Genomic DNA, 123,907 nt, shown 5'->3' on the forward strand with positions numbered 1-123,907 from the left:
CTGGGATGACAAGTGCTTTCAATTTGTTAGGAATTTATTTTCTCAAACAATCTAGATGCAAGAACTAAAGCCCAAGAGGCCCCTTGCCCTCTATAAAATGTGAAAAAGTTGTGTGAAGACAATTTTAGTGTGTGTTGTTGCTAGAAGAAGCCACAGTAGACAATTCCTTATTTCCTACTGAAGAATATGGGAGTGAAGGGTAATTAGCACAGATGAGTTAGGAAGAGGAAGGTGGTTCTTGGAAGTTCCTTTTTTTTTTTTTTTTTGCCTGATATTCCTATTCACACATAGCCGACACTGCCTGCCCTTATGCTCCATTGGAACAGAGGAACAGGAAAAATAAACACAGAAAAAAAAAAAAGAACATGTGCAGTGAAAGACAGGGAATGCTGGAAACATGGAAAAAACAAAAATAGAAAAGGAAAGCTGGGAATTAGTAGAATTTGGCTTCCACTATGAATGAACAAAAGCCCCCTCAAAAAAAAATTCTAACCAAAACAAAAAGTTTCATTTTGAAAAGGCAACACTTACTGTGCCAGAGACACATCTGTGCAGGCAGCTCCACCAGAATGTTTTCCTTGTTTTCCTCTACTTTTCACAGCACTCACTACTGCTCCTAAATTGGTTTGATTCATGCCAACCATGACATGCAGCACCTACTGCATGGAAACCACTGTTTTACTGATCTTCAGAGGATAAATCAGAATTAAAGCCAAGAATGGCTGCAGCAGCTTTAAGCCACTTGCAGCTCAAACAAGATACAAACTCCTTAGATGGAGTCTCCTGATCTAGAGTTATTAAAACTACAGGTCTGGGTTTACCTGCCCTTAATTCTTCTCCAGTGTCCCAGTAAATTAGTTTGGTGTCTTCTCTCCAACCCCAGGATACTGGCAAACCAGTGCATCTCCACTGTCAGGACTGCACTTCTGGTATCTCCCAACCACTTCTACCCTTGGGTAACAAGCAATAAAAATTTCAAATAATATCAGAGTACCTTTGCAGAGAGGAGCTGATGTGCAGCCAGCTCCCAGCCTGGCTCTGCTGCCCTTGGGAGCCCTGCTTCCAGATAAATGGATCTATTGGCTCCTTTCCCTTCCCCCTGTGCTAAATAACATCACTGCAGAGCCCTGGCTGATGGCAGGATGCAGCCACTGAGAAGTGCCCCTGGGTCCATTGCACCATGGAAAACCCCAGCGCTGAGCTCAGCTGAAGAGCTGCAGCTGCTGGTCACAACATTCAAATGCAAATGGAATTTAAAAAAAACTTTCACAAAGTAAACAGCACCACACTGAAGCATGCAAAAATGCATTACAGCAGCTTTACTTCCTATTTCCTTTTCCTTACAGCTCTGAAAATAATAGCTGCAGAAGTCAGTGGGGCTTTTGTGGACAGCTGCTCGTGGTCAGGCTCTGTGGGACTGGCTGAGTATTCAGGAGCCGTGTACCACAGAGCCACCACTTCCACAGGATCATCATTTAGGGTGGAGAAGCCCTTCAAGAACTGCTGTCAGAGCCCTGCAGATAGCATGGTGTAAATGTCTTACTGTAGCTTGTATTGCTTGTAGTGAAAAAGGAAGGAAAAATTATGTAGAAAGGATAATAAATGCCCTTTTGAAGACAAAATGCAATAGGAACCTCAAAGATTCATTTAAATAGCTCAAGTATCTCTTTGTCCAAGGCTCAGGAATCCTTGACAACCAGCTGGAGAGAGGGCTTGGAGACGGTGAAAGAGGCAGTACTGGGAAACGGGAACTGAAGCAACATCTGATGGGAAAAGAGAAGTGACTGGAATATTTCTCAGCTGGTTTCACATCCAGGCATCTCCTTTCACGCACAATCACTCCTGCTTTATAAAGGGTGGGAAAGTGAGAGGTTGGAGCCAGACCCCAGATTGCCCAGGATACGGGGCTGATGGAAACTTCATCACGTGAGGACTGATTTATCAGGCACTTCTTATTTAAGAGAGAATTTTCCCTCTCATGCAGAAACAGCAGGCTGCCAGCAGGGATACTCATGCTTGATATGGTTATAGCATCTGCCTTATCTCCCCCAAAATATGTGGTTGTGTGGGTTTCTTTTAGAATAGCCAAATACACAGGAGAGTTTAATTTTCTGCTTTCTTATATTTACATATAAATAAACCACATAAATATACCCCAGCACCACTACAGCCAGCAAATGCAGCTACACCCATGGGGACTGGGCTTGGTTTAATTTCTAACTACTCTGCCAAGCAGGGACACCCCACTGCTTCCTACAGTAACTTGTGGTGATGTACTTTGTCTAAAGCCATGTTTGGAGAGGCTGTTTAATTGCAAGTGTTCCCTCAGTACCAATTTTTGACTCACATTTTCACCTATCAGCTGCTTCATAGGACCACTGAATGGTTTGGGCTGGAAGAGACATTTAAGGCCATCTCATTCCAAGCTCCACCATGGGCAGGGACACCTTGCACTAAACCAGGCTGGTTCAGAGCCCCATCCAGCCAGGCCTAGAACACTCCAAAGTCTCCCATCAAAGCCTCACACCACTGGAACACTGGGAGCTGCTGTGAGTCCTTGGTCAGTAGCTGGGGGCTTCCACACAGAGCAGCTTTTTACCTTCCATGGAAGAGAAATCTGGTGTGTCCATAACCATGGGCTGATGGAAGGTTTCTAGTGCAAAGGAGGAAAGAATCACAGCTGGAATTTAGGGACATTTGGGTAAATCCCAGCAGAACACACCGGATTGCACCCACTGTGGGGGCAGCTGAGCGTGACCTGAGCACATGGGTTTGTGTTGTGTCCCCATGTGAAAACACATAACAAGGATGATGCAATTTACCACAGGTTCATTTTTCACAATCTTTTATCAGAGTAATTTAGAAACACCAGCAGACTCTGGCGAGCGGCAGTGTGATGACTGAACTCACCCTCACCTTGAAGCAGCATGGGAAATACTAACCACAAACATGAAATAAACATACCACAGCCACAGAGGGTTTTTGTTGGATTTTTTTCCTTGTTTGTTTGGTTTTTTGTTTGTTTGGAGGGTTTTCAGGTTTTGTTTGTTTGTTTGGGGGTTTTGTTTGTTTTCTGGGTTTTTTCTTTTCTTTGGGGTTTTTCTTAGCTCATTAGCCATGATACCTTTTATAAAGCCATTTGTAACACTGCAGAAAAGAAGAACTGAAAATTCCAGAGGTGCATTTTATGCACTACAAAAGAGAGCTTCTTCCAGTTCACTACCTTAATTTTGACTTTTGCTGTATCCCAGTATAACACTCAGCTTGAAAAGAGTGTATGTGAACCATATGCTTGAAAGGAGTATATGTTATAATGGCATATGTGAAACAATGTTACATGTACAAAGGAGAAATTACTCCTGCCAACATCTTTGAGGACACTTACATACTAAAATAGGTATTCTCTTTTTCCAAAATACGTTTTATTTAAATTCCCATTAAACATCCTTAATTTAATTTGCAGTGCAGCAGCCAAATAATCTTTAGATAATATCTGACTAGAGTATAGTACTTTATTTTTAGTATAATAAATCTATATGGAGTCCCACAGATACTTAAGTGAAGACCCAAAACCTGCTGTGAGAACTGATCCCTGGTTCAAACCCCCTTAAAAAAGTCTAACAGCCCCAGAAGACCAGATAATTAAGATACAATGTATACACTCATGCACTTGTACCTACGGAAATGTGAGATTTATTTTCCTAATTCATAAAAAATCCAATTTCTAATGCATCAGGTGGTTCCAAGAAAGCAGAGACCTTCTCAACACAGAGATTAAACTGGGATGAATTAATTCAGCAGAGGTTGGGCTTCATTTCAGGTTAGGTAGAGGGAATCCCTTGCTGCAGGCTCCTGCCTTCAAGCATTTGCCCAATCCAGTCCAGGTCTGATAATGGTGTTGGTAGGGTCAGAATCTGCACATCAGTGAGGAGTAATCAAGTGGTAACAATGTACAATGTTGTTGCACTGGTGTCAGTTTTCTCAGTGTATCAGTGGTATTTCTATCTGTAAGTATGCTGCCCAGAGTCTTTCTCACATTTTCTGTTTCCTTTACTGTCATTTTAATACCCTCCCTTGGGTTAAAGGATGATACCACCTCTATATTTTGAAAATCTCTGTTAGGAAACACTATCCCTGAGTCATCACTCCCCTTTTCTTCTGCCAAGTTTGTAATTTTCATAGACTCATTGCAAATTTCTGCTGATGTCAATAAGAATACTGACATTTCTTACACCACTTAACAGGGTTGATGCTCTTAGGTTGATGGTTTCCTCTTTCATACTGCTTACAACTGACCTAATGGCCTCTTCTTGTGATCTGCATTTTCCTGTGATTTGGTAAAAAGTGACATACACTGCCAGCTCACAGCTCCTGTGTTGGGATTTAAAGGGCTTTGATGGGTTCCTTTTTGAGACCTCCATGCACTGAACTTCCACATTCACAGTGACTTTGTCTTCCATAGGTCACTTGGGTATTTAATGCTCTTTCTTGGAATGTAGACAAAATACCAGAAAGTACCAAATTCCATGCAAGCCCCATCTTCCCAAAGGACCATTTAAAAAGATTTCTTTTCTCTCTGACTAATCTGCCAGTATTTGGATGGAGCATTTGGTACCTTAATTGAACCTCTTAGAAAGGATCTCATTACAGGCCATATCTCAGGCTTTCCTGAAATGCTTGCTCTTATGGATCTTAATTCTATTTTGAGGACATTTAGGATGTTTTTCACTGAATCAATGCCTCTTTTCTTATAAAATGAGACTGAAATGTGTGTCACAAGGATGGAACCCCACTAAAGGTTATACCATAACTGTAATAATGGTGGCTCCCTCCTGAAGTTACCTTTGTAAATTAGTTGATTTTCCAGGCCTTTGAACAGAAAAGGACATCTCTGTCTTTTGCAAGGATTACTGCTAGGAGGATTTGTGTTGATTTTGATTTCTAAAGTGTTTGCACTGTTGCTGGTTTCACTGCTGCTTAAGAATTGAAAAAAGCAGATACACTCTTCTTATGTACTCTCTTCTTGTGCTCTCGTTCCCCCTCAGCTTTGCATGCCCCAGTTAATCTGCTGGTGTGACTCATTTGGTATCACCTAATAGTGCAAATTCGGCAGAGTTTCACACACTTACAAGTGCCAGTTGCCAAGGAGCGTAGCCACTCCAAAGAGAATATCAGGGCAAAGAATATCAGGGCTGTGCAACTGGAGGTGCTGACACTGAAAGTGGCTGAGGTCCTGCCATGTGAAAGTGGGACAGCAAATCAGTTGATATAGGACGTTCAGCTGGGCACCTCTGAGAATTGCAGCTTGTCAGCAATGACACAGATCTTTCTAACTGTAGTACAAGAAGAGGAAAGGGACACCTTCAATGGTTAAGGTGTTTGGCAAGGAATGTACCACAAATACTTGGGCCAGATGATTTGCACTTTTCTAGTGATGATTTTGCAGTTGTTCTTTCTTGTCTGTGCCTTTACTTTTCACAGGAGACAGTGGGGGTTTTAATGATTATTTTTCTTTTTTTGTTTTATCTGCCTCCCTCTTTCCATCTGCATTGAGAAATTTTGCCTCTCTTTTCTGGACTCTCCTTCTTTATTTTTTGAAAATTGTATGAGGCCATTCAATCTTCTCATAAACATTCTCATACTGTGGGGATAAGTATAAGATACATCCAAAGTTATAGAACAAATCCACAAAAACAGAAGTTTGTACAGTCTGCTGTGAGAACTTTAGGGCACAAGTCATCTTTGACCTATGTTATGCTGTATTGATTTAACCTTTAGTTCACTAATTGCTATTATAACTGTTTGGCCTCTAGTACATAGTCTTTCAAATCAAGTCCAATGTTTCAGCTATCTTTTATTTATTTCTAGTGAAGGCTCCATTTCTCCAGGAGTATTGCAGACCAAGAGCACAGTAGAGTTCTGCTGTTATAATCAAAAGTGTCATTAATTCTGGTACAGTTTGTGCTGGTAATACATCTAGAAATAAAAAGGTTTTAGATATTTTTCTTACTTTTAAACGTAACCATTGTTTTAAATATTTAAGAGTTGGGGTTTTTTTTTGCCCCCACCTCTCTCTGAAACATTATTCAGGGTTCAAATGTAAAAGCCCACCCTGTACAACATGTTGCAGACTGTTTGTAGTAACTGCAGCTTGGCATCCAGTGATAATACTGTGGTTAAATGATATTCCTTCCGCAGTGACGGAAACTCTGAGACTCTCTAAGCAGACATACTCAGCAAAGGTTAGGATGGCTTAGCTCAAGTCCTAAAGATAGTGTGTATTTCAAAAGCTCCCAAGAAGATGAAGTCAACCTCCTTGATTGCTGTACACTGGAGTCCAAAGAGAATTTCGATGTACTTTTTGTCATTTTGTCATTTACAGCTGATGTGGCTTAGCTCCTGAATGTGGGAGCCCAAACTGATGAAAGTTGTCTGGTTAGGAGTGGGTCAAAGACATGGTCCTGCCCTGGAAGGAGAGTGACTTCACTGAGAAGGTTTTTGCAGTCTTAGTCATCTCTACTGCTTGTGATTTCTATATGGAAGCAGAAGTTTTCTGAAGGTAGTCAAGAAGTTGGCAATATGGACAGCTTAGAACTGAACACTTGCTGCAGTGCTTCTTGCTACCATGGTGATAATAAAGGACATAAAAAATTAGAAAGAGCAAACAAAGCAGTTGAAATGAAAAGAAAATTAACCATTATTCCATTCTTCAAATATATCATTCTGTAAACCATCATTTTTATGCAGTCTCACAGCCTGAGGTGGTATCACTGAAAGGATAAGACAGAGTAAGCTTTTAAATGGAGTAGATGTGATAAACACAGGCAAAGCTGCGTCTTTTACATAAAATATAAGTAATGCCTGAGCTCCTCTTTTCTGAAGGTACTTAGCTCATGCTTGCTCAGAATTTTACTGTAATGATTGTCATTTAAATTTTTCAAGGACAGCTCTGAATAGCAATGTTTATTTAAAAATAGTAATTTATCTCCCTTATTTGTGTGAAGCAGGTTAAGTCTTTTGCCATCAACAATGTTGCTTCACCTTTTATGTTGTATCCCTCTTCTATGTTGTGCTTAAGGGTTATAAATCTACTTGGGAATTGGCATGTAGAATAGAATGCTTTTTCTTTTTGAAAGCTCATGTAATTTAGCCTACTTACAACAAAGTAAGTTAATTAAAATTTATTAATTTTAAGTCTCCAGCTAGCATATTTTACACATATTCTAACCTTATAAACTAGTAACAAAATCAATGTAAAATATTTTACTTTTTTAAGCACATAAAATGCTTGCCTCCTTTGCTGTTGGCAACTATATAATGAAAGGTATGTCTGCAGTATTTTAATGTACACCATATTTAGCCAAGTAATTCAAAACAAATAAAAAGTAATCCCTTCAGTTTGGAAATGGTTTTTAGGTGTTTTTTGAATATGCAAAATACACACATACCTTATGCATTGCATTCAGATTTAATCGTCATGAAAGCAAACCCAATTATTATGTTTGAATAGCACAGATTTCCACAGTCCCCATAATTATTCTTGGCATAGTTTTCTACCTACATGACTTTTAAGACACTCTAAGGTACTTATAAGATACTGTAGTAAGCAGAAAAGGACAAGGGGTTGTGCTTTATTTTTGACTTCCTTTGGTTTCTTTTTTTGTTATTTCCTCTTGTTCTTTCTCATGTCACATTTCAAGATACAGTGTGATTTAGAGTTATGTTTGCAGTTTACTAAACTATGGGTTTTGTCTGTAATTCTTGTAATATTTTTTAAAACCTTGTAAATATGCATCTTTCTACAATTTGACAGCAAGGGGCCTTGAACCCTGAGAGTACCATGGACACAGAGAGCCACGGTGGAGCTCTTTGACCAGCAGTGGACACTGAGGTGTGATGGATTACTCCCAGAGTTTCTGTGGCAGAAAGCTTTTCTGCTCCTGTGAAGAACAAGAATTCCATTTTCCTGTGCAGAGCCATTCTGTATGTTACAATGGTACCTGGAATTAATCAAGTGTTATTTGTACAATGGTGAGTGAGCTTGGATTATTAAGCTTCTAATGTTTGATCTGTTTCCTGTTTCAGTAAATGGCAAAATTTCCAATGACTCCAATGAAATAAGATTAAGCTGCTACTGTATTTCACATTTGTATAATAAAATGGTGATTCTTGCAAATATTTGCCATGGTAATTTCAGGTACTGAAACACCAGCTCTGCTCAGGGCAATTCTAAAACTGACTTCAGTTGTTTTCCATGTTTCTTAGCGGGTGAACCAAGGTACTTCTAGTTCTCAAGGCAAGGCATTTCACAGTATCCTCAAAAAGGCTGCTCAGTGAAAAGGTGGAAAAACTGGGGTGAAGGGGGCAAAATCCCAGTCCTGGTTTATGCCATAGATGCAGCCAGATGGTCAACAATCATTAGTTTAATTAGGCATCACGGTAATCTTTCACTCTCACAGATCCCAAAAAGCTTAAATCATCCAGCAGCTGCCTCCTTGCACAGGTCCCACAGCCAAAAGCCAGGCCTGGCCCTCGCCTTCCCCTCAAGGCCTCCAAACTCTGCCTTGTGTACAGATGATTCCCACTTTCCTTCTCAGCTATACGGGAAAGCACATCCTCTCAGTGTCCTTAGCAAAAGCAAACAGCAGGTTCCACTGCAAACAGCTCGGTGTGCCAGGACAGAAAGCTTTCCCTGAGCCTTGCCTTTTCCTGCGGCCTCTCCTCAGCAGAGCGGGCGCTGAGGCGATGCGCTTTGCTCCTCGGCTGATGGAGTGTCACACTGCCAGAGCCCCACACGTCCATCTCCTCCTCGCACAGACAAAGTGTTTCTGTCAAAACACACCAATGCTACGTGCTTTCCTGCTCAGCTGTTTGCACCATCCTCACATTCTCTGTCCCGCTGGCAGTCTGACTCTAAACCGAGGAGTTTTTGGCGACATCTCACACACACAGATGTGCCAGGAGGAAAAGGCTGCTCGGACCTTGCTGCTTATGTTCAAAAATGTCTGTTCACCCTGCAAATGACAGCTCTCTTCCTTTACACCCTTCAAACTTCACACACACCCCACACACACTGGGGCTGTGCACTTTCTTTCTTTCTCAGCTGCACTCACCCATCCCCCACCTTGACTTCTGTACCGCTTTCCTCTTGGCCTTGCCGTGCAGATTTTTCCTCTAAGACACCCACCCATTGTGTTGTCTACGCCCCCATCTGGCCTTGTCTTTCCTACCCAACCTTGCACTTTCTTTACTTTCCTGACCCGTCCATGTCTTTCCTTTGCCCGTCCTTCCAATCCAGTTCCTTGCACTGATTTGCTCACCCCTTCCCCACCTGGAATTCAAGACCCCTCTTTCTGTGGGATTTTTTCAAATTGCTTTGCCCTGCCTGCTCCTCCTAGGAGTCTCAAGGCCTTCACATACCTCCAAAGTTTCAGGAGCCTTTGAGAGAAAGCCCAGAGATTACATGCAAGCACACTCATCTGTACTGGCAACTTTGTTCTGGCACCTATCCTTGCATGTCTTGAATTTTGGACACGAAATTCACATTTCCCCCTTGGGCTCCAGGACCAGAATGACAGTTCTTTTGTATACATAGGAAAGCAGGTAGCCCAAGAGTTTTAGGTGCAGATTAGAGACAGCCCATGTGGGATCAAGGCCAGACAGAGCATTCTGTCCTGGCTGGTTTTGTATACCAGCAATTCTTGAAGGCACATCTCATTTGCCTTGCCTTGGCAATCCCAACAGTTTGTTTGCCTTGCCCTGCTAACCCTCCCTACCCCTGCATTTCTTTGCATGTCCATGCCCCACCCTTGACCTGCCTACTGCTTTTCTGCAGGGCCCTGCACTGCCCAAGTCTTCCTGTTTCTGCCTGGCTTACCCATCACTGGGCTCATCTTCCTATGCCCAGCCTTGCCTAGAGTTCCTGGGCCTGCTCTTGCCTACCACTCCATTTACTTTCCCCTCACTGCTCTGACGTTGTCTACCTGTCCCTTGACTTGTCTGCAATTGCCTACCCTTGGTTTGCATTGCCTTGCCTCTGTGGAAGACAGGGTAAAGAGTGGTGGGCAAGGCAAAACCAAACAAGGAAGCAGTAGGTAGGGCAAGGCAAGGCAGATGTAGGCAAGGCACTCAAAGCAAGAGTAGGTTAGGGAAAACTAGGCAAGATACTGCAGGCAAGGCATGGCCAGGAGACCTGGAGTGCCTTTCCTTGCCAGTGCTGGTAGGGCAGATGTTAAGGTACCATGGGAAGGTATAGCCCAGCAAGACATTTCTGTCTGGGCCCCTTCTGCGTAGGAGCAATTGTTGGACTGTTTCAATACTGGACATGGTATGCAACTTCTGTTTGCTAGGTTCCCGAATAAGAACGGCAATGCTTTTTCATGGGAAGGAAAGCATGTAACCCCAGCGTTGGAGCAGCAGATAATGGAGGAGATGCATTGTGCAGGTCAATGCAGCTGCAGCTCTCTATCCTGGTGTATTTGGTGTGAAAGCACTGCCTTAATGGGTACAATCATGGAGTAGGTACCCATCTTTAGAAGGTGGCAGCTAATGCCCAGTAACAGTATTGTGGCACCTTTGTATGGGATCAGTCCCTGGAAGTTTTGTATTTGGGAGGAGAGGATGCCATTTCTTTTGAGAAGTTCTTCTCTTTGGCAAAGAAAGCAAGTCTGGATGCACATTTTGGATGGTCTCAGTGAATTTAAATGCTTTTCCCAATAGGCAGTTCTCCAGGTTAGAGCAGCTGAACAACCAGTGGGAATGCAAACGCCAGGCTCCTGGGCTTTTTGTCCTGTTAATGTGTGAGCAGCCCCTGGTCCTGTTGCTCTTGGATCCTGACTCTGTGAGACTGAAGGCTTGGGATGGTACCTAGAGTTGAGAAGGAAAGTACTGATAGCAGAATGTGTGCTACTAGTTTGATGGGTGCAGCTGAAATTGTAGGCAGCAAGAGCCTTCTCAGCTGGCACCTTCGTGAGCTCTGGTTTTGCCAGTTGTTTACAAGTTTGTTAGCAGACTGTGAGAGTGTGAAAAGCTTCGTTAGGGTAAAGGAGTTCGTGTTGCCCTTTGAACGTGGTGCAAAAAAGAGTTCGTACTTGGAAGGGGAAGATCAGTGAAACCTTTTTGTGCTGGCACAGTCGATGTGAGAGCAGGCACTTTTCCAGCCCGGCTCTGCGCTCGGGGTGGTTTCGAGCTGGGCTCGGTGCGTTTCGCTTTTTGCGGGTGGGCAGCGGCATCGTGTGGCTGTGGTGAGCTCTGACAGTGCCCAGGAGAAAAGCAAGAGCTTTTCTGGCCAGGTCTCCTCCGTGTGGGAGCAGTTCGTGCAAGAGCCGCGCTGTGGATCCTGGCTCTTGGACAGAATGGGATCCCGCATGTAGAGGGGAAGAAAGAGGAATCGTTTCATTGCTGGCTGTGCAGTTTATCGGCTGCTAAAGAAAAGGCAAATTGGCTTTTTCACAAGAGCAGAGCAGAGGGGTGGAATCTTGTCTCTTGACCTGCTGGTTATCCTAAAAGGGCTTGTTTCGTTTTGCTCAGATGCCAGGCAGCACATCTGGGCTGCACAAGTGCTGCTGCCACCTCTTGCTGGGCTCTGGGCTGGGCTGATGGGCGCCTGGACACTGCAGGACTGTTGCTATTTGGATGTGCACAGAGACCTCTGACACAAGGAGCCAGGGTACAGACAGTCCCAGAGATCTCAGACTGGCTGTTAAACAATGAAACTTCATACCAACAGCCTTTCAATAGATACTAGGATATATTTCTAAACATGAAGATTAAAAAAAAAGAATATAATTTTAAAGATAATTCCAGACGTTTTATTCTTAATTTTACAAATACCAAGCATTTTTCTATAAACAACTAAGGTAAGAATCAATGTAGGTACAGCTAGGAATATTTACATTCTTAGAATAAATTTATATACCTTTTTATATACAAGGCTGTGGCCATTACTGGTTTAAGGTACTCCCAAAAGCATTTCTAAGTAAGGCCTTGTGGTCCTAAGCCAATTGTATGTTTTAAGAAAATAATTTATAACTGCCATGACTAAGGCTCTATTCTACAAATACTGAAATAGGTATTGCAGTCCAGCACCTCGGGCAATGCACCCCCTCCCTGTGTACCCACCCACCACACACAAACGCTTGGAAAGGGGGAAGGAGTTCACACTTCTTCACAAAACGGTGTCACAAGTCAGCCAAAGTTGCCCCATTGTGGAAGATGAAGTACTAAACGATGCTTATGGGAGCATTACATTCACTGTCAGGAGAGTCAGAGATTCCAGCAATTATTGACTGTGGAGCACCAACATCACAAGTAGTTGTGGTACCTTTTGAGTTAATGGTATTTCCACTTGCAAGCAAAGAAATCGAAATCATGGGATTATCTGACATACCTGAGATGATGACAGGAGTCAGCCTGAGAGCTGGGAAGGAAGGGATCCTTGTCCCTAAGGCCATATGCTATTTCCCTTGGTGAAGATATGGCAGTGTGATTGATCTCTGGCAATAGGGAACTCTCCCTAACCAAACTGTAACATGTATTGCTGCTGTGGTACAGGTTATAGGCACCCCAACCACGCAGGATTTCCCAGGTTAAGGTCAGTCTGAATGGCAAAATCTGTTTGATGTTCCTCCTCTGCAGCACAAGCTCACAGGTCTATCACAATTCCTTCTCCAAAGGTCAATACTGTCCTTTCTCCCTGTTCTGCAGGTAGATCTGTAGTCACACTGTATGCTGCAAATCTTATCTGCTGCCAGCATGGATGCACTCTAAGATTTGCCCATGACTGTATCAGGTCCTTTTATCTACATCTTGTTTATTAAAATATTCCCTCCATTTCTTTGGGAGATGCCTGTTAGCTGGATTCTGCCTAGAATTCTGCCCACTAGAACAAGATCCTTGGCTTAGAGCTGAACTTGAAAAGAGTAGGATAAAACAGTAAGTACAAAATAACCCAGTCTGCTATATCAGTTATGTTCCACATTTCTGACTCAGACTTTATGTTTTTAAAAACATAAGCAAGGGAAAAAACCCTTTTTTGACACAACGTGATTGTCATTGAGTTTTGTACCATTAGTCACAACCGGGAAATTCCCCAATTTGGATTTTAAAAAAGTCCCAAACCAACAATAACAGAAAACCTCACAAAGAACTTTAGTAAACATCAAAATATTTAAATATTCAATAACAAAAATCTCTATTTCAAGGCACATACTTTGATAAAACTGTGGGTAAGAAACTACAGCTAAATCACATGTTAAATGGACACTACACTTTAAGACTGGAATTTCCAGATTAAATCATGAATCAGGCAAGCACATTTCTTACATTTCAGGGTATTTTCTGAAGCTATTTACAGGAAGAGCCTTATGGGACAGGGTTGTTTACATTGGCAAATTCATTACAAGGAAGTTGCAGCTAAAAGTGTTTTGCCTCACATTCCTGCGGTTATCAGATCATCATTCTACAACACACACAAAAAAAAGCTGCTCCTCAATGTTCCAGTTCCTAAAGGTTTGCAAAGAAAAGTATCTGTACTACGTTTTACAACATACTCTTATGTTTGCAATGAATATTTCAGAAAGGCTGTAAGCCTAGCAAATCAGGTCATGTTTTTGGGCAAGGGGGACTGGCTGCTACATGCACTCCCCTGACACCTATTTGCTCATGTCAAGGCTGTTCTGTGATGTGCAGTGAGGCTTGTAAAATCCAGATTCTCAGTTCTGGCAGTAGCCCCACATCACACACTGCATTTTAAACCTTCCTGCCTTGTCAACCTACCAAATAGGAGTGACACTGAACGTGCCCCAAGCTTTGGATTTCCTTCCTTGGGAAAGCTGACACTGTTTGTCATTCTCTGACCCGGTGACATTGGTCAGCTCCCTGCTGCATTCGTAAACTAAAATCCTAAATAAAGAGGAGAGAAAATGCAGGAAAAGTGAAGCAAACTCTAGAGCTCAAGACACTCTTAGGAAGAATTGAACAAAACAAAACCACTATAGCCTATGCAGCATTTTCTGCTTTCTTCCTGTGACAAGCAGCCCAAGGTACACGTCAGTCCCATCACTGGAGTCTGTTACCAAGGTCAGAATTTGGGATATGGATTAATGAAAGACTGGAATCAGCCAACACTACCTGTATATTTAAACACCAGAGGAAAATGCAAGACTTCCCCAACCAACTGCTGCAGTAGAGTAAGGACCCTGAGAGTTTAGGCTACAAAGGTTTAGGCTGTTTATTATTATTGCCTTAATTTAACAAGATAGAACAAAATACAAGTGCCATGAGACAGAAATCTTTCCCCACTTACATTTGTCACACTGTAACCAGCATAGCACAAATGAGACTCTGTGTACAAATATATTGTATATTTAAAGAAACACAGGTAATGCCAAACTTCATAGCACAATGAACAACTTCTTGGCAGACTGTCAACAAGATTTGTGGGTTTGTTGTTTGTTTTTTTTAAACAGTTTAGAAGCAATTCACTGATTACATAAGTTAAGTGACATTCAGAATGAACAGACCTCACAGCAAACATACAGTTGACACTTGAAGATTGAGAATCAGTGGTCAGTGATATATTCTGAGTTTTGTTCTCAGTACATTCCACCATGAGGTCAATGCAGTGGCATGATTAACATAAAAAATCACAACTAAATATATTAATTGTGTGCATGTGTGTATGAACGGGAAAAACACAGAACAAAGACAGGAGAATTGTTTCCATCATCCAAATTGCACAGAAAACAATTTACACATAAAACTCTCACCACACATTGAAAAAGGAGAATCTCAAACTTCCACCACTCCCTCTACACACAGGTGAAACCATTTGCATTATTTAGAATAAATCCAGCGTAAAAAAAAAGGCCACATCCAAGGTCAGATGTAAACAACTTCACCAAGAAGGTACAGTTGAAATCCTGCATTGGAATCAAGTGAATTTTATGAACAAAATTTCAGTGCTAAATACTTTGTGCAAGACAATCCTTTCAGTCTATGCTGAATTAAAAACATCTTAGAATTCTCAAAACCTTTCTTTGCATCTTTCTCAATTTGGTACCAAATTCAGCACATGCAAAGTCATTTGAGTAAGATCACAGAGAGGTACGTTCTCATAAACCTTCACTATAATAAATAAGTTTTCTGTCCAAAAACAGAAGTCAAGGAACCAAAAGCAATGAGCAACTTTTTCCGGCAATTTTTACCTCTTGATGTAAGCATTAGCTCTGGAGGATGTTCACTGAAGAATCCAGGCACCCTGCCAGACCTTGAACTCATTTTCAAGTATCTTTCAGCTGAACTAGAGGTGTAAAGTTACAAAATTGATCAGATTCTGCTCCATGGTACTGCTGCAGGAACACAGCCGTGGCTGAAAAAAATCTCCTTGAAGGCTACAAAGTATTTATGTTCATATAAAAAGAGAATGTAGGGAACACGGTGTTTAAATTAATAAATAAGGTTAAAATTACAGAAAACAAAGTGTTGCCACTAGCCCTTTCTAGAATAGATTTTAGAAGAAAAGTCCATTTAGCTTTCAGTCCACCAGGAAATACATAGGAGTTCCATCAAAAAGCTGTGCTTTTCAAAATCTCTGGATTTTCTTCCTCCTCCTTGGAATCTCTTGTGCTACTAGATGGAGGTCTGTATTCTAATCTGGAGGTTGAAGAAAGAAAAAATAAAATAACTTTAAAAAGTTATGAGGGATGAGAGAACTTAGAAAAAAAAATCTGAGTCCTGTTTGACATTAGCCTCCTAATTTTAATATCCTGTTGACTTCAGTTGAAAAGGTCCCTTTCTTACCCCACATCTGTGCTCAGGTGTCATCTTCAATCAGAGCTGTGACAAAATGCTCTCAGTGCCTTTGAGATCAGCTGGACTAAACTGGAAGAATTCAGCTCTTCCCCAGCACTTAGGAGACTTTCAGGACCTACAACATGTCCCTATCCCTTGATAAAGCAACACACTGCTAAAATGTATTCCTCAGATGTACTTTTATTAAGTCAGAGTCAAACGATAAATTTGGAGCTGAGAGAGGTACACATGATCATTTACACTTGGGAAGAGGGACTAAGACTTCAGCTAAGCTTTTGTATTTTCAACAGAGTATTATCTTTGCTGCCAAAAGCAGCCTCTCCCTCTGACCATAGCTAGGCAAGTGCATTCCTCAGAGCAGAGGAGTGTTAAGATCAGGTGGCACTTACCCCTTCACTCGCAGCATTTGATCAATGGTGTCAGGAAGAGGCATACCATAGCTTTCAGGCAGAAATAGTGTGAGAATTCCTGACAGCACAGTCAGGCTCCCCATCAGGATGTAAGGCAAGAATCGATCATAGGCACCTAGTAAAACATACACACACAAAAAAGAAAAAAAAGGGGAAAAAAAAAAAAAGAAAAAAAAAGGGGGGAAAAAAAGGGGAAAAAAAGGAAAAAAAAAGGAAAAAAGAAGGAAAAAAAAAGAAAAAAAAAAGAAAAAAATAAAGCACCATCAGCTTTAAGTCTCTGATAATTTCCCAGAGAAGCTGTGGATGTCCCATCCCTGAAGTGTTCAAGACCAGGTTGGACAGAGCATGGGGCAACCTGGTCTAGTGGAAGGTGTCCCTGCCCACAGCAGGGAGATGGAATGAGATGATATTTAAGGTTCCTTCCAACCCAAAACATTCTGTGGTTCTGCAGTAATGTTTGTACCAAGAGGTCTTTACCTGTGCAAGATTTGTGCTTTCAGTAAAAACAAAACCAATCAACCCCCATCACAGCCTGACATTCAAAGTGTATGTTGTTATAAATGTGGTTGTAGGAACTCAAGGGAGTGGCAATAAATAGCTGTAGGAAGTGTCCTTATCAAGGCAAGAGAATTGAGTCTCCAGAGCATCTCTCCAGCAGACCAGATAACTCACCGAGGTAAACAAAGTAAGGTGAGAGGATGCTGCCCAGTCTGGAGGCCATGGAACTTGCTCCAACTCCCATGTTCCTTACTACTGTTGGGTAGAGCTCAGCCGTGTAAACATAAACCATTGAGAAGGCAGAAGTGATCCCAAACTTCCCCAACATCACCAGCAGAATAGACAGCCAACGCAGATCTGAAATTCAAACACAGTAAGGACTTAAGCTCCTGCAATTCACTGTATCCCTTAACTCCTTTGTGTTTGTGTAACTCCTGCCTAGCTAACTCGTGTCTGGTGTCTTTTTTCCCTGTAAATATCCACAAACATAAACAACGTTCTTTTTTTTTAGTTTTTTCTTTTTAAAATTACTAGAAGTCAACATTTCCATTTTCTCTTTGAGAACAGGGCTTCCTGCCAAGTGAAAACTAAGGAGAGCAGAGCCAGAACTGCTGAATCCTCTCAGTACTCAGGGCCCAGACCTCTGCTATTGCAAAAAATACCATCTATCCCTTTTTAATAGTGAACAAAGTAAAACATTTGAAACAAATGATTTTATTTTAGGTTTCCTAAAAACCCTGTTTTTCACTGACATTCTTAGCTATATTCTTAGTTTCATTAACACTCTTAGCTATAATAATTTAATTATAGGAAGCCAGGTTGACTTTAACTGGGACAGTTAAGACTTGAAAATCAAAACAGATCATATCGGTGTCCAATTGAATTAAAGAACAAAGGAAAAAAAACCCCAAACCTGAAAATGCAGCACACATATTACCTGTATAAAATAAGCAAGGCAGTTCTTGCACGTTCTCTTTTGTATATCTTCGATTTGTAAATGAGTCATAGGCAATGATACCTTCCCTTATATTCAATATCATTATCAATAATTACTCCATAGGCCTATTAATCTAACTGGATTAAAGATACATATGGTTTGAGATCCAATAAATGTTACTTGGCCCTCCTTTCCTGTAGCTACACATTATTTTAACTATCAACACTAATTCAGGACAAGCATCTCTGCTTACCAAAAATACTTCCACAATGACTCCATTGAAACTAACTCTTTAAACAAGCTCTAAAGTCATCAATAGCAGTTTGGGAAGTGAGTTCTGCAGCCCCTTGGTAACTTCCACTTAACAAATTCTGGTTGGTCTAGTCCTGGTTTTACACCAGGGCATGTTGTCAGAGATGTAGTTTAGAGGCAAAACTGGACTATAACTCTAATCCCAACAGATCACAAAGCCAGTGACACACCTTTCAGACTGTATCTGGATGACATGTGGCAGTTCCTTGTGCAGCAGCACTGAGAACCAAGGAAGAGGGGCAAAGACAGGACACGAGTGTCTGTATTTATTCCCCTCAGGACACTTTTCCTCCACATCTGCCCCGTGCACAGTACTGCACATCACCTATCACACATGTGAGAGACCAACTAAGGGTTCCATACGTGAAGGCACCAGCTGGATGAAGAGAAGGACGCAGCCTCCCAGGAAGAACGCAGCAGCCATCGAGTAGCGGCGGGGGAAATGGCGCAGCAGCAGCCAGGAGATGATGTAGGCTGGGACTTCCACCACTGCTGAGAGGAAGCAGTTCACATACACGTCCCCGTGCAAGTTGGGCGTGTCAAGAGAAAGTCCAAAATAGCCCACTGAGATTATCATCCTGAAAGAAACAACAGCAGGGTCAAACAAATCTCTCTTCTCCCTCAGGTTGCCAGGAACCTCTTCCACATTTCCATCAAGCACAGAAATGGCTGTGTAGGGCAAATTCAGCATCTGGCAGACTTATTCACCTCTGAAGCAGCTGAAGTGCTGACTTCAGAAATAGCAAGTTAACAATTAAATCATGCAGATGCTTTTGATTTTCAGGTTGCTCTTGGTTTCAAAGAAAAAAATATATTACCCTGGCAAGAAAGTGATGATCATTCACACTGCAGTAATTCAGTTGCCATTACTATAGTTTATAGCCTTAACCTGGAAGTCTGAGCTACTGAATTCTACTGCTGCTGAGGCCTACAGCAGCTTTGCATCATGTTTACCAGGGAGCTCTGGGTGGAGAGTGTTGTTTTTGGGTCATTATGCTCCATGCTCTCTGTATAAAGTCAGAGAGGAAGAGTATGGCATCCTGGCAGGCCCAAACAGCCCGTGATTTGCTCTGCCATGCTCCAAGCTGCCTGGGCAGCATCCAAGTCACACTGGCATGGCTGGGTGCCTGGGCTGCTCAGTGCAGCAGGACAGAGCTGGGTGCCTGGAACATTGCCATCTTCATTTCCTGCCAGATGACTGCTGGCTCCCGTGTAAGCCAGGGAAATGCACAACTGGCCTTGGAGACAAACTCTGTGCTGTCTTGGGAGATGCTGGGTAGAGAAGGTAAAGCTTTACCAACAACTATAACGTGGTAAATAAGGAAATAATGGGCAGTGGATCAGGACATGTCCAGGTGCAAACACGAGGCACAGAACACTTGGCACTTCATCTCCACCAGCATCCACCTTGGAACCTGGAGCAAAACCACTGCACAGCACCAAGTGCACCGCTGACCAAGATTAGCTCTTCCTCCCCCTTCACTGAATTTTGGAAGAGCCTTCATGGTCCAGTTGCTTGAAATAAAGCTGCTTAGTGTACCTGGGAAGGTTGGAAGTGACACAGCGGAGGTTACCCCCTGCTGCTGTGTGCCCTGCCCTAAGCCATTCTTCTCAGAAGTAGTTCTGCACAGTTTTTCCACACTCTGTGCTCCTTGGAGTTATTTTTATATACAAACTGTAATGCTGGAACTCCCTTTTGGTAGCAGATTGCCTTAGCTCATTACATTGGCAAACCTTAATACAGTTATATATTTTGTAGGAGAACTTCAGTGGTATTTACACATCTTAGGGTGCCAAGAAGCCAAACTTCTTCATCCCTGGTGCAAACCCTGCAAAGGGAATAGTTTAACGGCCTGTTACTTAGTCAAAATTAACAGAACACTCAGCACTATGTAAAGGTGATATATTGCTGTCTACAACTATGCTCTTTTATAGCTCTTTTTTGTGAGAATTTTTAATTCATGATACAGAATATACCATCAGTAGGGTTGGAAAACCATGTGCTGTGAGGAATTTATATATTTATATATTGGGAAATTAATTTAAAGGAGACTAGATCACTGATCTACAAATTAGAATAGTGAAAAAATTGCCTAACCTAACAGAACACTTTTCTGCAAGAGGAGGTAAGATTGTGCAGGTCAACTGCACTTGTTTGACTCTTCCTCCCTATCATAAAACTTGATTTTTGATGTGTTAAAAAGCCCTTGAGTACGGGTTACTGAATCCAGTAAAACGGATTACATACTGTCATGTCAGTGTTTCTCTCAGCTGCTTCATCCTACCAGAAATGCTGTTCAAACAGGTTTTGCCTTTGATTTCTACAACCACACACACAAAACTGGCTGTGCCCAGGAGCTACTGCCCCACATCAAGCAGATGAGGAGTAGGGCAGTGTCACTTCCAATCAAACATCAGGCAGTGACTGGATCTGAGCAATAAGACATTAGAAAGACATCCTATTGACATTTCTGCAAGGAACCAACTCTGCTCTTGTTTTTGAGCTGTTTTTTGCACAAGTTCCCTTCTCAGTGTGTTTGTGGCCTTGTGCTTGGTGATGGGCCAGAGAATCTGGCTTAAATATAAGCCAAATTATCCTTTGATCTAAGATGCCACATCATCTTGTATGTGCTGGCAGGTCAGTGGACTGAACTCTGAGCCTCTGCCTCACTAAAGTACAGGAACATTGTTCAAAAAAACAGCATACAGACTTGTTTGGCACCCAGGCACCTGAGGGACCTTCTTGGTTTGGTCATTAGGTATGTGCATTAATTAAACCTCACTTGTACAGCTCTGGCAGGTTATAAGTTACCCTCTCTGTTTACAGCTTTACTGAGATTTCTAGTAAAGGAAAATAACAACCATTTAATCAAATTGAGCAATAGGTATGGCTTCAGCTAGTGAAAACCAAGCTGAAGATGACAAGTAAACAAAGCAGACAGCAAGAAAATATAGGGAAATCTCAGATAAGAACTTAAAAGGCAGCAGTATCCCTTTAAGAGCCAATACAAAAGAAATTGAATTATTCTCCTCTAAGTCAGGCATCATGTTCAGATTCCTGGGCAGAAGTTCTCTGACTGGGGGTAGGGCATGACTCATTCCTGTAAAAAGACTTTGTTACAGTCAGAGGAACACTCCCCAAGGCCCAGGATCAGGCAGGATTCCCACACAGCCACTGCCAGCTGACTGGATTCTTGCTCAGATCAGGATAAGCCTGACTGTTTCAGAAAGGAACACCAACCCAGATGTGTTTTTACAGTCACCAAAATGAAGAACCTATGTAACCAGAATTTTGTTATTTCAGCCAGTCATTGATTTTTGAGATGGTATTGTCTGTATCTCTTCAGAACACTTTAGTATTTAAAGTTACATACTCGTGAGTGACACTTGCTTACCAAAGAAGCACTGACATAATTGTGATAGTTAGGATATTTCGGGTTTTCACTAGATCCAAAATGGTGTATGTCTGTTGCTTTTCGGAATTCACATCTTGAAGCTGTAAAAGAGCAAACAACAAACAACACAGGGGATCTTAAACTTCCTGCAAAAATAATTATTATGAAACTAAGTCCTACCACCACCTTATACCTCAGTATTTTGATCTGCTGAAACAGGTGCCCAACAAATTACATAAAAAAGCCAACTACTTGTGAAAGTAGAAGCTACTCTGTAATTTAAAACCACTTAAACTTTAGACTGAAACTCTTAACTCTCATAACCAGTGACGGGACTCAAGGAAACTGCATGAAGCTGAGTCAGGGAATGTTTACATTGGGTTTCAGAGATTCTTCACCCAGAGGGTGGCTGGGCACTGAACAGACTCCCCAGGGAAGTGCTCACAGCACCAAGCCTGACAGAGCCCAGGAAGCATTTGGACAAGGCTCTCAGGCATGTGGTGTGACTCTTGGGGTATCCTGTGCAGGGCCACGAGCTGGACTCGATGATCTGTGTGGGACCCTTCCAGCTCAGCACGTTCTATGATTCTATAGTAATAATTTTCTTTGCCTGTGGCTTCACAAAACAACAGCTTTTTGTTACTCGAGTTATAAAGCAACAGCATTAATTCACGATTTATGTCACTACTGGTAGGGTTCTTACATCCAGTTTTGAGCACTGCACCTGGAGAATCAGGCGAATCAACTGCACTCAGACTAGAAGAGAGTAACAAGGATGGTGAGACATCTGAAAAAAAGTAGAGGGTTTCTTTAGCCTAAGGACCAGAAGACCTAGGATATCTTAAAAGATACAGAATAGTCTTCAAATATCATGAAAAGTAAGTGATAAACTGTCCTCTACATCCATTGCAGACACAGAAACAATTGACAAGAATTGTTGCAATAAACTGCAGCAGGGCAGAGTTAAGAAATGACTACTTAAACTGGACCTAACAGTACTGCATTTAAACTGAGACAAACTGAGACTGGCTAATGAGCTGAAAAGTGCCTATCATTATCTACTCTATACTTTATACTAGAAGTATAAACAAAAGGACAACAAACTTCTCCTTTCCCCATTAAACTTTCCAGCCCTTCAACATAAAATCACATCCATGTAAACAATGCAAGGATATTCATCCACGAAGTATGAGAACAAGTTTTGTGCTTGGTAAGACTGTAAAGATAGAAAGATTTTTTTTTTAATTAGGACTTTATTTAGACTCCCAAAGAGGGGGACCAAGGGAAAAATTTTTCAAAATATGGAAAAGGTGATTTAAGAGGACAAATTCTATTGATTAAAACTATCAGCTCTGATAAAGAAACCTGGAGTTTCACTCATCTCTGCATAATGTGAAAATTCTTTCCAAGAGACAGTTGGTTCTGAAGATCTGGATAATGAAATAGCAGTCTGGTACACGGTAAACTTCTGTGTATTTGCTTTCAAAAATCCCATTTTTCACCACAGACAAACAGTCCTTTACTTTTGATAGCTTTCACTTTGCCTGAAGCCAAACTTACATCACACTAACTGTAGTCACTTAACAGCTCACAGCCCTTTCTCATAAATCACATGATCTTTCCTAAGTATTCTCCAGTTCTGCCACTATTTGTTGCCAAGAAACAAGAAAAAAAAAAAAAAAAAAAAAAAAAAAAAAAAAAAAAAAAAAAGCGCACACAAACCATAAAACCAGGAAGATAAAAATTCAGAGTCAGTTGATGAGGAAAAAGGTCCTTGCCTTTCAAGAGCTGGATAAGCAGATAACATAATCTTTACCACGACAGGCTCAAACGAGAGTCTATGAGAGAAGGGCATGGAAACCAAAATGATGGCTTGAAACGAAACATATCATCCAAACATTTCTATCCCTCTTAACCAACCGAGCCCTGTTTGTGCTCTGCAGCTGGTCTGTGACTCCTCACCTGCTGGACCTCAGCTGGCCTGACATCTCTGGAGCCAAAACTCCGCAGGTGCTGCTCTCCAGCTGCACAGGTTTGAGGGACTTTCCAGCCAAACACTCAGGTGGCTCCTCCACCCCAAACACACATTCCAAGTGCAGGAAGACAAAGGGCCAGTCAGATTTTTGAGAGCCTCTCTGAAGCATAAACATGCTTCCTAATCCCTCAAGAGGCTGTAAGCCTTCTGTGTTCAGCTCTTCAGAGAGCAGACACAAGAACACATAAACACACCACTGATGCAGAGGAGTTTTGCACAGATCTTTTGGGCACAGTATTACTTTTACCTTAGAAAGCAAAGAGATGGACAGGAATTCTTCACATTCATCAAGTTCATTTTCCTTTGATGGTCAGAAAGTAAGTATGTTTTTGAAAGCTGATGTGCTAATGTCTGCAAATATGTGCCACACTCTCCAGCCTGCTCTGCTGCAACATCAGCATTTCCCCTTGTCCAGCATTTCCTGGGACAAAATCCCTCCTCTTGCCCCTGCCTTCTGCTCCTTCACTCCATTCAGAGACAGCAAACACATCAGTGTTTCTTTCTAAGAACAAGAGAGAAGATTCCAGAACAGTGATCTTAGGCAGATGTCAGAGCAAGGGCATATTTTCTGTTCTCCTGCTGCAGTGCTGGCAACAGATGAGTATTCATGGCTACAGCACGAGAAAGAAGAAGAAGGAAAAGATGTGTTCTAACCAAGATCCAGAGGAAAAGGTATCAGAAGGAGTGTGCTTTCTTGGCATTATTACTCCGTTCCAGTAAGACCAGGATGTTTGCCCTAATATCTACTAATAAGTCTGGAAAAACAGCTTTGTCTGCACCTCAGCTCACTTCAACACAAGGGAAGCTGTTTGAATCTCAGCAGCAAACACCTACAGCTTAATGGCTTCCCCTTCTCCTCAGCCCAGAACAGAGGCATTGTAAAGCAAAGGAGTGTATTATACTCATTACATATATTATTTGTATTTTCACTTAAATGACTGTATTGATTTGGCATGGCCTGGTTTTTGGTAGCAGGGGGCTACAGAGGTGGCTCCTGTGGAAGCTGCTGGAAGCTTCCACCATGTCCAGCAGAGGCAATCCCTGATGGCTCTGAGGATGGACACGCTGCTGGCCGGGGCTGGGACAGTGAGAGAGGCTGGTAATGCCTGTGTGATGACAGATTGGAGAAGAAAATCAGAACAAAGTGGACACACACAAAGTTTTATTCCTAGCCAGGGAAGAGGAGGAGGTGAGAACAAGTGAGGGAAACAACGTGGAGACACCAAGGTCAGTAAAGGAGGGGCAGGAGGGGCTCCAGGGGATGGAGCTGAGATTCCTCTGCAGCTTTGGTGAGATCCTGGTGAAGCAGCTGAGCCCCTGCAGCCCCTGGGGATCCACGGGGATGCAGAGATCCACCCACAGCCCCTGGGGATCCACGGGGGATGCAGAGATCCACTCACAGCCCCTGGGGATCCATGGGGATGCAGAGATCCACCCACAGCCCCTGGGGATCCACGGGGATGCAGAGATCCACCCACAGCCCCTGGGGATCCACGGGGGATGCAGAGATCCACCCACAGCCCCTGGGGATCCATGGGGATGCAGAGATCCACTCACAGCCCCTGGGGATCCATGGGGATGCAGAGATCCACCCACAGCCCCTGGAATCCATGGGGATACAGAGATCCACCCACAGCCCCTGGGGATCCACAGGGGATGCAGAGATTCACCCACAGCCCCTGGGGATCCACGGGGGATACAGAGATCCCCCCACAGCCCTGTCAGAGGTGCCCATGCAGAGCCAGTGGGTGCTGGAGGAGGCTGTGACCCAGTGCAGACCCAGTGCAGGGATGGAGCAGCCTGTCCTTGGAGGGCTGCAGCAGTTTTGGGAGGACAGTCTGCCCATGGGGGGAGTTCATGTTTGCAGCAGGTGAGGTTTGGCTGCTGCTGTGAGATTGGAGCCAGGCTGGAGAAGCTCACAGAGAATTGTCTCCCGTGGGAGGGACCCCACGGCCTCAGAGGGGAAGGACTCCTCTCCTGGAGCAGTGGAAGGTGATGAACTGACCAAAACCCCATGCCCTGTCTCCCTGTGATGTCAGTGGGAAGGATGGAGGGTCTGGGGAGGGAAAGGTGTTTTAAGGGTTTATTTTACTTTTCATCCTCCTCCTCTGACTCTGGAGTGATTCTCATGGGTACCCCTCAGCTCAGACAAAGGGAAGATTTCCAGAGAAAACAGGAGCATGTAGGAAGAAAGAGATGGGAAAGATACCTGTCACTACTTCGCCTGAAAGGGGTCAAGTTTTGCTTTCCTTAATGTGCATTAGAAATTGAAGTTGAGTACGAACTAGAATAACAATATTTCCAATGTCACTGTCCAGGACTGTGTTAGATTATACAGACATATATAATAGACTGAATAAGCACAGAATCTGTTTGGTGCAAATATTTAGATCACTAAGCAATAAGCACCTCAAATTCATTATCCTCCCCTGAAAAACAGAGTTTAAAAGGAAAAAGGGCAGCTGCAAAAAAGATGTTTGCATTAGAATGCATGTTGGCATTCCCATGGGAATGGGACCACAAAGGCTTTGCAGATCTCCATGAAGGGGAAGGGTATTGTGCTTTTCAGCAGAAAACGATGATCTTTCACCCACTTGAGAAGCACATAATGCAGTGCAGGCATAACTCCATTCATCTGCATGGAATTAACTGCTCTACATAAAGTCCAGCAAACAACAGGATTGCCAAACAAGTCTTACCTCACTAGGGTCAAATATTACATCTGGAGCTGTAATGCCATTAATTTTTGCAGCTTTTCGGATGATATCTTCTGCCTCCTGAAACCTCCCCTGGGAGATCAACCACCGTGGGGACTCCGGGATGATCCTGCAGAGAAGGTTCAGAATAACAACCCTCCATCTCCACAGAAAGCACTGCTGAAGGGACCAAAACACTGTTCTAGGCAGGAAGATCTCCAAACATGGCACATCTTGCAGGAATTAGTGCAGTGACAACAGAAATCAGATTTACAAGAGCAGACTAGTGTAAGGAACAAGACCAGGCTAATACACCCTTATGGATTTCAGAAGTGCTGAAGGAATTAGCAGTGACTCAGAAAAAAGAGCAATCCAAACAGTCCAAGTATGGGATTAATTTAAGAAAATCAGAAATGCAAACACACAAGCAGCATGCTGTAGGTTAAGAAGCATATCCTTAGAGGCTAACACTTATAAAATTAGTAACTGTAAATTCTGTCACAGAAAGGCAAGTCTGAGAACAGAATTCCCCAGTCATTCAATTGCGTAAGGACCGAGATGGAAGCACAAACACAACTGCTACTGTAAGTGAAGGAACACTACCACCACGTGGACTATTGCAGTTTTACATGCCACTCAAAAGTAACATTTTAACAACAACACGGAAGTGCCACAGCTGTGCAAGTACTGTTTTGTAGTTTGTCATATCTGTGTCACCCTACCAATGCCAAGAACGACTGTTTTTTCCTTCTGCCCTTGGTTCACACCTATAGTTAAAAGCCTGTGGACTTCAGTTGGTGCAGAAGTATGAGTTTTATTGACCCTTTTTTTGCTTTCTTTGCATGTGCAAGACTCAATTTTACAGAAGCCTATAGAAAATGAAGAGCAGGTTTTTTAGGCATCCGTCAGATCACGTACAACACCACAGACTGACAGCTAAACAACTGGGACAGTAAAGGACACAACATCCATTCTTCACCTCCCCATTCCTGAATTCCATTAGCTTCATCATCTTGAAAATCTGCAGAAAGACCTTCTGAAGTCTTGTAAGTTAGTTATACTCACCACCAAAGTGGGATGAAGAGCAGCCCGGGCAGGGTGAGCGCCAGCAGCAGCATCCGCCAGTCTCGGATGAAGAAAGCAAACAGAGGCAGCAACATGTAACCAAATGCATAAAAGATGCACACACCCAGGGTGCAGAACAGCAGACGGACTGACTTGCCAAGGATTTCTGTGCCTGTTCAAAACAGCAAAGGGATTATTAGCATTTTAATTTAATAGCAACCAAGTAACTTAATAAAATACCCCCAGCAGTTGGCTTTGAAATGCATTGCACTGCAGAGCTGCAGGATATAGCACTCTGCTGTCTAGTTGGAGAGGAATCACAGAGCTGCTTCATGCTGTGATCCTGCACCAATGGAACTAATTATATGCGTAAAAGAATGAGAACTGGGCCACACAGAATTTCTGTAGCTCAATATGTAGGTCATATTTCTGTAATTTTACCTTTTTAGAATCTCACATTTTACCTGAGGAGCCAAAATCACCTGACATTTTCAACAGTGAAATATAGCTTGATCTCCAGAATCCTCTCCAGCTTATCAAGAGTGACCAGCTTCTCTGAAGAATAATTCAAAGGGGCCTAAACTAAGTTCCCATGTATCACCTTCTAAAAGACTATTTTACAAAAAAACCTCACAGGCTTTTGGGGTAGATATATGGAATTCATGTTGGTCACAAAGACCAGGCTACTGTCAGAAGAATTACATGCATGAACAGGGGTCAGTGTCCCCCTCTGAAATGTTTTGGGACCTGCAAATCAAGAGACAGAGGAAAAAAATCCAATCTTTCTTGTTTCCATGGAAATCAAAGCAGATGCCAGTAGTTGCAGCAGGCTGTGTGCAGTGAGGTTAGCTAAGCACTGCTTTCACCCCTGAACTGGCCTTCCTTGGCTCAAGAAGAATTTCTTGCCACCATCTGGTACTTTGGACCATGAGGTCACTGGAAATAACATTAATAATTATTATTTTTTTAATCTCAGATTCATGAGGTAATTCACATTCCCATGATTAAATATGGTCTTAGTTAGCTGGAAAGTATACAAAATGTCATGATGACATTTAAAATTTTACTATAGGCTGTTTAAAGAAGACTTCATAAAAATTACCTATTTTCATTCTTTTGCAACTTTTAAATTAAACAGGTATTTAGGCCCCAAAATGGACATCAGAAATCCCTGAAAAATCATAGAATCATGGAGTGGTTTGGGCTGGAAGGGACCTTAAAGATCATCTAGTTCCAATCCCCAAAAAATCGTGTCTCACATCTCTCCAACTAGAAGATGGACTTTATTTCAAATAGTCAGTTTCTGAGGTTTTGCCTCTTTTAGGATAGTCAGCCACAGAAATAATTCAAATTGCACCTCTATCAGCTGGAAGCCTCCAGTGAGAAGTTACTCATGCATGTTGAGGCCACACTCTTAACAGTGTTGCTTGGCAAAACAAATGAACCCTAAGTCAGTACCGAAAAGCAGCAGGAAAAGCACAAGATGAAAGGACACATGCAGTGACCAGCAGGACTTTCATACCAAGAACAAATGCCGCCACGTAGTTAGATATCTGTCCCATGCCAACCAGCACAAACAACACTGAAAACATCTCCCAGCTGGTAGAGAAGACCTGTATGAAACTGAAGCCAGTCTGCATTGCCAGAGTTGCAAACAGCACACTCTTCCTGCCAAACCTTCCATCGACAGATTAAAAAAAAAAAAGAGAAGGGGGGAAAAAATATGATTAAACAACATCATTAATGAAATCTACAGAACAGAAAAATAAAATTAGTTATATGCATACTTAAGGAGATGCCAAAGTTCTGCCAAAAGCAGAGGTTCAGGAAATGCGACACATGCACAACTATTCTAAACACATTAAAAACATCACTGGCCAAGAGAAATTAATATTCCAAGGTCTGCTAGTTGAGTTGTCTTTAAGTATGTGCTGGAACACTATTCCTTTCTTACTGATAGGATGAGCTGTGAAACAAAGCATCAGGAACAAGTTACTTGAAGTGCAAGAGTATCCAATTCTTCTCCTCCTCTAAGGAGCACATAGTCCATGACACAGATCAACACCTTAAAAAAAGAAAAAGGAAAGGCTTCTGGAAGAGAGGTAAAAAGATTTGGAAGATGCTATTGGCAGTTAGTGATCCCATGCCACAATCTTCATTCCCTTTGGTTTAAAAATGAACAAAATTAAGGGATTCTAGAAGACTTCCTGATGAAGTATTTAAAAAAGACTCAAAAATCAAAGAGTAAAGAGATTAAACTAAACTCAACCCATCAAGTTGCTGTAGGAATGGTTGCTGATGTCGTGGCCCAGGCAGCCCCACACTGCTGGGACAGGATGTGCTGAGTGCAGGTTTCACAACTCCAAATCCATGTTGACCTGCAGGTCTACAGCTGGTGTTGTGGGTATCAGGTGGGTCACAATGCATGAAGAACACACTGTTCTTGAAACCCCCAAATATTTTGTCAACCTTCATGTCTCAGGCTCATTGCAGGCAGCAGAACACTGAAGGCAGCCTCACTGGAGCATTCTCCTCATGGAGAGAAGAAGCTCCTAACCATGAGCTTGCTGTCCTTCAGTGGCTACAAGTAACTGGATGGGCTGCATCGATGGCCTCCTGCATCTGTCAAGGATCTGTGCTACCCTGGGAAGGAGCTGCAGGGACTGCCAGGAGTGTGAAGGTAGGAAGCTCATGGATTCTGGCACCAGAACAGCTCCTGCCTCACCTGCCAGGCAGTGACCATGGGACACACTCAGGATCCTTGCAGCAGACAAGGAGCTCTTTGGAAGGAAGCACCTGAACCTTCTGAAGCAGCAGCACCAGGAAAAGGTGGTGAGACACTGCCCCACAGGGAAGAGGGGAATCGCCCCTCACATGGAGGGCAACAGGAGGCCCTGGAGCTCCAGGGGGGTGAGTGAGAAGCAGCTGAGATCATGGCCTGGGACTGGCAGGGAGACCTGCAGGGTGCTGGGTGTCTGCTGCAGCCTCCTGCTCAGGAAAAGCAAACAGGGCAGAGCACCACAGGAAACCTCCTCGTGTCCAAAGGCACTGGCCATCACAAGGGCTTTGCATGCTCCAGGACAAAACCCAGGAGGTTTCTGGAGCTCATTAGTGATATTTCCTAACACAGGGGCTGAGGAGCTGAGAAGGGCAGGCACTGATTGCAAACACGGGTGGACTGAGGGGGGTATGAAGGCGGCAGCAGCCTGCTGGCTGTGCAGGGGTGAAGAGCAGGGTTGAGGGGAGGAACAAGGCAGAGGGCAGGGCCACAGACAGAGCAAACACTGGCCTGCACAGGGAGTTCTTTGGAAAAAAACCCATGGCATATAGCTTTGGAGAGAAGTACAGGAGACCTGGATAATTTTTAAAGATCATTGTCTGTAAGCTTGAGATTGGCCCAGCCTGACAGGCAGGGAACTGTGGAGAGGCCCTTAATGATGCCACAAGATTTGTGGCATAGAGATTATGTTTCAATGAACAGAAATACTTTGCAAGTATCAGCAAATTAGAGGACCACATATTGTTCTCACCGAATCAGGACGACAACACACAAAGCATTGCACAACAAAAGCCAGGGACAGAATCAGAAAAACTGAGTTTTACAAAATACAAACAACTGTTGGCATTACAAAAATTAATGGTGTCTTGCTTTTAAAAAAATGTTTATGCTGATAAACAAGAAGGTCTTGCTTCTCTGGAGTACAGCTGAACAGTATTTATACTTCCATAAACACAGATCATTGGACTGTATTTGATGAAGAGAAAGAGTAGCTATAGCTGTTTATAAAAAGAAAAATCCCAATTTGACCTAAAAAACCAGAAGGAAAACAAGCCTCAGGGATACTTCTGAACATAGTCCAAAATAAATAGAAGAGAACGTCATTCATCAGATTTTCCCAGACAAAACTTATCTGCTACACCTGTTTTCTGGCATAAAAACCCAGTTTGCTGCAGAGTGATTTCGCTGCAAGAAAAAACAAATGTAGATAACACCTACCAACAACCTTTGTAACATTCTGTTCTAGTTCAGCACATTTCTCTACACACTCTGTGTACGCTCAGGTTAGACAATCACAGAACAAAGACTGGTTAGCAGTTGCAGAAAGACACTAGTAGGAAAGCTGACATACAAGAAATGCCTACAAAGGAGCATCAAAGAGACAGCAGCTCTGGTGTATATACTTTACTTGTCTGAGAGCTGTCCTGAGATGAAAGATCCCAGCAGGACACCCACAAAGAACAGGGAGGTGCTCAGGGGTCCCTTCCAGTCGTTGGCACATACGAGATTCCACTGCAGGGAGAGAGAATTGGAAAGTCTTTTAATAAACAGGATTTCCCCTCCCTCCTAAACTCTGCTGAGCTGGGTTTGGAAGGAGTGAGAACAGAGTTATAGAATGGTTTGGGCTGTAAGGGGCCTTAAGCACAATCTCATTCCAACACCCTGCCATGGCCAGGGGCACCTTCCACTATCCCAGGTTGTCCAAGCCCCATCCAGCCTGGCCTTGGACACTTCCAGGGATGGGGCAGCCACAGCTTCTCTGGGCACCCTGTGCCAGGGCCTCCCCACCCTCACAGGGAAGAATTTCTTCCTAATATCCCATCTAATCCTGCCCTCTGTCAGTGTGAAGTCATTCCCCCTTGTCTTGTCACTGCATGACCAAACTTGATTTCCCTACATATAGTAATGTTTCTCATCAAAAATTCACTTTCCTAATTTAAGAATAATTGAACTACAGAAACAAAAAAAGAAAGAATAAGCCTCTTTATTACATTTTAATATGGTTTTGAGAGACAGGAGACTGCTCATTCTCCACTGGAAATCTAACTAACCTCAATTAGGATCTTTGAAATACAAAATTGAAATATACACCTAACAAACAAAGATTTCCAAAATGAAAACAAAAATGAGGAATAAAAGAAAATATTTATTAAATGAAGTCTTCAATAGTTTTTAAGATCCTACCCAGTTCAGTCAGATGTTTTTGAAACAGAACTCGTGTTATTTTTCCATCTACATAAACAACTATTATTAAAAGACTCCTAGTTCAGTTTTGGTTATCTGTGGGGGGAAAACTGTGTAAATGTTAGAAGGACAAAACCCAGCAGGGATCCTTCATCCCCTCCTTCACAGCTATGTTCTGACAGGAGGACATAAAAACAGTTTCCCAGAGCTCTCTCAGTATCTGCTGCCAGAGGGCAGGAGCTGCAGCCCTGCAGGAGAGGAATTGGGAGGCAACAGGGGCTTCTGATGTGAGACCAAACCCTTCTGAGCTAAGTTACTCAAACAGCCCCCACAAGGCCCCTTCTGATGTGTTAGCAATGGAAAATTTTAGATTTTAATCTGTACTAAAAAGGCCGAAATGAAAATATTCACCCTGACCTGATAATTAATCCTCCTTGTTCCCCCATTACAAATAATTCATTATATTTTTTTCAATTCATTGAAGGGAACACCCTTCAGTGCTTTGATCTGCTCCATAATAAACACACAGGAGTTGCTGTGTGTTCCAGCTCCCCCATCCATCTCATCCACAGTCCCACACGTGGCCGTGCTGGTGTTTCACTGTCTGCCAGCCCCATCTCCTCAGCTCTAAGCCTTTGACTCCAGGAATCTCACAGCCCTCAGCCTGGTAACAGTCACGCTACAACCACATCCTAGTCCATGTTTTGATGCTGGAGATCACTGAAAACTATGCACAGAATGAATAACACCAGCAATGGCCTTCCACTGCCAGATTCCCGTGTCAAAATACAATGAATCCATTTGCTTATTTCATGGAATAGCATCCAGTTTTGAATTAGAACTGGGAACTCTTCCAGAGATGAATTATGGTCATTCACACAGGCTATAGTCTCATCAGCTGTCTAACTTTAGCTGCCAGCATTACCTTATATTTATAAAACAGTCATCATAACTACTATTTTTAAAGTCAATATGCACCTTTTTCCAATTTATAACTGTATTCAGGTCATTTCATAACCTCTCCATTGATAAATCTGTTTGTGATTTTATGTCTGAAAAATCTCTCTTTCTATCAGGTTTCATAACCTTCAACATTTCCTCCCCAGACCCTTCCAGCCTCCCAGCACCTGGAGCTCAGGTACCAGCACTGCAGGCAGTGCTCCAGCACATCCCACCAACATCTGTGGCTTTCTAATGTGTGAACAATTGTATCCCACTCATGGTAAGGAAATGAACTTACTACAGTTATCAACATCATTTAGATTATGAACTATAATTGACATTTATAGTTAAATCTGAATTATTCATCAAAAGCTATACTTCATTATAGATTAAAAAAGCTTGAGCCTTTCTGTCATGACCATAGAGGCTAAGCCAGCTAGGAAACTTCAGTAAAATATACTTGGAAATCCCAACAAATGATTGTTATCAAATTTATAATTTATACAGGCCAAAGGTTTCAGCAGTTATCATATGCCTTTATATGATAACACCTACCAGAGAAACAAACATCATTAATATAAATTTTGCAGTTATGAAGACTTTCCTACTCACAAAAAGTAGTCTTTGTATCAACTTCAGCAGTCAGACATCCTCAATAACAGAACTAAAATATCTCTTGGTGCTCAGTCTGTCATTACTAAGTAGGTCATTACTTTCCAGCTGATCACCCTGTGCTGTGAGTCCACCATCTCCTTTCAGCTGTCCCACACCCTGCACTTTGGCACAAGGCTTGCACAACACTTGGATTTCCAGACACTGGCATGTTTGTGTCCTATAACAAACATTTTCTTCAGATCACTGAGGTGGAGACCTTTCTTGGAAAAGTTCACGGTATTAAAATGTTTAGCACAGCTCTGCCAAAACCTCCTTGCATTGGCAGGTGGAAACATACTGGGCATTCAGATGTGGCAATGATTACCAGCTTGTTTTTCTGGCCTCTCTGTTAAAGCACAGTGAGGAGCTGTCATGCTGAAGACCACTTGAACCAGGTATCAAAGTGAACTTCAACATCAAATTTCTAAAGTAGAACTACCTTGGTTGTACAATACCAGTTATTTACAGACTCCACAGAAACACAACAGTTAGAACAAAGGGATTTTAAGGGTCTGCTACCCTTTGCCCCAGTAAATAAATCCCAAAGTCTTCAACTTATAAACGACACACCTATAAGGTCTATTATATTGCTTGTCAGTGATGATGGCATCAGCCTTCCAGAATCATTTTGCAACCATACCCTTCCCTCAACTGCACATTGTTCAAGAGGAAGTCACCAAGGCATCCCTGCTAGATCAGCATGGCACAGAGCAAGTGTCCCAGGAGTAGTTACTAATTAAACCCTGCTGCTGGCAGTGCTGTTTGGACACAGCACACCGTGACCTAGTGCTCTAAAATCATGTGCTATTTTCACTTCTTAGTGTCTTTTGAATTAGCCTGCTAGCTGTAACAGCCTTTGCCCCAGTGAACAAGATAAGGTTAACCTTGGCAAGGTATCTGGGCTTCAAACAGGAGAAAAACACTTCTGCTCTGTTTTTGAAGAGCAGCTGTTGATGTTGAGCTGCTCAACACTGGTACCCAACAGAACAGCATTCTTGATCTATTTTGTTGTAACTTTAGGACATCCTCTGTTGCAGTTTAAACTTGTCTTCTTACTCATTGTATAGATATTTAGTGATTTTTCTGCTTCCTAGGGGATTCATCAGGTTGGGGTGATGTCTGTCAGCAGCCTCACACCAACATGAATGACCAGGAGTTGAGGTGTGCTTGGGCACCTCTGTCAGCAGATTCCCAATTGATGCCAGTCCCTGGTGAGGACAGCTGGGAAGAGGGGACGGGGAAAAGAGGAAAGGCTGTGGAGATGGCCAGGAATGTGGACAGCTTGGGTTAGAAGGCAGGGGGACCAAAAAGGAGAGGGACTGAAGCAGCTGCTTCTCAAGCACAGGTTTGGGATCTGAGTATGAAACAGTCCCAGGCACTTACAGTCATCACTTACACACCTCTCTAGGAGAGCACTTTCCAAATTCTGCTTAAACTCTTACACGTCAGCTGCCTGGAACCATGTCTCCAAACCCCTTGCTAGAAAGGCAAGCCCAGTGACAAAACTGAGAAGAATAAAAACTCTGTAACTGCTCCATCAGATCTCCCCCCTCCCACAAACTCAAGACCCTTCCCTAATACCATTACAAGAACCCTAAACAGAGCTGGACTGTGACAAATAGAAAACTTCAAGAGCTTCACCTGTTTATAGTCCTATCCTACAAGGAAAAGCCTTCTAGGCAAAAGATTTTTACAGCTACAAGATACTGTGTCTTCCCATTTCTTTATTTTTTTAAATTCTTTTCCTGTCTTGCTGAGAATACATGCATAACTGAAAAAATAAGTGGCTAGTTCTATGTATTAATATTTTCTTTTTAAAAGTCAACATGTTATCAAGACTTTTTGAAACTAGGCCAGTACCCTGTATTCCCTCCTTCCACTTGCTTCTCCCAGCAAGTAGAGGCAGGTTCTTCAAAAAAATCTCAGTCTCACAACCAAGTACTGACAATCCTTTGATTCTGAATCTGATTTTGTTTATATCCATACAAGTATTCTCTGCTTGCTTGAAAGCTGTGAGTGTTATTAAACACCCTTTCCTCTAAAAACATGTTTGTATATTCCAAATACTTAGAAGGTCTAGACATTACACTGAAACTGATTATCTAAAGCAAACAGAAGTCTGTGTCTACAAAATACACATTCTGATTAATTTTCCCTCCCCTAGTTGTTTTACATTTTTACAGAGATAAAGCTTGCATAGAATAGGAAGAAAGTTGCCCAATATTTTACAATTCCAGTGCAGAAACTGAAATGTTCCCCATACATCACATTTTTGAGATGGCTGGAGAAAAAGGGAACAGGGCACTGCCATCACCTGAGGTGAGTTTGAATTTAAAAGTAAAGGCAACATAAAGGGAATTTTACCTTGTCACTAACTATCCACAGTGCCTCTAAAAGTGCACTGTTTCCATTTAACAATATCAACTGCAGGTCTATTATTCTTTAACAATACTAATCTTACTTTATGCTGCAATGTCAGAAATATATGTACTTTATATAATTCCAAACACTACTGCATTATGTGCTTTTTAAATGCCACCTTGAAAAACCCAGCATTTTACAAATACCTTTGTATATCCGTCAGACATTTGTATTTACTTATTAAATGAAAACCAGACTTTCTTTTCCTTACACTGACAGGACTAGTAATATTCAGCTTTTGCAAAGCTGCAAACAGCTTTTTCGGCTCCTGGGGCTGCAAAGTTACAACTATGAACTTCAGCCACAAAAATAAGCAGATATTAACCTACAACAATAAAAAAGGAGCACCTGTTTTAAAAAATGTTAAATAATGGAGGTGACTAACATTAATGAAGAGTTGGATGAGAGTTGAACCTGGATGACACAGGGTTGATTTACAATTCAGCTGCTGGCTCCACTCCTGCAACAGCCTGGTCTAGGGAAGGTGTCCCTGCCCATGCCAGGGAGCTGGAAGCAGATAATCCTCAAGGTCCCTCCCAACCCAAACCATTCTATGATTCTATGACTCTGTAAATTACTATGTCTAGCATAAGCCTGTGTTTTTATTTTGGCAAAGTGAAACAATACATCCCTCTGCCTTCCAAAAGGGTGAACATTGAAACCTCTGGATAACCAGCTGTGCCACAGAGCCCATTTGTGTCCTCCACAGGTCACTGCTGCAGTCTCCCCTTCTTCCTGAAGCCCTGGCACAACCCACTCATCTCCAGGGACTGGTCTGGCAGTACAGCAGGGCACTTGAATCCCTGGGGGGCAGAGAATGGAAACCTCTGGGCCCTCATCTCTGCCCAGAGCTTCCTCTCTCTGAGCACCCACACAGGATGGAGCACCAGCCCTGTGCCAAGCCCCAGACACCTGGCAATCCCCACCATGTGCATCCTTCCTCTGCAAAAGCCAACAGTCCCTAACGTTTGCCAATAGCAAAACAGACACAAACCATGCAAATCCTGCACACACCACCTGCACTGATTTCAAACTGACAAACAACACAACAGCTTTTTAGAAGCTGAGGATGACTGAGTGTATTCGAAATTCAGCATCTGTTTATGGTTCACTGTTTAAGAATTACTCTTGTGTGAACTAAAATGTTCTGACTGATGTATCATCTAACACCTCATTATATCATATTTCTAGTGCACTTATGCCCTTAACTCCACTGCTCAATCTACTCCCAGTTATTCTGTATAGCCCCACAACAGCCATGACTGGCAGAAGTTAACATTTTCCCTTAATTACTCCTGGTTTAGTCCTTTTACTACCATGTATGAACTTTTACTACTCCTACATTCATTTTTACAGGACCTAGGGAGGAATTAGAATGACACAGCTGGCTTTTTGAGCCAAAATAAAGCCCTTCTTATGCCCTGAGCTACAGCATTTCAAGAAGTAAAAGACAGAAAAGGATTTTGTTACACAGGAGGTGGTTAAATACTGCAGACTGGCTAATAACAACCTTCTGTTGTTAGTCTGTGAGAAAAGAAAGCCTTTCTTTAAGTGGGAGAGAACTGAATGTTTTAAGTCTCCCCTGAAAAGCAGAACCATAAACAAGGTTTCTCAAAAGTCATGACAGATTCAGCAAAAACCTTTCCTTAAAAAAAACACAACAAACGAAACCCCTTCCCCCTCCCAGTGTCAGCTACGGAAATCTGGGACAAAGGTCCTCATGATTATTCAACAAGTTAGAGATATGCAAATAAACACAAGATTAGTTAATCATAAAAGCAGCACCACCAAGCCAAGAAATTGAACAAGTTAAACACTGAAAACCTGTAAGTGTGTGAAAGGTCACAGTTCTTGCAAAACTCCCTCAGAAGCATTAATATTAGAGGAGAAAAAAAAATACTCCCTCGGTGCACGATGCCTGGGCAGACAAACATTGCCTCCCACGGGCATGGGACATGTGCCAAGTCACACAGACAGCGGGCAAGGGCTGCGGAGTCTCAGCAGCATGTGAGCAGCGCCCTTTTCTTATGGACTGTAAAACTCCTGGATGATACTCCCATAGCTCAAGACACTTCAATTAACATCAAGCCAAAGCTGAGGGAAGCTGTAAAGACAAAGCACCCCACCTAAGCCAGGATAACCATCACAGCACTCAGAACAACACCCGTGTGTTCGCCTGCCCAAGAAGATGCCGACTGCCTCACACTGCCCTGAGAGTACCCAGCCTTTCACAACAGTGCATTTCAGCAAGGACTGGAGCCGAGAAATTCCGAGCAGCTTTCCTCTTGAGGAAGATGCAATTCTGTAGAAACAAATGAGGCAATGCCATGCGCCACTTGTCAGAATCATTCAAACCCTTGACTGAGTGTCCCACAACTCCAGTGTCCCCATTTCCAATCCTCCCTTGTGCTGCCACAGCTCCTCTTCCATGCTCCCCACGTCACCTTAGTCCTCTGTGCACAGATCAGCTCCCATCACTACCCAAACACGGATCACAACCCAATTTGCAAAGCAAGAAATCATGGCAGATTTCTATGGAGCTCTAGCTCCATAAAATTCATGTCCAGGCAATGGGACTCTACAAACTTTGTGCACCTTCTGAAAAAGGCCTATACTTGTATTCAAATTCAAGTATTCCTCAAAAGCACTTGTCAAAATCCATTTCCTTGCTTCTTAGGTCAACCTGCCCCTGTGGGTCTGGACAGCTTTCTTCTGAAATCAGACTGACAATCAGCACAGCCTCACCTTTGGTTGGCTGCCCACACCCCAGATCTGACTCAAGCCATGCACCCTCACAGACAAAAACATGACCTGTCCCAGCAGGTGAGCACAGAGACCAACACAGAGGCACTGTGGGCACACGGCAAAGCTCAGAGTCCCCTGAATAAAGCATCAAACCAGGGCTCCCCAACCCATACATCTTGCACAACCCAGGGTGGCTCTGAACTGAGAGTGGTGACCACTGGCACAGGCTGCCCAGAGAAGCTATGAATACCCCATCTCTGCAAGTGTTCAAGGCAAGGCTGGACAGGGCTTGGAACAACCTGGTCAACTGGAAGGTGTTCCTGCCTATGCCAGGGGGTGGGAAGGAGATGTCCCTTAAGGCCACTTCCAATCCAAACCCCTCTGTGATTCTATGAGTTCTACCACCTTTATTTTTTTAAAGAAAGAAAACAAATGCTGTTGATCTCCAGAGTTCAAAGAGACATCTCTGTCACACCAAAGAAGCTGAACCCAGTGCTGACCCTGCTCCAGCCCCTTGCACAGATACCTGGTGAACCAAGAAGCATTTGCAGTGTGACCAGCTTCGCTGGGTGAGGAAACAGGCTGCACTTGGAAGCTCATTATAGAAACAAAGAATGTTAAGGGATTGGAATGGACGCTAAAGATCATCTAGCCCCTGCTGTGGACAGGGACACCACCCACCACACCAGGTTGATCAAGGCCTTATCCAACCTGGCCTTGAACATCGGGTATCCACAACCTCCCTGGGCAACCTGTTCCAATGTCTCACCACCCTCACTATAAAATGTTCCTTCTTCGTTCTTATGCGAATGAAAGTGAACAGAAGACCTCCAAACAAACTCGGCATGGCAGGTTTAAGAGCAGATCCATGTGCTGGCAGACACCGCAGAACACGGCGGAGCTGCACGGGTATGCGATAACCCCACGGCTCTCCCCGGCACCCGGGCGCTGCCCGAGAGTCCCGTCCCGCTCCCGCGCACCTCGGTGACGATGGTGGAGTGATAGACATCGCGGCTGTACTCCCAGCCGTCCAGGCACGGCTCCTGCTCCAGCGCCTCCAGCTCCACGTCGGAGCCGGGTCGCAGCCCCAGCGCAGAGAAGTTGGCCAGCGCGGCCAGGCGGTAGCGGCGGCAGCGGCTCGGCGCCTCCCGCCCGCCCCGCGGCTCCAGCGGGATGCTGGCGTTGCGCCACTCGTCGCTCAGGTTGGCCCCGCGGGGCACGACGCACCGGTGCTCGGGCGTGCCGGCCAGGAACACGATGGAGAGGCCGTTGAAGCCATTGGGAATGATGCTAGCGCTGAGCAGAAAGAAGACGAGGCGCTGGAAGCGGCCCCATTCGCCCAGGAAGGCGGTGGCCGCGTCGTAGTCGCGCATGGCGCGGCCGAGCTGCGGCCGGCGCTGCCGCGGGTCGGTGTGGCGCGGGCAGGAAGCGGCGGGCCCGCTCCGCCGCCGAGCGCAGCGCCATGGGCCGGCCTGGGGGTGGGGTTTGCGGGGCAGGCCGCAGGTGGGGCCGGCCCGGCGGGGGAGGGCCCGCGCTCCGCCCGGAGGCGCGGCGGGGGCTCGGCAGCGCCGGGCGGGCGGGGCGTTAGAGCCGAGAGTGTGTTAGAGCCGAGAGTGTGTTAGAGCCGTGGATGTCTTACAGCCGGCCGGGTGTCAGAGCCGGCGGGGGTGTTATAGCCGAGAGTGTATTAGAGCCGGCGGGTGTGTTAGAGCCGGCGGGGTGTCAGAGCCGAGAGTGTGTCAGAGCCGGTGGGGTGTTACGGCCCCGGGTGTCTTACAGCCGGCCTGGGTGTGTTACAGCCGTGGGTGTTTTACAGCCGGCCTGGGTGTGTTACAGCCGTGGGTGTTTTACAGCCGGCCTGGGTGTGTTACAGCCGTGGCTGTGTTAGAGCCGGCGGGGTGTTCGGGCCGCGGGCGGTCCTGCGGCGCCTGTGCCACACACGGGCTGCGGGAGGCGGACCCGAGCCTGCCCCGGCAGCCGCTCCCGGCCCTCGACGCGGGCTCAGCTCCGGACAAGCCTCGCCCCGGGCTGGGGCCGCTTTCCAGCTCCCGCCTAGCCCAGGTCTGGGGCACAGGTCCCCTGCCCTTCGCGACTTGTGGTCCGGAACGGCGACCAATACAGGCGTCGGATCTCGTATTTACTGCCCAAAGAGTTCAAAAACCAGGGTGGAGATGAATTATAGTAAGTGAGGTTGGAAAGGACCTCGCAGATCATGCATCCAACCTATGACCAAACAGCATCTTTAAACTTACATCATGCCACCGAATGTCACGTCCAGTCTGTCCTCAAACACCTCCGGGGACAGTGACTCCACCACCTCCCAGGGCAGCCCATTCCCACCGAGTGACACTGGGGCTCCTGCAGCCCCCGAGCCACACCTGTGAACCTCCCTGGGCTTCTTCCATAAAACCCTGTTTGGGGTCAGCACCACGTGCCAGCCAGGAGTCCTCACGGATTGCTCTGCTCATCAAAGCAGGGCAGCTGCTGCAGGTTCAGGAGGTAAAGAGTTCCTCAGTTCACCCTGTAGCACCTTCCCACAGCTGCTATTGTGCCTTCAGCAGGCTCAGCTAAAGCTGTAAAAAACCTTTTCTGACCCTGACACTATTTTCTCAGGCAATGTGTACTACATGCTTGACAAATAATAAATTCACTAAATAATATGCTAATCTTGAGCCCAACATCCCAGCTCAGTACGTAGTGGAACTTGGCAGGAAGTTCACAGAGTCCTATAGATGTCAGTTCAAAAGCTGAATTGTATCACTGCAGAAATTTGGTCTTGCTCTTCATAAGGTTAATTCACATTTTCAAGTGGCTTTTAATGGCTGATATTTTTTCTCACCTCTAACTGATTAAAAAAATAGTGTACCTTTTATAGCTTTTTTTAAACACTTGTATTTAAAATGATCTTTTATCCCAGGTTGGAATCACACAGCTGGGAAAAATCTCAAAGGTGCCAAGATGAGTGGCACAATAGGAGTTAAATCACAAAATCATCCTTGAGCCTGGCCAGGGTCAGCTTCCAGGGATTTGCACCCAAAATGTAGAAAAACTCTACCCCCCCATCATAATCTTCCCATGTGGAAGAACTTAATTAGCAAAAGAGTTTATTTTAGGATTTTTTTCAGATCCTCACTAAATACATTCAATTGCTTATTTATTTAAAATTCTTGGCACCACGTGTTTACGTTTGGCGACTTGCTCTTCAAAGAGAATCCACACAGTAAGCAGGTTGAAACAATGTCAGTGCACATTTTTATTACAATGAAGACAGAGGCCAATGACTGACAATTACTACAGCTTCATATAAGCATCAGCAGATCCAGTAATTCAGCTGAGGATCAAAGGTTGCACAGAGAGACCCCAGGAACAGAGGTGACAGATGAGACACAGTGTGACAACCTCTGTGAGAACAATCCAGCTGGGCTTCCCTCATTTCCAGACTCCATAAGGTCTTATAACAACATCATAAACTTTAAAGGACACTCCACTCCTCTGAAAGATTATTAAATCTGCTACAAAAGATACTAAAATGTGACGCTAGCTCGAGATCAATGGTTTAAGTAAGAAAAATTAGACTGGTTAAAACACGGTATTTTAAAAAACACTGTACTTTTTCTTATTTAAAAAAGGAAACACAGGTTTTGAGATACTGAAAGGTTCAAGAGTACAAAAATATTTACCTTTTAGAAATACCCAAGCCTACAATCACATAAAATAAGTCTCAAAATAACAATCTTCATAAAAATATAGCCACCTATATTTAACTCAAGTCCTCAAACCTATCCTATTCTGATAAAAAGGCTTTCTTGAGAAATTTAGTTACATCTAAACAGTACTTTAGATTAACTCTGTAAAAGTAAAAGCAGGATTAAATAGTGCTGTTATTAGAGAAATTGATTGAGAAGGGATGAGAAGATAGGAGCCACAGAACACTGGCTCCCTCATGCCATGTTACATTTATGGCAAAAGCATAACTGCAGAAAATTAAAAATAGTATTTCCACTCCCAAAAGCAGCCTGAGCTAATTGCACAAGTTCCTTGCATTTGTTATAAAGCTTAATATTTGTGCTTGAACTTCAGGGAGGGCCTCATTCCTGTGCCAAGAGCCAGCACAAGACAACTTACCCTGAATTCATGCATTAGAGATGAGACACTGTGCTTTTGTTGGCCCTTATAGAAGGTGAATCAGGGCTAATTGTTATTTATAGAGGATAAAAATCAGTCTACCAGATCTAATAGACTTTAAATGACCAAGAAGTGCACATGCAGCCAATAAATACAAAAGTAAGAGGAATTACACTCTTCAAACAATGTAGTGTTCATAAAACAGTAGTAGCACAACTCTGAGCTTTGTAATTGTCTTCAGCCAATCCAGTTTTTCTGAACTTAAAAAAAAACCCAAAAAACCAAACATACATAATTTGTAGGATTTTAAAAACAAAACACTGGTTTTGTTGGTGTTTGGGGTTTTTAAAAAAAAACCCCTGTGGTCCCAAATTAGTCCTTTTGAATTTTTAATAACTGCAGATGAACATATCCAGTACAGAAAATCAGATTTTTGTGAGCATCAAATCGCCTTTAAGTTTGTAAATTCTACAAAGGTTTTGTGAAAGGTTTTGAAACTGCAGTGAGTGTTCTCTGAAGATGCAGAACAAAGTGGTATATATTCAAAGGAGAAATTAAATACTTTGGGGAAAAGAAGAAACAACACCCCAAGACATCTAAAAAACTGCTTATGCCCAAAACCCATGAAAAACCTGAAAGCTGTTTTGGCATGGCATGACAGGACAGGATCATGGACTTGCTACAGCTCACTTTTCTGTTGAAAGTGGGTGTGACCCACCAGAAAGTCAGCAAATTATAGTCCTTACTCAGTGCTCAAGATTTTCCCCCTTCCCCAAAGACACTGAAGATTCACAAAGCTGAGGGTCTGGGGTGGGCTCAGGCTTTATGAAAAAGCAGCAGCTTTTACAGGAACAGGGGGATCCCAGGTCCTGGGAAAAGCAAGAGGCATCTAAAGCCACTCTGATGTTATGTTTAAAACCCATGTCCTTCCAGGGAAGTCTGTGTCTGCTCTGCTACAAATGAATTCTGACTCCAGTCTATGGGCTTTGGTCACAGATTTCAAAGGAGGCCAGGATCTTTCTTTCAGATTTTGAAAGGCAGACACTCAGCTTCCCTTCCTCCAGTCAACACACAAAGTGAGAAAAAACACCAGCATTACATTTGTTATATTCTTTTTCCCTTTCAGCAGTTTTTTTCAAGTACCTGACTGCCTGGAGTCACTGCTGTATTATTTCTAAGGCTCACTTCCAGCTTATTCCTTGACTTGTGTTTAGCACAGACAGGCTCCCATTTCTCAATGGGGACTGTGTCTGCCAAAACACCCCAGAGGAAACAGGACACTGAATTATAGACTAATAGTCCTACAGGAGTAGATAGCAGCTGGTCAGTGTATTATGTAATTTGGGGACAGCAGCACAGGGGATAACAACTATGGTGCAGTAGCTGTTGAGTTTTGTTCATTTTCCTCTGGCAGAAAATGCATTTTGAGATGATTTTGTTCTTCTTTCAGCCCCTCTGAGAGGTGTGCCTTTCTTCACAGAGGTGTTACCAGACTTTTAGGACTCTCCTTGGAACTCCTAATGCCGGTGGTTTGTTCCCCATTTCTGAAACTGAAAGCAGGTAAAAAACGTGAGAACGTTTTCCAGGGAGTCATCAGACATTTCCCTCTCTTATAAGCACCACTCCAATAACCATGTTACATTGCTAAAACAAACATTAGATGAAATATAATGTTCTGTACAGTGTGCCTTGCTGGATGGCAGCAGCACTGCAGCAAGCAATGCTTGGAATTGAACATCATTCAGCAACTATAATTCAGTTACTTCAGGCTGTTGATTCAAGAAGCCTCCAAGGGGAATCTGGTTTGGCTCTAGGATTTCTAGCTACAGTCTGCCAACTGCAAAGCTGAAAAGCCACAGATATGTAAGAAGTCCCTACTTGTGATAAAGAGCAACATGTCCTTTCTCAAGGAAGCTGGCCTAGGAATTTTTCTTATTTTTAAAGCATGACAGCTCTTTATACTGATCAGGAATTAGATACAGGGAATTCTAGATTCTTCAAGCTATTATGGCTTACAGAAGCAAATTCTGTTCCAATACTGGTTCTCAGTGAACTGAATGGTGGCTATGCAGCTGCTCTTTGTGTGAGAATTTTTCTCACACTGTAGTGGATGTGCACATATTTGAGCAGAAATGTTTGCTCGGGGTACCCTAAATAGCAATGTTGGTGGGATAAGAGAACTGTCATTGCTTACAGCTAAATCACATAAACCAGAGGAAAGGTTGTCTGGCCTGTCTCTGGCTGCCCAGAAAGAGGCTAGAATGTTCAAATCCTGCTTTTAATTTAGGATAGTACATAAAGAAATTACACTGGAAGAATGAACGGTCTCATAATGCATATAATCCTACTAAATAAATCGTTTAAAGGAATAGTTTAATAAAGGGTTAAGGAGAGTAAATGATATGATAGGATGGAAAGTGTCTGGAGACCTGAAGCAACAGCCTCAAGGTGCTATGAAGGTCAGCCTTGCTTTGCCAGCACACATCAGCTCTCAGGTTCAGACATTCTGGAGAAATTGTATGTTGTCATTGTCTGTTGAATTAACAACCCAAAAGAAAACAATCTGAAGGGCAGTTTGAAAGCTTCAAGTTTTAGAGTGGACCTGATGAAACATGTTTCCTGACTGTGAATTGGGGCTGTGTTCTGAATTCCTGTGAAGCATGGGATGAATGAAAGCTGCCTTACCATTTCACCTTCAGCATCTGCTCGAAGCTCTCGGGCAGTGGACTGCCGTAGCTCTCTGGGAGAAACAGGGTGAGGATCCCAATCAGCACAGTCAGGCTTCCCATCAGGATATAGGGGAGGAATCTGTCATAGGCACCTGGCAGAACACAGAATATTCCAACAGTACTTAATGTCCACAATTGACAAATCCACATGTGAAGTTTATATTCCAGACATTGCTGTAATGCAGAATTAATTTGGAATAATTAGCTGAAAGATTCATCAATATCAAAGGTGGATTCAAAGCTGAATTACATCTATTACCTGCCAGCAGTCAATGGGACTTCTCAATTTTAAAGCTTCAACATTTGCTCTTGGATGGCCACCCTTATTATAATTTCATGTCAACCCCACACTGGTGTAGCAACTAAAAGTTTGCGTAGTTTTGTTTGTTTGTTTAGGTTTTGGAGGAGTTGTTTGTTTGGGATTTTTTAATATTTTCAACTGGGATAATCAACATCTTTGCAAGGCAATAGCTCTGCTGGAACCTTCAGTACCACACTGTCATCAAAACCCAAATCCTCCATTAAATAATACAATATGAGGGAATAAAATTGCTTGTAAGCAATGAAGCATTCATCACTGCCTGAGATCACGTACCCTGCTGGGCTGATGCAAAAGAAGGGAAGAGATTAAGTCAGCTGAACAGGTCATTTACAGACTACCAGCTCATCAATGGGGAAATGCTTTAATGCCTTCCTTACTGCAAAGGGACACAACATCAGACTGCCTGAGATACACACGAGGCTCTGACCTTAGTCTAGGCAGAAAATTATTTTGGACTTGAAGGCAGCAGCCTCTGCCAGCAGCCTCAAGCTGGCACACAACTGTTTAGGCAGGATGCAAGATCCTCAAGTCAGCACAGCAATGAAAAGGTCTTTCAGAAAGGGGATTAGCTAAGAGTTAAAGGACTGAAGACAGAAAAAGTACCAAACTGGACTTGACAGCTTTATTTTATAGCTGAGATAGAGCAATATGCTTTATAATGTATGGAATAAACTCAGATTAAAGAGAGGACCTCTGGGTATGGCTCACAGAGCTGGTTTGTGATCTGATCTCTGTGATTTTGAGCTGGATGAACTGCAAGGTCCTAATTTAGCTGTAGCAAACAGCAGCAGCTGACAAGTTTCTCCTAAAACCTCTTAAAGTTTAAGAAACTATTTTGATGTCTGGAACAAGATTTTTAAAGACTGAGCCCAGAGATACCTGGGAGAAAAAAAAAAACAAGCACAAACCCACAAGAAGCAATCGGTAAAAATGTTATTTTGTCTACATTTCTCTCTTAGTGCTGCAATGGAGACCTTAAGGAGAGTCACAGTCCTGCTGACCCTTTTACTTGACATTTGCACTGTACAAGTATGAAACTAAGACAAGGTACTTTCATCATTTTTGGTACAGTGTGTTCCAGTCACACTGGAATGCAGAGGTGAATCAACATTGATTAATTACAGATAGTCATCTTCTCTCCACTCCCCTGGCATGGAGAATCAGCACCAACCCCTCAGCAGCACACCAGCAACGTTTTGTCAGAGCCAGCAAAGTCATGCTCATGTTGTATGAAAGATCTCAGCAGGAAGCAACACTCATTAGGAGCAGGGAGAGTTGACATGGGTCCAGTGAGGGCAGAAGGAAATAAATCATGTGTGAATGAAAGAAAGAGGAGATTGAGCACTCCAGACTGAACAGTAGGGACTCACAGACACTTTCACCCTTAGTCCCCTAACCTCTATCACTCTTTCCTGTCGGCAACATGAGGAATGTTTTTATGTATTAAACAAAAAAACAAACCAAAAAGTATTTGTCAGTCAATATATATGCAGCACTCAGAATGTGATAGCACTGAGTGTCAAAAAAAGCCTATAAGGACATCAATAATTCTGCTTACAGAAATATTGAGCAATAAGAAAAAGCAAAATGAATGAATGCTGAGGTGACTGGCCTAGAAACTAAAAAAAAAAATTTAAAAATCACTTCAAGTAAACATACTTTCATGTTATTTAACCTGTATGTTTTCCATATATTACTTTAGAGAGCACAAATCCTGGGAATGCTTGGATTCCCACCTGGTTTATTTCCTGACATCCCCATCTCAGGATGCACAGGGACACTACCATGCAATGAATTTCCTACTGCTGCATTTCCTTACTAGCAAGACCACTTCTTGTCACAATCTCCTGGGAAACAGACTGGCATCTTGAGTTGTGATTATCATTTCAGCCATGCCGCTTGCATGATTTATAAACATCATCACTGTATTGGGCCAGCCCTAACCCACTTCAGTGGGATATGAATGGTCCCTAAAGGAATGAAGTGCCTGATCCCTCTGTGAAGCCCAGAGAGCTCCACTTAATTTCCACCATGGGTCACAGAGCTGGTTTGTGATCTGATCTCTGTGTTTTTGAGCTGGATGAACTGCAAGTGTTCCTTGTACAGTGTCACACCCAAGAACTCACTGAACTCACACCCAGGCTGAGAGAAGGAACTGAAAAGACAACAAGTGAAGGGACTTAAAGCTGAGCCTGCACTACAGAAGCTCAGACAACTTCTCTGGGCAGCTGTGTGGTGCCAGGCATGAAAAGCAATATCTCACCCAGGTAAACGAAGTAAGGAGCAATGATGCTGCCCAGCCTGGAGGCCGTGGAGGTGGCTCCCACTGCCATGTTCCGCACTTGTGTTGGGTACAGCTCCACATTGTAGACGTAAAGCATTGAAAACGCAGCGGTGATGCCAAACTTCCCAAGCATCACCAGTCCAACAGAGAGGACGTAAAGATCTGGAGGAGAAAAAATAAAGTCAAGGTGAATAAATAACACCCTGTGCTTATTACCTGTAATACTTCTACATCCAAAAGACTGTATTGCTGTGTTTTTCCAAAAGGTCATGAGTTTGGCGCTTTAGGATTTTTTAGTCATACAAAGTATTAATCCCATCCCTCGATGACTCCAAACTCTCCACTAAGCATAATGTAGACGCTCAATTATTCTGTTTTTTAAGATTTTGTTTGTCTTCAAGTAAAACAGCATTCTTGAAATGGAACAAAACTCTGGTTTACACAGCAATAAACTACAAGCTTGAACCCACCCCTTTTTCACAAAATCCTGTGGAGATTTACACACAGTGAAATCCTGATGCAGATTTTTGTAGCCTGGAAGCACAACCAGGTAAATCACAGTACACTTTCTGCTTTCATTTTAGAAGCTGGTTCTCCCTGAACTATATAAAGCTCAGTAATTTGACACAATAAATGAGAGTCGAGTGTGACTCAGCATATACAAATGCAAAAAAACCCAAACCCTAAGTCTGCAAGGAGCCAGCATAAACTTGACCTCAAATTCTAAATTTGATCCTGGTTTCCAGTAATTTTGCAGAGCTATTACACAGTGCCATAACATATTTTGAATGTCTCATATACTTAAGTCACATATTTAATTTTATACCTGTAGGAACCAGCTGAATGAAGAGGACAACACTTCCCCCTAAAAATAAGATGCCAGATAAGGAGTAGCGCCGTGGGAGGGCGCGGAGGAGAAGCCAGGCGATCACATAAGCTGGAACTTCAATAACAGCTGAGAGGAAACAGTTGATGTAGGCATTTCCATGCCAGTCTGGAGTGCTGAGGGACAGGCCAAAGTAACCAACTGATGTGAAAAACCTGAGAAAAGCAATAAAACCAAATTATTCCAGAAACAGCAGTCTCTGAACGCCTCCAGTGTTGCCTCAGATGTTGTTACAAAAACAGGATATCGCAACGCACCGCCACAGGCATTGTGGCTTAAAAAAGTCTCAGTGGCAACCCTCTCTTTCTAATTCTGTCATCCCATTCAGTGATCATATCCACAGCAGCTTGAAGACACCTCAGATTTCTCTGTCCTTCCTGCATACACTACACCAAGTGAAAAGCTTCGTGGAAGTTGTTCACAAAGGCTTTTCACTGCAATGGAGTCAATGACACAATGAAACTCTTGCAAGCTTCCCAAGCCAACTACATTTCTACTTGTAGCTAGTGTCAGGATCTCCCACCCTCAGCAGTTCCATTGTATCTTATTTAATCTTCAGAGAGAGCTGGATGTTCAGGTTTCAAATCTCAGGAGTGCCTCAGCAAATGTGCTAGCCAGTTCCTTTCTGCTGGGGGGAATATGGACAGAAAAGAGTTCTGGTTTGTCTGTGTGGCATTATTGGGTCCTCATTTCTCATGGCTGCCCAGGCAGGGACCAGGATCTCACTGAGATGGGCACAGTACAGAAACAGAGCAAAAATGCTGGTCATGGGTCTGGCTCCTGTTATGTTACTGAGTTGCTGCCTTTGCTTCAAGAAGAACATTTTTCTTCAAATAAGAGATTACAGAAATGGGGAGCATTAAAATAAAAAAGCAAGCAAGGTACTTCAAAATACACAAACTGTTACATATAGTTTTCTAACAATTTTACATCTGAGTCAAGGCTACTGTCTCCATATTCCTGTGTATTAATGCAGTGTGGGTGTGAGGACACTGAGGGCCATGTACCAGCCAATGACCACTGGAGCTGGGCTCTGAGGCTCAGACTTATTATCTAAACCTGTGGCCTCAAATCAGAAACTGTTCTATTGCCTGGGTACTTTAGGAATACACATTTCCTTACCACAAAAGTAATGACATAATAGTAATAGTTGCAATGTTTCGGGTTCGAAATAGGTCCAGAAGGATAGCCTTCTGCTGCTGCTGAGCCTTCGAATCCTGCATCTGAAGGAAAAAGGAAAACAAAACCAAAAAAATTCCCACATACCTAACAACAACCTCTGCTACCCACGATCCGGGCAGTTACAAAGTTATGACTATCAAGGGATAACTGGTCAGCCCAAGGGCACGTCTGCACCAGGGAGTGCAGTCCTTAGGTGGAGTTTGTCTCTGCACCCAGCTGTACTCATGGCATTTCCATTGCACCACGATGACTAATTAGAAAGGAGTACCAGCTGACCAGACTGACGAGTTAACGTTTCCTTAAGGATCTCACACAGTACTTCCAGAAGTAACCTCAGTCCCAGAGGCAAATTTGTCCATTCTGTGCATTGTCCATTCTCTTTAACCTTCATAAGTGATGTGAAATGAACGCAGGGAATCACCCCTTTTTGCTGCCTGCCAGCCCTCTGACAGGGAGAGGAACAGATGAGTAAGGTTGGTGAGGTGGCCAGGGCACATCATGGGAGCATCCACCACCTCAGGTGTGAGCTGGAGGGTCTATTTTGAGGCTTGAAGCAGGATTCTTCTGGGTGGCATCAGGGTGCCTTTCTGCCTGCATGCTCTGCCCTTGTTAGGGCAAAGCCAGAACTTGTGGCCAGGCTTCCCCCAGGCTCAAAGAACAACCCACCCTGCTTCTCCCTACAGGACTACCCAAGAGACACCCTTTCCTAGGAATAGATGGTTTCTAAGGAGCGTTTTTCTATTAATGTTTGAAAAATACTTCCAACAAGAGACTCAGCATGCAGACATCATCCTCAGGCTTTTTTGGACAGACATTTTGGCACACAAAATTTCCATGAAGCAGGTGAGTGTCTCCTTGTTTTAAGAAAATATGCAGGAATGATAAAATGCTGCAATCCAAAGAAGTCATCCCCAATTTCAAAGACATATGAGGCCAGGCTGTGAAGTAAGGGAAGGGCTTTTCTATGCTTGGTGTAGAATGAGCTTCCCATAATTGAAACATGCACTTCAATTTACACTAAAACTTCCACTTGGGAAAGAGATCTTCAGCCAAAATTTCAGTGTGACAGTCAAGTGACGGATCCTGCCCAGGGGAGGGGCAACTCAGCATCTTTGTCCTGCAGACACTGCAGAGGAGCACACACTGCTTTGCTTTCTGCTCTATCACGAGACACAAAACACAGGTGGCAGTATAAGGCAGCAGAGGAAGATCTGACCTGCAGACACATGGCTGTTGCTGACACAAGGCTGGAAGAGTCTTTGCACAAGAAAAATGTGCCTCTCTGTGTGGAGCTCCAGTGAGGGCAGAGCCAGTAGAGGGGGCTGGCTGGGCTGCCAGGTTTGCATTACATTTTCTTCTTTCAACCAACAGATATGAAATGGAGAAAAACCACAAATTTGAAGAAGAGCTTGATGTTTTTCACTGTCTTCACTCACATCATGGTATTCAAGTCCCCTTGTAGCACTCAGGTGCTTTGGCTGGTTTGTAGAACCTTTAGAGTCCCTCAGGCCCCATGCAGCCCCAGTGGGGCTTATTTAGGGTCCCACACACAGCCCTCCTGCAAAGGGCTGCTGCTAAACTGCAAACCGCTAATAATGCGCCAAACTGAAACGGGCACAAACACATTTTCCTTGGGTCTCTGCAGTGCCCAAAAGATGAAGAAATCTGGGTCACCCTCGCTTTGAAAACCACAATAAACCACTGCTGAGGAAGAGAATTTTATTGTGAAAAGCAAACAAATAAGTCCTCCCTCTGGGTTCTCACTTTGATGTCAGTAACCCAGCACTTACCGCAGGCCAGCAGTCACTGCCAGCCCAAGGGCTGCTGGTGCAAACCAGTTCTCTGCTGGCACTTCCCTACCACTCACCAGCCAAAGGGGGAAGTGCCAGCCAAGCAAAGTACCAGGGTGCATGGAACATACCTCTGCAGTATCGAAAAGCACAGCTGGGGCTGGAATGCCATTTATTTTTGCAGCCTTTCGGATAATAGCTTCTGCCTCCTTATATCTTCCCTGGGAGATCAGCCACCGAGGAGATTCGGGAATAATCCTGTAATAAGTTTCAGAATAAATGACTCAATGTTTTCCCAAAATAACAAGTTATAAATAACATATTTATTGTGCCTGTGAGTTACACTCGGATCTCACAGATTGCTTGCAGAAGACTGCCAGCACAGAAGCATGTGGGCAATGTAATTCAAATATATGGGACCTATTCTCATGCTAAAGTAGATGCTTTGTCCCCAGTGTTTGTTTTTTAAGGAATAATTGATGTCCACCAGATGTCACCAGATAGACAGAAAGGATGGGGGAAGTGTAGCCAGTGTGAATCAAAAATATTCTTAGGAAACTGCACACAATGTGGAAATGATTTAAATATGCACAGTGTGTATTTAAAGGTTCCGTGTCATAGGAATCTTATATACAAACCTCACCATGTTAGTACAGCTCTGAGGCAGATTCTCCCAGGCAGAGTGCAGGGGCAGTGTCCCCTTGCAGAGTTGATGACATTTTCTAATCAATTACAGGCACATGTTAAATGTATTAACACCAAACAAAGGACAGAAAACTTTAACTTTCCTTATCTAAATCCTTTGGTCTTAACAGATGCTATCTTGCTCCCTTTAGCCAGCAGCACTTTTTCCTCTCCTTGGAAAAAAGCAGGTCAGACACTCCTTTTCTGATGAACTCTAAAGACTGACTCAAAGCCAGGTCAATAATCACAAACATCAGATGATTTATAACAGATCATTAATCACTAATGGGACTTTCTCTAAGATGAGCTGCCTCCACTGCTCTTTTACTGGGAAAGCTGAGGATCATGAGACTACAGAGATAATGCAGGGAACCTTCTGGAGAATTTGGAAGGGAAATGTGTAAAAGAGCAAGAATGGTACAGAGCAGAGGGATGTGCAAGTCACATGGCCTGTGGAAGAGGCGGCTCCACATGCCAGAATGCCAGCTAACACCAACCTGCCTTGGCAGAGCTCTACCAGGGCACCTTGATCCCCACCTATCCCCACATGGGCCCCAGATAAAGTGCCGTCAGAGGAAGTTTTTGGCATTTTTAAGTGTAAGCTTTTAAAAGGCCTGGGAGCTCCCAGCCCTTAAATTTCAAAGCAGGACTCTGCAGCCATGCCTTGGGGACTGTGAGCCACATTTCCTGTGCCTCACAGTGCCTGTTCTACAGCAGACATGTGAGGCTCCCACCCCAAACCAGCCTCCCCAGAGAACAGCTGCTTGGTGCAGAGGGAAATGCTGCTGTGATGGAGGACTTTGAAACACTTCAAGTGAAATAGGCAAACTGACCCTTAAACAGAGTCAGAGTCTTTAAAATCCAATGACAGCAGAGGTGGAGCTGAAAACCATTTTAAAGGTTTGGTTTGAAGACTAAGGTTAAGAAAAAACCCCAACTAACCAACAAACCACCAGCAGATACTTTAACAAGACTGGGACATGCAGGAGGTCTTTTAGGCTATAGGAGAGTGTGTCTAAATCCCTTAACTGTTATAAAGACACTAATTGCTCACTTTCAGGTATAACTTTTTCAAGATACCAAAAAGAAAGGAGTTCCCTAAGTAATATTAAAGTACTCTTACTGTTGTGAATTATCCTTATTTTAAGAGTGTGAGTGATACCTTGCTTTTCCTTTCCTACTTTAAAACACCTGTCCCCTCAGAAAACAGCAGATGCCCAAGGCAGCAACCAAACAGGGCTACCTGCCCTTCTTCAGTGCTTCTGTCCAGCTAAAAAGAGCAGGGCTTCAAGCACACAGCACCAACAAGGCTCTCTAGGCAGTCACTCCACTTAAAATCCTCAAGAAAAACCCAAACAAAAATACGGCAAAGCCTTCTCACATGGTGAACAGAAGAGTGCCCCTCCTCCCTGACCCTCTGCCATTACCCAGCACCTAAACAGAGAGCATCAGGCAGGAGGGGAGGTGGGGAGCGTGGCCTGGGATGGACTCACCACCAGAGCGGGACGCAGAACAGCCCCGGGACAGTGAGCGCCAGCAGCAGCATCCGCCAGTCTCTGATGAAGTAAGCAAACAGTGGCAGCAACATGTAGCCAATTGCAAAAAATATGCAAACTCCTAACGTAGAGAATAGAATACGAACTGATTTGCCAAGAATTTCTGTGCCTGTTTAAAACAAGGGAGGTTGGATTAGCATTTTAACTCTTTGTTTTCAAGCATGACTAAATACTTTATTGCATTTATAAACAAACAAAAAAAAAAGCTAAACAATCTTAGAAAAGAGCAGCACAGCACAGACCTGCCTGTACCAAAAAGCTGCTGGGAGTACTGGGAACCTTCAGATAAAGAAGCTACTTCTGTTTGCTTTGATTAATGCATTGGCAGACACAGATAAGGACAGGCATGGGGGATGGCCAGCAGACTCCCAGGAGCCTTCCCCATATGCTCCTGGAGCAGTCCTCACCTAGGACACATCCTGCTCCCCCACTGAACCCATCCGGATTTAGGATGGAAGTCACTGCTGGGCACTTTGGAAGAGCAAAGGTCTGAGCACAGCAGACGGACATGGGATGGAAGGATGTGAATTTACAGTGAGGTGAGGTGGAAACAAGTTTCCCAACTATTTTTTTGGAACAGAAGAAAGGCTGGAATATTGGGTCAGCACATCACAGGGTGAAGGACAGAACCAGGGAAGATGCCATCCTCTAGTAATGTTACTGCTCCAGCAGCCAGGCAGCAATCAGGGAAAGCATCCTACAGCCATTGCACCATGCAGCAACCTAATATCAAGTAATAAAATCTGAGACAGTTCTAAGCCTTCAACAGCACCTAAATTCTTTTACAATAAAACACCCAGCCACTGCTTAATAGAATCTAGAGAATCCCTCAGGTCCACCTCTCCTTGAGCTCTCAGCCCCTGGCCTATAGAGCTGTCCTTCACATTAGGAGCACTACAAGGGCCATAACTGCCACAGTTTGATCTGGAGTCAATTTAAATGCAAATGACATTGAGTGACTGTGACAGGAGGGCCCCAAAGTGGGGAGAGTGTACTTGGGTTGTGTATCATGGCAAGAACTGCAACATTTATTATTGCAGAGAAGATGGAAAAAATACCCAAGACTGGAAAACCCTCCTATTTGATAGTTACATGAATTCTCATTTCAGAAACTTGGAGTAAGTGAATAAAGTCACGGTAAAAAACCTGAAAATAAGAATTTGCTGGGCTAAAGTGAGTGTGTGGGGATAAACGGTATCATCTTCCTCTTGACTTGCTCTTGTTTAGAGAGGCTTTCTTGGCAGACGTCTGATACTTTAAGGTTTAATCCTGTTAAATGTTACATTATAATTTGTGTCAATCCAAAACCAGTATGAAAGCCAATCTGTCCTGCCCTTCCTCTTCCCTCATTCTCCTAGCTATGCAGTAACAGTTCTTGGACAATACCAACATACCTTCATAAATCTCTGTAGTGTTTTACAGTCCCAGAACCTGAACACAACAGTTTTGAGCACAGAGAACAACTGAGACCCAAAGCTAAGAGAGAAATTTTACAGCATGTGGTTGAAAAAACCCTAACATTGACTACAGAAATTCACCAACAGCTCAGAGGGGACCTTTCCATGAAGGTGGGCAATAGTGCAAAGGGCAGCATGAGCCTGGGTGGCTAAGGATGCTGAAACAGAGTCTGAGCTACACATTGGGAGGCAACAGAGGTTTGGATGTTGCAAGTTGGAATAACAAGAGAAACCTGCACTGAACTTGGCAAAAAGCCCCACTGCACTTGGGGATGGAGGGTGCCAGGGCTGCAGCACAGCCAGGGTCAATGGTCCTTCATAGGTGCTGGTGTCACTGCTCCCCTCCCAAGGACAAGTCAGCCCTGCCTGCTCTTGGATGAAACAAGGAGAGCACCTCCAGCACATCCTGTAACCAGGACACGCTTTCTTAAGGAGTTGCTTTTCTTTTTATGGGTGTATTCTCCTATTCAGTACCTCTCTCATGTGCAGCTTCCTGGAAGCTCCTGGGTTTGCCTTGCCACCGGCAGAAGTCACAGTGCTCATGGGGACATGCTGCTTTGGAGTGTAGGGTGGGAAGCACCACCCTGTGGAAGTGCTCCTCACCCATGATGGTCAGCTGACGGCTCACTTAAATGAGGAAGCTAAGGTCTGAGTTAGTTTAGATGAATCCTGCCCTCAGAACCAGCCCCAAGGCTGCTGGGGAATGGCCAGCACTGCTGGCAAGTGCCCCAGGAATCTGCCTCTGCTCCCTGGAAGCCACTGCTGCTGTGACAGTTCCACAGAGGAGAGGGTGGCAGAAGAGACAACAACGGGGCAAGGGCCAGCAAACAAGAGCTGACCAACTACACAAGGTTAAATGACCCAGCCCCTGTCTCAACAGGAGGACCATTTGCCCTGTGGGGTGTTCCTGGCCCTCCCTTCCAGCTTTGCTTCTGACAAGCACTGAGACAGCATCCCAACCCCCATCCAGCTGTGCCCCACATTCCCAGGGAGCTGGGAGCTGAATGCCTGCCTGATCACAACCTGCACCTCTGTGCTACACAACCCACGTGTTTCCACTGGATTTTCAACTTTGCCCAGTGCTATACCTCCCAGCCTTCCCATGGCAGGCATTTGCTCCTGCTCCATCAGCTCCACACAAGAACTAAACTACCAGGACACCGGGAGCAGTGGCAATGGTGACAGCAATGGCAGGAACAGTTACAATGGTGATGGCAACAAGGGATGTCCCTGCTGACAGCCTGACCTTAATCCTGCCTGTGCCACAGGCAGCAGTGACTCACGGCTGCTTGGGTACACTGTGCTGTATCCTCTGCACAGCACTGACTTCATATTATGCTGTTCTGAACTATTTTTGCCCTGTTAAACCTCAGGGGGTAGGAAAGACCAGCATTAACTAGTAATATACAATTTTAATCTAGATCACACTGTGATCTACAAATTGTGATGTTGACACCAGGGGTTTAAAAATGGCCATAAATATATATTTATACACCCCTTTAAAGACAGTGCTTGCAAGTCCCAGTTTCCCCCAAGACCTGCATCACTCATCACCATAATTTGCCCATGCAATTGCCTTTCTTGAAACTCCCATATCCAGTGGGAGGTGGGGTCCCCTTCCCCATGGGGTCCCTTGTTCCCTGCAGGGTCCCCAGGCAGCAACTGCAGTAATGCAGCTGCTGGGTCTTTCTTCCTACATTCCCCATAGGAATGGAAGCAAACCTTAGCTTCCAAAATTTAGGACTTGATCACTGATCTCAACACTGAGAGCGATGACTTTATGGCTAATGGGGCTTTGGCACCCACCCTGCTCCTCTGCTCTGGTCCTCCTGACACTCACTGTGCCTGGAAATTGTTCCAAGCTTTGCACTCAGGTATGCACTGTCCTCTCTGCAAAGGGTGCAGAGGAAGGCAGGGGTGAACCCAAATGCCTTCTGTATCTCAGACCTGCTGCTGCTGCTAAACCCTGAACGCTGCCTTGAATGTCTTCTGCACAGGGGAATGAAATGGATGCTTATTTAGACTCTTCCTGCTCTCTTCTTTTTCACTCAACCTACAGAAAGTATAGGCTTGAAGAATTGCAGAGCAAAAAAAATCATACTAGCATAAAGTAGGAATTTTACAGTGAAGATTTACCACTCTCTAATTAAATTATCCAAGTTCAGAGGGGAAAAAAGTAACAGTACATTAAGCAAACATTTAATCTAATGCAAACATATTCATACCCAAAATGAAGGCCACCACATAGTTAGAGATCTGTCCCATGCCCACAATGAGAAAGAGCACTGTGAACATCTCCCATCCAGTGGAAAAGATCTGCAGGAAGCTGAAGCCAGTCTGCACAGCCATTGTCAAAAAAAGGATATTCTTCCTGCCAAACCTTTGGTAAAGAAAAAGATTATTACTGAAACAGCATGTATTTATGGTGAGGGCTATATAAGAGGGCACAAGGGAGAACAAATATCCAGTCTCAAGTGATGCATCTTAGCACAACCTGAAGTTCTGTTCATCTTAAAGAATTTTATTATTTTCATGTGCACTAAAAACATTACAATTTCCAAGACCCACAAGACAAACAGATAAGAAAATCTATAAACAGAAACTTCAGAGAGCCACTAGACAGATATTAAGGAGACTAGGCAACAGTACAATAGGGAGACACATGCAGACTGCAAACCACACACCTGAAAGTTAGGAAATGGTGGCTTTTAGGCTACTGCCATCTGTACTTTGCAACACCACTGTGCTTTGAGTGTGCTGAACAGCTTTGTTAACTGGTTTCAGTCTGAGTTCCAGACACACTCCACTGTTTCTCACATTTGTTTCTCTGCATTAGGATTATGTGGCATGTTGTCCTGAAGAGGCAGGACAAGCTCTCGTACAGGTTTTCATACCTGTGGGCACAGATGCTGCACAGGCTGCCTCATCTGCTGCCTGCAGCACCCCTTCACTTGGGAAAGGCTTCTGTAGCAGTCATGGGGAAATTGCTTAGGTACAGGCTCAGACCATGACCCTTTACTGACAAAACCCCAAATAATCCAAGGAATCTCATGTGGGAAGGGATGAGCCAGGCTCTCAGTGGCTGTGCTGCCACCAGAGCACACACACTTCCTCAAATAATCCACTGGGCAAATGGCACCACTGGGATTTAGTGATTATCTCATCTCCCTTTCAAACAGTAACACCAACTGACTTCTGCACCAGGGCAGGAGTCAGGCGATTAAATTCAGATCACATGGAATTTAATGCTGGAGCCTTTAGGATTAAGACTCCCAGGGAGTTTTGAAACCCCTCTGCTAAGCATCCAGAGGAACTCTGTTACTTTATGCCATCCTCATTCCCAGACAGCAGTCAAAGCTGATCCCACCACATGACTAATATGGACACAGGGCTAAGGGCTGTATGGACAGGGGAACAGAGATTAGCAGAGGGAACATATAGTCTGCATTCAACACCTGTAAGGCCAAAACACTGCTGAGACAATTATCAAATGCCTGTAATGATTTTTTTTACATTTATATCTACTTAGTGAGATGCTATGACAATTGCTATCATTTTCAGGTTATCTTTTTTCCTTCCTCTCATATGTCCTTACTCTATTTCCATCAAACCATCTCTCCTATGCAGAAATTCCATTCAAAGGGCAAATTTCTATCTTGCAGCTCTAACAAGGGATTATCAGTTAATGTGCAACAAAACCCAACATCTTTTAAACTACTAAAAAGGCTGTATAAAGAAACAAATGGGAAATGGGTTGTGAAGGGAAACCCACTGCATCAATCTGCAAAGCAGCCACATGGGCTCCTTGTGGAGGTCAGTCCCTGAGCTCTGAAGTGCCCAAGAGAGAGAAATCCTTCCCCTGGGGTAGACCAGGATGGATTTTTCAAGAAGCCAGGCCAGTTACCTAATTTTGATCAGAACTCAGACCACTGGATGTTTCACTCCTTTTGTCTCTTAAAAACAAGTGTCCCAGGGCTGCCCTGCCCACAGCATTACCTGTCTGAGAGCTGCCCCGAGATGAAGGAGCCGATGAGGACCCCCACAAAGAAGAGGGAGGTGGTCAGTGGGGCTTTCCAGTCGTCCTCACACACCAGGTTCCACTGCAAGAGAAAGGACTGCATTCAGACACAGCCCCAGAGCTGTGCCCAGCCTCGTCCAGCACAGCAGCTGCTGCTTGGAGACACACACATTTCCATGCAATGGAATTCTGTTTCCCCATATCCACATTTCCACCCATCACTGGCACAGTTTTCTTGGTCAAGGTCACTGTTGGAACACCCTGCTTAAAGCACAGGAAAAAGAAGGGAAAGTGATTGCCTTGCTGGGCAACTCCATGAGGTCAAAACACTGTGTCTGACACAGCCCCCTTGCCTCTGAGGGGATGAGCAGCCAGCAATGCCAAACCTGATGGGAGCCCATGTGTGCAGCTCAGGGGCTGCCCTGGACCTGTTTGCAGTACAATCCTCCCATCATGTACCCACCAGACACCTGGGCCTGGCTTCCCATGGTCCAAGATGCTTCCACCAGTGAAACAGAGCAGTGGAGAGGGTAAAGAACCATCCCAGCTAAGGACAGCTTCCAGTTTACCTCTGCCAGCACAAAACCTGCTGCATCTCTGTAACTTCTGGGGCTGACAAACTTATGTAAGAAGACGCACAGAATGAAATCTCTTTTCTTGCACTGACGTGTTACCAAATTCTGTCCCATCCCACAACCTGCACCCCTGACTTGCCACCCACCACTCACAGCCTCATGACTGCAGCTGGCTGGGGCTGCAGACTTAGGACAGGAGCCAGTGTGGAAACTTCCACCTAAAACTACTCATAACCTCAGACAAAGTTTAAAAAAAATAAAAATGGCATCATGAGCCTCTGTCCACCGAAGTTACAGCTGAGCATGTCTCTGCCAAGGCTTGCTCCCTTCCTGGTGACTAATCTCCTAGTTAAGGCATGCCTGCCAGGAGTACTTAGGGAGAGGCTTCAAACATGTCATTCTCAGATCAGATAATTCTACCACAATGGTAAGCTAGTTAGATCACAGATTAAAGGATGGCATAATTTTAATAATTAGCCACGCTATCAGAGAGCGGGGCCATCGCCTGCACCAGCAGTAACCCTCTGCTTGGAGAATGCATGGGCCAAGCACAGGCAAGGGCTTGGGGATGGAGCAGGAACCTCCATCAGAGCTGCTCAGGCTCCTCACTCGACTGCAGGCAACAAGGAGTGACTCCTGTGTTACAGAGACACCCAGGTGCTGTCTGATGGCACCACAAACCCTGCCAAAACCAAACCACCAGTGGCTTGGTGGATGAGCTTCACTGCTGCTGCAGAACAGGCAGGCAAACCCCAAAACAAGGGGGAAGGTGGTGTGGTTTGATGCAATTTGCTTTGGACTGTAATTTAGGAAAGAGATGCAATTAATGCCTATTTTCAGACAGAATTACGCTGCCAGCAGAGGGGAGTCAAGTACCTCTGCCCTTTGCCCAGCCTGCAAGTAACACCAGCCACATGACAAAAAAAGAAGTTGAGGTTGAAAACACAGCCCATGCCTCTTCCTGAGGAACACACATGTCTTCAATGCAGGAACAAGGAGACTTGTGGACTACAATGTTCCTCCAAGACTTAAACCTGATTAAGAACAAAAAGAACCCTATGGCAGAATTTTCTGTAAGGTATTTTCTTGTCCCTGCTGGGAAGGGAGAGGTGGTGATGTGTGGGCTCATTTGGGCACACACCTGCACTTATCTGCACTGTGTTTTGAGAAGGTGGAGGTTAGCATGTGGGTCAGTGGGGCTCTGGTACATTCAGGGATGGTAGTTGTGAAAAACAGATGCAGGGATCTGCTTCACCTGTGAAAGAAAACAGATTTCTGTAAAGAAGATTGGTATAAATCAAGTCCAGTAGTTAAAACAAAGCAAACTTCAGGTACAAAAACATGGCATTCAAGGTACACTGCAGAAGTCTTTCACCACATCCTACTGCACCCTTTTTTCCCCACTCAGGGAAAGCTGATGACTAACAGCAAGGCAGAATTTGCAGCTCATAGAAACTGTTGTTAATTATCTGGGTACTGAGCACCTTGGTCTGGGGCCACCAGCACAGCACCTGCCCCGGGACCTTCAGACTTGAGTTGCATAAGGTTAAGGATCAGTGTTTTCAAAATGTCTCCATGGCGTCAAAGGCTCTTTGGCTGTAAAGTAAACCCAGCTAAATAATAACTTGCCCATGAAACTGCATTACCTCCTTGGTGCCAAATGCCTCCTATCCAGGTGTTCATTCCACTTTTTCCCCATGACATTACTGCATACCCAGCAAAACTTCACTGTACAGGGTCAAGTCTTTCAGATTTGGGGGATGTATAAACAGCACACAGCAGCTGGCTGTCCAAAGAGGGGTTACTATTTACAGGAACTCACTGCATTTGACCAGAAAACATACAAACACATCAAATCCATCTGACTTTAAGAATACCTGAAGCTGCTGAGTGAACAATCCACAATTTTAGCTCCAATATCACATGGTACCTGAGCAATACAGCCCTACTCTACAGCTACTCCTCATCTCCCAAGTTCCAGCCTCCCATCCCCACAGGCACTCACTCTGAGTGAGGCTCATGCCATGGCACTGCACAGTGATCAACCACGTATCAACATGGTAAGGTTTCACTAGTGCTTCAGTGTAGAGGGAAAAGTGAAATGTAGCTTCACCCCTTCCTCAGAGGCTGCATCCATCACAGACAGCACCAAGCACACCACGGCTACAGGAGCTACAGCCCAGCCACAGCCAAACTGCCTACAGCCAGAACTTCCAGGCTGTCTCTACTGGGCTAATTATACATTAACCAGAAAATAATTCCCTAATGTCCCTGGCAAAGCAGACTGGAGAGTAAAGTTCATGTAAGATTCCAAGCAATGCCTCTGAATGATAGGAATAGGAGCTGCTGAAGAATGATGTTATTAAATCACTTTATTCCCGTCAAATCCCTGCAACTCTTTCTGACAAGCTCCCAGCTACTGGAAGAGCCAATTCTGCTAGGTGCTGCTGGTAGGAACACTATAGGTGGATGAGCTTTCTGAAAAACTGAAATTGCTGGGGTAGGTTCCCTGACTGCCCAAAGTGCTACCCCTGCCAATCAGAAATCACTAATTAATATCCTGAGTACAACCCATTCGCATCAGAGGAGAAAACACTTGTGGAGCCTTGTGTAAATGGGTGGGGCTGCAAGCCAGGGAAAATCTGAACTTGTTTCCAAGAGTAAAGCTGAAGATGAATAACTCAAGAAGTGTTAATTATTCACAGATGGCCCCATCCTGTTCCCTGAGAACCAGGTCCAGCAATGAGACCAGCTCTGCTTGATGCACAAGTGACAAGCACAATCACCTCCATGCCCCAGCACAGGGTGGGCTTCCAGGGCTGGGCAGGCATGCTCTCCACTGATGGAAAAAGCCAGAACAGAACAGAAAAGACCTTCAGATGCCTTCAAACCACAGCAATTCCTATCCAGTCTCTTGCCTCTGCCAGTCCCAAAAGGTCTCTGCCATCACTACCATCAGTGTCAGGGCTGGGACAGGGACCGAGCAGGATGACACAGGTGACAGACCAGCGGCCCCAGCAGAGCCTCTGGCACTCACTCTGCCCTTTGCAGGGGCCTCAAAGTGGTGTCTGGGGTACGTGCCATGCCCCAGTGGTGGAGACCAGCTCAGTGTGTCCCCAGGGAGCAGTGCTGGGTGACAGCCTGGCTCAAGGGAACTAACTGGATCCTAATGCCTACTCCCAAGGGCAATCAGTGCTTGTCCTTGAGCCTCTAATTCATGTTTGATCTGACCATCATTATCTGGGAGTAAAAGAAAAGTAGATTAAGTTCCAGAAAAGAATACCAATGTAACAGACCCCAGGGGCCTGGCAATAGGAAAAGGAAACCCTGCGGCCCTTTCATCTGAGCAAGGGATCACTCTTGACCCCACAATGACTGACATTTCCACTTGCTCACCATTACACTTACAGTCCCTTTCTTGTATCATCCTGGTCCAAAGAATGTGGACACATCCACTTTTCCCCATTATCTCCATTTTAAGACCCTGAAAATGACAGTCTGGGATTCTCTGTTCCCAGTGTTTAGCATGTCCTCACAGACCAAGTAACACAGGTGCTGAGCTGGCATCTCCCACTTCCCTTCAAGCAGCACTAATGACAGGTTTTAATGCAACTGAACGAATCAAATGAAGTCTCCAGTGCTTTATCCTGTACCATCAAGTTCTTCAATTGAGTTCTTGAACTGAAGCTGTTTCTTCACTGAGCTCTTTTGATGGCATGTCCTGGCTTGTCTTCCTAATACAGAGAAAAATGTTGGGTACAAAAATAAGCATCTCAAATTTGTCTGAACTGCCTCTTTCCAGCATTTAATCAGTGCCTGTTTTACTTGTTTTGAAACCAAATTCTGCATTTTTTCCAAATGTCCATGACAATTTTGAAACAAAACAAGTATCCTTCTTTTCCATCTGGCTGACAGATGGGAACCTGGCATTTGGTCTCCATCTCTAAATGTGCTATTGCCTCTCTGGCACGCCCCAGGCCCTGTGGCAAACCCCACTGCTATGTCCCTCCGAATCCTGCACAGAATGCTCTTGTTTGGCATCTGCCAACATAAATTATTTACTGTTCATTAAGGAGAATCACATTTCTCCTCCTTTTGCTTCATTTACTGCCTCTCCCAGACCAAGCACTGACTCCGAAACAGAGATTACAAGTTCATAGACACACCAGGATAAACTGACCTCCCCCTGGCAGTGAGAGTGGCATTGCCTGTGCCAGTGGTGGCCACCAGGCCCCTGCCATGCAGCCGTGCCAGCCTGTGGGTTATGTGGGCAGCAGCCAGGCTGCTGCTTCAGTCTGCCCACAGCCAGGAGCAGGGTAGGCTTCCCACGAACCCCTGCCTTGATTTGATATTGTGAGGGATCTCCAGCGACTGAGTGCCAGCACAAATGGCAAGTGTCAAATGTGCCAGTGAATTCCCTCTGTGCAGGGGACAGGAGGCTGACATCTCCTGCCACATCCTGCCCGCCTGGCGTGTGGCTGAGCCCATGTCTGCACACCCCCAGCACAGACCGTCCTCCCGTGTCCTCAGGGCACGGATCCTGCCTCATCAGCAGCACTTGTCTGCCTGTGCCATCCCTGGATGTTGTTTTGGTGGCAGATGTTGCCGCTGAGTCACAGGGACTGTGAGCAGGGTTCCACGCCCTTTCCCTCATGCATGCCCAGGGTGAGCCATCCTCGCATGAGGGCGGCCCTGGGGGCACGCTCGGCTGAAAGACGGCGGAGCCTGCCAGCAGCCACTGCCCGGCCTGAGCCCGCTATTCCCAGAAAGCCCTTACACAACCAAGGGCTAAAAACAGCGCTCCTGCAGCTTCAGAGGAATCACTTCCCCTCTCTAATGGAGCTCCACACTCCGTGGCAGCGGTACAGCCGGCACGTCCCTGCCACCACACCATGGCACGGCCATGAGACCCAGACAAGGGCTTCCATCACCGGGCTGAGCTCCCACACGACACTGCTCACATGATGCAGAGCCCTACAAACCGACCGGGCAGCCCGGCTGCAGCCAGCTCAGGTTCCCGCGGAGTGACCACGGCACCTGCCTCCCACCCAGCCCAGCGCTGAGGCCGGGGAAGCCACGGGCATTCCAGGGAGCGGGGCCAGCGAGGGTCCGCTGTGCGGCAGCCCCAGACAGGCTGCGGGTGTTTACCCGAACGCGCCCATGTCTCCATTCAACGCTGCGCTGAGGACAAGCAATTCCATCACACAGAAAATTTACCGGAATGGTCAGCGTGTGACAGGGGGAAACTACCGGGCTTCAATTTTCAGCCTCCGCCTCCCCCTCCACACAAACCTGTCTCGGAGTAAAGCACAGCTGGAAAACACAGCTGGAATGGCGAGGGCGCGCAGCTCCTTCGTCAACCTTTACCTCTCGCATCCCTCCCGCTCCTCGCAGCATCGTGCCCACACGGACCCCTTCTACAGACACTTCACCCGATGGTTCCCGCTCCCTTTTCGCCCTCCCCCAGACAGAATTAAAGTCCCCGGCTCGGGGTAGGGGTGTCACCGCTCCCGCGCACCTCGGTGATGATGGTGGAGTGATAGACATCGCGGCTGTACTCCCAGCCGTCCAGGCACGGCTCCTGCTCCAGCGCCTCCAGCTCCACGTCGGAGCCGGGTCGCAGCCCCAGCGCAGAGAAGTTGGCCAGCGCGGCCAGGCGGTAGCGGCGGCAGCGGCTCGGCGCCTCCCGCCCGCCCCGCGGCTCCAGCGGGATGCTGGCGTTGCGCCACTCGTCGCTCAGGTTGGCCCCGCGGGGCACGACGCACCGGTGCTCGGGCGTGCCGGCCAGGAACACCACCGACATCCCGTTGAAGCCATTGGGAATGATGCTGGCGCTGAGCAGAAAGAAGACGAGGCGCTGGAAGCGGCCCCATTCGCCCAGGAAGGCGGTGGCCGCGTCGTAGTTGCGCATGACGAGCGCCAAGCACCGCGGCTCTCCCGCGGAGCCGGGCGCTCCGCACAGGCGGTGCGGGCAGCTCCGCCCCGGCCCGGCCCGGCCCGGCCCCCGCGGGGCGGTGCGTGCCGGCCCGGCGGTCCCGGCCGGAGGGGACGCGGGGGACAGTGCCAGCCGCGGGCTGTGCCAACCCCGCCTCCCCGCGGCATCCCTGGAGCCTTCCTCCGGGCACCGCTTCTGCTCCGCCGCCGGCTCGGGAGCTTTCCGTAGGAGGCGTGTCCCGGTTTTTTCCATTGATTTGCCTGGGCAGCCGCAGCCGCAGCGGACCGGGCGGTGCCGGTACCGGTACCAGCAGGGCGGGACCGGCGGCTGCCTCGGCAGCAGCTGCCGGTGCGAGATCAGCGCCGGGGGGAGCGCGGCGATGGCTTCGCCACCCCCAGCCTTCCCCGAGCCCTGAATCCCCCCTCCCTTCGGGGACCCAGGACAGGCTATCCCCTGTATTGCTGCTGCAAGATGGAGGCACAGCATCGCACCATCCCCGCGAGAGGGAGCACAGCGCAAATGGCAAGTGTCAAATGTGCCATCACGGGAACAGTTAATGGGCAGGGCACTGAACAGGCAGCCATCAGCTGGGGGCTGCCGGGGCTCCGGGCCGGCGGGGTCTCTCTCCCGGCATCATCGCACGAAAGGTAGCCACGTCAGTAATGGGAGCCCTCCTACACACTGGCACAGAGGAAAACAAGGACCAGATACAGCTTTAGGAATCGAACATTCTCACTGCCCCTGAAATCCCGTCCCTAATGCAGACCAGTGCTTTTTCCCAGCAGTGTTTACTCTCGCCAACAGACAAGGTCAGGAGCGTCTGCTCAAGGAGCCTGTAGCAGCTCTGGCCTTGAGAGAGGAGCTTTTTATATTCCCATCTCCTATCCGTTTACTATTCCTGCTCTACACGTGACTCTGGCTTTGCCCACAGTCGGATTCGTGGATAGCTGTCAAAGGCATTTCAGAAATCTGAACAACGCTGTCATCCTCTGAAATAACTCAGGGAGCACTCAGAACCCCGGTGGTGTCTAAAGCAAGCACGGTGCTTGCCCTGCTCGGACAATGCGGCTCCCTGGAGGTGTGAGCAGGGTGCCCATGTCGGGCTGTGCCGGGGATGTGCGAGGGCAGGCTGGAAAGCATCGCTCCAGCAGAGATCAGGGAGCGTGACGTGGGAGTGTGGGAAGGAAGCACGGAGTGGGAGCGATGGCTCGGCCGTGCTTGGGGAGGAGAACACACGGCAACATTTATCTGGCCGGGCAGCGATCTGCTGCTGCTTCGGATGTGGGATGGAGAACTCATGTCATGGGAAGATTCAGATATCTCCTGTTTGGAGAGGACAACCTCGTGCCGGGCCTGGGCTGCTGAACAGTCTAAGGTGTCCCCAGTGATAGGAGCAGGGTGGGGGCGAGCTGGGACAGATCAGGGGCTCCCAGGCAGCTGCAGGCAGCAGCAGGCAGCGGCCCTCCACCTGCCCTGCCCTGAGGTTGTGCAAGAACCGGAGTAAAGAAATGCAATGCATGCCTACTCCCATGAGGAAATTAGGGATGTGAAGTGTTTTGTCTTAAGAATGAATGTTAATGCAATCTTAGTAATTATTCAGTCAACAGTGATTTATTCCAGAGGACTAATTTGCAGAGCTCAGAAATAAACTGTGGTTAGGCTGCAAATTTAGCATATCAAAAGTAAATGGTAGACACAGACTCAGTAAGTGGTAGATGATGTGCTTAGGTTTATCTTGTTTGCAGCTGCATGCTTAACATATTAAAACTTCACGTGCCTGACATGAGAACACCACAGGGTTTTCTCTTATATCGTGAACCTGCATAAATTAGCAGTTATAGAAATCCTTTGTGTTCTAGTCAGCTCTGCCACAGCACCACAAGCTCTTGCTGCAATCACCATAGCCCAGAGTTTTTGCTGTGTGCTCCTTACCTTGTAAAACCCACTTGTGATCCAACATCATGGATGCTTCAACCCGAGCATGGAGATTATGAAAACCACATGAAAACAGTGGCCAGTGTTGTGGAGCAAGTTCACTGCAGGGGAAGGACCAATCCTAGTTCTTAAAGAGGTCAGTGCATGTGTCCAGAGAAGGGCAACAGAGCTGGGGAAGGAGCTGGAGCACAATTCTGATGAGCAGGAGGAACTCTGGAGTATGGGAGGTGCAGTGGGGATCTTCTTGCTCTCTACAACTCTCTGAAAAGAGGAGGTAGTGAGGTGGGGGGGTTGGTCTCTTCTCCCAAGGAAAAAGCAATAGAATGAAAGGAAATAGCCTTAAGTTCTACCAGGGGAGGTTTAGGTTAGATATTAGAGAAAATTTGTTTGTGACACTGGCACAGGCAGTGGTGGAGTCACCATCCCTGGAGGGATTTAACACGCATGAAGATACAGCACTTGGTGACATGGTTTAGTAGTGGGCTTTGTGGTGCTGAGGGCATTTTTCACCAAAACACTTCTATGATTTTACCACAGCCTTATGAAACACACTTTTAGCTATTACAAGAGCAGTGTGTGGGAAATGAGGTCAGGGAGATTCCTTTAAACTGAAGTCAGATGCCAAGGAGCCGGCAGAGCAGAGGAGTACTTCATTGTAGGGGGAGATGGAACAAATCTTTGAATGGCTGAGACATGACCTCTAGTGCAGGCACTAGGTTCTTGTGGAAGCAGGAAGCTGCACCAATGGCTGCTGGATGCCACAAGCTGCCCCAGCTGTGGAGGAGCCCAGCTCCTGCTCATGTGCAGTCACATTACCCTCACCCACTGTGACACTGTGCCACTGCTGGCATCAGAGCTCCTGCTCTGCTCCAGAGTGGGGTGGTACTGCCCACAGCAGCTCTGCTCTTTCTGCTAGGGCAAAGCCCCTGTGAAGGGATCCTCTGCTGTGGTGGGACAGCTGTGCCACCCTCCCAGTAGCCATCTTGAGAGCTGGGAATTAAGAAAGCACATGATAATTTCGAGTTCAGTGGATTGTATAGCACTTGGATCATGTGGAAACTTGCTTATCAATGGGGCAAAGCAAGATCCATTTTGTGTGTGAGCCTGCAGTGTGTCCTTCGAGGGGCTCTGTGCCACATGCTGGAGCTCCAATGCCACCCTGCTGGAGTGTGGTACAGCTCTGCTCTGGCCAAAGCCCTGGCCTTGCCCTCCTGCCTGCCTGCTCACCACCCTGGAGCTGGTGATCACATCCATCAGGGTCACATCCCACTGGACCAAGAACATCCAGGAAAACATTCTCTTTGGCAGCCTTTAAAAAGGCTCTTGACTCATCTCAGCCTTTCTGCTCTCTCAGCAATACAGTGCAAGTACCCCTTGGAGCAGTGCCAAGAGCTGCTTGATGCTCACTTGAATCCAGCTTGTGGGACTTGGAGCTCTTGGGGGCATTATGACCATCACTGCCCAGTTCCTGGTAGTGGTGAAGGAACTTCTCCCGTCCTAAGCAGAGCCCAGCAGACAAGCATTTGGTGTGAATGATTTTTCATCTTACTTGATGAGATGCAGTAAGGATGCCTGTCTTTAGCAGGTGTGTGAGGATTTGGGATAAACCCTCCCAGATCTCACCTACTCAAGTGCAGTCAGCTTTCCCTAGGCTATCCACCACTCACAAAGGACTTCAGTAATTTTTCCTGGTGGAATGTTGCTCCAGCCAGGGAAGAGACATTGCTTTGGGGACCAGCACACACTTCCTCTGCAGCAGGAGCAGTGCATCGAGGCAAACACGTTCTGCTTCCCTGGCCCCCAGCCTTTGGGTCAGGGCTCAGAGATGTGGGTCAGGGCTGCCTCAGAGCAGGGAATGGCCAGAGGTCTTGCCAGACAAGAGACGAGATGCTCAAGCCCATCACTACGGTGTAAAACAACCTCTCCCGGGGAGATCATTGCCAGAAGTTTCCCGAAGTGCTGCCCTCTGGGCGGATTTGGATGTTGTCGCTGGGGAACCTCCGCACCATGCCGAGACTCCTCACAGAGCTGGCTCTTGTCTCATCCTCCTCGAAGCCGCTGGATATTTCAGTTTCCATCACTAGATGGAGCAGGAGACAGCACAACGCCCGGCTGAAGCTGTGCCATGCCCTATGCCCTGCACCCAGACAGCTCCCCTGCCCCTCATCCCTTATAGCCCCCTGCAGCCCATCTGCCCCTCATCTGCCCCCACACATCCCTTATAGCCCCCTGCAGCCCAGGCACACCCATTTACCACTATCTCCCCTACACATCCCTTACATTTCTCTGCACATCATTTATCCAATGCCCTCCTTTACATCCCCTGCACTCCCCCAGATGCTGGGAAAACCCCTGGGACGTGCTGCCTGGGGAGCTGGGATTCTCCATTCCAAGGACAGATTAGATATTTCTTGGGAGGGTCATGGGCACCTGGTGCTGCCTGGGGACAGGGGCAAGGTGTGAGTGGCCTCCCGAGAGCCTCTCCAGTTGGATTTTCTGGATTTTCCAGTGATGGTGTCCATGTCCCACTGGTAAGCCCAAGCCCTCTCAACCCATGGTCCCACAGTGCCAGCAGCTTGCATCTCCTCAGAGTCCATTGTCACGAGCCAAAGGATGGTCGTGATGGTTCGTTTTGATTTCAGAGTGCAAAAAGAGGCAGTGATAACTTAATTCAAGTGAAATCAATTGTATCTTTATTGATACACACAGTTATGCGATAGAAAAGAAGGGGAAAGAAGAGAGGGAGAGAGAGAGGGAGAGAAAGGGGGGTAAAGAAAGGGTATAGCTACCAACTGACAGACGGGGGTCCTCGTGACGTCGTTGCCAACAGACCACCTTCGCAGTCTCCGTGGCACGTAGGTCAATAGAGCCGTCGTCCGCTGGGGAGGCCTCGAAGTGTGAGTCGCAGGGGGAAGCTTTTATAGTCATTGCAGAAGCAGGGGGCACCCGGCCAATGCACAATGCAGGCAGAAGTGGGGGGCACCTGGCCAGCGTGGGGAGAGCACCCAAGAGTCATTGTGAGGAGCCCCGTTGCTCTGGGAATCAGGTGCAACCATTCAGATCAGGCAGGTTTGGGGCAAGCAGGTCTGGGCTCTGCAGCAGGTACAGCACAGTCAGTCAAAGCAAACACGGCCTCTGCAAACACGGCCCAGGAACTGTGACAGTGTCCATTGTTCCTGCACGGGTCCCTGAGGAGGGCGTCTTGGTCCAGTGGGTGCAGCTGCAGGGAGAAGCTTGGATCTCTCCTGTGCTGTGGCCCAGGGTCCAGGGGGGGTCTCAGCCTCTGACAGTCGTGAGGCAAAAATGAGGGATTTTCGGACCGACTCTTACATCCATCAGTCTGGGGAGGAGATCACTGGCCTCCTGGAACTCTTCAGGTTCAAGAGTGAAGAACTAAGGTGTTTCTTCCCAAAATAGTTATCCTCATTAATAAAGCCAAAAGCCTGAACCAGGCTTGAGCAGTATCTCTGCAGAATGAAGTGTGACCCTGTGCACATTAACTGCCCTGAAGGCAGCTCCGGCTCCAGCCCAGACTCTCCCCACTGGGCTCCCTGCACAAGCAACTGCTTTAGGACTACCCAAAAATTCAGAATATTTAAGTGTCCTGGTGAAGAAGCTGGTCCCGGCTGGAAGAGCTCTGAGAGTGTTTGGGGGGAGAAACAGAGACAACTTGCAGGTAAGTTTGCATAGAATCAGGAGCAGTTTTCTGGGCTTTACTATATGTGTAGGGAAGATATTTTTCCCTCTCTAAAGTAATTAAAATAGTTTCTTTCATACAATGAGAAAGGGCAGAGAGGGAACTTTTCCAAAGAGCCTCTTTCCCTCAACCCCCCTCCAATGGCACAGGACATTTATCCTCAGAGAAATGGACAAGCTGAGATTTTTTGAGTCCTTGGTGCATACCGGCAATAACAAAAGCAAAGTTAAACAACTCCAAACAAAAGCTGCAGCAGAACAGGGGTGTGGTGGTGGAAATAATGCCTGGCTAAGTAGGAAACTTTAATGATGATACATGGAAAAAGTTAAACAATTAAAGCTTGAATTAGTCTGGCCCTGGTCCCACCTCATTTAGTCAATAAATGCTGCACCTCATCAAGGTGGAGCTTGTGCCTTTTTTCTCAAGAGAGGAGGTTCCCAGTGTTGGGCTGGTCAGATTAGCTGTGTGTACCCTGCTCAGAGGGTGTGGGGGGCCCCAGTGTTGCCCAGGCTCTCTATTCCTCAGTGGGGATCACCCCAAGGCGCTGAAGCCCCCCAGCATCAATTCCCCGGGCAGAGGGGCCAGGGATGGTGGTGGCTAAACCACGGAAACACATCCAACACGTGTATATTCAAGGGTGAATAGAAAAACCACTAATTGGAGAGTCATAACTATAGTAATGATTTGAATATGTGCACTAATTACACATAGAATTACTCAGACCCACACTATGGAAACCTTTTCTGCCACATGCGGATCCTCAGAGGTTTTGTCTTTTAAATATTTTAGGCACATAGAGACAACAATTTCCATATATGAACACTTGCCAAATAAAAGCTTTTAGGTTAAATACTGGAGGCACTTACCTCACACCCCTTCTGACTTTCCCATACACCAGTGATTTGAATCCCAATCAACTATTAAAACCAGACCCACTGAGATTGAGCTACAGAAGCAAACAGCTAACCCCAGCCTGGCCTCACCTCCCAATCCCCCACACTCCCACCACGCAGTGGCCCTCTGTACTCCAAGGGTCAGCAATAACCCCTCCTTGGGAATAAGGCCCAGATCACTCCAGCAGTGACAGCAGGTAACACCCCCAGCACTACAAATCTGTGGATCCCAGTCTGATGGCAGCCTGGGACATCAGGTGGGAGAAGGTTTCCTTGGAGTGTCACTGTGGCTGATTAAACATCACCAAAACCACTGATTCATCAGCCTTGTGCTGGGGCAGATGCAGCAAAGCTCTGGACTATCAGAGGATGAGCTGAGTGACACTGGTGGAGAGGAGTCAGGCACCAGTGGGGGATAACATAGCAGAGAGAGACACAGTGACCTTTCCCACCTCCACACCTGATAGGATATAGGATCCCAGGAAGGTCTCAAGTTAAAAAACTCCACACCAGCTCCCCCCAAAACACAGGCCAAACCTCAAACAAGCTCTCAATGAAACGTGAAAAGCAATTTGCATTTGCTATTCACATAGAAATGTGATTTGTGTCTCCAAGATGCTTTTTGAAGTTCATCCAGTGTCCTCACCTGGATGCCAGGGGCCCCCCACACAATATGGACCAGGAAAAGGCCAAGTGATGTGAGACAAAACAATTTTATTTTTTGTTTCATACAAACAGCACCCTCCCCACATTTTACAGTTTAACAGTATTATCTGGTGACAGAGAAGGTGATACTCACTTGTGGCTGCTCCTGCAAGCCTCACAACAAGAATAGGGTGGCCTGAAGCCAGGAAACCCTGTGCCCTGGGGTGAGGCAGTTCCTAACTCTGCAGACAGATCAGGTGAACTGAATACTCCTGAGAAAGGTTATCATGAGATGCCATGTGGAAATACTGATTTGAGGGAACTTGGGATCAAATTATGTGAACAGCTCCATGCCCAGCACTCACAGTGCTGTACTGGTGTGGCAGCCAAGCAGACCACCAAGGATGCCCTGGCAGCAGCCTGCTCAGCTGGCTGTTTAAAATGAGGGCAATGAACCAACTCATGAACTTCTCAGTGTTCCCTGTAGCAGAGCTGCAGACTCCAGGCATCCTGCAGGACACGGCCACCACGCAGGTAGAGTCAAATGGGGACAAGAACCCCAGAGAGTGACAAACAGCACCACAGGCAGCTTCAACTGTCTGCCTGGAAAACAGGGAAAGGCATCCTGTGCCATTCATGTTGTGAGTCTTCCATCATGCAGCCAAGCTGTATTCAGTCCTGGATTTGGGTGAAGCCTGAACTCTCAAGCTACAGGCACCACAGCTCAAACCAGCAATGCATCAGGGTAACAGAGAATTCAGAATCAATGTTTCTTACAAGGGCAACCTAAGGAGCTCCAAGCACAGCCCTGCAAACCAGGGCAGTAATGCTTCCCATCTGATTATCATGTCTCCTCATTTACACTTGTCCCAAACATTCCCCTTCAGAGGGTCCAACTGACCAAGCAAGGCCATGCAAATACAAGAAAAACTTGTTTCAGCGCGGTGATAAAAATTTCCACATTTCATGTACTTTAATAATTAAAAAATTCCTGATGGCAGAAGGAGGGGGAGGTGGCTGTCCTGCTGCTAGCAGGAATGCACACAGCCAGGACCCTGTGGTACCCAGCTGCAGGGTGCCCAGGGCTGCTGGGAGGCTGCAGGGCACAGGGCAGGAGCAGCTGTGTCCCTGTAAGGCACTGCATGAAGAGGTCTAGATGGAGACCAGTAACACCCTAAAATCCCTTCTGGGGTGCAGAACCTGCAGGAAGAAATTACCTGCTCAGCCCCAACCAGAATCATGCTCCCAACCCTCCTCCAATCCCTGATTTTCCCTCTTATGGAGAGCCAGGAGGCTTTGACCATCATCCCATTTCTTTTTTCCTTTTCTATGGAAGGAAAGCAAGCACAAGCATTTCTTTTTCTCCCCCACATCCTTCCTCTCTCAAAGTGAGGAGGAACAAGAGTAAGGCTGTTGCAAAGCAGAAGTAACCTCGTGGTACCAAAGACACAGCTCCCATCACCTTGCACAGCAGCTGAGCAACTCAACTCTCCCTCTCCTTCCTCTGAGTACTGACATGAGAAAACTCACATTTCTCTAACAGAGAAACATTTCAAGATCTACAAAATCTTTTTCCCTGTCAAATAAAGTGGATGATGGACCTGGCTGAAACCACAGCCTTGATAGATGGGTATAAATACAATCCTGCTGCCCTGGGACCTGGGGCTCACCAAAGCTCCAGTTATTCCCTATGTCCCTGGAGGGATTTTAATACCCCCACCCTTCTAGGAGGCAGACCCAGATAGCAGCAATCTGAGGATCCAGAAATAAAGGGCTGCAAAATCATAGCAAAAACTGGGGAATACTCACAATGGCCATAGCAAAGGAGCTGTGGGCAAAAATGTAGGAGGTGGAGATAATCAAGGCTGCTCCAGACTACTGCAGTGTCCTTTCAAGGTGTGTTTGAGTGATTAGATGACAGAACAATTGAATTAGGAGTAGAAGGAAGAAAAAAGCCTCATCACACACTCAGTGGAGAGATGTCTTGGGAACTCGAATCAGTCCTTGTCAGCCTCAAACTGCCTCAAACCCAAACAGCCTCTGGTTCAGAGAGTCTCACTATAACTGCTTTAAGAGACCACCCTTACTTGGCACATCTGCTGGGATGCAGCTGAGTGAGGCACCCACTGATATCATCCTGACTCTCAGGGGTTGTTTTTTATCACTGGGGCAGCCACAAGACAGGAGAAATTAGGGTCAGGACATAAGAAACAGCTTCTTTTGTTAAAGTGCCTTATTTTCTTTGAGCTTTTAAAACATCTTCAGTAGAAGGAGGGCACAAAAAAAAAAAAGAAAAAAAAAAGGAATACAGGTTTTATATGAAAGAGAGTAGAGAATTAATCAATATTTACACAGATCTTGGATAAGATTATAGCACAGACTAATAACCCAATACAGCAAAAAGCAGAGTGTCAAAAAGAAGGGCAAAACCTGTTTGAATGCTTTCAACACCATTCCCCAGAGATCCCAAGTGTAAACGGTTTTATCTAGGAAAAGGCATTTTAACTGGGGCTTTGGTAATGGGGGTTGATGACAGCCCCTGCTTGCAGCCGGCGGGAGGACGTGGGTGGGCACAGGGCCCCCCGACCTCTCCAGAGCACAGCCCAGCTTCACACGAGTTCAACTTTGGCGTTTGGGTAAACAGCCACCACGTCATATCCTTCGGGGGGCTTAACCCTCTCCTTGGCGTGCGTCTCGCAGTACAGCTGCTCCTCGATGAAGAAATATCCTCTCTGCTTCAGGTTGAGGCCGCAGTCGTCACACATGAAGCACTCGGGGTGGTAGAGTTTGTCCCGAGCCTTGACGATGGTGCCCCTGGGAGAGATCGGGAAAGCTCAAGTGAGGTGCAGAAACAACGAGCATGAGCAGCTTCTCCTGCTGCCTCAAGTAAAACAGTAAGTGCAGGAAAGCAGCATGCAGGGACATGTGAGGGTTATCAGGGGTTCTTAGCCCACCCAAAGCTACCACCTTACTCCAGGCATGGCTTCACTATGCTTCTGTGGGAAGTGATGCTCCACACCCAGCAGCACTGCTCCACAGCTTGGTGCAAAACAGAGCCTTAAATGTCTACACTTAGCCTGGATCTGAGAATCAGGAGCAGCATCCTGCAAGGACTGGGCTGTGCCATTTGCAGGCACTATGACTTGTGGAGCAGACACCCTCAACTCATAGCACGAGCAAGAACATAGTTGCAGGCATTTGCACAGCTCACACTCAGCCAGCAAATTTGGCTTGAGCAGGATGTAAATTACAGCAGAACATAAATTACAACAGGTCATAAATGACAACAGAACAAAGCAGAAAAACACCTATACTTTCTGAAATAAACATCCATCTGTCAGAGAGTAACTCTTCAACAAACAAACAGCTCTCTTCTCAAGGTGCTTCTCCCACCAACCCTTGTAAGGCAGTGAAGGAGTGCTGGTGCCGTGGTGCTATTCATAGTCCCTGGGCAGCTACTATGATAAGCAGGGCACAAACCATCCCATAAATCATCCCTTGCGAGATTCCCTTAAAAGGGGCAATCCAAACTGTATTGCTCAGGTTTAGACATGGTTAGAAAAAACCAGAAAGGGATTCAAGGTATTCTGCTATAAATTCTAACCTATGTGCCTGGCAGGACCCAACCCAGCCACGTCCCAGTGTCACTGTCCCCACTGCTTGGGGGGCTTGGCGAGGCCTGGCACTTACACGATCCCATTCCTGCAGCGGGTGCACTCGGGGAGCATCTGCAGCCCAGACATGGGACCACCCAGCTTTGGCACTGGGGACTTGATGTTTCGGGGGTTGCTCAGTTTGTCGAGTTTTTCACCTGCCAAGAATTATAAAGACACAGATTGCACAGCCTCTCAGGGCTGTTTTTTTATCTTCTTTCTTCTTCTTCCTTTTTTTTTTGCCTTTTCCCTTATGGAGTCAGATGAGTCTGCCTCTTGTAACAAGACCCACAACTTCCTTGGAAGTTCCAGGACAGCATCAGCTCAAGAGACATGGACCTTGTCAAAATGCAAAGCAGCTGTGATCTAGAGATGAGAAGTTAATTTGGCTGTAATACTACTTACTGAGTTAAGAATCATAAATAGTGAAGAGCTCAGAAAAGCTCCTCCCATCAAAAAGAAAAGGTTCTATCACACCAACATTTCAGGTACACTTGGTAGATCCATCTGTCAAGGAGATGTAGATGAAAGCATTTCAGAGAATGAAGCAAATTGAACCAAACAATAATAGAATCACATGCACTTTTCTTCCTAGAGCACACATTTAAGCTCAAATAATCTAAACCAAAATACTGTGATAGAAGATAAAGTCTTCTGAGGCACCAGGCCTCCTTTCATGAAGGTACAACAATAGGAAAGGAAGCAATTAAGATTTTATGCATATGAAAAATATCATAGCAGAGTTTTCAGTGTTGTTGCTCCCACTCCCTACAGACCATTTACCATCTGCCCTCTGATTCTGGACAACACCAACATGCTTGTTTGCCAACCCCTGGGATACTTAAAAGCTTCCAGTATCGACTGCCTGGTTTTCCACAGCTGACAACTGGTCTGTTTGGCATGTATTGATCTATGGTTTGTCCATGATTGCCTAAGGTCGTAGAAAGGAAAAGCTCATGAAGAAGGATCAGCTGGCTCACAGCTTGGAAAAGCAGCAGAGGAGCTCTTGGATGAACAAGTCATTCTCCGGAGTTCTAATCTGCCACACTCCTTGAGCTTCCAAGGTGTTTCAGTCCAGGGTCCATTGTAAACAGGTGCTTCAAGCCCTGATGCCCAGAAGGTCTCAGTAGGATACAAGCACTTTCTGACCAAGGTATCTGCTCATGCTCTGTGCCAGTTTTGGCAACTTCCAAGCAAAATCCAGTGTAAGTTCCTCCCACAGCCCCAGGAACATCTCTGCCTTTCCTAAAGGGAACTTTTAGTACCTGGGGCCTGATACATCATCACTGCTGGTTGCTCACAGACCCTGGGCAGGGTCACAAGCTAGATACATTTTGAAGGGCATTACTTGGAGAAGTTTCCTTCCATGGAGACCCCTGTTCCCCCATCTAATGTGTCTCAGGAGTGCTCAGTGTCCTGGGCCCAGCTGGGAAGGAGGGTGCACACCTGACTCATCCCCTGGGGTGCACAGGCACCTCCACACCACAGCTGCCCTCTCCAGCCACGGCTCTGACACAGGGGCCAACGCTGCCAGCAGTTCCAGCCAGGTGGGTAAAACCAAAAGGACAAACTTCCCACCAGACCCCAAGCACAATACAGTGTTTGGCAATGCCAAGAACTTCCACACATGCAAGAGTGCCTGTCCAAGAGCAGAGCAGGGCTACTCCACCCCAGGAGTTTCCCCAGGACTCGGCTGGCTCCAGCCAAGCCTCTTGTTGAATCCTTCCGCTGCCTTGCTGGGAATAAACTGAAGCAACTGCTCAAGCTGTTGGCTTCCCCCAGCATGAGACACAGCATGCTTGGACTAGACACGCTCATCTGCCAACATTTAACAGTTAAGCTGTCACTGCCTCTCATGCAGAGTGCTTGGATAAGCTGCTTAAAAAAGGAAAGAAGGGAAAAAAAAAAAAAGAGCATTTTACAGCAAAATGAACCCTGCAGTGAAGGCTGCTTCCCATCTTCCTGAACTGTGTATAATTTCCTTCTATTTACCAGTCCAGTCTTATGTTGATTTATGGTCTTCAGCAAGGCAGCAAATTGCTGTAACTCCACAACCTCAACCATGCCATCTCCTTTACTGCTGGAGTGTTTGTCCTTTCTGGGTCATGGGTGCCTATGAAAGTGGGCACTGCCATTCCTCCAGCCTCCACCTCAGCACAAAGCATTGCTCCCTAAGGGTGTGGGATAGGGCTAAAATGCTTCCAAGACACTCAGCTCCTTGGGAGAGGAGAGCTTGACTTTAAAAGGACAATGCAGAGCAGCTCAGGTCAAAATGTATAATTTTAGGCTTAAGGAAAAAGGAGCAGGGGTGGCAGCTGTAAAACAAACCCAGCAGGAACACTTGGGATTGAAGACATGCTGGAACATCACAGAGCTTCATGCCAAGCAGAGATCCTTTTCACCTAATTTCTCATCCCTTGTGAAATAAACAGCGTTGGAATGACCAAGGCATAAGTGAGGCTGTGTGCAGGCAGTCACACATCCCCTCCACACTACTGAGAGGGAGAACAGTAGAATCCAGGTGACAGTGGCTGCTCCAGCCTGTCCCATACTGGCTGGTACCCAAAAGCAGCCTCTCAGGCTCCAGACAAACACGCGGTGTTGCACTGGTGATGGGCTAGTGCCAAGAGAATGCTGATGAACACACATCCAGGACTGGCTGGACAGTCTCAGGATGTGGAGACTTGTCATGGCACCTCTTTGTTCCCCATTCCCTCAGTCCACGGCCTTTTCTTTCTCCCTTCCTACTAACACTGGGTTTCTGCCAGCCCACAGCTGCAGGATGCAGGGGGAGGCAAGAGAAAATCAGCAAAGCTTGAATTTTATTCCCTTTCCCTGGCACAGAGAAGGGAGGAAGGCAGCAGCGTTACTAACTGGGATTAGCACAGTCACTTCCCACTTACTTCTCCCTAACGAGGAGACTGGCAAAGCAGCAGATTTGTCCTTGCTCTTTGGAGGTCTTGAAGGACCTGAAGGTCCAACTGGGGCCTGTATTTAACATCAGTTTTTCTGCCAATTCAGGAGCTGTAATACTAATATAAAATATAAAAATATATCCAGTGCTTCCGAGGTTGATCCTATCTCATGCTTTGCAACTATGGCTCAGTCCCACTGAGAAAACCAATACTGGTGGAATTCCATGATGATCAGAAGTTACCTGCAATTGTGCTTCTTGTGAAGCAAGAATCAACATTCTTCTAATCAAAGGAAAGACTTCTCCAACTTTTTAAACAAACAGAAACTGAAGTGCAACAGCCCAACTCGCTACCTCTCATGGCTCCATAATGAGATTTACAGTAGTTGGTATTTTCCCATAAAATATACCTTCCTGGATTCACAGTGATTGCAGTATGGGGCCCTTGGAAGGGAGCAGGAAAAGGAGTCTTGCCCTGTAAAACTGTAAAGCAAAGTCCAAAAATTTGAACATAAAAGCTCCAACAGACTTAATGCTGGAAGGAAAACAAAAATAAAAAAGAAGCTGAAGTGTATAGATTGGGGATCTTATTATTTAATGTGTTAACAACATGGGCAGGAAGCTGTGACAGACCTGAGAAATGAGCCAAGAGCTCCTGATCCTTATCCCTGCCTTGCTGAGTACCATCCCACATCCTTATGCAAATGACATTTACTTAACCAGACCAGGTTCTCCAACAGTGATCTTACACAACCACTTAAGGCCATCACATTTCATAAACCATCTCAGAAAACAGCTGCCACACTGGTTACAAATCCAGCTTTCACACAGTGCTCAAGTGAGCACCAAAATTTGGTAAGCAGGAGTATGTGAAACACTGATTTGAAACCTGCCACGCCGGTGGTCTCCTCACAGGAGGGTGCTTGGGTGCCAACCTCCTTACCATTCTCACTGGCCTCCAACATGCCCTGTAAGTACCGGAAGGATCCAGACTGCTTTGGCTCTGAAATAGGCTTTTCATAATCCTGAAGCATCTTGTAGACATCCGACTCCACATCAATCCCATTTCTGTTCCGTGGGAGAGACTTCACAGGGTCAATGCTGGTTTAAAGCAAAGAAAGAAAGGCTCCGGTCAAACACAAACAGCTACTGTCAGCTCATCAGGGAAGTACTCTAATCTCCACATTCCCACAGATTCAATTAAGCACCTCTGTTCCCATGTGTTTCCCTGCCTGGAGGTATGTCTGGCCCAGGAACAGTCGCTGAACCAAGGAGGTTAAACTTGTTCCCTGTTGGGCTCCAATTGAGCAACACAGCAAGGGCTGGCCCAGTTACCAGAATCCTTCAGGAAAGAGGGCAGCTGCTTGCAAATGCTGTAAATCGCTTTGCCGCCTATGGAATTTATTGAAAAAATGGGAAAAACATGCACTTCATTAGCTATGTAGGGCCAGGGCATGCACTCACTCCTTGTAAGGGCATCTGGAGAGTGTGTGCCAGGCAGGACAGCACAAGTCATCACCACCCACAAGTGCCTCCTGTGAAGCTGCTGTTACTGCAGGCACATCACAAACACAGACCACAGCTTAATTGACAAAACCACCTCACCAGGGAGGGGGACACTGGGGCTGCCTTGTAACCACCCCCTCCAGCCTTCAGCCTGGAGCTGCTCCTGGTCTGTATGAGGAGCATTTGGGATGCACAGATAACAAACAGCAATTTAAACCATTATTCCAGTCCAATACATCAAAACATGAAAAGCATGATCTAGAATCAAAAATATTTCAGGTACACGCTTAAATGTCCTGCTGAGAAGTGCTGTTTTGCTTCAGAGGCCCCAACACACAGCACAGCTCCAGGGGAAGGGGCTCCTCTTCCTTTTTACAGAGCAGGTCATCAAGGTCATTATAAAACAAATAAAAATAGCAAGAGTGCTGAACTCCATCAGCTTCACATACTTTAGCCATCATCTGGATAATTTTCTCCACCAGTTATTATATTATATTCATGTATTATATTCATGTCTACTTAAATAAACTGAAGAAATAACATTCACTTTCAAAGAAAAAAAGAAAGAGAAAAAACCTCCAGACAAAAGTTGCTTTCAAAGAATGGCTAGAGCTCCATATTCTGGTCTCTGCTCCCTATGGGAGGTGAGGGCCAGCCTGGGTGGTGGGGCAATGCTGGTGCAGAGCCATCCCTGTGACTCCCAGCCAGTCTAAACCCGGACTGTGTGCTCCAAGTGCTTCTCTACCCTGCTACAGTTCACTCCTACATCAATTCACACATTTTCAATGGGAAAGGGCAGGTTTTGGCCAGCTGTGTTAATTTGGCACAGCCTGGTTTGTTGGTAGCCAGGGGGGACCACAAGGGTAGCTCTGTGAGAAGCTGCTAGGAGCTTCCACCATGTCCGACAAAACCAATCTCTAATGGCTCTGAAGACAAGCATGCTGCTGGCCCAATGGGAGAGGCTGGTAATGCCTCTGTGATGACATACTGAAGACTAAAATCAAAAGAGGGCAGGCAGTTTTTTCCAGGGGTGGCGAGGCACCACTGCCGGGGCCATCCCTGGTGCAGCGTGTGGCGATGCGCCGCGGCTGCCGCCATCTCGGCATGGCCCTCAGCGAGCCTTGCCCTGCCTTGCCTGCCTGGCCACGCCTGGCCAGCCACACTGCGGGTGGAAGGGTAGGGCCATCCCTGGGGGCTTCTCCTTCCCGGGGCCCTGCAGTGAGGAGAGGCGTTCCACAGCGCCATGGCGGCGTTCCACAGCGCCATGGCGGCCACCTCTGCCCACACAGTGATGGCGGGGCCGCCCGGCCGGCAGGGAAAACTCCCTGACTCAGGTGAGCTCTGCAGGCCCAATACAGAACCCAGACAAAATGGACCTCTAGGTGCTGTGGGATCCTGCAGGAATCTTTGAATTAGTGGAACTCGCTGGCAATGGTACCTACAAGCAGCAGCTTTTCTTCTAGTCAGAGAAGAGGAGGAAGTGAGGACATGTGAGGGAAAACAACATGGCGGCACCAAGGTCAGTGGAAAAACAAAGAGGGGGAGGAGGTGCTCAAAGCCAGAGCTCAGATTCCTCTGCAAGCTGTGGTAAAGACTACAGTGAAACAAACTGTCCCCCTGTAATGTATGAAGTCCACGGGGGATGCAGAGATCCAGTCACAGCCCAAGGGAAAAGTGCTCACGGTGGAGCAGCTGGATGCCAGAGAAAGCTGTGATCCAGTGGGAGACCCGAATGGAGAGAGAACCCTGCTCCCAGAGATGGAGAGAGAACCCTGCTCCCAGAGATGGAGAGAGAACCCTGCTCCCAGAGATGGAGACAGAGGGGCCCTGCTTCCAGAGATGGAGAGAGAGGGGGACCCTGCTTCCAGAGATGGAGACAGAGGGGCCCTGCTCCCAGAGATGGAGACAGAGGGGCCCTGCTCCCAGAGATGGAGACAGAGGGGCCCTGCTCCCAGAGATGGAGACAGAGGGGCCCTGCTCCCAGAGATGGAGACAGAGGGGCCCTGCTTCCAGAGATGGAGACAGAGGGGCCCTGCTCCCAGAGATGGAGACAGGGGGGCCCTGCTTCCAAGCTAGGGCAGCCTATCCTTAGAGGACTGTACCCCATGGATGAATGACCCAGGCCACAGCAGTTTTGGGAACACTGTTTGCCTGTGGGAGGGACTCACAGCACAGCAGAGAACAGAGTCCTCTCCCTGAGCAAACAGTAGGTCTCGAATGATGAACTGACCAAAATCCCCACGCCCTGCACTGTCAGTGGGGAGGAGGGAGGGGCTGGGGGGGAAAAAACGGTGTTTTAAAAGCTTATGTTAAATCTCATTATCCTCCTCTGACTCTGTTGATAATAAATTTACTTTATACCTTTAAATTTGAACCTGTTTTGCCCTTAGAGTGTCTTCTCACAGTCCTCATCTCAACTCATGAGCCCTTCGTTAATTTTTTTTTCCCACTCTTCTGCCCAGTTGAAAGCAAAAGAGGGTAAGCAAGCAACTTTCATGGTGTTTAGTGTTTAGTCAGTGTCAAACCATGACACCAGCCCAGCCTCATCAAAGAAAGTGCACTCCTGCTCCAATTCTACTCAAAGACCCAAGTGAATGTCCTGGCTTTAGGCTCATTTGCAGATAACACCACATTTTGTTCTCTGTATTTTTTATGCAGTTCTCCTCTTTCCAACTTCAGTAACTTTCCTGGAGCAACACGGAATAAGCTGTCTTGCTGCATCACTGAAATACAGATTTACGCAGACACAGAGTTCCTGAGCTGAAAAGAAACTCTCTTTGCACGTGATACAGACATTACTTTCTTGCAGGATATTTTGCCAGTTTGGAGGAACATAAATCAAGATCCTCATAAGCCAAGTGAAAACATCCCAGTCCACAACCTGGCTTGTCTCAAAGTCTGAGTTATTCACCCAAACTATTCTTGGCTACACAAAAGCCTAGGAGCATTATTTATTTCTCAGCCTCCCGGACAGCTGCACTGAGCAGATCTCACACTTATAAACATCCCAGTTACTGGAGTTCATCTTTTCAGCCAATATTTCCAGCTTCCGGGGTAAGTATTGGCTCCTGGGTCTGTGGCAAGGTGATCCTCCATCCTAGGAGGGCACACCCTCCATCCTGCCTTGGAGACACACTTTGGAAAAACAAAATATTGTTGTCTGTGACACTCACAGAGCCATGGAATTGTTTAGGTTAGAAAAGCCCTCTGAGATCATCAAGCCAAACCATTTCCCCGAGCACTACCAAGGCCACCACTAAACCATGTCTTCAAGAGAAACATCTACATGTCTGTTAAATCCCTCCAAGTATGGTGACTCCACACCATTGCCCTGGGCAGCCTGCACCAGGGCTTGACAATCTTGTTGGTGAAGAAATTTTTGCTATCCAATTTTGCTATTATCCAATTTAAACCTCTCCTCCTCTTGTCTTCCTTGGCATTAATCCCAGCTCAGGGACCGTACCCAGGGGCCACTAATCTATCTACTCACATCAGCAAGAGACCAATCTTAACAGAGATCTAGAGAACAAGCACCTTCACCAGGATGCACACCTGAGCATTGCTTCAGCATCACAAGCTTCAATTCAATGTTGCAGTTGCTACCTAAGTAGATGTGGCCATTTTGTTCAGGAACTGATGTCTCCAGATGTTTTTATTTTTGCTTTGTTTTGTTTATTTGGTTAGTTTCTTTTTTTCTCCCACCTACACTTGACCAACAGAGCAGGGTCCAGCCCAGCATCTTGATGGACTTGGTAGAGTTAGAGCAATGGTTAGAGAGGATGATCTTGAAGGTCTTTCCAACTGAAGTGAGTCTAAAATTCCATGATCTCTGGAGCTTCAGGAGCACCACAGCTTCTGTGCACTCCCTGAACCTTAGTTTGCAGGAACAGTAGCAGATGCAGAGAGCAAGCCCTGCCCTGGTCCTACCTGTGGACAGGAGTGATGTGGAGTCCACTCAGCTGGCCTGGAAGCGCTGACTCGGAGCTGTTGTTCGCATAGAGCCGCGTTGGTTGGTGGTGCTGCATGTTCAGCATCTGCTGCTTGTCCATGGGGCTGCCCCCAGAGCCATGGGGCATTGACCTCCTGCTCTGGGCAGGGCCACTGTCCTGAAGAGAAAGAAAGCAGAAAACCTGAGATTTATAGTGTTTGATGTAGTGGGGCTGTACTGGGACATGCAGTTTGCAGTAGAAACATTTTATGTGTGCTGTGGAAAACAGGGATGTGCAGCAGGAAATTTCAGGCTTGACCTGCAGTTAAATTGTACTGAATCTACACAGCTCCCCTTGGTCCCCAACCAAATGAATTTGCTGTTTTTCTGTGTGAGCCACTGCCAAATATTCTGCATTTATTTTCCTGCATTTATTTTATATTTAAGAGCATATTTGCTGTTTCTTTAAAAGAAAGGTTATGAGCGTACTTCTTATTCCAACATACCATCACTTTGAGGGCACTTGCTGTGCTCCTGACTCCAGGGCCATCCCTTCCATTTTTCCCAGCAAAACAGGATACACCTATGCTAGGCAGCTCCACGTGCAGGCTGGGCTACACCTGAGGCCAAGGGACCAGTTCTGGGATTTTCACTTGCAGCTACCTTTGTCCATACAGATCCACATTCATTTAGGCAGGTCTCTCCCCAAATAAGATCAGTCATTTACAGTGTGAGAAACACATCAGTCAAGGCTTTAGTTTGGTATTCATATTTCCATTTGGTTTTTAAGTCCCAAGATAAACTGTGGAAATCTTTGTCATATCACCTCAAGTCAGGAACTCAGATGCCATTAAACCATGAATTTTCCACATTATTTTACCATTTTACCAATTCAAACATTATCTATGTGCTATTCCACACACATGGAATTCCACATGTATGGGTGTGCTATTAGTCAGTCCCATCCACACCCAAAAACCAAGCAATACCTACTGCTAATGTCACCTGAGCCAGGCTTTACCTGCAAAAACTCAATATGGGGAGAGGAGCTAACTCCAGCAACTGGGAAAAGCAGCAGGAAGCTGAACTCAGCCCATGAACACACGTTGGCTGCTACTTCCAGCCATGTGAGTCACAAACATGCCTGGACTGATGAAAGACACAGATGCTGTGTAAGAGGCTGGAATCTGTTTAACCTGGTTTAATTTGTTCTAGGGCAACTGCCTTCCACCAGCTTTTCAGTAGATTGAAGCTGATGAAAAACCAAGCAGGGAAATAAAACACCATCCAGTGAACAAATAAAGTGTATATTGTGGGGCACTTAAACAAAGTGCACAGAACCCCACAGGACTACCCTAACCCTAACCCTGGTGCACAGGAGAATGCACTGGCACTCACAAACCTTGTAAAAACAAACAGCTGAGAGAAGTAAAAACCAGATTCTGCTAGAAAAAGATTTTGAAAGCCAAATTCTTCAGTTCTTCCTAAAGGCAAAACGTCCATTGATAAAACCAAGCTTAGTTAAGAACTGAAAGAACTGAAAGATGGTGCCTTTGAGATTTCTTTCCTACCATCAGCTGAAAATCTGCAGCCTTCAGCAAGCTCCCAGCAACCTCCCCTGCCTCAGAAGCTGCCCAGAGCCCTCTTGGCACAGTTCCCTCCACACCACGCATGCATAAACATGTGGGGAAAACTGCTTCCAATATAGTAACTTCAAATTGTCTATTAAAAAGGAATTTTGCTGCCAGGAATAATATAATTTTAACTGTTCCCCAATTTATATTTTGAAAAGAAATATAAATATGTATGTATATATACAAGCAGGCTGTGGGTTCTGAATTCCCAGATTTAGATTATTATTTCAAGAGTAATAAAGAAAACACTCAACCATGACGCAGAGAGGAAAAGAAGGATCATAAACATTTTTTAGGATAAAAGCAATGGCCCATATGGCCCACTGACAGTGATGCTTGTAGAAAGCCATTATCTTTAGGTATCTGGGCTTCATGGCTCAGAGTCACACTCAGTCGAGGGTGGCTGGAGGAGAGAACTGGGTCCTCTCCTCTGACCTCAAGTGTTCCTGCACACTGGTGCCATCCAGACCTTTGTTGGGGAGCATGGGACTGTTGGGGGGTGTTTCCAGAATGCAAACCTCCTCCAGCAAAGGACCTCCAGACCATCATCTCCATGGGCTTGCTTAAATCCAAGGTAGTTTGTAAAGCGTCGCCCCTTTGTCCCTGTTAAGCTCAGCAATTTGTACATCAAGACCAAATGTTGCTATAAAGCTAAAACTTATTGCTTGGGCACTGTCCAACAGCAGGCCCTTGATGGAAGGGAGGAACAGAGCGCTTCCTGCACGGCTTGGCTTCCCCAGCTGCCACCAGCTCTCTGTCCCTGTGTGAGGAGGATCTTCATGGTGGTGGCAGCTCACCTTTCCTCTGCTCAGCCATGTTATAAAGCCACAGGTGACCCAGCAGCATCCACAGGGATAAAGAGGCTCCTCCTGTAGCATAAAAAGCTGTTCCCATGCCAGAGCTCAGTCTCCTCCTCCTTAAAGGCTGTGAGAGCTCTGCAAGGCTTTGTTTTGTGCAAAACACTCACACATTCACCCTCAGAAACCCAGAACCAGATGGATTTCTTTCCAGTTGTCAAATTCAAGATCAGCTCAAATTCCCCTCCTTCAGGGCCTATTTTGCTTCTTTGCTGGATTTTCTTCCTGCTTTTTATGGCCCTTCTTAAACTGAGTTTGTAAACTGTTCTTAAGAGCTGGCCTGTGAACTTTTACCAAGGAGAACTCTTTTAGCCTAGAAACCAGAAACTACCAATTTGTTTTCTCACGCTTGGCTGGTTTTCTTATGCATTTCCCAAAATGTCCTATTTATTTTCCCACCCTTTTTCAACTGCAAGTCCTTAGCTGTAAAGACCACAGAAATTTAGAGAACATCAGACTTCATATTCTGATCCTAATAATTTAAAATTCATTTACTTCCATGTGTTATAAATTAGACTTTTAAAGGACCAGAAGTACAAACAAAACAACTAAGCTCCTTTTTCCAGACTACCAGGGATTAAAACTGAAGATTACTAATTTGGTAGGCCAGCATTGGCTCCTAGAACCTCCAACATGTCCCTTCACCCATGGCATGATTTGGAAGGGCTTTGAGCAATGATGGTTTCAGTGTATCAAAGAAACCTTCCCTGGGAGCAAACTCACCTGCTACAGAGCTCAAAATATCTCCTAAATTACCCCTCCAAGCCCCAAATCTACCCCCTATCTGCCCACTTGTACAATGGTGGTGGGAGATTTGCCCAGGCAGGACCAGCAGCAGCTCTGTCCCTGCGATGTGGGTGCCCATCCCCACAGGAATTGCCTGCACCTTGTTTATTTTCCTAATTTTGGGGGTGCTGGTCCTGCTCTCACACACCACATAAGACTGAAACAGAGCTGAAGGCCAAGCTTGGCTCAGCCCAAACCGTTTTCTGTTGGATGTTCTTCAGATTCACCCTCTTCTCAAAACCAGACCACAATGGGCCGGTGTCAGCTGAATGTTTGCTGCCAAAATGCTGAATTACAGGCACAAGCATTGCTATTTATGCACAGGAGGCAAAGCATCCCTCAGCCACAGAGTCACCTGGAAGAGATGCCTCTTGTGACCGTGTTTGGTTATCTGCATTCATCATCCAGCAACAGCAGGACAAGCCTGTCTGCTTCAGCTCCTCCTTTGGTTTCTTTCTCCCTTGCTCCAAGCTTCAGTAATTGAGTCCCAAGTGATTCTGGCCTCTCCTGGCAGAGGGCTTTCTGTGGATGAAGTTTTACTGCCTTCCTTACTGCAACTCCTCTACCACGCAAATGTGCCAAGCAATCAAGCCTGAAGACATAACCCAGTACGTCCTGACACCCTCAAGCCAAGACTCGGCCTCTGCACAGAAGAGAACTGCAATGCTGCAGGTCCCTCCTCTCCTTCCCCCCAGGTTTTCAACAGTAAAGATGCTGCTTCATCTCTGATGAACCAGTTCAAAAGTCCTAGAAATGGAAATCTCATTATTAGCCCACGGTGGGGGGGTGTATGGGACAGACAGCATGGATTTCATTTCAATGCAAATACGTGATTTACACTGTGGCAAATAACCACAGGAACAGGATTGATTCTCCAAGAAAAGCCTCAGGAGAAGTCACAGGGGAACCCTTGTGACAATGGCTGCTCCCAAAGCTTGGAGAAAAGATTAAATTTTAAAAGCTACACTCATTTTAACACATATTTCTCTGTAACAACAATTCAGATGTTCTGTGTATATGCTGCATTTACAGACTAAGTATCCTTCAATCTAACTTTCAAAAGCTCTAATAAGTATGCTCCCATTATTTAGCTCAGCCCAGAAGATTAGGAGATAAGGAAAAAAGCTCAAGTCTAATTTGCTGAGGCTGGATAAACTGAGTGTGAGTTATTTTACAAGACAGATTTTAAATATTCTGCCAAGCTCCCCTTTCAACATTGTCAGAGGCTGAAATATTATAGTTTTTTACTTAAGCATTTTCATGAAGTACTTTTAGAACTGTATTACAAAAGCTGCACAGAATACGGTGATGCGCTCCCACCCAACCCCTGTCACTCTCTCTCCCCCCAGCCCCCCATGCACACTTCTTTTTCTAGCTCTTTCTCTCATTCTTTTCTCTTTTTTTCTCTTTGCCTCTTTCACTATTAAATAAAAAATACATCAAATTTTTGGCACCAACATCTAATCTCATTTGGTTTATCTCATTTTTGGGTATATTTTGAACCTTTAAAGTTTTTTCCAGTTTATACACAGAGACTTTGTTTTCCTCACTTTTCTGGGTTTAAACCAGATTGTAACAAATGTATACCACACTCTGAAAGAAAACCTTATCCATCACATCCTTCTCACTACACTCCTTTCACAACTGTCAGCTAAATATCAAATTAGTTTTTCAGATCTCCCTAAGTAAGAGACCAAACTCTTAAAATCAGATGATCTTTCTGTAAAAAGGCTGCAGACAACGTTCACATGAAACATGACTCAAGCTGGAGCCTGGTGGAGCCCCAGCCCACCCATATTCCCAGGACAGGCTGTACTGCACAAGGGCATGTAGTGACAGGACAAGGGGGAATGACTTCACACTGACAGAGGGCAGGATTAGATGGGATATTAGGAAGAAATTCTTCCCTATGAGGGTGGGGAGGCCCTGGCACAGGGTGCCCAGAGAAGCTGTGGCTGCCCCATCCCTGGAAGTGTTCCAGGCCAGGCTGGATGGGGCTTGGAGCAACCTGGGACAGTGGAAGGTGTCCCTGCCCATGGAAGGGGATGAGCTTTAAGGTTCCTTTCAACCCAAACCATTCCATGATTCTGTACAGCACAAAGTATAGGACAAGGCCAGCTCACATTGAACCCAGGGACAAACCTCTCACAGTCGAAGAGCAGGAACACTTCTCCACCTTGGAGCAGCCTTGTGGATGGTCATCAGCAAGGCTCCAATGGATGTTTCCTTCCACAGCTCCAGGCAGAAGCTGCACCCTCATGCAAATTAAAGAGCTCAGGAGAGACTCGAGCTGCAATGCCAGGACTTTATCCCTTAACCCACCTGGCTCCACAGCAGTCTCTTAAAAATCCACAGCAATGGAAAGAAGGTACCTAAGACTGACAAGATTAAAATGTATTTGCATTTATCTTACCTGCTGCAGTGGAGAGAGCACATTTCTAACATCAAGCGTGCAAGGGGTATTTACCCAGCAGACAGAGAGCTTTGTATGAATGTCTTGGTAAAAGAGCCTTGAAATTTTCTCCTTTGCCCAGCAGCAGCAAGCTCCTGCCAGAGGACAACCTCACTAGAGCTAGGCTCAACAGTCTAAACCATAGAAAGGGCTGTCCTTCTACATCCCAGTGTTCAGGGTCACCTTCCAAGCTCAGGAACAGCAGGACATTGCTCAGTGCAGGTGTTGGACTGATGCCCGCCATGCACATGCTGCTGTTAGATTAACTTTCCCACTGACAGAAAAAAATAGCCACTACAGATGGAAAAAAACCCTGAAACCATCACAGAAAATGTCCACCCGCCCTCCTACCTGCCCCCTTTCTCCTAGGGGAGATGCTGCCCTTCCTATTTCAGTCCATGCTTCCATTGAATCACTTTACTCAACAACTGGTGTTGGTTTGTAGGACAAACCTGGTGAGCTTAACACTAACAGACTAGGTCCTGATTTCATGTTTTCCAGCTTACTGTCACTCTCCTCTCTCTCAGTTGGGGAACTGTTGCATTTTCACGGTTACCATATCACACTTTATGACTTGCTTTCTATAATCATTATCCATAGCTGATTGAAACTAAAAGCTTCACTAAGCTAAGCTTCAGGCTACAAACACATGACATGCTTAAAGCCAAAAGGTGGCTGCTTCACCAGCATGGATTATCTGTACACCTCCTTCTGTAAAATCCAAGGTAAAGTACACCAGAAAACACAGCAAAAGCAACGGGATGATGTATTTTTTTCATTTTGGAATGTCCCAACCTTTTGTTTTTCCTCATTAACAACAACAACAACAAAAAGATAAAATCAGGTAGATTCAAAAACATGTCTCAGCCTTTCCCAGCCCTCTGTGGCATGAGCTGCTTTAGCTGCAGGTGCTTCAGCCAGATCATCCTGAGGGACTACAGTGAGCATCCCTCCAGCATCCCTCTTTGCACCACTGAGGATGGCTCTCTTGACATGCTCTCACCCCAGCAGGTCACTCAAATGACCTCCAAGAGCAATTAATTCCTCTTGAGTGAGACACAAGGAAAAATGAAAGGGGATAAGCTGTTTTTCCTGATGGATAACAGAAACACTGAGTTACACCCCTGCTTTCAAACACTCAGCACTTCAGAGTACACAAGCAGCAGTTTCCTTACCTGTGTTAACAGTCATCACTGAAACTGATGTTATCAAGTAAAATCATACAGTATATGTCTGTGGTAGCACTTAATCCAACAGCATTTTGTTTTGCTCTAAACCAACCACCACTGTTATTATTTCAGTACAATTCCTATGTACCTTCAACAAGAACAAATTATTCAAGTTACCTGTACAGAAGGGAACACCATTTTGAAGTTTCAATTCCCATTTTTTCCCCTCCTTTATCCATCCTAACATTGTTTTTCTGTCTTTCATATACTGGGACTATCAAAATTCACTTAAAGATGCTAATTTATCTGACACACGCAGAAAATTTCACAGAAAAGGTTACAGCTTGAAGATGTTACAGTGGTACTCAGAAAACTCCTTTGCTTTCAAATGATGCAGTATTATATCACTGCATCATTAATTAAACATTAAGGCAAAATTAAACACAAGTGCACACACTATGTGTGTGTAACCTCTTCACCCAGTAAATCAGAGCAGTGTTTTTTTGTAGTGCAAAACCACAATATCTGGGTGTGAAATGCTGCCTGAGCACCCAGAGCTCACGGGGGCTGATGCACCCACAGTGGCTGTCAGGATTCAGCATGTCTGTGCTATTAAATCAGTCCTCAAACAACGAGCTGCGAGTTCCCATGGAAGGGAACCCGGGATTGTGCCAGGGCATGAGCTCATCCTTTGTTTTCCCCACAGCACAGGCAGACATTTTCCCTCCTTTGGTGCCCAGCAGGCTGGGACTGGGGGTCCAGCAAGAGCTTTCCCAGAGGGCATGGCCCACCCTGCCCTGGGAGCAGGGGAGGAAGGAAGGTCAATCCCCTTGAGAAAGGAAATTCCACCTCTCCAGCTAGGAGGCTTCAAATCCCAGCTCACACAACTCAGCACGGCCTATGCCAGGCTTTTGCAAAGAAGTACATAGAAGTTTCCTGCTTGGCAGCAACCCACAAAGAACTTAGAACAAATACTCCATGTAATTAAAGTTAATTTAAGTTAAATCCATTACTCAGTTAATTAAATAAGGAGATATTCACCCTTAGTAAAAAAAATAAATATATACTCGAGCAAAAAGTAAATATGAGCATATTTAAGACATTTATAAAGGTGTTAAAATCAGTGCTAAGGGCCAGGTTAGCAGGAAACCACCCTCCCCCTGCTCTACTGTGAGACACTGCTGTCCCTGGGTGCCCAGAGCTGGGGCACCAGAGGCTCAGACTCCCCTGAAGCTCACATGTGGTTTTATTTATGTAATTAGGAGCAAACACGACCAGCAGTGACTCTCTGTGAAGTCAGGACAAGCATGAAAAACTCGCAGGAATGATGCTGCAGAGCCCACGCTGGGTGGATGCCATGTGCAATGAGAGGTGGCAGGTCCTCAGTACTGCAACCACACACACCCGAGCTGCTCTGACAAGAGCAAACGAAGGTGTGTTCACATTTCCACTGGCCTTGCCCACACCCAGCACTGCCTGGATTGGGCTGCTCAAACAGTTGCAGAAGTTTCTCCTAACTCCTCCTTTTCAACCCATTCTGGCTGGCATTTTCTCATAGCAAGCAACACGCCTTCTACCTGGATTTTAGTCAGAGCAAACTAAGAACAAATCTCTGTGGACTGAGACCTGGGTGTCAAGAACAGAGTAACACATGGGAAAAATAATTTGTAAGTGATGAGTAGAAACAGCTTTCTCATTGTTCCTGTGCAACTCCCCTGCTACTGTGGCTCCTCTCCACTGCCCAGAGCTCACCCTCTCAGTCGGGTGGTCAGGCTGGGAAAGTCAGGACACAGCACAGGAGTGCTGATGCACCTCCCTCATCCCTCCCCTGAGAATGACACAGGGGCTGCTCTGCTAGCTCAGTAGCACCCGATGCCATTCCCAATGGATACTGTGGGAAATGCCTCTGCCTGTCTGCACTACCAGAGGAAATCCAGCCTTTCACCCCACACAGCTGCTTCAGCCAAGCATCCAGGTTTGGGAGGACTTGCAACCTATCCCAGCTCTGGCTCTGTGCTGCCAATTTAATTTCTGCTGCAGTTATTCTCCCACCCACACACTTGATCTATTGTCAATTAGCACTGACAAGGTCCCCACAGCCCAGAGCCCACATTTCCAGCCCCGCTGGGCCAGAGAGCTGCCAATTCTGGCAGTGTGGGAATGAACAAGGAAACAAACATCCTCTCTTTTTATTAGCACTGCATGGCAGCATTTTGACTAGCAAGCTCATGCTACAGAAAGCCAAAAACAGTGGGCTCTCCAGAAGCTGATGGATGGGTGCTCCCACTCCCTGTTTGCTGCGGAGGAGTGGCTGGGGCTGGGGCCCCAAGGACACCAACACCATGGCAAGGGACACTGGGGATCCCAACATATCAGCAGTGATGTCATGTCTGCATGATGGAAATCTTGACTGCAGGCTGGAAAGCTCCAAAATGTCCCCAGCATCCCTGTGGGTGCCATTTCTGGGACTCTACCCGTTTCTGGGTCCAACAGACAGGCAGCCCTTCTTTAGGTCACAAGTCTGAATATCACTGCATTTGGGGCCTCCTCTGTAGATCCTTGCTGTTAAGGACAGACTTGTCTAGTGAAGCCAACTGATAACCAAAGTCTGCTTTAAAAAAAAAAATAAATTATTTCCCAACAGTGACTCACTCATCCTACTCAGTGTTGTTCCTGCTAATTGTGAAAAAGCAGCTCTCCAGTTCCAGCTTCTTCAGTTTGAGGGTAGCTATTCCCCACAGTCGTAGCAATAATTAAAGTTTTAATGAGGAGGATTGATTACATTCTTGGACCCTGAGTAGGGGTTTACCAGAAAGCTCAACTGAGAAACCACCACAGATTTAGAAAAAGGGAAGAAGAAAACTCACCAGCTATTCCATATCTTCCATGTTCTCTTACATGGAAGATAACTACAAATATCACTGCCTTCAAGACAAAGATTACACCTAAAAAAACCTAAATTATAATAATAGAAAAACAGATTTTCCTACAAATTACTCAGACTCAGGCATTCTGCTTATGCTAACATGTTTCAAGCAAGAGTTACTGTAGTCATAATTCAAGATCTTCAACAGATCTTTGCCCAGTATGATGAAAAAGCATATAGTATAAAACCTGGAGGAAGAAAGGACATGTGCTCCACATTACTGCAAAGGCCACTTGGGGTAAAACTCTCAAAATCTTTTTCAGGGACAAACCCTCAACCTCTTTTTCTGATTTGAGGGCAGAATTCCAGGAGAATTTTCCCCCTTTGTTTCAAAGCAGATTGCTTTTTTCCAGATGCAAGGAAGTGCACCTAAAGGTTGCACATATTGAGCCAAGTTATTACTTTACAATGAGATTTCTCCTTCTCACAGTGTAGTAAGTGCCTTTGCTAGAGGGGCTGAATGAACACAGCACAGGACAGCCCTGGGTCACCTGGCACTGCTTCACAGGGACCCCAGCCATGCCTGGGAGCTGTGCTCAATCAGTCCCAGGGGATGGATATCTGCAGCAAGGGTTGGCTCTCTTTGGGTGCTGATGGTCACCCTCAGCCTCACACAGGTCAGAGGGCATCAGGGATAATGCCTGGGTTAGCTCAGCTGCTGACAGCATGAACCACACTGGAGGCCAGGCAGTCTGGGGAGAAGAGTCAACCAACACATCTTGGGCACAGCAGCCTGGAGGTGAGCATGGAACCACCTTCACCTCGTCTCTGGGAAACCCAAAAAGCCACTAAGGAAGACAACACATGGATACAGCCACCAAAACAAACGAGCAAGAGCAGGAATCTGCTGCCTGTACTTGTGTGCCCCTGTTCAGACACCTCTCTTGGTGCCCTACCACAAATACATCTGCTTTACACACCTACTCCCCAGATTTACATATTTTCAGTGTAGGTCTGGATTCAGAATAGTCCATCCCTACCTCCTTCATTATATTCTATAAAACTGTCTAATTTTTAAAAAGATCCATATGTAACATATATTAATAGTCAGATTCAAATCCAATCTGCATTAAACCTCAAAGTTTTATCTGGCAGTGGAACCACTGAACATTTGTTCCTCATTTAATATTATTCATAGGTAAAGTCTAGTAAAAAAAATATCTGTCAGAAAAGATGGCTGTAATTGATAAATGAAGCAAACATGGCCAGAATGCAAGGCCCAAGCTCACACATCACCCTGTGCTGTAAATCAGGGCAGGAAAGACAAACAGCCCCACGTGTCACTGGTGTGTGGTACCAAGGCAGCTGTGCCAGTGCTGCTGTTGTGTCGAGCCTCTGCTGCTGTCCCTGAGCAGAAATGCAGAAATCTGCAAATTCCACATTGCTGGAATGGCCAACAGACTCAATGGCCTCACACTCTGGTCCATTCCTCCTGGGGTTTGGAGCATCTCACCCTCACCCTGGTGGGCTCTCTGCTGCCAGTACTGTCTCCCCATTCCTCACTCAAAGAGACATCATTCCTTGTAGCACCATCCTCGCTCTTCCACCCTTGCAGCTCTCGTATTCCTTCTGGACTGAGGCAAGGGAGGGCTAAGGTGGCACCCTGGAACCCTCATCAGGACACTCCAAAAGCCTCTCTGGAAAGGAGCAGTTGAGCTGAACCAGCAGATCCTGCACACAGGCATTTTGTAAGGGGTGGAGAAAAAGTATGGAATAGCATATGACATAAACCACCTCTGTGGAGAAGGAGGCCATCTGAGCAGTGTTTGAACACTCAGCATCAGCCAAAGAGCACACACATGCTTTGGGGGCAAGCACAGGGGATTCTATCAGCCTGAATTGACATAATTTGATGTTCTGAAGGCTGTAGGCAGCCCCAGGGCCTCTGCCACTGCCCTGGGAGAGGTGGCCAACCTACAGCAGGGAGCCCTGCCAGCCATGAGCTCGGGTGCCCTGGGAAAGTTGGCAGCACGTGCCTCAGCTCAGCACACATTCAAGGGGGAGCAAGCAGGAGCTGTGCTCTGCCTGTCCATCCCCCTGGTCTCCTCCTTGCTCCCCAGATATCTCCACAACATAGACCAGCACATGCAAAAATTGACAATCCAGTACTTCATAAGCAGAGAGGGAGAAAAGAAACCCCATTTCTCTTCCCATCAAGACAAAGGAGAATGAGAGTCACCTCTGACCTTGCTAAAAAGCCATTAGAGATGGGTAGGAAAGATGGGGAGACCTGCTCAGCTCCATCCACCCTCTGGCTGCTGCAGGAGACAGGGTAGTAAAGCAGGGCAGGATACAGGCAGAAGGCTCCAGGAAACAGAGCTGAGGAGAGAGGGGAGAGAAAAGCTGCAAAACAGAGAGAAGGAGTGAGAGAGAAAAAAAAAAAAAGAGGAAAAAGATGACAACATTACCAAAAAAAGAAAAAAAAATAGAAATCCACCATCATGGGAGGTGAATCACTGTCATGGCATCGGGAGGGTGCAGCAGATTTTGGAAGCAGCCAAGGTAGAGGCACACCAGCTGAGGCAGATGCAGGCAGACCCTGGGCATGCTGTACTCCAGGAAGGGCCAGCACTGGACACGCAGAGGACTCCCAACAGCTCCATCCAAAATAACACTAACTCTGAGCTTGGTTATGGCCTCACAGGGGTCAGTGCAGGATGCCACCCTCCACGTGCTGCCCAGCCATCCTGTGTCCCTGGCAAGCTGATCCAGCAAAGCCTGGCTTGGGTGGAAGGCAATGGCACAGATGGGATTATGCCAGATGTGCTCAGGATCTGGCTCACCGTGGGAACCAGGGCTGTACCAGCCAAGAAAAGCACAGATAGACCTGCACAGAACTTCAAAACCACCCACAGAAACGCCTTCATTTCTGGAAGGACTGCAGGCAGAGCTCAGGGCTTTCCAGACTCCAGCCATGGCTGTCCTGTCCTCAGCAGCAAGCTGGGAGAGCAGCAGATGTGCAGGGCTGCTGCTGTCATACCTGTGGGTCCGGCTCGATGTTTATCCGGTACGCCTGAGCCTTGCCATCTTCCAGGACAGGGGGTGACCAGGTCTTCCCTTCAGCTCTGCAGTGGGAAATGAAGTAAACTCTACTTAAACTGCTTTTAAAAAAGCCCAAATCAAAGCACTCCCTCCCAAACAAACAAAACCCACAAAAATCCCAAAGAAAGAAACAGGCTCCTTAAAACAAACAAAAAAGCAATTAAACAAATTAAAAAAAAAAAAAACAAACATATATACAGCATATATTAATTCCCTGGCAGGTTTGTATTATATTTGCATTTGCCCAAAATTATCCTCAGAAGCAGTACAATGATAAATAGAGAAGATGACAGTTTCATCCTATTAAAACCATGAAGCTCAAAACCATCCTTGAACTACAAGGTTCTGTCTGTCTCAGTTTGGAGTTAAAGAGACAAACTTATTTTGGTTCAAGAAATCAGAAGACAGGTTCTTGGTGGCTCTGGTTTTGCATATTCCTGGCTTTGTCCCTTTATTCTGACCCTGAATCCAGAAAGTATTCTGATTGCACATGTGTATAGATATATGTGTGTGTATATATATACACACAATCCCTGGCAGGCCTGTGTACTAGACTACATCAGGAATTCTATAAACACCTTTCAGGGAAAAAGCTTTCACCACCCTGTATGAATCATCTTGACCCTTTCAACAGTTGCCAGATAGAAAAAGCCCTAAAAATACAGTTTCCATTCCCAAATGCCTCTTCAGTCCTGCCAAGGCAGAGCAGAATACTGTCGCTGTCCAAAGATTTTCCATATGCCTGATCCTTTTTTTCCCCACAAAGGCATCTGGGGACATGGCTGGAATGTGATCTCCAACACTTAGGGTATGAGGCAGAGACCTGGGCAAGGTCCAGCAGGTATATACACAGACTTTTCAGGATGCAAGAAGGTTAATTTGGAAGATGGAAACTTCTTTAAGTTCAAGATAAAGCTTTCAACATGCAAATTATTCTGTTTATCATCACAGTCTGTATATGCATCACTTCACAAAAACAGGTCTTGTTCCATGGGCACAGATGCATCCAAGCATCCTTTGTGGACTCTCACCCCTGCCACATACCACATTCACTTTCAGTTCAATTATCTGCAGAGTCCAAGTTTGAAAAATAAGGAGCACGATTTTAACCCAGGAATTCTCGAAGAGATTTTTACCTTTGGTATTTTGCAGTTACACAAGTCAAAGTACAAAGGTGCCTTTCCAAATCCAGGGTCTGACCCAAAACCTACCAAATGCAGGGACTCCCACTGACTTGAACACACTTTAGATCCAGCCCCTGAGGATTTCAGCTTTTTTTTTCTCACTACTGCCATTACAGCTTTTTCAACAGGGAGTGATTACTCTCATAGCCATCTTGTATCTGATAATTTATCTTTTTGTTATTATTTGATATTAGGCTGGGACATCTCACTTATAAATTGGTCTTTTCAACTGGGACAACAGAAACAGTCCCTCTCAGGAACACCAGCATTCCCAGCAACCTTGTCTTGCCTTTTACCATGATCTGGTGCTGTGTACATTGCTTCCACATTGAAAATCAAATCTGGAGGCCCAGAACAATGGAAGTGCCTAATTACATTGGCAGGGATCACCATTATTATTTCTGTGCTTTCCCCAGCACTGAGCTAGCTCGATTAGAGCTCGCAGTGCCCCAAGAAGGGTCCATGATGACTTTCCCCCCACTCAGCTCTGGAGCTCACATGCCAAACACAGCTTAAAGCATCCCCAAAGACTTCAACCTGCCAGTAAATAAGAACAGAGCTTCAGAAGGTGATATTGATTGCAGAAGACAGAGCAATGCAGGAAATTCATTCTGTGTGAAGGTACAGCATTCAGTCACCAGTGCTGCCAGCACTTCCCAGCTCTCCACAGCCCTGACAGAGATCACACTGCCTGCACCAGGAAGCAAATAAACCTGTGCTTTCCAGAAGTCATCATGGGTATATTTGCAATTAGTGACAGACAGGGACAGACTTGAGTTTACATGGAGAAGTCCATTCACAGTTAATACTTTAATGATTAAACTCAAGGCTTCATGATCAGTTCTGCAGAGTGACCAGAAGTTCTTGGTATAACCGAGACCAGCTTTGACAGCTTCCAGTAACAGTCTGAACAAAGCCAGGCTCAGGTCAGCCCCAGCTTCCACCTAACTACACTGAAACAAGCTGACAGGGCACAATTTGGGTCCCACTTGGCACTTTGAAAGGCAAAGCTAAGGTGAATGGATGAACCACCAGCCTCACCAAAAAGAAAGTCAGGTTCTAAATTTGATGAGCATTTATGCTTACACAGGGAGACCCCCTTTTGTTCCTGGGAACAGCAAAGTACCATGTAATCTGAAGTAATCCAAAACAATTAAGAGATTACTCTGCCTGAGAGAACAATGCTGCAGGCAGCTGCTACAGCAGGGGCTGATGCTTGGAGCTCACACCCCAGCCCTGGCTGCCAGGAACATCCCATGCCCACATCCCCAGCAGAACCAGCAGCACAGAGGTCCCCTGTATCCCCCAGAACAAGCGCCAGAGTAGTGGGGACTTGGGGGTCAGCAGAGTCACCCTGAGACTCCCCAGCAGCAGGTTCACCCTACCAACAGTCAGAGTTCTGTGTTTAGGCAACAGCAAAAACCCAATATACTTTTCATACGTCACAGGCAACAGATCAGGCATCACTCAAATGTTCCAAGTTGTTTAATTTACAGCTCAAATACAGGGAAAGTGTTCTCAGATGTGCTATAGGGGATTAAAGGCAGCTATGTGGAAATCATTACCCTGCACTTACACCACTCTGCTCTCTTAATGGCATCTAGGACAATCCCAAGAAAAATAACATGACCTAGGTTAGTGCAAGGCCTTCCACCCAGGGCTTCATAGGAAATGGACCCATAAACAGGACATCACTAAAAAAACCCAAAGTTTCAGACACTTTTTATCCCATCATTTGCTTTCTAAAAGTCTCAGAGTCATTCTCAAAAGATTACTTGCATATGCTCACATATTTTACCAGAATGTTTTTTCACCTGGCAATGATCTGCAAGTCTCACTCTCAATGTTTGTAGAGCTGCTTTTAAGTCACAAGAATTCCTGTGTCTTACCAAATTTCTAATTTCTCCATCTCCTTTAAAACTAACATTTATCACTTGGGGAAGTGCCAGCCTGGATCCAGGTCACTGCTGTTACCATACAGCTGCAAACCACCAGAATAATCATGTTACCATATTTTACTCCCTTTCTTTGAGGGGTGACTCCAGGGTCCTGCCTGTCTCCTGACTGCTCTTCATCTCCCACCATGGCACATCACTCTGCTCACAACTGGTTGTTATCACTGATATGGCCATAAGCCTTCTAGAAGCTGAAGGTCTAGAAGCAGCTACAGCTGATGCTTCAAACTTCCCAGGACTGTGAACGTCACCACAATAACTGTAAGTGTTGGATCTATCCTCTGCAAGGCAGGTGAGCAGCACAGGAGCTGAGCTCTGCTGAGCATCCCAAAGGACCCAGCTTGTTCAGACTACGTGAAGAAGCTGCAGGATTTCTCCTCCTTCATTCCTCTCAGCTGAAGCCATTGTGTATTGCTCTGGAAAGCTGCCAGTTTTCCTCTCTATTAGTCTTCAAGGAGCTGCAGAGGGGAAGCTGTGATTCACTTTTTCAGTTGTACTTTTACTGGAAACTTGAGAACATACACTGTCATCCTTCCCATCTTCCAGCAGCTTGCCTGTGCTGCTTACAGCAAACTGACCCCAATAAAATCCCCAGGAACCAGGGGAGATGGAAGGAACATCAGCTACAGGAGGTTCCAGGTGCTTTTGGGGCTGCATGTCCAGCAGATTCACTACTGGGCTTTCTCACATAGAAACTTTCAGAGAAACTCTATGACTTTACATAAAGCAGGAGACTCCTTAGACTCTCCAGGTTCTCAGCAGTGGCACGCACACCGAACCAAGGGGGAAGAAACTGCTGCCAGGATTTAGTTCAGATAGAAGGAATCAAAGCCGAACCTTTGAGGGTTTAGTCTTTGACACCACAATCAGGAAATAAATTCAACTCAACCACCCTGGTGTTCTTGGCTGCACCTGGGGCCTGAGAGATTCTCCCAGTCATCCAGCATCCACCTGGGCCTGTGCACAACAGCCCCAGTGCTGTCATCAAAAGAAAGGGCTGGAATTGGATTGGACTGAAATCATGAAAGTGTGAAAGTTGAAAAAACCCTCTTAGACCACTGTTACCCCAGCATTACCAAGCCCACCACTAAACCATGTCCCCAAGTGCCCCATCCACATGTCTTTTAAATCCCCCCAGGGATATGAGTTCCCTGGGCTTGAAAACCCTTTCAGCGAAGAAATTTTCCCCAACAGCCAATTGAAACCTCCCCTGGCACAACACACTAACACACTTCTTGCCTCTTAAGGAATTTGTTGTGTAACTTGGAAGCAACTTCACAGTGAGGAAAAAGAACAAGTTTTACCAGGTGTCTGTGAGTAATAGTCCTTGGGGCTGCTCAACACCCCGGATCTTCTCCAACCAGCTGCCACATAACTGGCCTGACCCTTCCTGCAGTGAGGCAGCAAAGTACATCCCGTGCTACCTTGGCTTGAAATTCAACAGCTGGGAAGATGATGATGGAACAGCTGTCTAATTTATTACCAGGGCAGCCTGAACCATCTTGCATTTTAAATCGTAATCCGCACTATCACTGCCTTTCCCATAGGCTCACTAAGCCCATGTGAACTCCTGGCCTCCCATTTTGGGGCCATTAACCACAGCCTGAACATCCAGCCCTTGTTCCAGGGATGCCCAAGTAATTCCTCACACCTCACATCAATGCCCACATAGGCATCAGTTAGAAATCAACTCCTTTCATAAATCAATGAGGATTTTCAAACACTTTGTTTCAGAACAGTAAGGCCACTGTGCTGCTTTGCCTTTCACAGCCTCAGTGCCCAGAGACAGACTTGCACATGTTGGGGAAAAGCAGGATCCAAAAAACCCAGGGACAAAACACCCATTAACTTCAGGAAGAAAGGCCAAGAAAGGAGTTAGAAAACAGAGGGTGTGAAGAAAGAGGGAAAACCCCCTCAAGAGATTTGTCCTTGACAAAGGACAAAGAGATTTGGAAGAAAAGAAATATTTGCTAGTCCAGCCTGAAAGCAGGGGCAGCTTCACACATACCAGCACTGACTGTGGGCTCCAGGGGCACAGGAGAGCCATGGAGCCCAACATGCTTAAAAAGCTGTGACATCCCCTGCCCAGCAGTTCCCTGACATGGGCATAGGGCCAGTTTCTTCAGGAAAGCTGCAGCACAAGCCTTCACCCTCCCTGGCAGATGATAAAAGGTTCAGAAAAAGCTGGGGGCTGGCCCTGGCCCTCTGGCACAGATGGGCAGGTCTGGACAGTGCTGCCAAGGGTTTCCCAGCAGTCTGTGTCAGCAGGAACAGTGATGCCATGAGGTCTCACATCCCACACCCAAGGTCTTTCAAGCACTGATTTCAGCAAAACACAGCTCCAACCCATTTTATGGCTGCTTTTATTTGAAGCATGACACTTGGTCTTGGTCAGCCCACTCAGTAATTCCCCCTTCTTGTTTTCCCCACATTCTGACTTTCCTACTGAACTTCCTAGTCTAAGGGCATTTACTGACCAGAGTCTGAAAACAAAACCCATCTTGTTCTCTATCTTAGTAACATATAATATCAAGGGTTGATGGAGAAAGGGCATGGAATGAAGCAGTCCAGAGGGCTGGAAGCACTGCACAGCTCCCTGCCCTCCCCTTCACACTCATGCCTGGCTGGAGGAGCCCTGCTTTGACAAAATAGGGTTAACACCAAAGCTGCCCTCCTTGGCTATGGGGAATTCCACCTGTGTGAAGAGGTTTTGCTTGCTTTCCTTATTTTCTTTCTTTTGTAATACTGAAGCCACATCATCTCTACACCATGGGCTGAGCTCAGAGGACTTTGCTTTAGCCAGGCAGCTCAGAGATGCCCGTCTGAGGAACCATGAGGAATCAGGGAGGGTTTGCTCCATTTATGGCAGCACTCCCTCCCCACTGCCCAGGCATCCAGTCAGAACTGCATGGTTTTCCAAGAAAAGTATAAACAGTAAATGACAGCTCTTTACATCAGGAAATGCCTCTTTAATCTGAAGTGAAAACTATATCCCCTTATTTAAATTTATGACAGATAGTATTAGCCATTTGTGAACCTTATAAGGAGTGCTCATTTTGCCTGGGTAATTTGTGGTTTTGCTACAGAATTAATTGCAATAGAAACCAAAAAAAGACCAAGAAAACCAAACCAACCAAACAAAAAAAAAAACGACAAATACACAAAAAACCACAATACATACACACACAAACCACCCCAACTAAAAAAAAAAAAAAACAAAAAAAACCCCAATACCAAACTCATGTCTTCATTTTGCTTCAAAATACCCAAAAAAGTGCATTTGGCAGGACTTTTAAATGCTTTTTCCTTGAACAGATGCTTAAAATGACAGGTGTATGTTAATGAAGTTGAAGGGTTTGTCCAAGAGAGATTTTGATTCCCATGCTACTCTTGCTTGAGTTGACACAAGCTCAAAGACTCAATTCAGGCCACAGCCTGGACAAGCCTTACAAGATACAAATGATAATCCATATGTATAAATGAACAGAACCCACTTTTTCTGTCAGTGAACCATGAAACATCATTTTGTTTTACTGGACAATTACCCAGACCATGGGGATGCTCCAACAACCAAACCTGAGAGCACATCTGTTCCAGGGCCAGCCAAAGCCCTCTGAGCAAAGCTGACACTGAAGCACATCAGAGAGAACCAACCTGTTCACAGAGAGCAGCAGCTGGTCCACACATGCTTTGATCTTGTTTTGTGCTTCTAGATGTGTCATGTTGTCCGTGTTCTCTCCATTAATTGCCAGAATAATGTCTCCTGGGCACAAGTCTGCCAGGGCTGCTTTACTGCCAGGGTTAATCTGGGAAAAATAAAAGCGTTACTTAAAAGAATGCTGTTTATTTTTTAGAATTCCAGCTTCTTGGAATAAGATGCAGGTAAAAGGCAACAGTTATTTCTGGAGAATATGTGGTTTCTCTACACCAGTAGCACCTACCTGAGGTTGGATGTCAGAACTCCAAGAGCCATCCCGTACAACAACCTTCTCCGAAATAAGAAATTTTAGTCAACTCCAACCACTGCGTGACCAGTTTCCCTCTTCACATTTGTCTCCTGCTTGAAATAAATGTAATATGCTCTTTCCAGAGAGATGCTTCACACTTTGGCTTGCAGACCTTTCATGATGCTGCAAGAATCAATACCTACGTAGAACACAAACCCCTCCTCTCTGGTTAACCACCCACACAGAAGTGCCATCCCCCTGACTGGGGAGAGGTCACGTTTGACATCACTTTTCCTGGACTGACATCCAGCTTGTCTCTTTCTAGCCCTGCATGGTCACCAACCCCAGCGGGATTTAGCAGATATGGCACTTGGGAACATGGTTTAGTGGTAGCCATGGCAGTGGTAGGGTAACAGCTGGAATCGTGGAATCATTACATCCTAAATGATTCCATGATTCTTTTCTATAAATATCACACAGCTCTTTAAGCCTCCACAATTCCTTCCTTTTGGTTTTGTAGGAGTGCCAGAACCTAATAAAGCTTCTAACTTCTTTCCTGAAGAACTAATGACAGGTCCAGGCACTGTTTGTGGTCAGTACACAACAATCTTGTAGCCCATAAAAGAGGTTCTTGAGAAATTACCATTTAATTTACATAATCTTAAATGTGGTTTTAATCTTTCAATAATATAGAATGACGTAAGGCATAGTCAGAAGAGGTAAACATGTCTGGTTAAACTCTCACTAGCTATGTGTTTTCCCTCTAATTTCCTCTTCAATTTATTCACAGCATCTGCTAACCAAACATTTTATCAACTGCGAAGTTACGGAAAGTGTGACTTTTGGTTATTCACGTGTCACTGCATTAAAGCAAGTTAGTGCTTTGATTCTGTTTACTCTTGATCTACACAGATGTAATTCCCTGTCTTAGGTGGTGGGTCTCTGCCCCACCCTCCTTGAGAAATCCAGACAACATGAGCACTGCTCTACCCATCACCTCCTCTTAGCTTACAGTGGTGCATGACAGCAACCAGACAGACCAGGTGTAGTTTTTCAGACAGTAAGTCCAAGTGGGGCAGTTCCCCAGTGCCCAGAAGCCCCTAACCACAGGCCATCATTAAACAAGTGGATTTTTTGGAAAGGGGGCATGCACACACGCCAGCTTTCATCATTTCATACAATCCTACAATGGCTTGTGTTGGAAGGGACCTTAAAGATAATCTTGTTCCAACACAGAAGCACTTCCCACCCAGGTTGCTCCAAGCCCCATTCAACCTGGCCTTCAACACTTCCAGGGACAATTTGTTCTGTTTTTGTAGGGAATTCAAAGAGGATTTAGTCTTACCACAACAGCCCCTGTGGATTGCACTAGAGCTGTCCCTGGTGAGAAGCAGACAGACCTCAGTGTAGCACGGCCCTGCTGCACTGCTCCCTGCGTGACCACAGCTACTGGCACCACCAAAACACAAACCTGGAGGTGTTTGAGAAGCTCAAAACCACTTCTGAGAGTTATCAGAACTGGCAGCCCAAGTTACAGCTTTTGTTGCACTGTCAGAGTAAATCAGTATTTGCCATTTGTTCTTCAATAGTTTCAGCTTGGCTCTAACAAACCCGCCCAGACCAAGTGCTCACGGGCTGCCCTGTGACTCAGCTCAGAGCAAACAACAGGAGATGTCTTTCAGCTCCACACACATTAGCTCTGACATAGGATATTTCAAGCCAGGACAGGATTATTTTTCCCTGGCATTGTTAGGGTTTTTTGGACCCATGTGTTCATTCACAGGGCATTAGGGTCCCTCTACAGCCACAGAAGCTGCCACACTCATTGGAGAGTCAACCTAAAGCTCAACCAGCAACTCCAAGGAAGCACCTCCATGCTCTTGCCTGCTGTAATCTGCTTCCCTCAGTGTTCATCCCACAGCCCTGGCTGCCAGCAGGCTTTTAGACTAACAGCCCTCCAGCTTGACCCAGGACAGCTGTATTTTGTTCTTGTCTATTCAGTGCTTTCTAGATGTCTGATGGATTTTTCCCTCTGTACTGATCTTAACATTGTAATTTCCTTGAAGAATACGCTGCTCACAAATGTGACTCTTAGCTGTTTCCTACTTTTAGCTTCTGCTTTATTTCAAATTATTTTGGCAGTATTTTCATATTAGCATTTTATGCTAGCTGTGGAGATGACCGAGGGCTTGAAATGGAGCTGCACTCCAAGAATTCACTTGAGATACAGCATCGGTGTCTCAACAGCTTGGGAATTATTATTGTAATGCCTGCCAGGCCCAAAGTTTGTATTTTAGTGAATAATATTTAAAATACTGTAGACTAAGTTTTCCTAGCCCACAGCTGTGCAAAGCCATTGCCACCAAACACTCCACAGAAACCCCGACAAGCCTGGTCATGGGTCAGTGCAGTGCTGTGCAGGGGTTCTACCTGCTTTGGACATGGTTTAGGGGTGACCTTGGCAGTGCTGGTCACTATTTTACATAACTCAAAAGCCAACTAATGGAGACTTGGGGTCAAGTTGCCCAACACAGACAAGCCAGAAGCAGAAAGGGGAGAGGACCATCTCTGCATCTTCCTGCCCCGGGAGTACCACCCAGCCTCCTCCTTTGTGCCATCCCTGGTGCTCAGCAGGTTCTGGACACAGCCTGGGATGCAATCCAGAAGAGCTGAGGGCTTCACAGAACCACAGAATGGTTTGGGTTGGAAGGGACCCTGAAGATCATCTTGCTCCAACACCCTGCCATGGCCAGGGACCCCTTTCACTATCCCAGGTTGCTCCAAGCCCCATCCCACCTGATCTTGAACACTTCCAGGGATGGAGCAGCCACAGCTTCTCTGGGCAACCTGTGCCAATGCCTCACCATCCTCACAGAAATCATTTCTTCCTCATATCTAATCAAAATCTTTCGTCCTTCATCTTAAGGCCATTCCCCCAAGTTTTCTGTGAGTGAATCAAAGCAACTCAGAGGAAGGGGTCCAGTGCAGTGGATCTGTCATCAGGGACCATGGCAGGATGGAGTGAGCTGGTGGTGAGCTCTTCATGAGATGGTTAAGTAGATCCCACAGTGCTACCCACCACCTAAGCACTGCTATATTTTCAGCAGGAAGGAACCAAGCACGAAGTATGTGCAGAACCAGTTCATGTGCTGGGGAGGTCACCAGCACTTGTGTTTTCACATTTTCACACTTCCTTTTATGCCCATAGAAGCACGGGTGTGTTCTCTGCCCAAGGCAGCCACTCTGAGAATGCAGCATGCACGCCTGCCAGCTTTACTGCTCTCCCAAAATTAAATAAAGAACAACATTCTGAGTTTAACCCCTCCACAAAAACAAGCAGCTGCTTCCTCACATCTCTCTCTCAAAACATGAAGATGCTTGAGAATGCTTATAAACAGAAAAGACTAAAAGAAACAAACCACTTGCCCAGCAATGAGATTGTAGAGCAGAGCACAAGGGGGTGTTTGCAGAGCACGTGCCCCAGGTGAGCAGCTCCAGGCTCTTGAGATCCCAGAGAGCAGCTCCTCCCCATCCAGCATGCCTGTGGAGGGTGTGTCCTGCAGGGATTTATTCACCTAAGAAGCCAGAATGGACTTTTTTTCCCCTTCTCTAATGAGAATATTATTCTTCCTAAGCCCCTCAGGACATGTCTCATTTGTGACATCTTTCTGTGTCCTCCACATAGGACTGTGCTTCGAAAAATACCAGAGTTCCAATATTGGTGCCTGTCTCAAACCCCTCTATTGTTCCAGTAAGAAAAAGACAAATTTAAAGAAAGAGCTCCCCGTGAACAGCCCTTTTTTCACTGTCCTCTGCCTCTTCAGTCACCACAAAAGGTTCAGGGACAGCACTGTAAGCATCACCTCCACACTATGCCTTTTGCCAAGTCATCCACCAGAGAACTCTATCTCAATAAATACAACCAATTTTTAAAAATAAGTTTTTCCAATTATATTCCCCACTGCTTTTTCCAGCATTACCATCCACCTCTCCCCTCTCCTCTAGGGCAATTACCCTTCAGCAGGCTCTTCCCCAGCCAAGTGAACATTCTGATGCTATGAAAAAGACTGGGATAATCCCAAAGCCAGCAGCAGCTCTCTTATCTGGCCACTGGAGCATCTCTAGGATTTACTGAGTGCTGGCATCTGACAATGGCAGGCCATTAAAATAAAGTACATTGGGGCAACTGCCTTGTGCTTAACCTAAGTTGGCTGATGTAGGAGCTGTGCAGTCTAATTTAGTAAACAAGAACATTTGCACCAAGAGAAGTTTGCTCTTGAAACACAGTGTTCTACCCTCTGCCCTGGAGCCTGGCCACAGAAGGGCCAGGGCTGGGAGAGCATCCAAAACAGGGTGAAGTCCCCATGGCTGCTGCCTGCATCCCCTGCCCTCACAGGGACGGGAACCCACCACTGCAGGGACAGCTCTACTGGGAAACAGCTTTGCTCAAGCCAGCTTTGGAATTGGGCAAACACCACAAGCTGAAACAATCAATACTTCAGTAGAAGGTTAATTTGTAATATTAGCTCAATCCCTTTTTTACTCTTTTCCTCAGAAACCTGCCTCTAAGGTCACCTGTATCAGGACTGAAGGATGAGGGATGCAGCTCCTCACTGCCTGCACAGGCTTCAGCACACCATGAGGAGGTCAAGTTAGCCTTTATTCTCACAGAAGTTTTTATCCAAATCAACAAAAGGTGCCTATTCTGGCCATTCCCATCTACATAATGAAGGCAGCTTTATCTCTGTCACATCTTCACTTTTTATTAAAGGTGGTACTCTAATGCATCCCATCAGTGCACAAAGCCAGGAATTAACAGGTTAAAAGGTGCAATGCCAAACAGGCCTACACAGACCACACCATCTTCTCTTAAATCAGTGATAGTTTGTTGTAGGCAAGGCTGGAGGAAATTTTCTGTTCTGCAACTGTGATCAAAAGAGACTGATTAAAGTCTTTCAGAGGCTTTCAAGACAGTGTGACAAAATTCTCAGCTTTTAAACAAAGCCCGTCTGTTCCACGCTGTGGGGTAGGGAATCTTTTAAAGCAGGAAGAACCAAGAGTCAAATAATTAACTAATGAAAATGAAGTCTCTAAATTCTTTAGACATTCTTTCCAGGGATTCTCTTCAGCATTTCAAAGCATCGTGCCTTGAATTCCTTGCCAATTAATTTGCATTTTTCTAGTTGCTTATATAAAGTCTGATGTATCAATACATTATTTAGACAAGCTCACAGCCCAGTAAAGGAAGAACACTGTTTATGCAGTCTAAATTCATTTAACTACAGAAGAAAACAAGCTTAAAAGAATAGAAGGGAAAGAACGAAAGTACAAGTATGAAAAGCAAGACACTTGAGAATCCTTTTGAATCCAAGTACTAATGCATCCAAATCCAGATGTAGAAACAGATCCATAGTGCAGATCCTAACCCAGCTCGAAGTATGAGGTCTCTGTACAAAGAAGAGGCTGAGAATCAATGAAATTGGACACATGTTTTAGAGCAACCAGCCACTAACCCATGTCCAGAGCTCAAAATGTGGATTTAGAAGGGATCCACAAGGATCATCTGGCATACTTTATCAACAACTCTTATGCTCAGGCCAAGGGCACACAAGTCCAGCAGCACTCCCCACCCTGCCCATGGTCTCAGCCACCAGGAGCCCCTTACTCCTTCCTCCAAAGACAAGTTAAACATTCTGTGCTGCTTTACTGCACAGAACAGCCCAATTAAGCAATACTGCTGCTACTACACTTAAATCTGCTTTATGTTTACTTTGCCTTGTGAGGGAGCAAGGCCAGGGAGGGACAGCTGCCCTGGGGACACCAGTGAGCCCTTGATGTGGGTGTGTTTGGAGCACCACTGCACACCTCTGAACAAACCAGACTGAGCAGCATCACAGAACATGTTTATGGCCAGAATTGCTTCATCCCCTTCAGAGATTTTGGACCCAGCTCTCCAGTGAAGTCTTCCCCCTCTGACACCTCTCAACAAGCAGCAGGGCTTCTCAAGCCCTTCTCAGCAGCAAGCCTTAAGCATGGTGCAGAAAACATGGAGGAACTGCTTAGAGTTTGTCTTCCAAACCATCCTGCCTCTCGGCCAGGAAGGCAGCCTGACACTTTCCTTCCCATCAAAAGCAAAGTGTACAGAGCGATCTCCAAAGAGAAAAAAATTCTTCAGCATAGAAAGTTTAATCCAGTTGGTGAGCATACCTGAAGTTTCATTCTTGCAGTCAATCACAGAGTGCAGGGATTTGTGCCTTTGTTACACAGCTGCTTTCTCCCAGTTTAATGGTAAATGTCAAATATTTTGTAGGGTTTGGTCTTTTGGACCAGAAGCTTTACTCATACTAAAGGTTTCTGAAGTGTTTTGTTGCTTATGGTAAAGAGCAGCATTCAGAGCAGTGTCAGCATCCTCCCAGCTGACGATCTCTGTTGTTACCGACCAGTCCTGGAGTCAACTGTCCAAGACAGCTTCTCTTTTAGCTGTGCACTGCCCACATCTCATAATTAATAATGATTTAAATAATCTTCTTTATTCTGGTATAGTTTGTTTTCTGGAGCTTGGGCTGTAAAATGTCATTGCCACATAATCTGCTATCAATCCACACAACATGTAAAACTACTTAAAGGTTTAATGGGTGTGAATGCAAGTTGCTCTGGTTGTCAAGAAGGATTGAGTGTGGCTGTGAGGCTTCTTTATGGCATTTGGAAAACTCATTGGCTGAAATCCTCTTGAACAGCACTTTTTCTTTTTTTAAAATAGAGCTGTGTTCTCTGTGGGGAGAAAGTTTGGGCCTCTCCTGGCTGTAAAAGTTCCTCAAAAGCCACACTGCAGCTTGACATCTTTGCTGTTGCTCAATTAACGTAGTGAAACTCGTGTTTGCTGAAGTTTTTGTGTAAATTCTGAAGCAGAAACCAAACACAACCTTATCTACCAGGGCCTGGGGCAAATGGAGTGTTAGGGGCTGTGTACAAACCCACTACACGAACAAGCTCAGTGAGATACGGGGTGTGCTCTGGCACACATCTGGCACTGATAACAAATCAAGCAGAGTATTTTTCTGTGAACTTGTTTGTTTTAACCTTTTCTATCAACACTGCTAGATTTTGAGAGAGCTACTGTTTTCTTTCACACTTTAGCACCTGTGGTTACAGATGACTTAAAAAATACAAACGTTTTTACTACGTGTTTGGGTATCTGAGAACCACAAGTCAAGACATTTTGAGAACTCAGAAATCAAACAACAAATTCGGTTAGAAATACTATATTGTTCCTTCCAGGATTTCCTGTGACATGTATTTTCATCCCTAAGCTACCAAAAATGGAATTAAATTGCATCGGTCTGCATTAATTCCACACAATTCATAATGGCATATTTGTATTAAAATTAAAGGACTTATCCAATTTCAGGAGGGCCAGAATTATAACCATCTGCTGTGTTACACAGCAAAAAAAGTTTAGGAAAAAAAAGAATGATTGCACATATTTCCCCCTGTATGCTTCTTACACCGACAGGGCTGTTCTAGTAAGCCTGTTATCTAACTATTCCCTTTAACCCACTTTATCAAGTGAGATTTAACTGCACACTTCTACGAAATAATTTTGAATACCTGTCCCAACAGGCAATCTTTCAATCTTCAAGGAAAACTGACATCACCACCATTTAGAACAAAAAGAAGGGGGAAGGAAGAAAAACCCCAAACCCACAAATCCCTAATCCCAAATACCCAGGGACACTGAATCTTTACTGCTTTGTCCAGCCTGGCAGAGGCCTGGTGCGTTTTCACGGGTGTGCTGGGTTTATTTTGTTAACTTGCCCCAAGGTCAGATCTCGCCTAAATGGATCTACATGAATCATTCTTTCCACCTGCTTTCCCACTTGGCATTATCAGTGTGCTTAATTACAGTAATTAGTGTTAGGTTTTCATTCCAGTATGTTCCACTGTCTCCTGAACCAGCACAAGCATTTAGCCTTCTCTTTCAGTTATTAAACAAAGCCTCAGCGACAGAAACACTTTAGCAGCAAATATATTTGTGACACATTTCTGTAAGTTCTTATCTGTAGCTTGGATTAACTGTTCCCTACCAGCACAGCTTCACACTTAACAACCCAGACCTCTCGCCCCTGAGGTTATAGGAATGACGAGAACAACAAAAACTAACTAGCAAAAAAAATATTTCCTTCCACTTGAAAAAATCATCCCACTTAGCTACTGTAATAACATTACTGTGCAACCCACTGAGGGACAGCTTTCATCACACAGCTCTACACAGGCAGCAAACCCACCAAAAGTCAGCAGAAATCAGGTGGGGTCGTAGTTTTAGCATTCAGCAACACAGAGTGGCTGCTTCAGTCCACCTGGGAGCTCTGAACAGAGAGTATAATTTCCATCTAATAAACTATCAAATATATAGGAATTATGTGAAACCAAAAAACTTATGGAAATCAAAGTCCTCCTAACTTGTCTCAAATGGAGACAAAATTCCTGTTCCTTTGCTGCCGTCTCTGATCCTTGCCTTCTACAACAACACAGACGGAGTTCCTGGGGTAACCAAACCTGTTGCTCTCAGCTCTGGGGAGCCCCTTCTGCACAGCCATCCCCACCCACACAAGGACAAACCTCACAGGCCTCCCCAGATATTAAAGCACTGAGTGGGTTCTCTCTGCACTCATACAGGATCACAGCGTAGATCTGGGCATTTCCCAGCTGCCCTGACAGAGTCAACAAAATCACTTTTACTGGAATTCCTTCCTCAGCAGAATTCTTTCTTGAGTATCCTAACCTTTAACAGGACACGTCTCTGCTCAAATGCAAAAGCTGCTTAAGTTTAAAAGTCAACCTTAACTCAAACAATACCTGGATAATGGATTGCAAACCAATTATTTCTCATCCTTCTTGTGTTACAGTTCCAAGGCAACACTGAAAATTGCGTTTTTGCTGCTCCACTGGAGACCAGCGGGTAAAGTCGTGTTGAAGCCAGCAGGTAAAGGAAAAATTATATTAAAATCTCATTCAAAAAATACTGGAATTGGTCCATTTGTCAATTATCTGTTTAGCTAAGTAATTTATCTATGATTTGAAAAACAGCAAGTGCATGGATTAACACTGGCAGAGCCGGGCAGATGACGACATCGGCTGCTCCAGGAGCAGGACAAGCAAGTTCAAATGATTAAATGCATTCAGCTCCTCCAGTTACGCTAATGACTGATTATCTTTTAATCCCAGGCAAGGGGCAGATCAGCTCTGATCCCACACAGAACCACAGCACTCACTCATGTGGTTACAAGCACAACACTGAGAACAGCCAAGTGAGTTATTCCACTCCTGCTCCTGAGCCATGGCTGCTGGTCAAAAGGAATGTTGTCACTGGAATAGGAGCCACAGGGAATCCCCTTTCCCACAAACACAGCACCCAGTATTAGCCTGCTCAACCAAGGAATGGCAGTTGTCAGCTACCAGAAATTTAATTAAGTCTTAAAACTGCTTTCTATCAAGTCATTAAGGCAAACTCAAAGCATATCTTTTATACCATTTTCTACCCCTATAAATATCCTCAGGAGGAGTAACCATTAATGATGTGATGTCCTACACCTAGTGTTAGCTCACTGTAACAGTGAGTATAGAAAAAACTCTGCATTTTCCCCCTAGAGCATGGCCTGGGGCTACAACTCCCTCCCCAGCACTGTGCTGACAACACACCAGTATCACCCTCCAGGGCTGAGGGCCCCCAAACCAGCCCAGCAAACTCCAGCCCTGATAATATGGGTCCTCCTGAATATAAAAGAAGAAACAGGGGATAAAAGGGTAGCTGTAGCAAACCTAACTCTTCATGTGACTGCATGAGAGAGATGCCCTAAGCACACCCTTCTGGATTTGCATCTATCTTCAATACTGAGCAACTCAACAGCCCATCTGGAGCCCTGGCCTCTCCAGGGCAGAGCTCAGCATCAGCTGCTCAGCAGAGCAACCAGATCTTTACCACATCACTTAAGACTGATCAAATCACAGAGGGAAGTGACCTGTTTTCAAGAAAAAAAGACCATTGCTTAATGTCATGAGCCTATTTGAGACAGCTGCAAGGGATAGACTGAATACCATCAGCACCTGCACAGACACAGCCACCTCACAGGGGCTAAAGGCCAAAGAAAACCCTTGTGAGTGAGGCAGGTTCCATCCCATAGCAGGACAGGGCCATTGTCATGTTCCACGCTATCAAATCCATACATTGTCATTTATCTCTTGATAATATTATCACAAGACACTTTTGTGGACCACCTTCAGCATTGGCCCCTGCCCAACACCTCTGTGCCCTGCACCACTGTGCCTCAGCTCACCCTGGCAGCTCCTTTCAATATTTCCAGCTGCTCCTTTATTTCCAGCCTCCAGCACCCAGAGCTGAATGTGGGTGGCCTTGGATGCCTCAAATCCCAAACTGCAACCTGATTTCCCAACATAACCAGTCCAGGTAGGATACCTGCAGAGCTGCACACCTTGTGACACGCTGATCCTCAGCCCCCTTTGGGCCAAGCAGTGGGATGCAGCAATCCCCCATCCCTCAGGCAGCCTAGCACACCAAGGACATGTTGGCATCTTGGGCCCACAGCTGGATGTGGATTCTGAGAGTGTGGTCCTGCCTCCCGGCAGAATTTCTGCTTTTCAAAGATGTTTGTAATTTAATGGCATTTCAGTCTAAAACAAATAAAATTGAAATTAAAGAAGAAAGGCACTTTGAAGGAAGGAGAAGTCAGCCAAAAGCCTCCACAATTAGCAAGAGTCTCCCTCCTGCCGTGAGCCAGGCTGGGCAAAGGGGATGGAGGCTCGTCGTTCCTGGAGACAGGGAGCCCCCAACCCCCTTGCCCACATTTCAAGTCAGAAAGAAAAGCTTTCCTGAACAATTACAGAATAAAAGGGAATATGGCACCACAACAGCCACGATCAGTCCTCTGCACAGTAGCAGGGCTGCACAGACCCAGCACCAGGCAAAGCCCAGGGAACCCTCCAGCAGCCCCTTCCTGCCTCCCCATGGCCAGGAGCTGTAGCAGAGAGAATTCTTCCCCAGTTTCAACATTTTCAGGTACTATTTGCAAAGCAACCAAGGTCTTTTCTTGTGTTTAGAGACCAGAGCCCAAGCAGAGCACCCTACATGTATATTTACACCCTAGTGATTTGTTTACCACCCTCCAGGAGCAGCTGTTAGAGTATGGCACATTAAGAGCATCAGCCCAGACTTCAATGGGAGCAGAATTAAAAAAGGATCCAATTTAAAAGGCTGCCAAATGGAATAACACCCTACATCTGCTTCTTGTGTTACAACTCCTGGTGATCCACAGCAAGACTGGCCTGAGGAGAATCCTCCTCCTCACACCTCCCAGGTTTGCTGAATCAAACAAGAAATTTGGCAAGCCACCTATCTAGGCAAAAGCAGACTTAGGCTTTTCTTGTTTAATATTAAACCACGTGGTTTTTTTTCAAAGTAACAGGAAAACTGGCTCCCTCCACTAAGGTCAGATGTTCACTTCCACAACAAGAACATTCCTACAATTGCTGGGAAGCGATTTTTGATACAGCCCATGTTACCAGGAGAGAACTAGAACTCTCCATGTCCAGGAGGTTCAGGCTGAACCCCAAAAGCCAAGTGTCCCCTGTCACAGAACAGCCAGCCCCACCTGCACCACCCTGGTTTTCCCTCTTCTCCATCCATCTCCCCCTGTTACTCCTCCGAAACAGCCCTCACTGGAGCACTTGGAAAGAGACAAAGCAAAAACACAGACAAAGCCATGCAATAAACATGCTTGAATCAAAGACAAACTAAATCTCTTTAAAACATGCTTTCTTCCATAATTATCTCTTTGAAACTCGGGATCCGTGTTTTCTCTTTTCTGTCACAGCTTGGGCAGATGAATGAAAAAACGGCAAACAGCTTGTGTGCATTACAAGAGTATTTTTAAGTTACAGCTCCTCTCAAATGCACAGTGTTTGTTCCAGAAATTCGGCAGCAGCAGCTGCCCGGGGGAGCTTGGCAATCCCGCACAGCCCGACCCGCGGGAAGGCAGCGCAGCCCAGGGCACCCAGCGCTCTGCGATGGAAATGTGAAATGTGACTGCCACACCCAGCACCTCATCCATCACACAGCCCACCGCACCACCTCGCCGCCATCCTGCCTGCACGGCCGATGGTTGGTTTTCACGTATATCTACACACAAAGCCTATTTCAAGCTATCTGCGGCGCCTTAGCGAAGAATTTTCCAGAACACATATTTGTGAGGTCAAACACAAGTGTGAGTACACTTACACAGTAATTATTACCAGCCCACAGAGACCCCAGAACACTGCAGCCTGCATGGAGAAACTTCTTGCTGACTTAACTCATGGCTTCTTTAAAAACCCCAACAGCCTGTGAACTCAGTCCAGGGCACGAATCCAAACCCTGTGAACACTAAAAACTTTGAAAGCAGATCCTTATGAATTAGCATCCAAAAAAATAAAGCGTGGGGAACGCCGTTTAACACTGGGAAAAGCAGCTGAAGGAGTACAAAGCTCAGAAGGGAGCACTCATTTGAGTGCACTGAGTGTATATAGAATAATTTGGAGTTCCGAAGAGCCCAAGCGCTGCTCCCCGCGGGGCCCGGGTACCGCCCGCCCGCCGCCCATCACCTGCGGCCGCTCCCGTCCCCGCTCACCCTGGAGATGGTCAGCGGGGCGCTGAAATCTTTTCCGCCCACCAGACGAAAGCCCCACGGCGAAGGGCCGCGCAGCACCACCGAGTGGGACATAGCGGCGGCGGCGGGGCGCTCCGTGCCCGGCTGCAGCTCCGGCTCCCGCTCACCGGCCGCGACTCCCGGCGCCGGCACGGAGCGAGCCCGCCCCCGGCGCGCCCCGCCCGCAGGGCGGGCCCGGGGGAGGAGCAGCCCCGTCCCGCCTGGCTGGGGGAGCTGCTGCACGGATATACCCCTGATTCCTTTTATTAGTGGGGTACAGAGCCGCTACTCGCAGTGGTGAAGTTATAATATTTTACTACTAGTAAAACATACGTTTGGTGTGCTCAAAGCCCCCCACCCTCACTGCAGTTTCGTCCTCTGCAGTGGAAGGAAAATGATGCAATAGGTCAGTAAACGTTTGGTTGTGGCTGTTTTATTCATTACAATAAGTCTTCTGAATGAGAAAAAAGTTCAGGAAAATAATCGGGTTTGGTTTAAAGCAGTTTGTGAATCTTTCACTTGGTCATCACTTGGGCAAAAGATAAACTTCCAAGCAAATAATCACAGAATCACAGAATGATTTCGTTTGGGATGGACCTGAAATGTCATCTCAATCCAATCCCCTGCTGTGGGCAGGGGCACCTTCCACCATCCCAGGTTACTCCAAGCCCCACCCAGCCTGGCCTTCGACACTTCCAGGGATGGGGCATCCACAGCTTCTCTGGGCACCCTGTACCAGGGCCTCCCCACCCTCACAGGGAGGAATTTCTTCCTAATATCCAATCTACCTCTGCCCTCTGTCAGTTTGAAGCCATTCCCCCTTGTTCCATCACTCCAGGCCCATGCTCCAAGTCCCCCTCCAGCTCTTTTGGAGCCCCTTTAGGCACTGGGAGGGGCTCTTAGTTGTCCCCAGAGCCTTCTCCAGGCTCAATGCTCCCAGGTGTCTCAGTCTGTCCCTACAGCAGAGGTGCTCCAGCCCCTGGAGCATCTTTGAGGCCATTGTACCCCAATATTGCTGTGTCCTTGCAGGGGTCTCTGGAGCAGCACCTGGCAGTGCAGAGGATCTCGGTTTCCTGGTGGTACAGCTGGATCAGTGACTGTGGGAGCACCATGGAGATGCTGCCAGTGGGTGTTTAATGCGATGGTTTGCAGGCACAGAGTGCTGGGTTGGAGGTGGGGTGGGTATTCAGCAGAGCTGCTCAGGATGTCCCCTAGAAAGTGAGAAAAGATCTCAAAATGTCTGTAAAATTTCCTTTTCTTCCTGGAAAGGGCTGGACTGGAATATCCAAGTTGGGGAAAAAAAAAAAAAAAGGACTAGCAAAGGATCCATTGTTTAGAAAGTCCTGTTTCATTGAGTACCTTCTCACTTCCTGATTTCTGCCGATTTGATTTATGTGCCATTTGCTGTGAAGGCTCTTTGCTCATGACCTGGGAAAGTTTGTGTGACTGGCTCATTGCTGTGCCCATTTACTGGGCTTTGGTCTTGGACATGGGTCAGAGCTGTGCTTTTAAACAGGCTCCAGAGCTGTCCTGCAGCTTTGGGATATAGCGGCATGAGTACAGTCTACATGCTGTGTCACGAACCTGAAACACAATACACTTGGTTTGCTTTGCTAGAAAGGTGCCTGCAGAGGAGAGGTCCAGCTGCAGCCAATACCAGCAGAGCTTTCCCTTGCTCTTTGTTCCTCACAAGCGCCTGCCTTCACCAGCAGAGGCTACACAGGCTGACTTTTGTCTGGGTGATGAATCATACCTCCTTATTCCTGCATGATATCACCCAGCTTGCAGAAGCCTGGGAGTAGGCTGGTCTGAGGTTCCTTTGCTTGTGTTAGAAAATCCACCCAGACAAACAGCAAAATTCCTCTTGCAGAGAGGTGGAGGAAAGGTCCCACCTCTCCTGCTCTCACTGTTCAGTGATGAAGAGGATTCTCTGAAGGACAGAGTTAAAAATGTGCACAAATGCAGTGTGTCAGCATCGGCATCTCCTTCCTCTTAGGAGGGAAAAGAAAAAAATCTTTCTGTGAAAGGCACTAAGTTTACTGGAAAATAGCAACAGTAAAGCAGAGATATGAAAAAAAAAGAGAAAGAAACTAAACCCACAGTTCAGTAGAGTCAAACATTTCCCACTGCCATTCACTGGAACTCCATTCCCTGGGTGGGTTCTGAACTGCACCCTGCTGCGAAGGGCAGCTCTGCTGTGCAGCAAAGCCTCAGGGGTTCGAAGTAATTCGCTGGCAGAGGCAGGAGATGATCCAAACACAGAAATCCCCTCTATTAGAGTATTCATTTCAAAAGCAGACAGGAAACTGCTGGCTCCAAGGCACTTTCTCTTCAAGGCTTTTTGAATGCTCGGCCCAGATCACTCCTCATGGAACTGATGGCTCATCTAAAACTTAACTCAAGTATAACAAAATTAGCCAAATTGGAATAAATTTGTGGATATGTTTATTCCAAATGAGACTCTATTCCAGAATACACTACACCGTGTGTAGTAGAGGCAGTTTTACTATGAATAAAATTATATACATTTGAATTGCTCCTGATGGAAAATGTTGACGTGCAGAGCAGCTCTCAGGATTCGGAACTCGATCAGGAACTATTTTGCACCCCTCTGTCATAGATACTTTTCCCCATGATGCAGGGAATGAGAACATCAGCTGAAGAGGTCCACGGTTCCCCATGTTCTCTCAGCTGCTCACACACCTTTTCACATGTGCTTTCTTTGAGCAAAGCAAACACAACTCTGCAGCCTACAGAGGACCCAGTCAGCTCTCACTTCAACCACCTAAAGTGAGCTCATAAATTTCTGTTTTTTCTTTGATAGAATCATGGAATCACAGAATGGCTTAGGTGGGGTGGGACATTAAAGATCAACTTATTCCAACCCACACTGACAGGGACACATCCCTCTAGAACAGGTTGCCCAGCAAGAATTTTTCAATTCTATTTCAGCTCATTGCCACAAACTAATTGGAATTCTATTCTGGCTGAGAAATTAACAGGACCAATGACAGCTGAACCTTGCTGTGGGAGCAAGCCTAGACATCCAGCTGAAATACAGCACTGCCAGTGTGCTCATTCTTCAGCTGAGCGCTGGAACCCTACAGCGAGCTCTAACAAAGACCACACATTATTCAAAGGGAGGTCAAACATGTTCATGAATTCAATCTCATCACTCTGTTCACTTTATCTTTCCCTTCCCTGATATTTTCCTTGATATTTGTTTCCAGTATTTTTCCACCCCAAAGCCTTATCACCTCTGTTTCTTTTTTTGACTATTCCGTTCAGGCTCTGCTTTGCCACCGGTGACACTCTCGGTTTCCTTCCTTTGTTATCGCAGACCGACTGCGTAAACTACAGATCTTTGTGTCCCATTTTGAATGAACATTCACGTTTTCCATCTGCCACCCTCCCAATATTTAGCAGAGGTCTGTGTTTATCTGAGAGTCCTGGTAATGATCCTTCTTTGCTCTTTTTCTTTTTGAACATCTGTCCATGTAAGAGTTGTTTAAAGCATGATTATGGCTTGATAGTTCTTCTCCAGGTCAGGAGATTTTCTTGCTTGTACAAATTGTCGTGAGGGCTCTGGCTGTTTCTTGTTAGAGTCATTTCAGTGGCTGAAGTTAGTCATGAGTTATGCATTTATCCATCCCTGGAAGTATTCAAGGCCAGGTGGGAAGGTCTTGGAGCAACCTGGTCTGATGGGAGGTGTCCCTGCCCATGGCAAGGGATTGGAATGAGTTTTAAGATCCCTTCCAACCCAAACTATTCTGTGGTTCTATGATTTAAAAGTAGCTTTAAGCATCAAACTAGCTGTTAGCCTATGGTTGGCCTTACCAACAGCAATACTCCTGTTAAAATTGTGTGTCAGAGGCTCATGTTTGTGTTTGAAAATCATTTGTTGTGAATTGTCATTTGTATTTTTTAATGCTGGTTACTCCTCTTCATATTTTTGATTGGAAAAATCCCTGAAATTGATGCTGATCATATGATATCAAAATCCTTGTGAGAGTAAAAAACTCCAAGCAATGTTTCATGGCATTTGTGCAATTTGCCCTCCCAGTAGTCAGTGTTTCTCAAAGTACTATCTCTTTTCCTTTCTTACATTAATCAGTAATCCCTGATTTTTTCATCCATATTTCCATTACCATTGCCTATATGAGTCCTTTCTGATGCATTCCTTTCCCAAGAGAATTCACATACAACAGATTTTCAAGGGTTACAGTTTCCTCCTTTACTTAATAGTTAAAAAAAAAATCCAAGACCATCCTGTGAACAGTTAAATTTGAAACTCCTTACTTGGATTAAGTACAGGCAAATCTCAACCCTATGGCAGCTTTAGCTGCAGGTTTCCAAAGGATTACTTAATTTATAGGCTTTGCAGGATCTCTCAGATCTGAGTTATTATTTTGGCTTTGAAAGTTCCTTGGCAGACGCCCAAGTGTTAGGAACTGTCATTCTAAATTCTGTTTAATTCATTTGTTTGTCTAAATCATTTCTAAGAAGTTTGTCTCATGGATCTAAGCATCCCACAGAGAAAAATCCAGCTGTGATAGAAGCCATTAGGATAATGAAAGGAATCTCATTCCTCCAGTAGAATTTCTTCTCTGTAATCACGTTCAGGTGAAGAAGCCAGCTGCCTCCCAAAGCTTTGGAGATTTAAGGGATTACTGTGGAGAAAAGATGACAGAGAATGGGTTTAGATTAGATATTAAGAAGACATTCTTCTCTGTGAGGGTGGTGAGGCCCTGGCAGAGGTTGCCCACAGAGGCTGTGACTGCCCAATCCTTGGAGGTGTCCAAGACCAGGTTGGATGCAGCTTGAAGCAGCCTGGGATAGTGGAAGATGTCCCAGGCAGGGTGTTGGATCAAGATGATCTTTAAGGTCTCTTCCAACCAAAAACATTCTATGAATCTATAAAAACTAAGAAACTTCACTGTGCATGGTCAGGTTAATCTTTGATTTGCAATATTGTGCAGCAGGAGCAGGGTCACAAAAGGTACAAAGGCAAATCCTTTGCCTTTGTAAGATGTGTTCAGAGGGTAAAATGCAGCAGGACCTGACACAAAAGGCAGTTCATTCTATTCTGGCAAATATTCATGAGACAATATTTTAAGTTATTCTAAGTCTTGCTCTTCAGGCTACCAGTCATCTACGAGAACTTCATACCCTGCAACCTGCTCAGCAGCAAGGATGAGTCCCAAACACTGCAGACTAAACACGAGATAAGAGCCTGTGGATGGATTTCCCAAGGGGAACACCAGGAAGCAATGACACAGCGTGGCCAGCTCACATCAGAGCTCAGCAGCAGCCTGGCCTTGATAGTGGCAGCTCCGCTGAAGGCTGTGGACAAGGATAAAGCTGACATCAGGGCTCACAGAAAGGTCACAACACCTTCAAACTCTTACAAACAAACCACTTTGCTTTTAAATATATATATTCCCTTACCAGTTTTGCTGGAAAATGAATTGGTTTCACGTTCACCCTATTCTCAGTCTCACTTTCCATCTCAGAAGGCAGAGCAAACAGATGAGCAAGTGCCTGTTAGGTCATGTCTGATCCTTCTCACCTTAATCCCCAGACTGAGACTAATGCCATGACGAGCTGGGCAGCACAGAGCAGGCAGGTGAGGACTGTCCTGCTGCCCTGCCACACTC

At 45.7% G+C, this 123,907-nt stretch overlaps 3 protein-coding genes across 3 annotated transcripts; all 3 read right to left on the reverse strand.

Annotated features, from left to right (window-relative positions):
* Positions 1-14,205: 14,205 nt before the first annotated feature.
* LOC134558885 (organic cation/carnitine transporter 2-like) lies at positions 14,206-40,376 on the reverse strand. The gene is made up of 10 exons (XM_063413177.1): positions 39,867-40,376; positions 31,349-31,452; positions 28,684-28,838; positions 27,162-27,333; positions 26,100-26,226; positions 21,366-21,466; positions 18,334-18,548; positions 16,896-17,078; positions 16,203-16,338; positions 14,206-15,654 (listed from the first exon to the last, which is right to left on the reverse strand). The coding sequence occupies exons 1-10, from the start codon at positions 40,257-40,259 to the stop codon at positions 15,567-15,569; spliced, it is 1,674 nt and encodes a 557-aa protein (XP_063269247.1). The 5' UTR covers positions 40,260-40,376; the 3' UTR covers positions 14,206-15,566.
* Positions 40,377-42,111: 1,735 nt separating this feature from the next.
* LOC134559051 (solute carrier family 22 member 4-like) lies at positions 42,112-66,644 on the reverse strand. Its single transcript, XM_063413515.1, has 10 exons — positions 66,013-66,644; positions 59,898-60,001; positions 58,127-58,281; positions 54,382-54,553; positions 52,336-52,462; positions 50,355-50,455; positions 49,173-49,387; positions 48,326-48,508; positions 45,697-45,832; positions 42,112-44,561 (listed from the first exon to the last, which is right to left on the reverse strand). The coding sequence occupies exons 1-10, from the start codon at positions 66,403-66,405 to the stop codon at positions 44,486-44,488; spliced, it is 1,662 nt and encodes a 553-aa protein (XP_063269585.1). The 5' UTR covers positions 66,406-66,644; the 3' UTR covers positions 42,112-44,485.
* Positions 66,645-73,651: 7,007 nt separating this feature from the next.
* Positions 73,652-118,432, reverse strand: PDLIM4 (PDZ and LIM domain 4). Its single transcript, XM_063413221.1, has 7 exons — positions 118,233-118,432; positions 105,260-105,411; positions 98,405-98,489; positions 85,600-85,778; positions 81,110-81,267; positions 77,290-77,410; positions 73,652-76,413 (listed from the first exon to the last, which is right to left on the reverse strand). Exons 1-7 carry the CDS (start codon positions 118,323-118,325, stop codon positions 76,209-76,211), a joined length of 993 nt encoding a protein of 330 aa, XP_063269291.1. The 5' UTR covers positions 118,326-118,432; the 3' UTR covers positions 73,652-76,208.
* Between the last annotated feature and the right edge of the window lie 5,475 nt (positions 118,433-123,907).

Source organism: Prinia subflava, chromosome 16 (assembly GCF_021018805.1).
Source record: "Prinia subflava isolate CZ2003 ecotype Zambia chromosome 16, Cam_Psub_1.2, whole genome shotgun sequence".
In the NCBI taxonomy this organism is placed as follows: domain Eukaryota; kingdom Metazoa; phylum Chordata; class Aves; order Passeriformes; family Cisticolidae; genus Prinia; species Prinia subflava.

Excerpts from the sequence above, each read along its gene's own strand:
- LOC134558885 (XM_063413177.1), bottom strand. The coding sequence starts at position 40,259 with ATGCGCGACTACGACGCGGCCACCGCCTTCCTGGGCGAATGGGGCCGC. Across the intron at positions 21,467-26,099 it reads TAATATTTGACCCTAGTGAG|CTTCAAGATGTGAATTCCGA; the intron begins GTAAGACTTGTT and ends GCTCTTTTACAG. Across the intron at positions 15,655-16,202 it reads CAAATGCTGCGAGTGAAGGG|ATTAGAATACAGACCTCCAT; the intron begins GTAAGTGCCACC and ends TTCAACCTCCAG.
- LOC134559051 (XM_063413515.1), bottom strand. The coding sequence starts at position 66,405 with ATGCGCAACTACGACGCGGCCACCGCCTTCCTGGGCGAATGGGGCCGC. Across the intron at positions 60,002-66,012 it reads ACTCCACCATCATCACCGAG|TGGAACCTGGTGTGTGAGGA; the intron begins GTGCGCGGGAGC and ends TTTCTCTTGCAG. Across the intron at positions 58,282-59,897 it reads TCGGGGCAGCTCTCAGACAG|GTTTGGCAGGAAGAATATCC; the intron begins GTAATGCTGTGG and ends TCTTTACCAAAG.
- PDLIM4 (XM_063413221.1), bottom strand. The coding sequence starts at position 118,325 with ATGTCCCACTCGGTGGTGCTGCGCGGCCCTTCGCCGTGGGGCTTTCGT. Across the intron at positions 81,268-85,599 it reads CACATCACTCCTGTCCACAG|CATTGACCCTGTGAAGTCTC; the intron begins GTAGGACCAGGG and ends GCTTTAAACCAG. Across the intron at positions 76,414-77,289 it reads CGCTGCAGGAATGGGATCGT|GGGCACCATCGTCAAGGCTC; the intron begins GTAAGTGCCAGG and ends GATCTCTCCCAG.